Raw genomic sequence first — 144179 nt, forward strand, 5'->3', positions numbered from 1 at the left:
TAAGAGGTATGGGGCGCTGTATTACCCTGGATGTAAGAGGTATGTGCGCTGTATTACCCTGGATGTAAAAGGTATGTGTGCTGTATTACCCTGGATGTAAGAGGTATGGGGCGCTGTATTACCCTGGATGTAAGAGGTATGTGCGCTGTATTACCCTGGATGTAAGAGGTATGTGCGCTGTATCACCCTGGATGTAAGAGGTATGGGGCGCTGTATTACCCTGGATGTAAGAGGTATGAGGCGCTGTATTACCCTGGATGTAAGAGGTATGGGGCGCTGTATTACCCTGGATGTAAGAGGTATGGGGCGCTGTATTACCCTGGATGTAAGAAGTATGCGCCCTGTATTACCCTGGATGTAAGAGGTATGTGCGCTGTATTACCCTGGATGTAAGAGGTATGGGGCACTGTATTACCCTGGATGTAAGAGGTATGTGCACTGTATTACCCTGGATGTAAGAGGTATGGGGCGCTGTATTACCCTGGATGTAAGAAGTATGTGCCCTGTATTACCCTGGATGTAAGAGGTATGTGCACTGTATTACCCTGGATGTAAGAGGTATGGGGCGCTGTATTACCCTGGATGTAAGAGGTATGTGTGCTGTATTACCCTGGATGTAAGAGGTATGGGGAGTTGTATTACCCTGGACGTAAGAGGTGTGCGCACTGTATTACACTGGATGTAAGAGGTATGTGCGCTGTATTACCCTGGATGTAAGAGGTATGTGCACTGTATTACCCTGGATGTAAGAGGTATGTGCGCTGTATTACCCTGGATCTAAGAGGTATGTGCGCTGTATTACCCTGGATCTAAGAGGTATGTGCGATATAGTTCCGTGTAGTTCCGTGATCCGTGTCCGTTTTTTCTCCGTGGGTCTTCCTTGATTTTTGGAGGATTCACGGACATGAAAAGTGAAAAAAAATTCAAGTCAAGTCAAGTTAGCCTTTAAAATGATTGAAAAAAAACGGACACGGATCACGGACGCGGATGACAATCTTGTGTGCATCCGTGTTTTTTCACGGACCCATTGACTTGAATGGGTCCGCAAACCGTTGTCCGTGAAAAAAATAGGACAGGTCCTATTTTTTTCACGGACAGGAAACACGGATCACGGACGCGGATGAAAAACGGTGCATTTTCAGGTTTTTCCACGGACCCATTGAAAGTCAATGGGTCCGCAGAAAAACACGGAAAACGGAACACGGCCGCGGATGCACACAACGGTCGTGTGCATGAGGCCTTACCCTGTATTTCCAATTTTTTCCGAATACTTTGTTAAAAAAGTAAGGACTCTTTATTTTTTTTATATTAAAAGAATATTGAGTTTGGGTCACTTTGTTTCTTACATCGTTCACACAATTCTTATGTACAGGATTCGTCTGATTCGATATTCAAAAGATTCGAGAACCTTTTCGGATTCTGATTCTAAAAAAATTGGATTCGTCCCACCTCTAGTCAGTATATATTTTTATTAGGTTCACATGCTGTTTGAACACTTGTTTGTTATCAGTATATATTTTTATTACATTTACAGGCACTTTGGACTCTTGTACACTGTCGGCATATATTTTATTACATTCTCACGCTGTTTGGACACTTGTATAATGTCAGTCTATTTTTTATTACATTCTCACGCTGTTTGGACACTTGTATAATGTCAGTGTGTTTTATTACATTCTCACGCTGTTTGGACACTTGTATAATGTCAGTGTGTTTTATTACATTCTCACGCTGTTTGGACACTTGTATAATGTCAGTGTATGTTTTATTACATTCTCACGCTGTTTGGACACTTGTATAATGTCAGTGTATGTTTTATTACATTCTCACGCTGTTTGGACACTTGTATAATGTCAGTGAATGTTTTATTATATTCTCACGCTGTTTGGACACTTGTATAATGTCAGTGTATGTTTTATTACATTCTCATTCTGTTTGGACACTTGTATAATGTCAGTGTATGTTTTATTACATTCTCATGCACTTTGGACACTTGTATAATGTCAGTGTGTTTTATTACATTCTCACGCTGTTTGGACACTTGTATAATGTCAGTGTGTTTCATTACATTCCCACGCTGTTTGGACACTTGTATAATGTCAGTGTGTTTTATTACATTCTCACGCTGTTTGGACACTTGTATAATGTCAGTGTGTTTTATTACATTCTCACGCTGTTTGGACACTTGTATAATGTCAGTATGTTTTATTACATTCTCATTCTGTTTGGACACTTGTATAATGTCAGTGTGTTTTATTACATTCTCACGCTGTTTGGACACTTGTATAATGTCAGTGTATGTTTTATTACATTCTCATGCACTTTGGACACTTGTATAGTGTCAGTGTGTTTTATTACATTTTCACGCTGTTTGGACACTTGTATAATGTCAGTGTGTTTTATTACATTCTCACGCTGTTTGGACACTTGTATAATGTCAGTGTATGTTTTATTACATTCTCACGCTGTTTGGACACTTGTATAATGTCAGTGTATGTTTTTTTACATTCTCATGCACTTTGGACACTTGTATAATGTCAGTGTATATTTTATTACATTCTCATGCACTTTGGACACTTGTATAATGTCAGTGTATGTTTTATTACATTCTCATGCACTTTGGACACTTGTATAGTGTATTTGCATTCAGTGACATAAAGGACATTGATAACAGAAAGTTTGTCTCATACAGAACGGAGCTGCTTCATCTGTACAGGAATAGAACAGACCCAGCAGCTAACGATCCGCTGAGGGACGGGTAATTGATTCTATGATTTTCTATGATACGTATAACAAAGCCGCAGCGCCTTATTTCCCTTATGGGGAATGAAAAGTTACAGGTTAGAGAGAAATAACGAACGTGAGGCTGGAAAATTCTCAGAAGATTAATTACACGGCAGATAATGAAATAGATGGAGATAATGTCAGATACCATGTAATAGTGTAACTGAGGGACAGCGTTACATCATTACCAATGTAAAAATACAATTCCATCCGGACGTCTGAGGCTGAATTACCAGACACCTCTCGTCTGGAAGCTGCAGCTAAGCAACTGATGAAATCATCTCCTTATTAGAAGTTTGTAGTAAAACCACAGAGGATATTCATAGAAGTCAGAAACAGAGAAAGATTGTGATTAACCGTTCACTGACAGTTCAAAGGAAAATATAATATGAATAATATTATAAAAATAATATTAAAATATAATACATGTATGAAAATAATAATAAAATATAACAACAAATAATATATACTAGAAAAAATACATTTAACCTAATAATAATAATAATAATAATAATAATATATTAAGAGCATTAAAATATAATAATACTTCTACTACTACTACTACTAATAATAATAATAATAACAATATTAATAAAAAAATTAAATATAATAATTCTTATTATTATTAGTTTTCTTTTAGCTGTTTATTACTACTTTTGTTTTAATGTATCTTACATTGTATTGCAGTTTATATTTTAACCCCTTCAAGACATTTGAAGGCTTACAGTCTTAGAAGCATTTTTTGCACATATTCAAGAACATTTCCAAAGCTGGCTAGTTTCAGTTCTAAAGTGACTTTGAGGGGCACACAGATGTCATCCGTATTTCTTGCAGATCCGTTTTTTACGGACTGCAAAATACATACTGTCGTGTCACAGTGGCAGCAGTCTCAGCCACCAGTCAGTACCACCAGTCACAGTGCCAGCAGTCTCAGCCATCAGTCAGTGCCACCAGCCACAGCCACCAGCCACAGTGGCAGAAGTCTCAGCCACCAGTCAGTACCACCAGTCACAGTGCCAGCAGTCTCAGTCACCAGTCACAGTGCCAGCAGTCTCAGCCATCAGTCAGTGCCACTAATCACAGTTCTAGCAGTCTCAGCCACCAGTCAGTACCACTAATTACAGTGCCAGCAGTCTCAGCCACCAGTCAGTGCCAGCCGTCTCAGCCATCAGTCAGTGCCACCAGCCACAGCCACCAGTCACAGTGCCAGCAGTCTCAGCCATCAGTCAGTGCCACCAGCCACAGCCACCAGCCACAGTGGCAGAAGTCTCAGCCACCAGTCAGTACCACCAGTCACAGTGCCAGCAGTCTCAGTCACCAGTCACAGTGCCAGCAGTCTCAGCCATCAGTCAGTGCCACTAATCACAGTTCTAGCAGTCTCAGCCACCAGTCAGTACCACTAATTACAGTGCCAGCAGTCTCAGCCACCAGTCAGTGCCAGCCGTCTCAGCCATCAGTCAGTGCCACCAGCCACAGCCACCAGTCACAGTGCCAGCAGTCTCAGCCACCAGTCAGTACCACTAATCACAGTGCCAGCAGTCTCAGCCACCAGTCAGTGCCAGCTGTCTCAGCCATCAGTCAGTGCCAACCGTCTCAGCCACCAGTCACAGTGCCAGCCGTCTCAGCCACCAGTCACAATGCCAGCAGTCTCAGCCAACAGTCAGTGCCACCAGCCACAGCCACCAGTCACAGTGCCAGCAGTCTAAGCCACCAGCCACCAGTCACAGCCACCAGTCACAGTGGCAGCAGTCTCAGCCACCAGTCAGTACCACTAATCACAGTGCCAGCAGTCTCAGCCACCAGTCAGTGCCAGCTGTCTCAGCCATCAGTCAGTGCCAACCGTCTCAGCCACCAGTCACAGTGCCAGTCGTCTCAGCCACCAGTCACAATGCCAGCAGTCTCAGCCAACAGTCAGTGCCACCATCCACAGCCACCAGTCACAGTGCCAGCAGTCTCAGCCACCAGCCACCAGTCACAGCCACCAGTCACAGTGGCAGCAGTCTCAGCCACCAGTCAGTACCACCAGTCACAGTGCCAGCAGTCTCAGCCACCAGTCAGTGCCAGCCGTCTCAGCCATCAGTCAGTGCCAACCGTCTCAGCCACCAGTCACAGTGCCACCAGCCACAGCAACCAGTCACAGTGCCAGCCGTCTCAGCCACCAGTCGCTGCCAACAGACTCAGCACCACCAGTCAGTGCCAGCCGTCCACTTGCCATTTAATATAGACTGTTCCTACTAATGTGTTTGCACTACTGTTCTAGCGCCCGTTATTGTAACAGGCTTAATGTCTAGTAGTTAATAAGAGAGTATGTCTTGCAGAGAATCCATTACACAGCACAGTTGTCTTTGATACTTAGGCCGGCCGACTTCCCTTGGCACAGGTGTAGACCATTTACCAATTTGAATCCCACAGACAATTTCGGAGAATTTTAAGCATGGCAAACAATCTCACTTAAAAGGGTTTTTCCAGGATTATGGCCCCTTTAAACTATCCCCCAGAGCATGTGGTACCTAATAAAAAAAAATCATATTTACTCGTGCCCCTGCTCGCTGCTGCTAAGTTCTAGTGCCCTGACTGCATTCAGCAATCTTCTGACCCATGGCCTGTTTACTTCTGATGGCAATTGGGAACCCCAGCTGACTTGAGAGGCGCAAGAATTCCTAATTTGAATAGAGTGGTCAGCCCACTGCTCCATCCACTTTAATGAGGCTGTCAGAGTCTATGCCGAGACCTTAGAAATGAATGGACCTGTGGACCAAAATACACACTATCCATCCATTTAGAGAGGAGCCTACAGGAACCCCATTTTCAGGATCACTGGAGGTCCAATTGCTCCTACATTTATCACCTGTTCATAGGTGATAATGCTGTTTGTGGGATAACCCAATTAACACAAGTTAAGGTTCTTACAGTCTCTCTCCTAATCAGGATCTGCACTTGACCCATAAAGCCCTCTGCTGATGCAGCCTCCATGCGTGAGGGACTTCCGGCCAAGGCAGAAAATTGTGCAACTTTAAGTGTCAGCCATTCACAGAGATGCTCATAAGAAAGAGTCTCTATGTGATTAGATTACAAGTCTGTAGATTCTACAAGACTTTATGCAGGGCAGTGTCTTTAGGTAAAGCCACTGGTTATAGTGGCCCCTCTCCTTCCCCTGTGCCATGGCCTGTGTAGTTGATGGTGGTCAGTGTGGCCAGTGTATGCAGCTGCTGAACTGGCTCTACAAGTAGTAAGTCCAGAACTGTTTATTGCATAAGCTTTATCATGAATATTTAAAGTTTTCCGAGATGTTAATACTAGTGACCTATAGGAATGAGAGAACCTGAACTCTGCAGGTTCAGGTTCGTCCTTTAGGTTGTGTATTAAATCCGTTATGGATTCCGTTATAACCGAATACAACAGAGTTCGTAGACAGAATGCAAAATGGAAGCCTTCAGGAGGCATTCGGTTTTGATCCGTCATAATAGAAGTCTATAGCCAGATCCGTCTGGTTTCCATTTTGCAGGACTGAAAACAAAGTCCTGCATAACAGAAACCAGATGGATCAGGGGCGGACACAGACAGCAGAGGGCCCCTGTGCAAAGAATCTTACTGGGCCCCTCCACCCCCCATGCCAAATTCTCAACCTAACCTATTCCCTCCTAATATTACATACAACAATACAAAACATACAAGGTAAGGCGACTTTCACGCCCGCGGCACTACGATCCGTCCGGACACAAACCACAGCATGCAGCGGTTTATATCCCGCTGATTATCTGCATTTTAGCCAGATTGTGGCCGGATCTCTACCGTACCCCATTATAGTTAACGGGGACGGCGGCATTCCGTCTGCATCCAGCGGTGCTGGAACAGCCTGCCAGAATCACTGAAAGTAGCCTAATACAGCGCCACATACCTTGTACATCCAGTGACCTCTTATTAGATCCTCTGTTTCCTCATCTTCTCCTTTCAGACCAGACCACCATGATGATTCCTTTCAGCCGTCTCTTCTCTCTGCAGAGTTTGACAGACAAACATCTTAGTTTCCTACTTTTCCGACATCCTCCAACCTTCTGAACACCCCATCCTGTGCCTGTTGTGCTCCCCAATACTATAATGCAGAAACAGGTAAACCCCTTGAAAATACTAGTACCAGATAGTGCCCCTTCAATAATTATTGGCACAAAGTGCCCTAAAAAATAACTGCGCCCAGCAAATAGTGTCCCTGACACTAATAGACATAATGACCCCCAAAATTAATGATACAAAAAAATGCCCTGTTGTGTGGCAGTAAAAAAAAATACCTCTTCTTAGTGCCCCTAGTAGAACCAATGTTGCTATAGTGCCCTCATAATGTGTGCCAATACCCCATAGTGCCAATATAATGTGTGCCAGTAAAAAATGCTACTATGGTACTTATCCCCACCCCCATATTACACATATAGTTTGTGCCAGTATAAAATGCCCCTATATAATTCCCCCCAGCAGATGCCCCCGTAGTGCTCTCTCCCCCACTTCTCCATAGTGCCCCCATGTGTGACAGTATATAATGACAATATATAGGGCCCCCAGTAGATGCCCTCATGTGGCTCCCCCCCATAGTGCCAGTATAATTCTAATATATAGGGCTTCCAGTAGATGCTCTCATAGTGTTCCTCCTTTCCATGTGTGCCAGTAAATAATGCCCCCTACTAGATGCCTCCATAGTGCTACTCTCCCCCATGTGTGCCAGTATAAAGCCCCCTAGTAGATGTCCCCATAGTGCTTCTCTCCCCCCATGTGTGCTAGTATAAATCCCCCTAGTAGATGTCCCCATGGTGCTTCTCTCCCCCATGTGTGCCAGTATAATGCCCCCTAGTAGATGCCCCCATAGTGCTCCTCTCCCCCCTTCCCCATTCTGGACAACAGCATAGTGTTAAAAAAAAAAAACTCACATAAGTACCTTCATGACACTCTCAGTGAAGCGGTGAAGGCCTCTTCCGGCCTGTGTCCCGCGCTGTACGGCTCAGGCGGCGCAATGACATCATCGCGCCACCTGCACCGGCCTCTGATAGGCTGCAGGCACTAGGCCTGCAGCTTATCAGAGGAATGGGTAAGGGAAACGCCTCTCTTTTGCCCGCTGCAGCATCCATCTGTACCGCTGTCCTCTTAAAGGCTTCCATTTTGCATTCCGTCTACGAATTCCGTTATACCGGAATCCACAACTAATTTCCTACATCACCCGAATGCCGATTCACTCATCCCTAGTGACATGTCCTCTTTGAGGATATTCAGCAGCACCCACAAACATTCCATGATGTCTTCAGCATGTCCATCCAGACTCTTGCCTGTTGGAGGAGCTGTGCCTTGGCTTCCATTGCAGAACATCAACATAATAGGGTCTATTTCACTAGAGAAATGGCTCTTAGTCACCCTAAAGTAAGAAGAAATAATGGCAAGCACCACGCAATGTACACCTGGTACAGATGGTAATACCATTTACCATTGCTGCAGTGTCACCCAGACAGAGCTGCAGTGCTAAATAGAGATGGCCTTGCGGTTCGCCCGGCGGTCATTTCGCTGCAAACTTTGCTCATTCACTATTCGCCGAACAGGCGAACATACAGTGATATCCGTCAGCGCCATATTCATTGCACTGTGCAGAACTTTGACCCATGACACATCCATCAGGTAGGACAGGACAGCCAAATGAGAGGTTTCAGCACATAGACACAGCCCCTACCCTTAAATAAACCCGATTGGGCCGCCATTTTACATTCAGTTTTTTGCCAGTGTATGGAGAGGCTGCTGTGTGGAGCAGGGACAGGCTGTTAGAGACATCAAACGCTAGCTAATAGGGTAACAAAAGTCCTTTTAAGGACTGGTATAGGTGTGCTATCGATAGGTGTCATATACTGAGGGGTGTGATATACTTATAATATACTTTCTAACATAGAAAGTATATTATAGTGCATTTGTATTGTGCAGCAGTTGTGTGCGGTTCTGCTGCGATACTGCAGCTATACAGAGGGACAAACGCTATTGGAACAACTAATTGCAACTGGTGTGATATACCAGTTGCCCCTAAAAAAACTTAAGGGGTTCTATATACCTGCTTCCACAATTACTGCTCTTCTCTAGGGACTTTGGCACAGGGTCATTTTGAAAATGACAGGCAGAGGAGGAGACAGGTTGTTCCGCAGGGGTGTTAGGGGTCGGGCAGGTGCACCAGGCAGGAGCCTAAGGGGGAAGTTGGAGACTGTGTGTGCGCTAATGTCAAAGGACGCACCAGAGTTGGTTGTGTGGCTCACTCAGCCTTCCGCTTCTGCACCCTCCTCATCCTCTGTATCTGCACCCTCCTCACTCTCTGCTGTGTGCACCCCCAAAGACACCACCACCATCACCACCACCACCATAGCCCCTCCACTCGAGTCAGAGGAATTATTTTCCCATCTATTCTCAGACCTTACCGATGCGCAGCCATTCTTGACATCGGATCAGGAAGAGGAATTAGCAACGGCCGCCACACAGCAGTCTGACGACAGTACCCAGATCAGCCCAAGGAGGGAGGTCCCTGCTGTTGCTGCCTACTCCGAAATCTCTAATATCAGTGTTGGTGAAGGTGACGATGATGACGTGTCGATGGATGTCACGTGGGTGCCCACAAGAGAGGAAAAGGAGGGGAGTTCAGCAGGAGAGACGGCACAGCAGATAGGGAGGAGAAGAAGGGGAAGCAGGCAGAACTCACAGTGCACAGGCGGCAAAAAGTAGACTGCAAATGTATCTGGAGCGAGCCATCCACCATGCACGGTCATGTCTTGCGCTCCTGGGATGCCGGCACATGGCTCCGCAGTGTGGGCTTTTTTTTACGTGTCAGCTGCTGACAATAGTGTTGCCATCTGCAGCTTGTGCTGTCAACGCATAAGTCGCGGTAAGCCCAACACTCACCTAGGGACGACCGCCTTAAGAAGTCTCCTGGCCTCCCATCACCGAGCCCAGTGGGAGCAACGCTGTCAGAACCCACAAAGCCACACTCCCGGCGCTCCACGTCCTGCCTCTTCTCCTTCTCCTCTCTCCCCCCATTTGTCCTCCACTCCTACTTCCACCGTGCCGTCGTCGCGTTCATCTGGCACAAGGCAGACTTCCGTGGCCCAAATGTTCGAGCGTAAAATGTTGATGACGCCGGATAACCCTCTTGCCCAACGGCTGACTGCTGGCTTGTAGGAACTACTAGCCCGCCAACTACTGCCATATAATCTGGTGGACTCAGAGGCCATTGGAACACTGCAATGGAAGGTCCCAGGAAGAAAATATTTCTCCCAGACATCTGATTTGTGACTGCCCGCCAGGCTGGAACTCCACCTTGTATATGCTTGATAGGCTGCTCCAGCATAAACGTGCAGTTAATGACTACCTGTACAAACTCTGCAGCAGGACAGGTTCTGGGGATTATTATTTTTTTTTCAACGCGCCAGTGGCTGCTCATGCGTGACGTATGCAGACTTCTGATGCCATTTGATGAGATCATCAAACTGGTCAGTCACAGCCAGGGCGCCATCAGTGACATTGCACCTTATGCCTTCTTTCTGGAACATGCATTGCGTTGTGTCATTGATCAAGGCGTCGAGGTGCAGGACGATGAGGAAGTCGCAATGCTGGAGGAATTCCCAGGGTGGCTACTCCATCTGAGACAACTCAACATGAGTCTGAAGAGGAGTCAGAGGAGGATGGTGCCGGGGTGGAGGAGGAGGAGCAAGAAGAGCATGCTTTAAACTTTTCTTGGATCCCTGGTGTTGTCCGTGGCTGGGGGGAGGAGACCAAGGACGACATTATCCTGGACGATGAGCAGGAGCCAGGCCACTGGGGACCTTCATGCTCCAGTATTTGAAGAGGGACCCCCGTATAAAAAGCATAAAGGACAAGGACCAGTACTGGGTGCCAACGTACTTAGACCCCCGGTACAAAAACAAAATGGCGGACATGTTACCAGCATCACAGAGGGCTCTCAGAATGCAGAACTTCCAGGCCTTGCTACGAGAGATGCTGCATTCTGCTGTTTCGGGTATAGATGGCATTGCAGTTCACCCGGCGGTCGTTTTGTGGCAAACTTTGCTCGTTCGCGGTTCGCCAAACAGGCGAACATATGGCGATGTCTGCCGGCGCCATATTATTTTACATTGTGAAGAACTTTGACCCATGACACATGCATCAGGTGGTACAGAAAAGCAAATTGAGACGGTTCAGCACATGGACACACCCCCTACCTTATAAATAAATCTGATCCGGCCGCCATTTTTTATTCAGTCTTTTGCCAGTGTAGGGAGAGGTTGCTGTGTGGAGCAGGGACAGGCTGTTAGGGACACCAAACGCTAGCTAATAGGGCCACAAAAGTCCTTTAAGGACTGGTATAGGTGTGCTGTCAATAGGTGTGACATAATGAGTGGTGTAATATACGTATAATATACTTTCTAACATAGAAAGCATATTATAGTGGATTTGTATTGTGCAGCAGTTGTGTGCGGTTATAGTGCGATACTGCAGATATACAGCGGGACAAACACTATTGGAACAAATAATTTTTACTGGCGTGATATACCAGTTGCCCCCCAAAAAAACTCATTGAAGCAGGGGTGTTATATACCTATAATATACTTTTTATATAGTGCATTTGGGTACTGCAGCATTTATTTGTAGTTTAGCTGCCTTACCTCAGCTACAGATAGTGACACGATACAGGCGTACACCCCAGACTGCTACCACCTTCCAAATTCCCCCTTTGTACCTTGGGAGGGAGGGTGGGCGCTTTTTCATGATGAACAAAATGGTGACCAGACTTCCTGCTGCCCCCTCTATATAAAGAACACCGAAACCCACCCCCTTTTTTCACTCCTCTCCACCCCTTCCTGACCATTAAGCCTATACCTTCTGGGCCCTTGCACCATAATTTATCATGATGGCCTCCCCTTAGAGTAAACCTCTAGTACGGCCAATACTTGATTAAATTATTTGTGACCTCCTCGTGCCCCTTTTCACCTATTAGACCCCTGTCCCGTTCTTCGTCTCCTTTTACCCTTGTTTACCTCAATAATAAAGCACAGAGACTTGTTTTCGGATTTAATCGGCCACAGCAGCCGTTTTTTATTAACCAATACATATTTTTTTATTTTAACAATACTTTAACAATAATTTAACCCAGATAAGGGAGGGCCTCAATGGTGGGGCTGGACTCTCAGGATTGGGCACTTGGTTATTATTGAGGTAACCAAGGGTAAAAGGAGATGAAGAACGGGACAGGGGTCTTATAGGTGAAAAAGGGCACAAAGAGGTCACCAATAATTTATTCACGTGTGCGTTTCAAAAATGTATCTGTGACATACAATGTAATTTTTCCGTAGACGATGTCCGCCTCTGATATTGACCTTAATAGGGCCACCTCTGCAGTGTTTATCTGTGACATACAGTGTACTTTGTCAACTTAGAAAACATACTCCACCCGGAACCCAAAGACTTTGGTTTCCCAGAAGCAGCTCGGTGGGTCATGGGAATAACGCCGACGGATCGCCGGTCATCATAGTTTATGGTCGGAACTATGACGGTATCTGATCGTCTTCGAACCTCCGACTTTTGTTTTTGATTAATGAAAATATTCTTGGCAAATGCTTCGTTTTGGCTCGACTTGCGCTGGTCCAAGAATTTCACCTCTAGCGGCGCAATACGGATGCCCCCGGCCGGCCCTCTTAATCATGGCCCCAGTTCCAAAATCCAACTAAATAGAACCGGAGTCCTATTCCATTATTCCTAGCTGAAGTATTCAGGCAACCTGGCCTGCTTTAAACACTGTACATTTTTTCAATGGTCAGCTCAGCAGCAGGCACTCTCACATCATTTTATAAATGGTCAGCTCAGCAGCAGGCCCTCGCATATAATTTTTTAGAGGATCAGATCACCTGCAGGCCCTAACCTACAATCTTTTACAGGGTCAGCTCACCTGCAGGCCCTCACCTAATTATACCTTATAGGTAATTTGCGCGCATGCTGCCTTGCTTGGATGTGGTCGCCGTAGCCGTTTCTCAGGCTCCCTCTCCGGAATCAAACTCTGATTCCCCGTTACCCGTGGTCACCGTGGATGGTGCTGAAAATAACATCGAAAGTTGATAGGGCAGACATCTGAATGGATAGTCGCCGTCATGGGGACGTGCGATCAGCCCCAGGTTATCTAGGGTCACCCTCGCCCATAATGTTTTAGATGGTCAGATCAGCAGGCGCTTGCTCCAAATGTTTTTGAGGGTCACCAGCAGGCCATCAATCATAATTTTTCAAGGCTGTGTATGATGCCCTTCTTTATGTGTAACAAAAGGTGTATTGGAGTGCCGGTTACTTATAATTTTTGGCAGCCCTTTAACTTAGTGCATAGGCTTTATGAGTGTAGGAGTCCCATTACCTGAACACTTGTACCACAATGTGAATGAGGCCCTCCTTTATGTGATATACAGGTTGTATCGGAGCGCCTCTTCCTTGTAATTTTTGGCAGCACTTGCACTTTATATACAAGTAAATATACAGGAAAGAATGTTTCTTAATAATTTTTCCTCTAAAATAGATTTTTTTCCCCCGGTTTTCTGCATATTATTGTCAGTCTGTAAAAGTGGCGTACTACTTGAAACAACATGGTTCCCAGCAGCGACCTGGAAGTCCAAGATGCATCCAGACATCCTCCCTATGCTGTTCCCGAACAATTTCGGCGGTGTTTCCATCAATTTCTGACCTTTTCCTATGAATCAGGCACCCTCCCCTCTTCAGACCAGGGAGTGCCTGGTTTAATGCTCGGGTTCTCCCATTGACTTCCATTTTTCTCTGTAGAGCACCCGAGCATCTTGATGTGTTCGCCCCGAGCCCCCGACAAACCCGAGCACTATGGTGCTCGATCAACACTACATGGCAGCCATGGATATACCAGAGGCGCTTGTTAGCAATTTGGTCTGTAGCTACCTGTAAAAGCATACTGCAGTTATAGACTAACCTGGAACACCATCATAGGATCTCATCTCTACCTTTTCAGAATGGACTGGATTGAAACGTTACTCGACAAGAGAAACTGACTATGACGTTCTTTGGCATATGGTTCCAACTTTTTGGGACGTTACCGCTTTCCACTAGGAAGTCGTTTTTCAATTGCTTTCAATGCAGACTGGCACCTGAATAAACAGCTATCTGTCCGCACCCATAATAGGTAATTATATATATATAAAACCATCCATATTGCATTTAGAAATCAAATGTAACATAATTGCTAATCAAAGTGCATGTGATGCAACTGTGTGTTAATAAAGTGACGTGCAACAACTTACATACAATGAAATGATGTGTACAAATCATATGATGTATCTCAGAGTGGGAGGAGAGAGAGAGGGATGGGAAATAGCGAAGTCGACTGACCAGATGAATGGTGGCATCAGCCTGTCCAGCGCCTGCTTCAGCGTGTCAAAAAAAGAAAAAAAAAAGATAAATTCTCATTTTTTCAGATGGTGTACCGAAGAGGCAGGGGATGAGTTGGTGGGGACTGACTAGAAGTCTGGATGCTGCGGCTTGATACATTTTTTAATAAATGGATGCATCGTTCTTATGCCGGATGTTATCGATTACTGCATTGTTCATTTGTATTCTTCATTAATAGTTTTGGCCTTTTATATAGTGTCCTTTATGGAGGAGAACCCTCCTGGGTGGTAGTGGTTAATAGGATTTAGGGGCTGATCGGACATGGCCCCTCATTGACATGTGGGGTCCTGACTGATCTGCCCCTACTAGGGGGGGGGGTGCCGCATTCATTGTGGGATGTGATTCCCTCATTCGGGTGTCCGTGATGTCAGTTGCCCATAGGAAGATGGCAGGATGCTCTCTTTCAGGAGTTCTGCCCTTTGGACACATTTGTCAGATGCAATCCGTAAAGTATGAATTATGTGTACACATGCGCCAGGTGGATTGCGGTGTACTTCCTATATTTAATATGGCCGCGGCTAGGTTGGGACAGCTGGGCGCATGCCCGAAGTTCCGTCCCTACGTGATGAGATAACACCGGCTGGGAACGTCATTCAGGCATGCTCATTTATTTTGTTGACCCGCTGAAGCAGGCGCTGAACAGGCTGATGCCACCATTCATCTGGTCAGTGGACTCCGCTATTTCCCTATTAATATTATTATTTATTATTAAAGCACCATTCATTCCATAGCGCTGTACATATGATAAGCGGTGCACATACATAATACAGACAATTGCACTAATCATAAACAAGATGAGTTACAAGAGAGGGCCCTGCCCGTGAGGGCTTACAATCTACATGGTATAGGAGAAGGACAGAGTAGGTGCGGGTGAAGTTGGCCATGGCGGTATAGAGGGAGCAGGGTCACTGGTTGTAGGCTTGTCTGAAGAGCTGGGTTTTCAGGTTTCTTTTGAAGGATTCCACTGTAGGTGAGAGTCTGATATGTTGGGGTAGCGAGTTCCAGAGTATGGGGGATGCGCGGGAGAAATCCTGGAGGTGATTGTGGGAAGAGGTGATAAGAGGAAAGGAGAGAAGGAGGTCTTGTGAGGATCGGAGAGTACGTGTGGGGATGTATCTGGAAAGTACCTCAGAGATGTAGGGAGGGGACAGGTTATGTACGGCCTTGTATGTATTGGTTAGTACTTTGAAATGAATTCGCTGGGCAATGGGGAGCCAGTGAAGGGATTGGCAGAGGGGAGAGGCAGAGGAGTAACAGGGTGAGAGGTGGATTAGTCGGGCAGCAGAGTTGAGGATAGATTGGAGGGGTGTGAGAGTGCTATATGGGAGGCCACAGAGGAGAATGTTGCAGTAGTCCAGGTGGGAGATAATGAGGGCATGTACAAGCATTTTCGCAGATTCAAAGTTGAGGAAAGCGCAGATGCGGGAGATGTTTTTGAGTTTTAGGCGTCAGGTGGTGGAAAGGGCTTGGATGTGCGGTCGGAAGGAAAAGGCAGAATCCAAGGTCACTTCAAGGCAGCGGACTGGGTTAACCGGGGATAGTGTGCAACCATTGATCATGATAGATAGGTCTGTTGGGGGGGTTGAGCAAGATGGGGGAAAGATAATGAGTTCTGTCTTATCCATGTTAAGTTTTAGAAAGCGAGAGGCGAAGAAGGATGATATTGAAGATAGGCATTGTGGGATTCTGGATAGTAAGGTGGTGATGTCTGGACCAGAGCGGTAGATTTGTGTGCCGTCAGCATAAGAGTGATACTGAATGCCATGGGACTCTATGAGCTGTCCCAGGCCAAAAGTGTAGATAGAGAAGAGCAGGGGTCCTAGGACAGAGCCTTGCAGGACACCAACATAGAGGGAATGAGACGAGGAGGTGGTGCGGGAGTGGGAGACGCATGTCCGTTCTGTGAGGTATGATGTGATCCAGGAGAGGGCCAGGTCAGTGATGACAAGAGATGAGAGAGTTTGCAACAGAAGGGAGTGGTCAACAGTGTCAAAGGCAGAGGACAGGTCAAGGAGAAGGAGGACAGAGTATTGTTTCTTGGTTTTGGCTGTTAGTAAGTCATTGGTGACTTTGGTAAGGGTAGTCTCAGTCGAGTGGTGGGGTCGGAATTCAGATTGTAGGCGGTCAAAGAGGAAGCAGGAGGAGAGGTTAGAGGACAGTTCAGAATGGACATGTTGTTCAAGTAGCTTTGAGGCATACAAAAGAAGTGATATGGGGCGATAACTGGACAAAGAAGATGGGTCAAGTGAAGGCTTTTTGAGGATGGGTGTAATGGTAGCATGTTTAAAAGCAGAGGGGAAGACACCAGAGGTTAGTGATAGGTTGAAGAGATGAGTTAGGGCTGGGATAAACACTGTTGTGAGGTTAGGGATGAGGTGGGAAGGGATTGGGTCAAGTGCACAGGTGGTGAGATGTGATCTGGAGAGTAGAGTGGAGCGTTATTCTTTTGTAATGGTGAAGAAGCGGGTTTTGGGAGAAGAGGACCGAGCAGTTGTGTGGAGGGTCTGTGGGGACTGTGTACTGAAGCTTTCTCTGATGTTGACTATCATTTGTTTGAAGTATTTGGCAAAGTCCTCAGCTGAGAGGAGAGGGTGGGGGCGCTGGGGTACGTAGAAGGGATTTAAAAGTGTTAAAAAGTTGTTTAGGGCTGTGAACCAAGGAAGATATGAGAGATGAGAAGTAGGCCTGTTTTGCATCAGCGAGTGAGGATTTGAATGTGAGGAGGGATTGCTTGTATGCGGTGAAATTATCTTTAGAATGAGATTTCTTCCATCGCTGCTCAGCAGCCCTGGAAGCTTGTCTGAGTTTTTTGGTCAGGTTGGTGTGCCAGGGTTGTCTGTTAATTTTTCGGGTTTTGTTATGTGTGAGGGGGGGCAACAGTGTCCAGAGCTGTACTTATTGTGGTGTTATATAGGGTGGTGGCAGCATCTGGGTCTTGAAGGGAACAGATGGTAGATAATGGGAGAAGAGAGTCAGAAAGCAAGTGAAAGTCGAGATGTTTAAGGTTCCTGCGGGGGGTGCTAGTGTGTGGACTGGGGGAGCAGCAGAAGAGACCAATGAAGAGAAGGTGAGTAGGTTGTGGTTGAATAGGGGGAGAGGCAAATTAGAAAGGTTAGATAGGGAGCAGAGGTGGGTAAAGATAAGATCCAGAGTGTGATCATCTCTGTGGGTGGGAGCTGAAGACCACTGTGATAGGCCGAAGGAAGAAGAGAGTGACAGGAGTTTAGAGGAGGCCGAGTGGCAGGTGTCAATAGGGATGTTGAAGTCACCCATGATGATAGTGGTGATGTCAGCAGAAAGAAAGTGCAGTAGCCTGGTGTTGAAGTGGTCAAGAAAGATGGTGGCTGGGCCTGGGGGGCAGTAAATGACAGCTACTTGCAGGTTGGAGGGAGAGTAGATGCAAACAGAGTGTACTTCAAATGAGGTGAGCGTAATGGAGGGTGGCAGTGGCGTTGGGCTGTAGGAGCAGGTGTCTGATAGGAGAAGACCAAATCCTCCACCATGTTTGCAGTCGGAGGGGGGTGTGAGTGAATTGAAATCTACTATATGAGAGTGCAGTAGGGGAGGAGGTGTCAGAGGGTGGCAGCCATGTTTCTGTGAGACCCAGAAAGGATAGTTTATGAGAAATAAAAAGTTCATGAATGTAGGAAAGTTTGTTACAGACAGAGCGTGCATTCCATAATGCTCCTGCAAGAGGAACCAAAGGAGCAGGGGTCAGAGGAATGGTTATTAGGTTTAAGGGGTGGCAGAAATTTGTAGAAGGAGATTTGTACTGGGACATGGAGATGATAGTTGGGATTTGCTGAGGGGGTCGGGATTTGGAGAGATATCACCAGCAATATGGAGAAGCAGAGAAAGGGTTAATAGGTGAGAATAAGAGAGGGCAGGAGGTATATGTGTGTGTTTGGAAAGGAAGTGTTTTATGTTGCCAAACATGTTCCCTATGCCCCCTCTCTCTCTCTCCTCCCACTCTGAGATACATCATATGATTTGTACACGTCATTTCATTGTATGTAAGCTGTTGCACATGTCACTTTATTAACACACAGTTGCATCACATGCACTTTGATTCGCAATTATGTTACATTTGATTTATAAATGCAATATGGATGGTTTTTATATATGGAATTTTTTTCATTGGATTGTATATTGTATTAATCTTTGCATTTCTATTTTTATAACACTGCTTTACATCATTGTTTGTCACTTTGCACCATTAATTGGCTTTATTGATCATGGCCTTGTTGTAATTTTCACCTGATTGAGTATGCTATATGTACTGAGCACTTTGTCCTGATTATTTGCTTGAGAAAGGCTCTATTGTAGAGCCGAAACGTCGCTTGTTCCACATGGGTGAATAAAAGTTTTACTTACTTTTTACTTTTTTTGGAGTGCTGCCCCTTTTTCTGGACTGTGCATATTGGGGTCGTGCTTACCCCTATAGGGCTGTTGCACCCGAATATTTTTCCTTAGACGGTGCTGCCATTTCTCATATATATATATTTTTTTATTTTTTTTTTACATACACGGAGCCGTATGGGGCTCATTTTTTAGGAGAGAAGTGAAGAGACAAAAAATTATTCATCAGCCATTCTGATTCTTTAAACATTTTATTTTACCATGATAAATATGTTTATGTCATTTGAATTTTTTAATTTTATACTTTTATAATTTTATTTTATTTTTTACTTTTGTTTTAAGTTCCTGTAGGACTATAAATAAAAAAAACCATTAAGGAGCTCATCCTTAAAGGGGTTATCCCACTTCGCCTTTTCATAGTTACCTGCTAGAGTCCTGTTCACTTCGTGGATTCTGGCTGGGGGCGGGCTTCATCTTGATTGAAGTCTTCTCCCGCCCGGGCCACGCGCTGAACTGAACGCGCTTGCCGCCATGGTGACTTATTCCTGGCCAGTATAGTACAGAGCCAGTGTGCGCATTCGCGGCTCTGTACTATTCTGGCCAGGAATAAGTCACCATTGTGTTCAGGACAGCGAGCGGCCCGGCCGGTAGAAAAGAAGGAGTCTTCTGCGCAAGCACAGCCACCGGAGAAGAGCGGTGGCCGTAACCAGTGGAGACGGAATGACAACAATGAGGTAAGTGGGGATGAATTTTATCCTAAACGGTGGGAATTTGTTAATCAAATATATTTACAAAAATGATCACTGTCAAATCATTAACAGATTTAACAGTGATCATTATGATGGGATAACCCCTTTAAGGGGTTAACAAGTATCATAGAGTTACCTTGTCTTTCTATAGTAATTTTTGCGGCCCCGCTGCTTTCACTTTTCTTGTCTTAGAACTAAAATATGCTTCAGAAACACAAAACACAAATCCAGTGCACCCAGACTTCTTCACAATATCTAAACTCGGTAACACTTGAAATATCAAGTTTTCAAAACTGCAGCAAAACAAATTTAACACCAGAAAAAGTCCAATAAAATCCAGGGTTTATTTATGGAAAGGATATAAAAAGTCTATATACAGGAGCCCATTCCCTGGTCGACATGTTTTGGCGTAAAAGCCTTACTCATGGCCGGCTCACTTGTGAGTTCCCAGTAAAAAAAAAAAGCCACACGCATGGCCTTGATTCTGGAATAAAGCAATTATAGCAATAAAAAGGTTTCTGGACAGGTTTCATCGGTCAACGTCTTTCACTGATTTCTGTTAATATATAACTAAATGTATCACTATATTCTCATGAAGAATGGGCTGGCATGTAGAGCCTTCACTTCTGTTTCTAAGCTCAGAATCACTAAGGACATATAAAGGACAACATCAGGTCCACTTCGTTTTTGACAATGATCCCTCCAGGATGTAGATTCTCTGGTAATCTGTGGCAAGACGTCATTTGCCAAACATCCAATATGGTCACTGGTAACTTGGAAAACATAGCTCTCATCACTGTATCCAACTGATAGGACAACCAGTCATTGACCAACGCATAATTATATCCAGTATTGGCTGATTTAATAAGTATTTTTGTATCAGGGCTACGTTCCAATAGTTGAGTTATAGCTTCTCGAATGTGCTGCAGTCGTCGAATGTACAGTTCTATTGGATAGGTGACAAAATGTGCAGAGAAAGTCAAGACAATGACCATATCTTTCCGAGCCCCAAGTCCATCCAGCTCTGTAGCAATGTAGTGTAACTCTTTAACTCCTGTACGTTCCATACGCAGAGGCTTCTGATGAGCTCTGAAGTGCACTAGATAGTTATGTTCTCCATCTGTTGCTAGTAATGGACCTGGGTGGTGAGGCGCATGGAGGTCTATTTGCTTGAGAGCTGTAAATTTTTCAGAAAGAAAAGTGGTCGTTATGTTATAAAAGGTAAAATTAATAAAACAGAAAAGCAGATGAACTTCCAGGTTCCTGAACATAGTTGAAATTTTCACGTACTTTTTCCATTTTATAATAGATTTAGGGTGTCATTTATTAAGATCAGCATTTTAGACGCCAGTCTTAATAAGGCCCTGAACTGGTGGTGGATCCGGCGAAGTTATGTAGAGGTGCAACATAACTTCGGCGAATCCACCGCCGCTTCTAAATCTACACTAACTTCCTTGCTGTCTTACATTTAGACCGTTCTCTACACCGAAAAGAGGCGTACATCAACCCACTTCACGCCAACTACAAGCACACTTTTTTTTAGACCTGGCGTGAGCGGGGAGACCTTTAAGCCGCAGTGTGCACCAGAAATATGCCTAATATAGACATATTTAAGTAAATAACCCCAAAGTCCTAGTACTGTAGTACCCCAGACTGGCATTACCATTCCTACACCCTGTTACTGTCTCTAATGGGCTAACAATAATATCATCTGCGTATTTATTCCAGGTCCTCCTACACTGTGCATTCATAATGCTGCTATGAAACTATGTTCATGTAATATGCCTGGTTCGCAGACAGGTAGCAGCGGATATGGCAGAGAGGTCTTTAGATAGAATGGAACTTACCATTCCAGTCTCCCCCTTATGGGCAGAAGTGGGCTAATTCCGCTTGCTACCAAGGGGGTGGCTGCAGAAAGTGTTAGTGAGTTCATAGCCTAGTCTTGAGTTGAAAGGAGAGGAGATTAACAGGCAGATTATTGCGAGGGGGTCAACAGCAAAAGGCCCCCCACTCCCAGAACAGTCCTAAAGTCCAGCTAGCAGACTAAAGCTGAGTTTAGCAAAGCAGAGAAAGAAAGCAGAATATTCAAGTTTGCATGCCAGTTTATGCCAAAACCTGCTGGAGCCAAGAGAAAAAACCCTTCTTGATGCAAGTTGATTCAAGTAAAGCCTTTGACCTTTATAAAGTCTGGACTTTTCCACCTCCACCATTACTCTCCCCTTAATTGCTTCAGAGCCTAACCCCGGGGAGCGACGGTATCCAGTTAGGAGCACCGTGACACACACAGAGACTAATAAGGCCGCACCACACCACTCGGCATATAAACCTGGGACACGATCGGCCCTGGGGGTGACATATTGCAGTACCGAGGTTTCTACTGAAAATAACATCATGCAAGGTCTGACAACAATTGTGGCAAAACCCTTGATGTTAATGATCTGGAAATATGAAACTTTTAGTACTGTTTTCAAGTTGGCCCAACTTTTGCGTGAAGTCCTGGCCTCCTAGATCTCACCTTAAAGTTTCACTTGATTACTATCTTTTAAGATGTGCCATTCAGGCATGTCACGGAAGCAAGAGTTGAGGGATCTGACAGATGAGAATAACTATAATCTTGAAAAAGAGCAGCAATTTCCATTTCTCAGTCTTCAAGATTTTCCTCATCAGAGAAAACGACTTTCAACATGCAGCTGCCACAGAGATCAGCTGACCACCTCAAGTCCTGCTGCCGACACCCTCAGTAAACACTGGATTGAAGGGGAGACCATGGGAAGCCAGGAATTTCCTCTATGATTGCAACAATTCAGATGAATGGCTGTCTATTAGATACAAAAATGAGTCTACTGGATAGAAGCCACTTAGGTGGAGAGGTGTTTCATTTTTTCCCAATTGTTATATCCAATTCTTTGATGGCACCATTTAATATTGCATATGATGTAGTGGGAAGCTAGACATCTAGTCTATCCCTGTTTTCTCAAGGTATGAACATAATGGGAATGACCACGGCACTTGTTTTATAGTTGAATTAATAATGCTTCTTTATTACCCATCCAGGAAGTAATAATTAATACTGGCCAACGTTTCGTTCTTATCAGAAGACCTGGTTCACGGCCTGGGGCAAAATAAGAGATATGTTACATATGAGGATACATATATAGGAAAACAATATTCCTAGATATTAATAATTTATGTCAAGGTACATAGTACAATTCGGATATTAGATTTAGTACACAGAGTATAGAATATAATGGACAGAGGAGATCTGTCGGTATATCAAGAGTCTTAAAGAGATTAGTAACCAAAAGGGTAAGTATATATGTAAAATCATAGGTCTAGGTGAGGTCACAGTGTAACACAAGTTTCAGAAGATTCCTGCTACATATGGTCGGACCTATAGCGTATAAGAAGTATTAGTAAGTCTCTGGGTTGAATAGTAGAAAAATAGAAGTCCTGTTTTTGATAAATATATATATACACACATACATTGTAGGGATTTCCTCTGGTAGGCAGGGTAAGCGGACGCAATACAGAGGCAAAACCAAGGTTGAAAAGCAAAAGTCAGTGTTTATTCACACAAAAAGGCAGAAAAGAAACACAATACTTGGCAGGACCCTGGTGTTAATGCACACCGCAGGAATCCTCGTGTTAATTCACACAACAAAAGTCCACAGAACTCAAAAACACGTCACCTGGCAGCTCTCATGCAGCTCTCAGCCTTGCAGTATGGTAGAACTCCTCAGCACCCAAAACACAGAGCTCCACTATCATCTGGAGGTTCATTCCACACCCAGCTAAGCTGCTGGCTGGGCTGTTAAACCCCAGCCCAAAACCTGGCCTGGATGTGGGGAACAGCCACCCACCCTGCTCTTTGACTGCTCCCAATAAGAACCGGCCTGTATTGGCTTTACAGCCACACTAAGTAAAACAGTGTCAGCGAGCACTAGCTGCGGCTGACACACAAAATTACCGGTTCTTATCTCACCGAGGCCAGGAACCTTGGTGACCCGTACCTTCCGTCAATGACGGACCCCTGCGCCTTCCTACAACATATATATTCAATGCAGCACCAAAGAAATATAGAGACTGCCATAAAGAAAGAAATTTGCAGTAGGGAGGTTCCAATAGCATGGGAACCGCGTAATGAGACATACCTTAGTATTGGGAGCATCTTGTTTGCTGGATGGCTTAGGCCAAATGAGCAAGGCCGTGGTAATGCGGTTGCCGCCGTGCGTCTGACTTCAGCGCGCTACTGCGCGTGGCGTCACAAAACGTGTGACGTCATCGCGCACGCGCGGATGGCAGAAGAACGCTAGTAAGGACACTGGCAATGTACTTTGTTAGAAGTGCATAGGACAAATAGAAATGGTAGCATAACTGGGTCCAGAATTATCATATATTACTTGGTGATGCATAAATATGTAAAGCACAACAATATGGGGAAAAATTACATATAGCAGTTAGACATTAACCTAAAATCACTACATCCTGATGGGTTGTGCATAGATTATATAAAGTACGGCAATGTAAAGGATATGAGAGCATGGCTAGGCAACTGTGTATATATACATGAAAAAAGTTGGACTGCACTCCTGAATTGTAGTGAAAACAATAAAACTTTATTCACCCATATTGTGGCAAACTTGCGACATTTCGGCTCACATGAGCCTTTGAGGAAGGCTCATGTGAGCCGAAACGTCGCAAGTTTGCCACAATATGGGTGAATAAAGTTTTATTGTTTTCACTACAATTCAGGAGTGCAGTCCAACTTTTTTCTTTTTTATAATATTGGGTATTGCTGAAACCCATTGTTGGACATTGCACCCGCTCTCTGGATGGTGCTCCCGTTGGATTTTTCTTCAATATATATATATATATAGGGCTTGTTATATTATATGATATTAGATATCATTACATACAAATAGATCTTACTATACTATATGATATCACGTACTACCTGTCATGGTTGGACTTTAGGAGTCATTTTGTAGATAGGGAGTAGAAGGGGGAAAAGAAGTATCATTATTAGTGTTGAGCGAACCCAAACTGTAAAGTTCAGGTTCGTACCGAACTTTAGGATTTTTGGACCCCGGACGCGAACATTTCAGTAAAAGTTTGGGTTCGGTGTTCGGCGCTTTCTTGGCGCTTTTTGAAAGGCTGCAGAGCAGCCAATCAACAAGCGGTTAACTGTGTGACCTTAGAAGCCATTACAGACATGCCTACTATTGGCATGGCTGTGATTGGCCAGTGCAGCATGTGACCCAGCCTCTATATAAGCTTGGGTCACGTAGCGCTGCACGTCACTCTGCTGTTACCAGTGTAGGGAGAGGATGTGGCTGGTGATTTCAGGGAGAGAATAGGAGAGAATCTTTGCTCAAAACATGAATCTAACTCAGCGATCTACATACATTGTGTTGTGTGGGTGCAGGGCACAATTTTTTTTTCCTGCCCTGAGCCCAGTGACCGAAAAAAAAAAAACTTTTATAAGTCAGTTAGGTGGGTGGCGACGGCCATTTTATACAAGCTCAGTGCAAGTACCTTCCGTCAATGACGGACCCCTGCGCCTTCCTACAACACATATATTCAATGCAGCACCAAAGAAATATAGCCTGCAGGCTTAGTGCACCAGCACTGCATCTGAGCTTTTGGGACATTGAAATCCAAGCTTTAAAAACAGCACAAATAATCTGTTTGTAAAAAAAAAATCTAAATTTTTTGGGCAATTTACAACATCTGGTGCATTTGCAGGCTTAGTCAGTGTTCAATTTAAGCTAGAAGTACAGCCATAATTTTCTGGGTTTTTAAAAACACACTTTTTAGCCAAAAACCACTATTTTCCTGATCTGCGAGTGTTAAATTCAAGTTTAATATATACAGCTTTCATATTCTGTTACCAAAAAAACACTTTTTTGGCAATATACAACATCTGGATTAGTCAGTGTGCAATTTAAGGTAGAAATACACCCATCATTTTCTGGGGTTTTAAAAACACACTTTTTTTGCAAAAACAACTGTATTTTCCTGATCTGCAAGGGTTAAATTCAAGTTTAATATATACAGCTTTCATATTCTGTTACCAAAAAAAGACATTTTTGGCAATCTACAACATCTGGATTAGTCGGTGTGCAATTTAAGCTAGAAATGCAACCATCATTTTCTGGGGTTTGAAAAACACTATTTTCAGGCCTTGCAGCATCAGCACGTGTGAACTTACAGGCTTATATACTGCTGTCAAATTCAGTTATTAAACAAACACCCATTTGGGCAAAAAAAAAATTGTTGGCAGCCTTGGCTGCAGATGTCATTGTGAGATACCGCCTTTACATACGGTCTTTCTATTCAGTTATTTGAAATAAAGGCATTTTGGGCACAATTCTTTGATAGCGTCCTAGTGTGGATCAGGGCATGGGAGATACACCCTTTAAATAAAGGGGTTCTATTCAGGTATTTGAAATACAGCCATTTTGGGCAAACAAAATTAAAAGAAGGCCTAGTCTGGTTCAGGGCGTGTGAGATACACCCTTTAAATACAGGGGTTTGATTCAGGTATTTGAAATACAGCCATTTTGTGCACAAGTCTTTAATTGCGGCCTAGTTTGGTTCAGGGCGTGTGAGATACACCCTGTATATACAGGGCTTATATTCTTTTGTAATAAAACACCCTTTTTTGGGCAAAATACACCATTTTACAGCCCTTGCAGCTACTTGACATGTGAAATTCCAGGGTTATATACTGCTTCTCATATTCAGTTATTAAACAAACACCCAATTGGGGGAAAACAATTTAGTTGGCAGCCTTTGCTGCAGATGTCATTGTGAGATACCGCCTTTACATACTGTCTTTCTATTCAGTTTATTTGAAATAAAGCAATTTTTGGCACAATTCTTTGATAGTTTCCTAGTGTGGATCAGGCCGTGTGAGATACACCCTTTAAATACAGGGCTTCTATTCAGGTATTTGAAATACAGCCATTTTGGGCAAACATATTTAATTAAGGTCTAGTCCGGTTCAGGGCGTGTGAGATACACCTTTTACATACTGTCGTTCTATTCTACTATTAATTAAACACCAATTTAAGGCAAGATCCTAAATTCGAGAAATATGAAGAGAGCGTCAACTAAGGGACGTGGCCCAGATCGTGGTGCTGCTGGTGGAGCTCCTGTTGCAGGGAGAGGACGTGGTCGATCTGTGCCAGCTACACGCCAAGTGAAACCACTTCCTCAGGCGACAGAACCTGTAGCGGTATTTGGTCGGGCCTAATGCGGCTCTACGAATGGTTAGGCCTGAACAGGTACAGGCGATAGTAGATTGGGTTGCTGACAGTGGATCCAGTTCCTTCACATAATCTCCCACCCAGTCTCCTGCTGAAAGATCAGAGTTGGCACCTGCAGCCGATGTCCATCAGTCTTTCACCTCGCCCCCTTGCAAATCAGCCAAGCAGTCTGAACACCAAGTCATGCAGCAGTCTCTTCTGCTTTTTGATGACTCTGTTAGCACGGTTTCCCAGGGCCATCCACCTAGCCCTGCCCCAGAAGTGGAAGAGATTGAGTGCACCGATGCCCAACCACTTATCTTTCAAGATGAGTACATGGGAGGACCATCGGAGCACATCTCGGATGATGACGAAACACAGGTGCCAACTGCTGGGGCTTTCGAAAGTGTGCAGACCGACAAGGAGGGCGGGGGTGAAGACTGGGTGGAAGATGATGTGGAGGAAAATGAGGTATGGAATCAAGGTCATGTGAGTGACCGATGTAGTTCGGAGGAAGAGGCGGTGGTCGCACAGAGCCACCAGCACAGCAGAAGAGGTAGCAGGGTGCAAAAGCGGAGCGGCCGTGCTCTAGACAGTACGCCTGCTACTGCCCACCGCAGCAAGGGACCGAGCACACCAAATCCAGCTCCAAGGAGTTCCCTGGCATGGCAGTTCTTCAGACAATGTGCTGACAACAAGACACGAGTGGTTTGCACGCTGTGCAATCAGAGCCTGAAGCGAGGCATAAACGTTCTCAACCTGAGCACCACCTGCATGACCAGGCATTTAAGTGCAAAGCACGAGCTGTAGTAAAGTAGACACCTCAAAATACAAGAAAGGTCTCCTCCTGCTTCCTCTTCTGCTGCAGTCTCGGCATTTTCATCCACCTCTGGAGTGACAGTGCCCCCTGCCACCCCGCAAACAGAGGATCTGCCAGTAACACCAACACCTGGGTCACCAAGCATCTCCACAATGTCCCACGGAAGCGTTCAGCTCTCCATATCCCAAACGCTGGAGAGGAAGAGGAAGTACCCCCATAAACCACCCGCGATCCCTAGCCCTGAATGCCAGCATTTCTAAATTACTGGCCTTTGAAATGCTGTCATTCCGTCTGGTGGAGACGGATAGTTTTAAAGGCCTTATGGCGGTGGCTGTCCCACAGTACGTCGTGCCCAGCCGCCACTTCTTTTCCAGGCGTGCCATCCCTCCCTGCACAACCAAGTAGGGGACAAAATGAGGCGTGCACTGCACAACGCCATCTGTGGCAAGGTGCACCTCACTACGGATACGTGGACCAGTAAGCATGGTCAGGGCCATTATATCTCCATAACAGCACACTGGGTAAATGCAGTGGCGGCTGGGCCTGAGGCGGATAGCAGTTTGGCGCATGTCCTTCCACCACCGAGGATTGCAGGGCGCTTCAGTTTGCCTCCTGTTGCTTCCTCCTCCTACTCTGCTTCCTCATGCTCTACCGGCTCCTCATCCGGTCAGCGTAACACCACCACCAACTTCAGCACAGCCAGGGGTAAAGGACAGCAGGCAGTTTTAAAACTTATCTGTTTTGGGGGACGCACCCCACACCGCGCAGGAACTGTGGACGGGCCTTGAACAACAGACCGATAAGTGGTTTGTGCCAGTCAGCCTCAAGCCCCGGCCTGGTGGTGTGCGATAATGGGCAAAATCTCGTAGCAGCTCTGGGACTAGCCGGTTTGACGCACATCCCTTGCCTGGTGCTTGTGCTGAATTTGGTGGTGCAAAGATTCCTTAAAAATTTCCCCGATATGTCAGAGCTGCTGCATAAAGTGCGGGCCGTCTGAGCGTGCTTTCGGCGTTCTCACCCTGCTGCTACTGAGCTGTCAGCGCTGCAGCGTAACTTGGGCCTTCCCGCTCACAGCCTCATATGTGACGTGCCCACAAGGTGGAACTCCACCTTGGACATGCTAGCCAGACTTTGTGAGCAGCAGTACGCGATAGGTAGTTCTATTTTTTTACATCGAATGTCGGATTTATGTTTCGAGATACGGTCTCGTACATTCTGGATAGTCTCGCCCACATATGATAAGCCGCACGGGCATTTGATCAAGTACACCACAAAAGAAGAGTTGCATGTGTATAGGTCTCTGGAGTAGTACACTTTGTCTGAATGTGGATGTATGATTCTATTTCCTTTAATCACATTGGTGCATTGGGCACAATTAAGGCAAGGGTACGTGCCTGTTTTTTTGGGCACTAGGGTAGTTTGTGTAAGTCTAGGTTTAAGTAGACCTATATCAGCACACACTAATTTGTCTTTTAAGTTTGATGATCTTCTGTAGCACATGCGGACAGGGTATTGGAATTCTGTAACATTTGGGTAGGATTGTTGGAGAATGGACCAGTGTTTTTTAACTATAGATTGAATTTTAGGTGCAAAAGGATGGTAAGTAATTACCAAGGGAACACGTGGAGATATCGATTTTGATGTGGTAGATGGGGTAGATTGGACAAGAGATAGTTCCTTTTGGAGAAGTGTGGTAGGATAACCCCTCTCAATATTTTTGTGCCATTTCAGTCAGGCGCTGGTTCTTGAGGGCTGAATTTTCTACAATTCTAGCTGCTTGTTTGAATTAAGAACGGGGTAGGGAATGTTTGGTGTTTTTTGGATGGCAACTAGAGTAGTGAAGTAGTGTATTGCGGTCCGTAGGTTTTTGGTGTAGGTCCGTGGTAAGTGTGCCTGTTTGTGTTTTGATAACTACAGTGTCCAAAAAACTGATGGATTGTAAATCGACATGAGAAGTGAAAGTTAGGTCTGGGTATTGTCTGTTAATGTAATCAGTGAATTCAGAAAATGAATAGGAGTCCCGCTTCCAGATGCAGAAGACATCGTTTTCTGCACCAGGTTTTTGCGTATGTCTGAAAAAGAGGATGTGGGTAGAATAAATCTTCTTCAAATTTGGCCATAAATGTATTTGCATATGGCGGTGCTACATTCGCCCCCATAGCGGTACCCCATTTCTGGATGTAATAGTCATCTCCAAACATAAAATAATTGTTTTGTACTATATATCGTAACAATGCCACACAAAAGAATTGTGCGTTTGGTTAATAATATTCGGAGGTGGCCAGAAGTGATGAGACAGACTGGACACCGCTAACATGGGAGATTGAGGTATATAGGCTGTTAACATCAAGTGTTACCAGTAGGTATTCAGGGGCAATGTCATCCAGATTAATGATGATGGATAGGAAATGTGAGGTGTCCAACAGGAAAGAGCGTGTTTGTTTGACAAGTGGGGTTAGGACTTTTTCAAGAAAAATTGAGAGTGGAGAGAGTATGGAATCTGTTGAGGCCACAATGGGTCGACCTGGTGGATTGGTGAGGTTTTTATGTATTTTGGCAGTGTGTAAAAGACTGGAGTGACTGGGTTTTCGTTTATAAGAAAGGTGTATGTGGCCTTATCGATGGTACCTAAGAGCAAATGGTGATCAAGAAAAGAGCCTATTTCTCTTTTAATTCGAAAGACGGGATTGCATATTACTTTCTCGTATGTAGATGTATCTGCTAGTTGTCTGTTGATTTCGGCTATATAGGCCGGGGTGTCCGACAATTGCCCCGCCTTTGTCTGCCGGTTTTATAGTGATGGATTTGTCGTCTCGTAATATGTTAAGTGCAATGTGTTCTTAGCTCTTTAAATTCCGAGGGGTTTGATGTTTCTGTTAATTTCTTGTTGTACCAAATTGATAAAGGCTTCTACTGCATGATAATCTTTTGGGGGCATGAAATTGCTTTTGTTTGTTAAAATAAGTGTCTTAATAGCCAATTCTGTAGTAGTCGTAGGTGTGGAAGGCAGTGTAGCGTTGGTTTGTTGGGAAAAATGTGCTTTTAATCTAATAGATCTGTAGAACCTTTGTAGTTCTTGGTCCGGGGAGAAGTGACGAAGGGTGCCATATGGGCAAAGCGACAGGCCTTTAGAAAGTACATTAAGTTCTGCAGGTGATAGTGTACGTGAAGAGATGTTCACAATAGTATTCATACCTGCAAGCATGTCTGTATCCCCATCTGGTTTTGATCAGTGGCAGCCCCTTCCTTGACGTGTGCGGTGGGTCGTCTTCTCCCGGGTCGGTATTCTCGTCGTTGAAAAAAACATTGGTTTCGGTAGCTGGTAGATCTGTCGCTTCCTGTGTCACGAGGGTATCAAGAGCCACGTCTGACTCCGTTATACCCGGGGTCAGGAGGTCGCAGCGGGTGGCTGCGCGCTCTATATCTAAAGATCAAGTTGTTTCTTTGTGATTGTTTTCTGTGTTTGCCTTGCTATCCTTTTTGTCTCAATCAGGGATCCGTAGCTTCTCCTCCTCAGCTGTTTCTTGTCTGACCACTCCCAACCTCCTTATATTCTCCCCTCACTCTTCTCTAGTTGCCAGTTATAGAGCTTCCTGCCTGGACATCTATACTGACCTACTGGAGTTGTGAATCCTGGTTGTCGTTCCAGAGTGCTTCCCTCCGGATCCCTGTTGGGCTTCTTGTTGTCTCCCGTTGTCGCCCACCTGGGATTATATGTTGAGTTTGTATTGTCTGTCCTTCCCTTGGTGTTTTCCTTTAGAGCTAGTGGTGCGGACTAGTGTTCCCACCGCCCTGTTCACTATCTAGGGCTCAGCTCAGGGAAAGCCAGGGCTTTAGGCACGTGATCGGCGTACGGGTGAGGAACCCGTCTAGGGACGTCAGGGCAGCCAGGTGCCAGCCGCTAGGTGAGTCAGGGGTCACCATCTTCCCTCTCACTTGGGCAGGGCCTTCCTTGTTCCCTCCCTCTGTGTCACGTATGTGATAGTCACGCCGACCGTGATATTATAACTGGCCTTTACTTTTTGAGAAAAAAAAAATATATATATATTTTTCTTTTTATTGTTTTTTTTTCTCTACTTAGAATCCAATATGGATCCTATTGCTGCCTTGGCAAAACAGCTTCAAGGTCTGTCTTTGGAGGTGGCAGGATTGAAGGCGTCTGTCCTCCAACGACAGCAGCAAATACAGCAGACTGCACCCCCAGCGGTTGCTATGGGTAACCAGGTTGTTACAGAACCCAAGGTTGTTCTTCCTGACAGATTTTCTGGGGGAAGGGACAAATTTGCGACGTTCCGTGAGGCCTGCAAATTATACTTTAAGTTGCGCCCTTACTCCTCAGGTAATGAAGAACAGCGGGTTGGGGTTGTCATTTCCCTGCTTCAGGGGGACCCACAATCCTGGGTGTTCTCATTACCCCCTGGTTCCCAGGCTCTCCGGTCAGTGGAGGGATTTTTTGGGGCTTTGGGGCTCATATATGATGACCCTGACCGAGTCGCCCTGGCTGAGTCGAAGTTACGGAGACTCCTACAGGGAGATCGGTCAGCAGAGGAATATTGCTCAGAGTTCCGTAGGTGGGCTACGGATACTCAGTGGAACGACCCGGCTCTCAGGAGTCAGTTCTGCTCTGGGTTATCTGAAAGGGTTAAGGATGCACTGGCGCTGTATGAGACCCCCCTTTTCCTTGATGTTGTTATGTCCCTCTCTATCAGAATACATAGGCGTCTTAGGGAGAGATCGAAATTTCCTGAGCAATTGGTTACCTCTCCCAAGCAACAATTAGTCTGTACTGACTTAGATGAGCCTATGCAGCTAGGCCGGAACTTCTCGTCAGGTCCGTCCTCCTGAGGTTCGCCGTAGGGGGGGGGGCTTGTTTTTTCTGTGGGGGGAAGGGTCATTTCATTAATGTCTGTCCCTCCATTCTCAAAAACAAAAGACCGTCGGAAAACTACTAACCCCAGGCTGTGCGGAGGATGTCAGCCGGGGGGTATACGTTTCCTCCATACGAACATCTCAATTTGTGTTACCAGCGGTTATTGTTTTTGGTGTTAAGACGGAGTCTATTTCTTTTTTTCTAGACAGTGGAGCAGGGGTAAATTTGATAGATGCCCATTTTGCCCGCACTATGGGTTTGTCTCTCTGTACGCTGCAGAGACCTATTCCCGTATTCGCTATAGACTCGGCTCCTCTGTCTCAGAGAAACCTCACCCACATTGTTCATAATTTACACCTTCGGGTAGGGGACCACCATAATGAGTGTCTTTCATGTTACGTTCTGGAGGGCCTTCCCTCTCCTGTGGTATTGGGTCTTCCCTGGTTGGTAGCGCACAATCCAGTGGTGGATTGGCAGGCAGGGAGATATTGGAGTGGAGTGAGCATTGCAGAGAGAATTGCTTAAATAACAATTGCTTAATCGCCTCCATAGCTTCCCTACCTACATTTATTTCGGACTTTGAGGACGTTTTTTTCTGAAAAGGGTTGTCAGAAGCTACCACCTCATCGTCCATATGATTGCCCCGGTTAACCTGATTCCCGGTGCAAAATTACCCAAGTCCAGGTTGTATAATCTTTCGGGTCCCGAGAGACAAGCCATGAAAGATTATATCTCCGAGAGTCTGGCTAAGGGACACATCAGACCCTCTTCTTCACCCGTGGCTGCAGGGTTTTTCTTTGTTAAAAAGAAAGATGGGGGCCTGCGTCCTTGCCTAGATTTTCCGTGAGCTAAACCAGATAACCATCCGAGACCCATACCCTCTTCCTCTCATTCCTTACCTTTTTAATCAGATTGCGGGTGCTAGGTGGTTCTCCAAACTTGATCTTAGGGGGGCCTACAATCTGATTCGTATCAGGGAAGGGGATGAGTGGAAGACAGCTTTTAACACCCCTGAGGGGCATTATGAAAATCTAGTTATGCCTTTCGGTCTGACCAATGCCCCCGCTGTCTTCCAACATTTCGTTAATGATATTTTTAGTCATTTCATCGGCAGGTTTGTAGTCATATACCTAGATGATATCTTAATTTATTCGGCTGATCTGAAAACACATGAGGTGCATGTCAGGCAAGTACTGCAGGTTCTACGGACGAATAAATTATATGCGAAAATTGAAAAATGTGTCTTCGCCGTTCAGGAAATACAGTTCCTGGGATATCTATTATCTGCTTCAGGTTTCCGTATGGATCCTGGGAAGGTCCAGGCAATTTTAGATTGGGATCTTCCTGAGAACCTTAAAGCCCTACAACGGTTTTTTGGGTTTCGCAAATTTCTATAGAAAGTTCATTAAAAATTATTCAGTGATCGTTAAACCCCTTACCGACATGACTAGGAAGGGGACTGATTTTTCTAAATGGTCTGACGCCGCTAAAAATGCATTTTCCTCTCTAAAGGAGAGGTTTACCTCGGCACCTGTTCTAATTCAACCTGATGTCTCCCAGCCTTTTATTGTTGAGGTAGATGCGTCAGAGGTGGGAGTGGGGGCTGTATTATCTCAGGGTCCGTCTCCTGGCAAATGGCGCCCTTGCGCTTTCTTTTCCAAAAAATTATCTTCTGCAGAGAAGAACTATGATGTTGGAAATAGGGAACTGTTGGCGATTAAGCTGGCGCTTGAAGAGTGGCGTCACTTCTTAGAGGGAGCAATCCACCCTGTCACGGTGATTACGGATCACAAAAACCTTCTGTACCTAGAATCGGCTAAGCGTCTCACCCCTAGACAAGCTAGGTGGTCGCTATTCTTTACCAGATTTAACTTTGTAATCACCTATCGTCGTGGGGCAAAAAATACCAAGGCAGACGCGTTAGCTCGTAGTTTTCCTGGAGGGGGTAATGCTAGTGATCCGGTACCTATTTTACAAAGAGTTGTGGTCATCATATTTACCGTTAGCTGAGTTTGCCATAAATAATCATTATCAGGAGTCCACTGGCAAGTCACCATTCCTTGGTGCATACGGTTTTCACCCCCAATTTTGTACTTTCAAAGAGGGGGGGTCTTCTGGGGTTCCCGAAGAGGAAAGGTTTACTTCATCTCTTTCTTCAGTATGGCAGAAGGTGCAAGTTAACTTGAAAAAGATGAGTGGTAAATATAAATGCATGGCCGATAAGAAACGGTCGCCAGGTCTGGACCTAGGAGTGAATGACTATATGTGGTTGTCTACTAGGAATATTAAGTTGAAGGTTCCCTCTTGGAAACTGGGTCCTAGGTTCATTGGTCCTTATAAAATAGTAGCCGTCATTAACCCTGTGGCTTTTCGCCTGGAGCTACCTCAGACTTTTAAGATCCATAACGTCTTCCATAAATCGTTACTTAAGAAGTATGTTCCACCTCTAGAACCATCACCGCCGCCACCTCCTCCTGTTATTGTGGATGGTAATCTGGAGTTTCAGATAGCCAGAATTGTTGATTCTCGTCGGGTCCGCCGCTCTCTTCAGTATCTGGTGCATTGGAGGGGTTACGGTCCCGAGGAAAGAATGTGGGTTCCAGCGTCAGAGGTAAACGCCAACAAGTTAATTCAGGCTTTCCATGCCTCTCATCCGGAGAGACCCGGTCCTGAGTGTCCGGAGGCCCCTCGTGAAAGGGGGGGTACTGTCACGAGGGTATCAAGAGCCACGTCTGACTCCGTTATACCCGGGGTCAGGAGGTCGCAGCGGGTGGCTGCGCGCTCTATATCTAAAGATCACGTTGTTTCTTTGTGATTGTTTTCTGTGTTTGCCTTGCTATCCTTTTTGTCTCAATCAGGGATCCGTAGCTTCTCCTCCTCAGCTGTTTCTTGTCTGACCACTCCCAACCTCCTTATATTCTCCCCTCACTCTTCTCTAGTTGCCAGTTATAGAGCTTCCTGCCTGGACATCTATACTGACCTACTGGAGTTGTGAATCCTGGTTGTCGTTCCAGAGTGCTTCCCTCCGGATCCCTGTTGGGCTTCTTGTTGTCTCCCGTTGTCGCCCATCTGGGATTATATGTTGAGTTTGTATTGTCTGTCCTTCCCTTGGTGTTTTCCTTTAGAGCTAGTGGTGCGGACTAGTGTTCCCACCGCCCTGTTCACTATCTAGGGCTCAGCTTAGGGAAAGCCAGGGCTTTAGGCACGTGATCGGCGTACGGTTGAGGAACCCGTCTAGGGACGTCAGGGCAGCCAGGTGCCAGCCGCTAGGTGAGTCAGGGGTCACCATCTTCCCTCTCACTTGGGCAGGGCCTTCCTTGTTCCCTCCCTCTGTGTCACGTATGTGATAGTCACGCCGACCGTGATATCCTGAGGAGGAGGATGCGTAACCCATGAAGGAAGTGTAATCGGTGCCCTTTTAAGGTACTTTGCCATTGCCAACGATTTACTCTTGAGCTGATAATCCTCAGAGTCGCTAATTAATTTGTTTTGTTTAGTATTTTCCAAATATTTCTGGTGTTTGTCCGGGGTTTTTTCTGTCTTTGTTTTGAGTTCAGACCATTCTTCTAAAGGAATTCTGGATACCAGTTGTGTTGCTATTGCCGTCAACTTCTCCTTTGACTCATTGATGGATTTCTGGAGAAACTCAATACTCAGGACGATGATGTCAAGGGAACACTTATTAATGATGGATTTAAATTTGTTGCAGTAGTCGCTGCTGGAAGGGATGAGGGTTGGGCGAAGGTGGACCCGGAGACCTCTGGGAATCTTCTGAGGAGGAGGCAACCGGATTGCACGTCTTAAACAACGTGAATCCTTTTGGACCTTTGAACGTAATACTCTGTCACCATATGGCATGAACAGAGATTTTTGCATTGTATAAAACCTTACATATAATACTTCACTTTGCTACATATGGACTAATATTACACAACTGTGATCATTGTGGACTCAATTGTAATTATATCTACATATTTTGTACATTTGTTTGATGATAAAATGATTTACTGTATCTAGTAATAATGATACTTCTTTTCTCCCTTCTACTCCCTACAGACAAAATGATTCCTAAAGTCCAACCATGACAGGTAGTACGTGATATCATATAGTATAGTAAGATCTATTTGTATGTAATGATATCTAATATCATATAATATAACAAGCCCTATACATATATATATATATATATATATACAGTATATATACACAGTTACCTAGCCATGCTCTCATATCCTTTACATCGCCGTACTTTATATAATCTATGCACAACCCATCAGGATGTAGTGATTTTAGGTTAATGTCTAACTGCTATATTTAATTTTTCCCCATATTGTTGTGCTTTACATATTTATGCATTCTATCAAAGTGCATTGCCAGTGTCCTTACTAGCGTTCTTCTGCCGTCCGCGCATGCGCGATGACTTCACGCGTTTTGTGACGTCGCGCGCAGTGGCGCGCTGACGTCAGACGCACGGTGGCAACCGCATTACCACGGCCTTGCTCATTTGGCCTAAACTATCCAGCAAACAAGATGCTCCCAATACTAAGGTATGTCTCATTACGTGGTTCCCATGCTATTGGAACCTCCCTACGAAAAATGTATTTCTTTATGGCGGTCCCTATATTTCTTTGGTGCTGCATTGAATACATATGTATGAAGTATATATATATATATATATATACACACCAAAAACAGGACTTCTATTTTTCTACTATTCAACCCAGAGACTTACTAATACTTCTTATACGCTACAGGTCCGACCATATGTAGCAGGAATCTTATGAAACTTGTGTTACACTGACCTCACCTAGACCTATGATTTTACATATATACTTACCCTTTTGGTTACTAATCTCTTTAAGACTCTTGATATACCGACAGATCTCCTCTGTCCATTATATTCTATACTCTGTGTACTAAATCTAATATCCGAATTGTACCATGAACCTTGACATAAATTATTAGTATCTAGGAATATTGTTTTCCTATGTATGTACCATATCTCTTATTTTGCCCCAGGCCGTGAACAAGGTCTTCTGATAAGACCGAAACGTTGGCCAGTATTAATTATTCCGTTCCTGGATGGGTAATAAAGAAGCATTATTAATTCAACTACAAAACGAGTGCCGTGGTCATTCCCATTATATTATTACCGCAATTACCGCTGAGCACCGTAACACGAAATACACTGCGTGCAGAATTATTAGGCAAATGAGTATTTTGACCACATCATCCTCTTTATGCATGTTGTCTTACTCCAAGCTGTATAGGCTCGAAAGCCTACTACCAATTAAGCATATTAGGTGATGTGCATCTCTGTAATGAGAAGGGGTGTGGTCTAATGACATCAACACCCTATATCAGGTGTGCATAATTATTAGGCAACTTCCTTTCCTTTGGCAAAATGGGTCAAAAGAAGGACTTGACAGGCTCAGAAAAGTCAAAAATAGTGGAGATATCTTGCAGAGGGATGCAGCACTCTTAAAATTGCAAAGCTTCTGAAGCGTGATCATCGAACAATCAAGCGTTTCATTCAAAATAGTCAACAGGGTCGCAAGAAGGGTGTGGAAAAACCAAGGCGCAAAATAACTGCCCATGAACTGAGAAAAGTCAAGCGTGCAGCTGCCAAGATGCCACTTGCCACCAGTTTGGTCATATTTCAGAGCTGCAACATCACTGGAGTGCCCAAAAGCACAAGGTGTGCAATACTCAGAGACATGGCCAAGGTAAGAAAGGCTGAAAGACGACCACCACTGAACAAGACACACAAGCTGAAACGTCAAGACTGGGCCAAGAAATATCTCAAGATTGATTTTTCTAAGGTTTTATGGACTGATGAAATGAGAGTGAGTCTTGATGGGCCAGATGGATGGGCCCGTGGCTGGATTGGTAAAGGCAGAGAGCTCCAGTCCGACTCAGACGCCAGCAAGGTGGAGGTGGAGTACTGGTTTGGGCTGGTATCATCAAAGATGAGCTTGTGGGGCCTTTTCGGGTTGAGGATGGAGTCAAGCTCAACTCCCAGTCCTACTGCCAGTTTCTGGAAGACACCTTCTTCAAGCAGTGGTACAGGAAGAAGTCTGCATCCTTCAAGAAAAACATGATTTTCATGCAGGACAATGCTCCATCACACGCGTCCAAGTACTCCACAGCGTGGCTGGCAAGAAAGGGTATAAAAGAAGAAAATCTAATGACATGGCCTCCTTGTTCACCTGATCTGAACCCCATTGAGAACCTGTGGTCCATCATCAAATGTGAGATTTACAAGGAGGGAAAACAGTACACCGCTCTGAACAGTGTCTGGGAGGCTGTGGTTGCTGCTGCACGCAATGTTGATGGTGAACAGATCAAAACACTGACAGAATCCATGGATGGCAGGCTTTTGAGTGTCCTTGCAAAGAAAGGTGGCTATATTGGTCACTGATTTGTTTTTGTTTTGTTTTTGAATGTCAGAAATGTATATTTGTGAATGTTGAGATGTTATATTGGTTTCACTGGAAAAAATAAATAATTGAAATGGGTATATATTTGTTTTTTGTTAAGTTGCCTAATAATTATGCACAGTAATAGTCACCTGCACACACAGATATCCCCCTAAAATAGCTAAAACTAAAAACAAACTAAAAACTACTTCCAAAAATATTCAGCTTTGATATTAATGAGTTTTTTGGGTTCATTGAGAACATGGTTGTTGTTCAATAATAAAATTAATCCTCAAAAATACAACTTGCCTAATAATTCTGCACTCCCTGTAGAGGAGTGCCGTCCAAATATATATATTTTTATTTCTCAAGGTATGAACAGACTTGTGAAGCAGCAGCAGATCGATTGCGTGAGCACTGATAAAGTGAGCCAGGGCTCAGGCGTGAGAATATAGGGCTAGATGAGATGTATAGACCTGTCAGTCTAAAGGGACTGTAATAGAGGTGCACCAAGCATTCTGGCCATCCCCCTGGTGCTCTAAAGAGCTAATTTTCATGAATTAATAACAATTATTTTTCAGGAGAACGGCTACATACAAAGATAAGTAAAGGTCTTTTTCTTCATGGGATGATATTACAGCAGATTGCCCGAGGTCAGCACAATCTGCTGATCACTAGTGGAGGAGGCCAATGCATTTACATGCAGCAATCTGCTCCAGAGCATGGGGAGGAGTGATCACTGATGCCATCGCTCTTCCTCATAAGGACTCGTTGTTTGCCGGCAGGAGATCATGTTCATACAGCAGGATCTGCTGACGGTAAAAGTGCGCACAAATGATCAGATTACCTGAATAACTAACGTTTTGCTCGTTCACTGGGTTATCGGTGGTACATTTACACTACCCGATCATCACTAAGCAGCGTTACTTATCTAAACCTTGCCTTAAAGGGCTTCTATCACCCCACTAAAGTCATTTATTTATTTTTGGCTACTTAAATTCCTTATACTGCAATATATCAATCTATAGTGCTCTTACTGATTTTCGTCCTGTAGTTTCTTAAAAAAACCGGACTTTTATAATATGTAAATTACCTCTCTAGCAGCACGTAGGGCGGTTACTTGCAGGTAACAGCCGCATCCTCCTCTCATAATGACGGCCCCTCCTCATGTTGATTGACAGGGCCAGTGAACGCGCTCGTCCTCTGGCTGGCCCTGTCTGCGTTCAAAATTTTGCGCCTTCGCCGTACCGGTCTTCAGCCGGCGCAGGCGCACTGATAGGACGCTCACTCAGCCGCTCCATCCTCAGTGCGCCTGTGCCGAGTGTAGATGTGACGTCATCTGCGCATGCGCATTGAGGATGGAGCGGCCGAGCGAGCGTCCTCCTTTCAGTGCGCCTGCGCCGACTGAAGACCGGTACGGTGCAGGCGCGAAATTTTGAACGCAGACAGGGGCAGTCAGAGGACGAGCGCGTTCGCTGGCCCTGTCAATCAACATGAGGAGGGGGCGTCATTATGAAAGGAGGATGCGGCTGCTACCAGCAAGTAACCGCCCTACGTGCTGGTAGAGAGGTAATTTACATATTATAAAAGTCTGTTTTTTAAAGAAACTGCAGAACGAAAATCAGTAAGAGCATTATAGATTGATATATCGCAATATAAGGAATTTAAGTAGCCAAAAAAAAAAAAAAGACTTTAGTGGGGTGACAGAAGTCCTTTAACCACTTCAGCCCCCCTAGCTTAAACACCCTTAAAGAGGACCTTTCACTAGTTTAAAAACTAAAAACGAACTATATCAGTGGGCAGAGCGGCGCCCAGGGGTCCCCCTGCACTTACTAGTATGTCTGGGCGCCGCTCCGTTCGCCCGGTATAGGCTCCGGTGTCTGCAGCTCCCTCTGTAGTACTGGGCGGAGTTTTTGTATTAGGGTTGTCCCTTGCTGCAGCGCTGGCCAATCGTAGCTCATAGCCTGGGAGTCCCAAGCTATGAGCTGTGCGCTACGATTGGCCAGCGCTGCAGCAAGGGACAACCCTAATACAAAAACTCCGCCCAGTACAACAGAGGGAGCTGCAGACACCGGAGCCTATACCGGGCGAACGGAGCGGCACCCAGACATACTAGTAAGTGCAGGGGGACCCCTGGGCGCCGCTCTGCCCACTGACATAGTTCGTTTTTAGTTTTTAAACTATTGAAAGGTCCTCTTTAATGACCAGGCCACTTTTTACACTTCTGCACTACTCTACTTTCACAGTTTATTGCTCGGTCATGCAACTTACCACCCAAATAAATTTTACCTCCTTTTCTTCTCACTAATAGAGCTTTAATTTGGTGGTATTTCATTGCTGCTGACATTTTTACTTTTTTTGTTATTAATCGAAATTTAACGATTTTTTGGCAAAAAAAATACATTTTTCACTTTCAGTTGTAAAATTTTGCAAAAAAAACGACATCCATATATGAATTTTACTCTAAATTTATTGTTCTACATGTCTTTGATAAAAGAAAATATGTTTGGTTTAAAAAAAAAAATGGTTTGGGTAAAAGTTATAGCGTTTACAAACTATGGTACAAAAATGTGAATTTCCGCTTTTTGAATCAGCTCTGACTTTCTGAGCACCTGTCATGTTTCCTGAGGTTCTACAATGGCCAGACAGTACAAACACCCCACAAATGACCCCATTTCGGAAAGTAGACACCCTAAGGTATTCGCTGATGGGCATAGTGAGTTCATAGAACTTTTTATTTTTTGTCACAAGTTAGCGGAAAATGATGATTTTTTTTCTTACAAAGTCTCATATTCCACTAACTTGTGACAAAAAATAAAAACTTCCATGAACTCACTATGCCCATCTCGAAATACCTTGGGGTGTCTTCTTTCCAAAATGGGGTCACTTGTGGGGTAGTTATACTGCCCTGGCATTTTAGGGGCCCAAATGCGTGAGAAGTAGTTTGAAATCAAAATCTGTAAAAAATGGCCAGTGAAATCCGAAAGGTGCTTTTTGGAATGTGGGCCCCTTTGCCCACCTAGGCTGCAAAAAAGTGTCACACATGTGGTATTGCCGTACTCAGGAGAAGTTGGGCAATGTGTTTTGGGGTGTCATTTTACATATACCCATGCTGGGTGAGAGAAATATCTTGGCAAAAGACAACTTTTCCCATTTTTTTATACAAAGTTGGCATTTAACCAAGATATTTATCTCACCCAGCATGGGTATATGTAAAATGACACCCCAAAACACATTGCCCAACTTCTCCTGAGTACGGCGATACCAGATGTGTGACACTTTTTTTCAGCCTAGGTGGGCAAAGGGGCCCACATTCCAAAGAGCACCTTTAGGATTTCACAGGTCATTTTTTACACATTTTGATTTCAAACTACTTCCCACACATTAGGGCCCCTAAAATGCCAGGGCAGTATAACTACCCCACAAGTGACCCCATTTTGGAAAGAAGACACCCCAAGGTATTCCGTGAGGGGCATGGCGAGTTCCTAAATTTTATATTTTTTTGTCACAAGTTAGCGGAAAATGATGATTTTTTTTTTTTTCTTACAAAGTCTCATATTCCACTAACTTGTGACAAAAAATAAAAACTTCCATGAACTCACTATGCCCATCTCGAAATACCTTGGGGTGTCTTCTTTCCAAAATGGGGTCACTTGTGGGGTAGTTATACTGCCCTGGCATTTTAGGGGCCCAAATGCGTGAGAAGTAGTTTGAAATCAAAATCTGTAAAAAATGGCCAGTGAAATCCGAAAGGTGCTTTTTGGAATGTGGGCCCCTATGCCCACCTAGGCTGCAAAAAAGTGTCACACATCTGGTAATGCCGTACTCAGGAGAAGTTGGGCAATGTGTTTTGGGGTGTCATTTTACATATACCCATGCTGGGTGAGAGAAATATCTTGGCAAAAGACAACTTTTCCCATTTTTTTATACAAAGTTGGCATTTGAGCGAGATATTTCTCTCACCCAGCATGGGTATATGTAAAATGACACCCCAAAACACATTGCCCAATTTCTCCTGAGTACGGCGATACCAGATGTGTGACACTTTTTTGCAGCAAAGGGGCCCACATTCCTTTTAGGAGGGCATTTTTAGTCATTTGGATCCCAGACTTCTTCTCACGCTTTAGGGCCCCTAAAATGCCAGGGCAGTATAAATACCCAACATGTGACCCCATTTTGGAAAGAAGACACCCCAAAGGTATTCAATGAGGGGCATGGCGAGTTCATTGAAATTTTATTTTTTTGCCACAAGTTAGCGGAAATTGATTTTTTTTTTTGTTTTTTCTCACAAAGTCTCCCTTTCCGCTAACTTGGGACAATTTTTTTTATCTTTCATGGACTAAATATGCCCCTCAGCGAATACCTTGGGGTGTCTACTTTCCGAAATGGGGTCACATGTGGGGTATTTATACTGCCCTGGCATTTTAGGGGCCCTAAAGCGTGAGAAGAAGTCTGGAATATAAATGTCGAAACAATTTTACGCATTTGGATTCCGTGAGGGGTATGGTGAGTTCATGTGAGATTTTATTTTTTGAAGTTAGTGGAATATGAGACTTTGTAAGAAAAAATAAAAATAAAAAATTTCCGCTAACTTGGGCCAAAAAAATGTCTGAATGGAGCCTTACAGGGGGGTGATCAATGACAGGGGGGTGATCAGGGAGTGTATATGGGGTTATCACCCCCCTGTCATTGATCACCCCCCTGTAAGGCTTCATTCAGACGTCCGTATGTGTTTTGCGGATCCGATCCATGTATCCGTGGATCCGTAAAAAACATACGGACGTCTGAATGGAGCCTTACAGGCGGGTGATCAATGACAGGGGGGTGATCAATGACAGTGGGGTGATCAGGGAGTCTATATGGGGTGATCACCCCCCTGTATGGGTCCAGTCAGACGTTTGTATGTGTTTTGCGGATCCGATCCATGTATCCGTGGATCCGTAAAAAACATACGGACGTCTGAATGGAGCCTTACAGGGGGGTGATCAATGACAGGGGGGTGATCAATGACAGGGGGGTGATCAGGGAGTCTATATGGGGTGATCACCCCCGTCATTGATCACCCCCCTGTAAGGCTCCATTCAGACGTCCGTATGTGTTTTGCGGATCCGATCCATGTATCAGTGGATCCGTAAAAAACATACGGACGTCTGAATGGAGCCTTACAAGGGGGTTATCAATGACAGGGGGGTGATCAATGACAGGGGGGTGATCAGGGTGTCTGTTTGGGGTGATCAGGTGTGATCAGGGGTTATGTAACGGTCGCGTACACACTCACACAGGGGGAAGGGAAGTGACCACTGCGCTCCACCCTTACCCCTGGCCCTGCCTACTTGCCTCACGAGTCCTACTTAGGCCCCCATCTCACCAACTCCCCATTGGACCAATCTATAGTGGGGTTATGTAGTCGGAGCCAAGGCAACCCTAGTACCACCTCAGCCGGTAGCTTCTCCAGAACTAAAAGCGAACATCTCTCTGAGTAGCACACACCCACGGTTAGAGAAATCTCTGAGGTACATAAGCTCACCGTACCACCAATAAGAGGAGTAGCATCAATAGCCATGACATGGATAGGAGTTGGTAAGTCAAACATAGGAATACCCAATCTTACGGCATACTCAGAGTCAATAAAGCTAGCCGCTGAGCCAGAATCAATAAAGGCCTTACCCGGCCATTTATCTACTCCCAGAGAAATCGTAATGGGTACCGAAAGCTTACATTTAGAAAATTCAGGGTGTACCTGGTCTTTAGGTTGCCTTGCCTTAGGAGACTTGACAGAGAGGACCTTCTTAGGACACTGGTTGATCCAATGGTCAGGATCTCCACAGTAAAAGCATTCTCCACGTCTGCGGAAAAGATTCCCTCGGATCATGTCAACCTGCATGGGTTCCTCGGTGGAGACCTCAGCATTGTCTCTGGGATAGGCCTCTGACTGGACCACCATCTGGGAAGAGAACTTTTGTTCTTGTCGTCTCTCTCTAACCCGTCGGTCGAGTCGGACAACAAGGGTCATCATCTCCTCTAAGGTCTCTGGAAGTTGATAACTGACCAGAAGATCCTTTAATTTATCAGACAGACCTGACCTGAACTGACTCTTCAGGGCTGGTTCGTTCCATCCTGAGGGGACACACCACCTTCTAAATTGGGTGCAATAATCCTCCGCTGGTAGATTGCCCTGAACCAGTGCCTTTAGAGCCATCTCGGCTACTAGAGCCCTGTCTGGTTCATCATAGAGGGTACCCAGGGCCTGAAAGAACCCCTCCACAGAATATAAACAACTGGCGCCAGCAGGTAAAGAGAACGCCCAGTCCTGGGGATCACCCTGTAATCGGGAAATGATAATGCCCACGCGTTGGCTCTCGGGACCGGAGGACACGGGGCGCAAACGGAAGTAAAGTTTACAATTCTCCTTAAAAGAGAGAAACTTCTTCCGGTCTCCAGAAAAGGGTTCTGGGAGCTTAATCTGGGACTCAAAATGCGGACTGGAGGCCTGAGGAGTGGAAGAACCTTGCCCTAACTCAAAAGAACTGAGTTTTTTCCCTAACTCCTGCACCCTCTGCGTCAGATTAGAGACATGGTCAGTCAGGGTCACCAGAGGATTCATAATACAGTGGTTATTGGGCCTGTTAATCTGTAACGGTCGCGTACACACACACACAGGGGGAGGGAAGTGACCACTGCGCTCCACCCTCACCCCTGGCCCTGCCTACTTGCCTCGCGAGTCCTAATGACAGGGGACAACTGGACGGCAATCCCTAACTTGGAGTAAGTGCAGGGATGACAGACAGACAAACAACAGGACGTGAACGGACCGAGTCAATACCAGGAAAGCTACAAAGTACAAAGGGAGCAAGCAGAGAATTGTCAGGAGAAGCCAGGGTCATAAATACCAGGAGAGCAGCAAAGTACACAAGGAGCAGGCAGAGGATCGTCAGGAATTCAGCAGGAGGTAAGGACGCCAGGAAAGACCAAATCACAGGTGGAACCTAAATTAACAGGCAACCTGTGGCCAGCAGGCTGCCTGTATTTATAGTGGGGAGTGAGGGTCATGTGACGTGGCCAGCGTCACATGACCGACAGACTAACCAGTCGAGCACCGAGTGATCAGCTCGGCGCTCAAGGCAGACTAGGAGCAGGGAGCCACCCAGCTAGTAAAGCCGCCCTGGGAATGAGGTCAAACACAGATCCTCGCTCCCGAAGCTAAGCAGCAGGTCTGCGGCTAATGGGGGACCGAGCGCACCTTCGGAACCCCGTTACAGGTTAATAAGTGACAGGGGGGGTGTAGTGTAGTGTAGTGGTGCTTGGTGCTACTTTACTGAGCTGCCTGTGTCCTCTGGTGGTCGATCCAAACAAAGGGGACCACCAGAGGACCAGGTAGCAGGTATATTAGATGCTTTTACCAAAACAGCGTCTAATATACCTGTTAGGGGTTAAAAAAAATCGCATCTCCAGCCTGCCAGCGAACGATCGCCGCTGGCAGGCTGGAGATCCACTCGCTTACCTTCCGATCCTGTGAACACGCGCGCCTGTGTGCGCGTGTTCACAGGAAGTCTCGCGTCTTGCGAGAGGACGCTTATATGCGTCCACCCAGAATAGCAGGGCCGCCGCCAGGACGCAATCCTGCGTACGGTGGTCATGAGGCGGTTAAGGCAAAGTTTAGATAAGGAACGCAATTTGTCATGAAAGCAGTTCGGTAGAATCTCACGAGATTTTATCAGAATTCTGGAAAAGCTGTAATTCACATCATAAGTAGAGATGTCCCGAACTATTCCCCAGCGAACATAGCTTGTTCGCGTTCGCCGTGGCGGGCGAACATATGCGATGTTCGGTCCGCCCCCTATACATCATCATTGAGCACCTCACAGTCAGCAGACACATTCCAACCAATCATCAGCAGACCCTCCCACCTCCTTGACGGCATCCATCTTAGATTCATTCTGAAGCTGCAGTGTCACATATTTGACTAAGTTGTAATCGCAATGCGAATAATACAGGTTATATTAATCACATTGCGAATTCAACTTAGAGCTGGGTTCCTAATGGTTGTATTGCTAGAATATAACGAAGATTGAGAATATAGCGCTATATTCGTTATATTCGTCACTTCTAGCAATACAACCATTAGGAACTTAGCTCTAAGTTACTCCCCTTGAAACAACTTTTCCATCACTATTGTGGCCAGAAAGAGTCCCTGTGGGCTTTAAAATTCACCTGCCTATTGAAGTCTATGGCGGTTCGCCCGCTCGCGGATGTTCACGTTCGCCGTTCGCGAACGAAAATTTTTATGTTCGCAAAATCTCTAATCATAAGCACATTTAGCTCGGTAACTCCTCCGGCTGCATGTTTGTTGGGAAAACTGCACACCCCTGTCCCTGCACACCCCTGTCCCTGCACACCCCTGTCCCTGCACACCCCTGTCCCTGCACCCCCTGTCCCTGCACACCCCTGTCCCTGCACACCCCTGTCCCTGCACACCCCTGTCCCTGCAGACCCCTGTCCCTGCACACCCCTGTCCCTGCAGACCCCTGTCCCTGCACACCCCTGTCCCTGCACACCCCTGTCCCTGCACACCCCTGTCCCTGCACACCCCTGTCCCTGCACACCCCTGTCCCTGCACACCCCTGTCCCTGCACACCCCTGTCCCTGCACACCCCTGTCCCTGCACACCCCTGTCCCTGCACACCCCTGTCCCTGCACACCCCTGTCCCTGCAGACCCCTGTCCCTGCACACCCCTGTCCCTGCAGACCCCTGTCCCTGCACACCCCTGTCCCTGCACACCCCTGTCCCTGCAGACCCCTGTCCCTGCAGACCCCTGTCCCTGCACACCCCTGTCCCTGCAGACCCCTGTCCCTGCACACCCCTGTCCCTGCACACCCCTGTCCCTGCAGACCTCTGTCCCTGCACACCCCTGTCCCTGCAGACCTCTGTCCCTGCACACCCCTGTCCCTGCACACCCCTGTCCCTGCAGACCCCTGTCCCTGCACACCCCTGTCCCTGCACACCCCTGTCCCTGCAGACCCCTGTCCCTGCAGACCCCTGTCCCTGCAGACCCCTGTCCCTGCACACCCCTGTCCCTGCAGACCCCTGTCCCTGCACACCCCTGTCCCTGCACACCCCTGTCCCTGCACACTCCTGTCCCTGCACACCCCTGTCCCTGCACACCCCTGTCCCTGCACACCCCTGTCCCTGCAGACCCCTGTCCCTGCACACCCCTGTCCCTGCAGACCTCTGTCCCTGCACACCCCTGTCCCTGCAGACCCCTGTCCCTGCACACCCCTGTCCCTGCAGACCCCTGTCCCTGCACACCCCTGTCCCTGCACACCCCTGTCCCTGCACACCCCTGTCCCTGCACACTCCTGTCCCTGCACACCCCTGTCCCTGCACACCCCTGTCCCTGCACACCCCTGTCCCTGCAGACCCCTGTCCCTGCACACCCCTGTCCCTGCAGACCTCTGTCCCTGCACACCCCTGTCCCTGCAGACCTCTGTCCCTGCACACCCCTGTCCCTGCACACCCCTGTCCCTGTAGACCTCTGTCTGATAAAGACTGACTGTAATCCAGGAAAGAATTATCCACTGTAATCAGCCAGATAAGATTAGATACACAGCTGAGCAGACAGTATCACACAGGATAAGATTAGATACACAGCTGAGCAGACAGTATCACACAGGATAAGATTAGATACACAGCTGAGCAGAGAGTATCACACAGGATAGGATTAGATACACAGCTCAGCAGACAGTATCACACAGGATAGGATTAGATACACAGCTCAGCAGACAGTATCACACAGGATAGGATTAGATACACCGCTCAGCAGTAAGTATCACACAGGAGAGGATTAGATACACAGCTCAGCAGACAGTGTCACAAATGATAGGATTAGATACACAGCTCAGCAGACAGTATCACACAGGATAGGATTAGATACACAGCTCAGCAGACAGTATCACACAGGATAGGATTAGATACACAGCTCAGCAGTAAGTATCACACAGGAGAGGATTAGATACACAGCTCAGAAGACAGTATCACACAGGATAGGATTAGATACACAGCTCAGCAGACAGTATCACACAGGACAGGATTAGATACACAGCTCAGCAGACAGTATCACACAGGATAGGATTAGATACACAGCTCAGCAGACAGTATCACACAGGACAGGATTAGATACACAGCTCAGCAGACTGTATCACACAGGACAGGATTAGATACACAGCTCAGCAGACTATCACACAGGATAGGATTAGATACACAGCTCAGCAGACAGTATCACACAGGATAGGATTAGATACACAGCTCAGCAGACTGTATCACACAGGATAGGATTAGATACACAGCTCAGCAGACAGTATCACACAGGACAGGATTAGATACACAGCTCAGCAGACAGTATCAGACATGATAGGATTAGATACACAGCTCCGCAGACAGTATCACACAGGATAGGATTAGATACACCGCTCAGCAGACAGTATCACACAGGATAGGATTAGATACACAGCTCAGCAGACAGTGTCACAAATGATAGGATTAGATACACGGCTCAGCAGACAGTATCACACAGGATAGGATTAGATACACAGTTCAGCAGACAGTATCACACAGAATAGGATTAGATACACAGCTCAGCAGACTGTATCACACAGGATAGGATTAGATACACAGCTCAGCAGACAGTGTCACAAATGATAGGATTAGATACACAGCTCAGCAGACAGTATCACACAGGATAGGATTAGATACACAGCTCAGCAGACAGTATCACACATGATAGGATTAGATACACAGCTCAGCAGACAGTATCACACAGGGTAGGATTAGATACACAGCTCAGCAGACAGTGTCACAAATGATAGGATTAGATACACAGCTGAGCAGACAGTATCACACAGGATAGGATTAGATACACAGCTCAGCAGACAGTATCACACAGGATAGGATTAGATACACAGCTCAGCAGACTGTATCACACAGGATAGGATTAGATACACAGCTCAGCAGACTGTATCACACATGATAGGATTAGATACACAGCTCAGCAGACAATATCACACAGGAGAGGATTAGATACACAATGCAGCAGACAGTATCACACAGGACAGGATTAGATACACAGCTCAGCAGACAGTATCACACAGGATAGGATTAGATACACAGCTCAGCAGACTGTATCACACATGATAGGATTAGATACACAGCTCAGCAGACAGTATCACACAGGATAGGATTAGATACACAGCTCAGCAGACAATATCACACAGGAGAGGATTAGATACACAGCTCAGCAGACAGTATCACACAGGATAGGATTAGATACACAGCTCAGCAGACTGTATCACACAGGATAGGATTAGATACACAATGCAGCAGACAGTATCACACAGGATAGGATTAGATCCACAGCTCAGCAGACAGTATCACACAGGATAGGATTAGATCCACAGCTCAGCAGACTGTATTACACAGGATAGGATTAGATACACAGCTTAGCAGACTGTATTACACAGGATAGGATTAGATACACAGCTCAGCAGACAGTATCACACAGGATAGGATTAGATACACAGCTCAGCAGACAGTATCACACAGGATAGGATTAGATACACAGCTCAGCAGACAGTATCACACAGGATAGGATTAGATACACAGCTCAATAGACAATCAATAATCAGCATTATTTTATATGTAATGTGGTATATAGTGACAACAATGTGTCTGAATTGTAGTATGCACAATTGTAAGATGTAATGGCACAGCTTAAAGTATATAATAATATCTGCTCAATGTGGTTGGTGTTATATTGTCATGAATATAACATTAGAGATGCAGTGAGTACTGACACTAAGTGTCTCTAAAAAAAAGTATAGATAATATAGAATTGTAGTGCACAGTTGTCACAGATGAGAGTGGGGGGAACCCTCAACCGTGCGATGTTTAAGGATAATGGAAGCTGCTAGGCCAGGACCACAGGATCAGGGAGCAGGTCACCTCCGATTGCGTCCCTAATACTGACCCCGACTCCTATCCGTATGAGCCAACCCAGATGGTAGGAGGGCTCATACTCCGGAACCTAGGGTCCCTACTAGCCCTAAGGAAATCCCTGGACTTAGGAGCAGGGTAAGACGACCTGTTCCTCCTAGACACGGACGAACAAGTGTCTAACTGGCCAAGCTGCAAGGAAGGGAGTACATATACAGCCTATGGATATGGCAGGTGAGTGAAACCACTTCCACACCTACCTGCGACAGACACACTGACTGGAACCCGTGCTGATGTCCACACCAAACATAAAGAGGACACAGCAGACAGACATAAACACAATGAGCTGCAATGAGGATAGACACCACACAGACATAAACATAACATCACGACATGTCTTTTATGACCACAAGGGTGGCCCTCACTGGAAGATGGTATAAGGATACCAGGAGGATGACTCCGGCATAACATGAGTACCCCTCAGCTACAGGCTTCCAGCAGAGGCTAAATAGCCCGAGCAGCCACACAGACACTGGGAAGGGAGTAATCCCTTCCAACACCAGACTAGGTAAGGTAACCACTTAAAGGGGAAGTGAACATACAACTAAATCCCGTGCACACCAAACAAACAAAGTGCACACATAAAACTACACATTGCCAGAGGCAAGCACATGCATAGACAGCGAGCCGCCTAGCCACCAGCTCAGGCTGCTCCACTGCCAAGAACCTTATGTTGCCAGCGGCAACCACACGTGAGGCAACATACTAGCAACCCTCACCTGGTGGGGAACAATACCAGACCGCGGGCAACTGCATGCATCACAAGGCGTCACGACCATGACCATGGTCCTGACAACAGTAGAGCAGCTCTTGACCTTATGACCCAATGTTCAGGTATTAGTAGCACAATGCGCCACCTGCTGTCTGAACAGCTGTATTGTAGGTACCTTTGAAATTAGTGAGGCAGTGCATTCCCTACCATAGATATCTGGACATGTTGAGATAAGTGAGAAGGTAAGTGTGGACACCACCGTATGCTGACTGATTCTCTTTATAGGAACACTTGACTTGGTTCATAATGACTAGTGATGAGTAAAATTGAGAGGACACCTGGATGTTCGGGTTCGACGGGTTCGGCTTCACAAAAAAGTTTGAGTTCGGGACCCGAACATGACCCAGAACCCGAACCCCATTGAAGTCAAGGGGAAAACAAACTTTTGAGCACTAAAATTGCTCTAAAATTGTCATGGAAAGGGCTAGAGGGCTGCAAATGGCAGCAAAATGTGATTAAGAACATGGCAAGTGCTCTGCAAACAAATGTGGATAGGGAAATGACTTAAAATAACATAAAATATATAAAAATAAAAAATAATAATCTTGATCTAGGAGGAGGAGGTCCATATGGAGTAGGAGGTTGAGGAGGCGGTGGATGTGGCGGAGTAGGTGGAAGCGGAGGAGGAGGAGGAGGAGGTAGCCTATACTGGTTTTTGGTTTTGTTTTTTATTTTATTTTATTATTATTTTTTTGTTTAAATTTGGGTATTCCCCAAAACATTGGGAAATATAACCTGTGATAACCCCTTGCAGTCGTGCTAAACACACGTTCAGACAATACACTGTCTGCACGGCAGGCCAGCACCTCCAAGGGGTAAAGGGCAAGGTCAGGTCATGTGCCCAATTTGGAGACCCAGAAGTTGCAGGGGCTGACCCCTGTCAGTTATTTCGTGTAGGCGTGTGCATACATACTGCTTCACCATGTCGCACGTCCCCGTGATGTCCACGATCCAATTGAATCTTCTCTATCAACTTTCGATGTTCTTTTCTGCGCCTACCATGTTGATCACGGGTGGCGGGGAATCAGGGTTCCAGGCCGGAGAGGGAGCGTGAGAAAGGGAGACCACATCCAAGGGAGGTGAATGGATGAAATTAAATGTGATCGAGTGGAAATGTGGGACAAATTATTAAAGCAGAAGCTTCAAAGGAAAGGAGGGGGCGCGCGGCAATTACCCACTCCCGACTCGGGGAGGTAGTGACAATAAATAACAATACAGGACTCTTAAGATGCCCTGTTATTAGAATGATTAATAAAAAATGATAGGGAATGTCACTGGGGTATTTTGGATTTGTAAACGTTAGACAGGAGAGGCCCTGCTGCCGCTTTGTTGACTCTAGCTAACTTCTGCCTGATCGCACGTCCCCGTGACGTCCACCATCCAATTCGATATCTTCTCTATCAACTTTCGATGTTCTTTTCTGCGTGTTGATCACGGTTAGCGGTGAATCAGGGTTCCACGCCCGGAGAGGGAGTGTGATAAAAGGAAGACCTCATCCAAGGGCGGTCAAAGGCTGCAATGGGATGAAGCGGAAATGTGGGACAAGTTGTTAAAGCGGAAGGATCGAATGAAAGGAAGGGGTGCGCGTCAATTAAAGACGAATTTTAGAAATTTGAGTCCCTGTCACCTATGCAGAGTAGGGGTTTTTCATCGGCAAAAATGGGTTAACGTCACCCACCAATGAAACAGACGATTTTTAAAAATTTCGGTCCCTGTCATCTATGCAGAGCAGGGGTTTATTCACAGCAAAAATGGTAAAATGTCACCCAAGAATGTAACAGATGCTTTTGCACCCTGCTCCCTCTTCTGCTGTGCTGGTGGCTCTGTGCCACCACCGCCTCTTCCTCCAAACTACACAGGTCACTCGCATGACCTTGATTCCATGTGGGGTCGAGGACCTCATCGTCCTCCACATCATACTCCTCCCAGTCTTCACCCCTGCCCTCCTTGTCGGTTTGCACACTGCAGGAAGCCATCGTCATCATCCGAGACGTGCTGCGGTGGTCCTCCCATGTACTCATCCTGAAACATAAGTGGTTGGGCATCGGTGCACTCAATCTCTTCCACTTCTGGGGCAGGGCTATGTGGATGGCCCTCGGAAACCCTGCTAGCAGAGTCATCAAAAAGTAGAAGAGACTGCTGCATGACTTGGGGCTCAGATTTGCAAGGGGGTGAGGTGAAAGACTGATGGACATCGGCTGCAGGTGCCAACTCTGATCTATCAGCAGGAGACTGGGTGGGAGACACAATGTGAAGGAACTGGAGGCACTGTCAGCAACCCAATCTACTATCGCCTGTACTTGTTCTGGCCTCACCATTCATAGAGCCGCATTCGGACCTACCATATAATGCTGAGGGTGCTGTCGCCTACTCGCACCTGAGGAAGGGGTTGCACTTGTGCGTGTAGCTGGCACAGATCGACCACGTCCTCTCCCTGCAACAGGAGCTCCACCATTAGCACCACGACCGGGGCTACGTCCCTTATTTGACGATCTCCTCATTCTTTGCGTTCACCAACCAAACTAACAGATGGTTTATGTCAGGCGACAATGTAACCGCCAATAGTCAACAATTCAGTTCACTGACAGTAACGCAGTGGCGGTGTCATAAAGAAGAAACATTTTTGGAGATCACACAACAGTGTGCCAGGTGAATTTTATACAAATACTTCACAGTCCCAAAAATTTGTAATTTGTCAACCAACAATGTAACTGCAGTATTGACTGATTGTATTGGACTGTGACAAATGCAGCAAAGGCCGCAAATATATTATCTTATATTATCTTGTTTTTTTAATACCAGAATATAACAGCAGTATCTAACGATGATAAAAATTCCAGCACCTGCAATCTTTGAGTGATGTTTTTTTTATTTCCAGTAGTGGGTAATAAAACATCAATGGCATAAATCTTCACATATCCATTTACAGTCAACACGTTTGGAACTAATAAATGTTCTTACAGTGAGTACAGTGACCGCACCGCCCGCTGTATTTGCATGACACCGGCCCCTCCTCCCTCCCCCTTCAGCTGATACATCGCAATCTGCGATGTAAAATGGCAGCATTCGCCCCATAAGATGCAGGGGCATTTCCCCCCCACTTTTGGGGGGGGGGGGAGTGCGTCTTATGGGGCGAAAAATACGGTAGGTGAATATCTTGACAGGCACTGTGTCGACATATATTTATTCCCTGTATTCAGTGAAAAAACGCAGTGTCTGAACCCACATCTATTGCAAATCTCCCTCATGTATACATACGGTTAAAAACCAACATATATATACACTGCTCAAAAAAATAAAGGGAACACTTAAACAACACAATGTAACTCCAAGTCAATCACACTTCTGTGAAATCAAACTGTCCACTTAGGAAGCAACACTGAGTGACAATCAATTTCACATGCTGTTGTGCAAATGGGATAGACAACAGGTGGAAATTATAGGCAATTAGCAAGACACCCCCAATAAAGGAGTGGTTCTGCAGGTGGTGATCACAGACCACTTCTCAGTTCCTATACTTCCTGGCTGATGTTTTGGTCACTTTTGAATGCTGGCGGTGCTTTCACTCTAGTGGTAGCATGAGACGAAGTCTACAACCCACACAAGTGGCTCAGGTAGTGCAGCTTATCCAGGATGGCACATTAATGCGAGCTGTGGCAAGAAGGTTTGCTGTGTCTGTCAGCGTAGTGTCCAGAGCATGGAGGCGCTACCAGGAGACAGGCCAGTACATCAGGAGACGTGGAGGAGGCCGTAGGAGGGCAACAACCCAGCAGCAGGACCGCTACCTCCGCCTTTGTGCAAGGAGGAACAGGAGGAGCACTGCCAGAGCCCTGCAAAATGACCTCCAGCAGGCCACAAATGTGCATGTGTCTGCTCAAATGGTCAGAAACAGACTCCATGACGGTGATATGAGGGCCCGACGTCCACAGGTGGGGGTTGTGCTTACAGCCCAACACTGTGCAGGACGTTTGGCATTTGCCAGAGAACACCAATATTGGCAAATTCGCCACTGGCGCCCTGTGCTCTTCACAGATGAAAGCAGGTTCACACTGAGCACATGTGACAGACGTGACAGAGTCTGGAGACGCCGTGGAGAACGTTCTGCTGCCTGCAACATCCTCCAGCATGACCGGTTTGGCATTGGGTCAGTAATGGTGTGGGGTGGCATTTCTTTGGAGGGCCGCACAGCCCTCCATGTGCTCGCCAGAGGTAGCCTGACTGCCATTAGGTACCGAGATGAGATCCTCAGACCCCTTGTGAGACCATATGCTGGTGCGGTTGGCCCTGGGTTCCTCCTAATGCAAGACAATGCTAGACCTCATGTGGCTGGAGTGTGTCAGCAGTTCCTGCAAGACGAAGGCATTGATGCTATGGACTGGCCCTCCCGTTCCCCAGACCTGAATCCAATTGAGCACATCTGGGACATCATGTCTCGCTCTATCCACCAACGTCACGTTGCACCACAGACTGTCCAGGAGTTGGCAGATGCTTTAGTCCAGGTCTGGGAGGAGATCCCTCAGGAGACCGTCCGCCACCTCATCAGGAGCATGCACAGGCGTTGTAGGGAGGTCATACAGGCACGTGGAGGCCACACACACTAAGGAGCCTCATTTTGACTTGTTTTAAGGACATTACATCAAAGTTGGATCAGCCTGTAGTGTGTTTTTCCACTTTAATTTTGAGGGTGACTCCAAATCCAGACCTCCATGAGTTGAAAAATTTGATTTCCATTTTTTTATTTTTGTGTGATTTTGTTGTCAGCACATTCAACTATGTAAAGAACAAAGTATTTCAGAAGAATATTTAATTAACTCAGATCTAGGATGTGTTATTTTTGTGTTCCCTTTATTTTTTTGAGCAGTGTACATGGCTGCAGCTTATACAGGTCGGAGGAATACTTTATTCTCAGTAAATATACATTAGTTCTTTCCTTAAATTTAGACCTTGTAGGGTATCTTTGTGTGAGAAGCACACGTTCTATTGCATAAGCAGAAAAGGTCTGCAGGCTTCTATTGTGGGAAGTAATAAAATGTTTAGCAGCACTCAAAATATTCACATATGCGCTGTTTGTGATATAATTAAGATGTTCCAATCATTTCCGAGTTGTACAACCCACATATAGGAGTCTGCATTCCACACACTCGATCACATAAACCACTCCGGTGGAGTTGCAATTGATGTACGACTTGATGGGAAAACTATTATTGTCTGCAGGATCTCGGAAAGTCTTCCAGGGGACGACATAACCGCAGGCTCCGGGGTGACTGCCGCATCGTGTAAATCCAGTATATTTCAGCCAAGTCTGATTACATTTTGATTTGGGTGAGGAGGTGAAAAGAGAGGGAGACAGGGAAGTCGCAAGAGACGGAGGTTGCCTTGAGACCACCCTGTGTCCATCTCTCAACAATTGATCTAGTACTTGATCCTCAAACAACAAAGAAATGCACTTTGATATGGATTCTTGGATTTGAAGGAACTGATTACTATAAGTACCAGTTTTTGGATCTGTTGTTGGATGTATTATTTCAAAATAGCAAATCCCTAAGTACTTTTCTTTGCGCTATTCCCTGTGCCCGATGTATCATCCACATCGGTTAACACCTGGATAAAAGACGTGCAGTGATGACTTTGCCTTCATTTTGAAACAATATATCATCACTGCACTCACGCCTCGCACGAATGAATTCACCAACAGGTATGGCCTTGATCGTATGTATGGGGTGGTGGCTGTCTGCCCTAAGAATAGTATTACCCGTTGTTGGTTTAGGGTATGTTTTGGTTTGAACCACCTCACCTTTTATACCTGTCAAAGTTAGATCCAGGAAGTCCATAGTAACCGCACTGTGTGCACACACAAAGCGGACACCATAGGGGTTGTCATTGAGATAGACTTGAAATGAGGGTATGGCAGATACATCGCCAGCCCAGACCAAGAGCAGGTCGTCGATGTATCTGCCATACCACTGAATGTCTTCCAAAAATGCAAAAATGTATTGCAAAAATGAGTATTTTTTTAATACCAGAATATAACAGCAGTATCTAACGCTAGTATTTGACTGTGACAAATGCAGCAAAGGCCCCAGATGTAGCGTCTTGCAAAAAATTTGTGTTTTTTTTTAAACCAGAATATAACTGCAGTATCTAACGCTTGTATTGGGCTGTCACAAATGCAACAAAGGCCGCGAATGTAGTATCTTGCCCAAAATGGGTGTTTTTTTAATTCCAGAATATAACAGCAGTATCTAAGGCTTGTATTTGACTGTCACAAATTCAGCAAAGGACTCAAAATGTATTGTTATCTTTCAAAAAATGGGTCATATTTTCTTGCGTTGCGGACAGACCACGGTTGAATGGGTCCGGCCCGCTGCATGGATGTTGCCCGTGCATTGGGGACCGCAATTGCGGTCTCCAATGCACGGAATGGCCGCACAACGGTAGTGTGCATGAGGCTTTATTGCTGAGTGTTCGCACATGCTCAGTTCTATCCTTCAACTGCCACTACCCTATCATCTGTCATAAAACTGTGACAGCTGCAGGGAGAGAGCTGTAACAGAAAGGTCATTCCTCTGAGAAAGGTCACACCTCGGAAAAAAGACATACCCCCGTTCCGTACATTGGGGACCGCAATTTGTGTTCCCCAATGCACGGGCAACGTCCGGTCGGCGACTAGGACGGTTTGAGACCCATTCAACTTGAATGGGTCCTTGACCAGTCTGCACCACAAGCAAATAGAAAATGTTCTATTTTTTTTCGGTGCAGAGGCACGGACAGAAACACCACGGAATCACTCCGTAGTGCTTCCGTGGGAGTCCGTGCCTCCGTTCCGCACCGCAGCTCGGGATTGCGGACCCATTCAAGTGAATGGATCCACATTGGTGATGCGGGGAGCACACGGCCGGTGCCCACATATTGCGGGACGCAATAAGGCCACTCCCGGGCAACGGCCACATGCATGAGATGTCATGCCTTTAAGCAGATAATATAAGTTAATGGTTTTTCTACAAAAAGTTTAACCATCCTTTATTTCCATTACTTCATCCTTTTTATTAGTGACCAGTTAGGGCACTGATCCCTGTACAAGGATTAAGACGTATTCAAAGCGGAATTCTGCTCGAAGTTTAGGAAAACTGTGATTCGCAACAAAGCCAAAATTTCCTCATGGTAGAAAAATTTGTTTTTCTTAAAATAGCGGCTGCACATGATACAAAGTGAAAGTAAGAAGCCCGGGAATGCAACATCACCCATAATGCTGTGCAGCCAGCCAATCAGCAGATGTGATGTCACAGCCCTATAAAAAGCCTCATCTCGCACAGTCTCCACCATTGTCCTGTGAGCTGAGCATAGGGAGAGACGCGACAAGCGCTCATGCGCTAGGGACAGTGTTGCTTCAAAGGGAGAGTGCAGGGAAGGTGCAGGTGTAATGCTAATGTAATGATAAAGCCAAACTGAGGGCCAGCAAACGCGGTGTATCAGACACACTTTGCACAAGCTGTCACACTCTAAACACCCTTGAGGGCCGGGGTACTCTTCACCCGCCTCCAACAGGAAGGGGGACTTTGGCAGTAGCAGGGTGGCTGGTGGCTGGTGGCTGGGCACACCGGCCGCAGTTGGGCAAAACCCCAAAGTAAATACTGTGACACTATGCTATGGTCAATAGGGAAACACGAAAATGGTCAGAAAAATGTAAGACAGGGCACAAGAACCAGAATGCAACCAAAATCAAAGCCAGAGTTACTAACCAGAGAAACCACTCACCAGATAGCTTCAGATCCAGAACCAAGGAAGCAACTGAATAATCAGCAGTGAGTGAAGGAAAAGACCAGGCTTAAATATCCCTCCACAAATCACCTGACACTGCTAAGGTCACACCAAATAATCACCCTCAGACCAGGGATGCACAGGTGAGGGCTGAGAGTGTGCTGAGGAAGGAACCTCCCGACGCATATCCAAGTCCAGAGACATGACAACAGAGGTTCCCTGGCAACAGCTGATGCTAGGGGTTCCGGCGTCCTGGACCCCTGACCAGCGCCAGTGCTGGGAATGATGGTGTCCCATCTCCAAGCAGTACCAAGATCCGGAGTGGATCTCACAAAGTGACGCGTGCATGTAAAGCGCAAACCTTTACTAGCTCCACCCTCCGGGGTGACACTCCACCCCTTGTGGCCAGCGAGGGGTAAGGGATGTTTCACCGGAGGGCCGGAGACCACCTGGGAGAATGAGAGACACGTCTTCGCTTGGTGACAAGCTTCTGGTGAGACTGCGTCTGTCTCCCTGACAGTACCCCCCTCTTCAGGAGAGACCTCCGGGATTTCACCACACGGTTTGTCCAGGAACCTAGAATGGAACTCAGTAATCAACTTATCCGCATGGATAACCCTTTTAGGGACCCATGACCTCTCCTATGGTCCATACCCTTTCAAATGTATTAGATAATGTACAGGATTTTGGACCTTGCGGGAATCAATAACCTGTACAACCTCATACTCCTCCTGACTATTGACCAGAACAGGACCAGGAGGAGTGTGAGATATCAAAGGCTCCCTGGCTTTTTTAAGGAGGGATCTGTGAAACACATTAGGAATTTTTAAATTCTCAGGGAGTTTAATTCTAAAGGCAACCTGATTACCTCCGGAATAGGAAATGATCCGACAAACCTGGGGACGAGCTTAAAGCAGTGCACTTTGAGTTTTAGATTTTTAGTGGATACCCACACCAAGTCTCCAACTTGCAAATCCTCCCCCTGAAACCGGTATTTGTCGGCAGCAACCTTCTGCTTGAAAACTGCCTTTTGGAGTTGCCGACAAATCCTCTCCCACACCCCCTTCAGTCTATTAGTGGTCCCCCTGGGATATTTTCACAATCCTTAAGAAAAGCCGGGGACCTGGGATGAAACCCAAAATTACAGAAGAAGGGGGACGTACCCAGAGACTCATGATGCCTATTATTAAGAGCAAATGGCCAACGGTAGATACATCCCCCAGTCAAGTTGGTTGTCTGAACAGAAACACCTTAGATAAGTCTCCAACAACTGGTTGGTTCTTTCCGTGAGACCGTTCGACTGAGGATAATATGCAGATGAGAAAGATAACTCCGTCCCAATACACCCACAAAAGGCATTCCAAAACCTGGAAATGAACTGTGTGCCTCTGTCAGACACAGTGTTACAAGGGACCCCATGCAACCTGACAACATTATTGATAAACACATTGACCATATCCCGCGATGAAGGCAACCGAGGAAGAGGGATAAGGTGACACTGACGGCAGAACTGATCCACAATAACCCAGATAATAGTCATGCCTTCAGAGACAGAGAGATCAGTAATGAAATCTTTTGTAACCAGCGACGGTCAAGGATGGGCAAGGGAAGGAGTTTACCAGTCTGAGTGGACCGAGGTACCTAACTCCTGGTGCACACCTCACATGAAAGGACAAACTCTGCAACATTCTGCCCTAAGGAAGGCCACCAAAACCCCCACTTAACCAGATGTGTCGTCCCTTTTACCCCTGGATGACCACCCACCACTGAATCATGGCAACCCTGAATAATACGGAGTCTCAGATTAACTGGCACAAACAACTTATCCTGTGGGGTGTCTTAGGAGCCAGATGTTGCGACCTTATCACCTCCTATTCAACGTTGGTGGAGGTGACCACCATTCCCGGGGAAAGAATAGGGCGTGGACTAGCCTCATCTTGCTGAACAGGGCACAGACTCCTGGATAGAGATGTCCGGAACTATTCGCTGGCGAACAGTTCCCGGCGAACAACGCTTGTTCGCGTTCGCCGCGGCGGGCGAACATATGCGATGTTCGGTCCGCCCCCTATACGTTATCATTGAACAAACTTTGACCCTGTACCTCACAGTCAGCAGACACATTCCAGCCAATTAGCATACCCTCCCTCCCAGACCCTCCCACCTCCTAAAAAAAGCAAGGACAGCATCCATCTTAGAATCATTCTGAAGCTGCAGTGTTAGTGAGAGCAGGGAGAGTGCTGCTGCTGCTGCTGCTGAATTAATAGGGAAATTGTTAGCTAGGCCAGTGTTCTGTGTCCACTCCAGTCCTCAAAGACTCATGTGCTGTAAGGACAGCGTCCTGACAGCACCCCAAAAAGCCCTTTTAGGGCTGGTACATCAGTCTGCTTATTTTTTTCTATATATATATTGCAGATGCCTGCCAGTGTGTGAGAGGCCACAGGCCCACAGACTGTACTGTGCCCACTGCCCACCACTCATATCGGGTGGCACAGCACCTTGCAGATAAAAAAGTCATTAATTTTTTCCTCTGTAATATAATTGCAGTTGCCTGCCAGTGTGTGTCAGGCCCACAGACTGTACTGTGCCCACTGCCCACCACTCATATCGGGTGGCACAGCACCTTGCAGATAAAAAAGTCATTAATTTTTTCCTCTGTAATATAATTGCAGTTGCCTGCCAGTGAGTGTCAGGCCCACAGACTGTACTGTGCCCACTGCCCACCACTCATATCTGGTGTCACAGTACCTTGCACGCATAGTACCACTAATCTAAAAAAAAAATGACAGGCAGAGGCAGGCCACCCCGCAGGGGCCATCATGGTCGTGGTGCTGTGATTTCCTTTGGCACTAGAATAATGCCCAGTGTTCAGAGGCCACGTACCCTGACCTCGAAAAATTCAGAGGACATAGTTGACTGGCTAACACAGGACACCCAATCTTCTACAGCTTCCGCTCGGAACCTTGACGCACCATCCTCCTCCAGCTCAGCTTCGGGCACCTCTCAAGTTACCACTCGCCCGCCTGCCGCCACCACCAACACTAGCACCACAGCCGCTTCACCTGATCTGTCAGAGGAGTAATTTACACATCAGTTGGAAGAAATGAGTGATGCGCAACCATTATTGCCAGAGGATGTAGATAACAGGGATATGTCTCAGTCAAGCAGCATTACACACATGGACTTACGGTGTGATGATGATGATGTTGTACCCGCTGCTGCTTCCTTTGCTGAGTTGTCAGATACAATTGAAGCAGTTGATGATGACGATGTGTTCGTGGATGTCACGTGGGTGCCCGCTCGAAGAGAAGAAGAACAGGGGGAAAGTTCAGATGGGGAGACAGAGAGGAGGAGGAAACGAGTTGGAAGCAGGGGGGGGTCATCGCAAGGAGCTAGTGGCACAGTCAGACAGCATGTATCGGCACCTGGGGTCAGCCAGACAGCACGCCAATCAACACATGCTGTTGCCACCACCAGAATGCCGTCATTGCAAAGCTCAGCAGTGTGGCATTTTTTTTGTGTGTCTGCCTCTGATAACAGCGATGTCATTTGCAACCTGTGCCAAAAGAAACTGAGTCGTGGTAAGCCCAACACCCACCTAGGTACAACTGCTTTGCAAAGGCACATGATCTCACATCACAAACGCCTATGGGATCAACACATGATGAGTACAAGCAGCACACAAACTCAAAGCCACCATCCTCCTCCTGGTCCAGCATCTTCAGCCACGTCAACCACTGCTGTCCTCCTTGCCCCCTCTCAACCACCCGCCACTCCGCCTCTCACCTTCAGCAGTTCCTGCTCATCTGCCGACAGTCAGGTGTCTGTCAAGGAAATGTTTGAGCGTAAGAAGCCAATGTCACAGAGTCACCCCCTTGCCCGGCGTCTGACAGCTGGTTTGTCTGAACTCTTAGCCCGCCAGCTTTTACCATACAAGCTTGTGGAGTCTGAGGCCTTCAAAAAATTTGTAGCTACTGGGACACCGCAGTGGAAGGTACCCGGACGAAATTTTTTTTCACAAAAGGCAATCCCCAACCTGTACTCTATTGTGGAAAAGGAAGTCATGGCATGTCTGGCACAGAGTGTTGGGACAAGGGTCCATCTGACCACTTATACCTGGTCTTCAAAGCACGGTCAGGGCAGGTATATCACGTACACTGCGCATTGGGTAAACCTGCTGGCGGCTGCCAAGCATGGAATGTGTGGCTCTGCAGAGGAGTTGGTGACACCGCCACAACTTGCAGGCAGGCCTGCTGCCACCTCCTCTACTCCTCCTACTCCATCCTCTTCGCTAACCTCCTCGGCTAAGTCCTCTTCTGCTGCTGCGTCTTGCTCCACATCAACTGCACCCCCCCAGCTTCCCAGGGGCTATTCCACATCCCGGATACGACAGTGTCACGCCGTCTTTTGGTTGACTTGCCTGAAAGCAGAGAGTCACACCGGACCAGCACTCCTGTCCGCCCTGAACGCACAGGTGGATCAGTGGCTGACCCCGCACCAACTGGAGATCGGCAAAGTGGTGTGTGACAACGGAAGCAATTTGTTGGCGGCATTGAATTTGTGCAAGTTGACACATGTGCCGTGCATGGCACATGTGTTGAATCTGATCGTACAACGCATTGTGCATAAGTACCCAGTCTTACAGGACGTCCTCAAGCAGGCCAGGAAGGTGTGTGGCCATTTCAGGCGTTCCTACACGGCCATGGCGCACTTCTCTGATATTCAGCGGCGAAACAACATGCCAGTGAGACGCTTGATTTGCGACAGCCCGACACGTTGGAATTCAACACTCTTAATGTTCGACCGCCTGCTCCAACAAGAAAAAGCTGTCAACGAGTATATGTATGACCAGGGTGCCAGGACAGCCTCTGCGGAGCTGGGTATTTTTTTGCCACGTTACTGGACGCTCATGCGCAATGCCTGTAGGCTCATATGTCCTTTTGAGGAGGTGACAAACCTAGTCAGTCGCACCGAAGGCACCATCAGCGACATCATCCCATTTGTTTTCTTCCTGGAGCGTGCCCTGCGAAGAGTGCTGGATCAGGCCGTAGCTGAGCTTGAAGAGGAAGAGGAAGAGTTGTGGTTACTATCACCACCAGAAACAGCCTTATCATCATCGCTTGCTGGACCTGCGGCAACCCTGGAAGAGGAGTGTGAGGAAGAGGAGTCAGAGGAGGAATGTGGCTTTGAGGAGGAGGAAGACCAACCACAGCAGGCATCCCAGGCTGCTCGTTGTCACCTATCTGGTACCCGTGGTGTTGTACGTGGCTGGGGGGAAGAACAGACCTTCAATGAGATCAGTGTGAACGAGGAACGGGACATGAGTAGCTCGGCATCCAACCTTGTGCAAATGGGGTCTTTCATGCTGTCATGCCTGTTGAGGGTCCCTCGTATAAAAAGGCTGAAGGAGAACGACCTGTACTGGGTGGCCACGCTACTAGACCCCGGTATATGCAGAAAGTGGCTGAAATGTTACCGAATTACCGGAAGTCGGAAAGGATGCAGCAGTTCCAAAACAAGTTAAAAAGTATGCTTTACACAGCTTATAAGGGTGATGTCACAGCACAACGGGAATCTAACAGGGGAAGAGGTGAAAGTAATCCTTCTCCTACCACGACCACGCCGGCAAGGACAGGACGCTTTACAGACGTGTTGTTGATGGAGCACATGCGGAGCTTTTTAAGTCCTACGCATCGCCACAGCCCTTTGGGGTCCACCCTCAGAGAACGACTCGACCGACAGGTAGCAGACTACCTCGCCTTAACTGCAGATATCGACACTCTGAAGAGCGATGAAGCCCTTGACTACTGGGTGTGCAGGCTTGACCTGTGGCCTGAGCTATCCTAATTTGCGGTAGAACTTCTGGTCTTGTCAGAAAGGACCTTCAGCGCAGCAGGAGGTATTGTCAATGAGAAGAGAAGTCGCCCAGGTCAAAAAAGTCTAGATTACCTCACCTTTATTAAGATGAATGAGGCATGGATCCCGAAGGGACTGACAGTGGGGAATGCATTTGACTAAAAAAGGCCTGATGAGATGCCTTGGGCTATAAAATGGTCCACACGCTGCTGTATTTAATCTCTGCATGCCGGATAACTTGCGTGACTTCTCCACCACCAACTAGGGTTCAAGCCGCAATGTTTTAGTGCACTTTCTGCCTGGGAAACATCAATTTTTCTGGCGGCTGCAACAATAACATTATTTTTCAGACATGTGTACATGCCTAATTTTTCTGGTCTCTGGTTCTGCACTGTGGCTGCAAAAACAAAACAAAAAAAAAGGCACATACATGTGTCAATTCCCCTTCATGATCGTTACCTTGTTGTGGTGAAGTGGCTTGCGTATCACAATGAAGCGATCACCTCTATGAGTGTGTTGGCAATGTTGGCACACCCCATATGATAAGGTCATTGCTTCATTGTCAACAGACCAAAAGCGATCGCCTGGATAAATTTTCATCGAAAAAACATTAATTTTCTTTGTGATCATCTAAGGCAGTGATGGTGAACCTTTTAGAGACCGAGTGCCAATCTTCAACCAAAAACCCACTTATTTATTGCAAAGTGTCAACACAGCAATTTACCCTGAATACTACAGTCCAATATAGTACATCTTCTATGTACTTTATCATTTGGCTATAATAACCTGCCTACATTTAGTGCGCTGCTTGTGCTGTACATAGTGCGCCCTGCGCTGATGAATGGCGGGTAAAGTCTAAGGCATATTGGTATGCCTTAGACTTTTTCCAGGGTGCGGGTGCTCACAGACAGGTGCACTTGTAAAAGAAACCGCAGCACTCTCTAGTCTTGATTCTTTCAAAGGTTTATTCACCAACACTGTGTTGGTGAATAAACCTTTGAAAGAATCAAGACTGGAGAGTGCTGCGGTTTCTTTTACAAGTGCATCTGAAGTTGGGGAAGTCTGAGACTGACTTCTGACACGGCGGGCACCATCACAATAAGGAACGGTATTTACCCCTATTTTTTGTTGTGCTGCTACAATTTTTCTTTTTTCTGCTCACAGACAGGGCTCTGAGTGCCGCCTCTGGCACCAGTGCCATAGGTTCGCCACCACTGATCTAAGGTGATCATTAAAGCCTACTAGGCCAACAATGGGCCCACACTGCAGAATCATTGTTTTCTGGGTCACTTAACTGTCACTGAACTACCTCAGCACGACCATAGGCTTTGAAAAACCGCCATCGTCTGCAATCTCCCGAAGGTGTGCACGAGCACAGTCATCTCTACACCAAGATTGACGCATAGAGGTATAAAATTTATGTCATGAGTGTGTCAACTATTGACGACAACTCTTTGCGGTTGTTTGCGGTGCGTTAAATGCGTTAAACAGGGAGTTTGGTCTGTCAGAGTTTGGTCTGTCACTGTGAAGCGGGCGTAACCCTTACACTACCTGATCGATACAACATCATACCTGATCGTATACACACACTGGATGTTTTAAAGCACGTTATTCCAAACAATTTAGGAATGTTAGGTGATTTATGCCCTTTATGGATTAAAACCCGACTCTGTATCAACTACGTAATTTTCCATTGGAGTTTTGCCATGGATCCCCCTCTGGCATGCCACAGTCCAGGTGTTAGTCCCCTTGAAACAACTTTTCCATCACTATTGTGGCCAGAAAGAGTCCCTGTGGGTTCTAAAATTCGCCTGCCTATTGAAGTCTATGGTGGTTTGCCGGGTTCGCCCGTTCGTGAACATTTGGGTAAATTTGCGTTCGCCGATTGGCGAACTGAAAATTTTATGTTCGCGACATCTCTTCTCCTGGATAGAGCATCTGATTGAATGTTTTTAGACCCAGGAATAAATTAAATAGAAAATTAAAATTCTGAGAAAAACAAGGCCCACCTAGCCTGCCTAGGGTTAAGCCTTTTAGCAATTTCTAGGTAAATTAAGTTCTTATGGTCATTAAGTACCAAAAATGGATGTCTAGCCCCCTCCAGGAAGTGTCTCCATTCCTCAAGGGCCTATTTAATGGCTAATAACTCCCTGTTACCAATATTGTAGTTTAATTCTGTGGTTGAGAACTTTATAGAAAAGAAAGCACACGGTAAGAGGTGCGTGAGGGAAGGGGACCCCTGGGACAACACCGACCCCACCCCAACCTCCGAAGCATCCACATACTACAAATGGCCTGTCTAGGTCGGGTTGGACCAGGACAGAGGCAGATGCAAAAGCCTCCATGAGGCTGGAAAATGCCGAAACAGTATCGGCCCTCCACCTAGACACATCTGCCCCTTTGCAAATAAGGTCAGTAAGGGGCTTCACGAATTTTGTGAAACCCCTAATAAACTTCCTATAAAAATTGGGAAAACCCAAAAACCTTTGAAGGGCCTTCAGGTTCCTGGGCTAGACCCCATCCCGTATTGCCTACATAAAATCACCCCAAGGAACCTGATCTCCTTTAGAACACTTGGGTAAAGTTATCCCTGAGCCTTTTGGGAACCGTACGCACATGGTTCCTGTGGAACTGAACATATTTAGAAAATATCAAAATCTCATCAATGTACACAATCACGAATAATCCCATAATATCCCTAAAGATGTCATTAACTAAAGCTTGAAAGATGGCTGGGGCATTGCAAAGTCCAAAAGGCATCACAAAGTACTCAAAATGCCCTTCGGGTGTATTAAAGGCCGTCTTCCATTCATCACCTGACTTGATACGAACAAGGTAGTAGGCCCCCTTAAGAACTAATTTAGTAAAGATCTTGGCCCTGATAAGCTGGTTGTACAAGTCAGGAATGAAAGGAAGAGGATACTGATTCCTAATAGTGATCTTATTTAGTTCAGGATAGTAAATACATGGCCTTAATCACTCATCTTTTTTAGACACAAAAAAGAAACTGGCTCCTACAAGAGACATGACATCAGAGGTTCCCTGACAACAGCTGATGCTAGGGGTTCCGACATCCCAGGGCCCCTGACTAGCGCCAGCGCTGGGAATGACGTTGTCCCGTCTCCCAGCAGTACCAAGATCTGGAGTGACGCAAGCGCATAAAGCGTGAACCTTTACTAGCTCCATCCTCCAGGGGTGACACCCCGCCCCTTGTGGCAGTGAGGGGTGAGGGATGTCCCACCGGAGGGCCGGAGACCTCCAGGGAGAATGAGAGACACGTCTTTGCGTGGTGACATGCTTCCGGTGAGACTGCGTCTGTCTATCTGGGTGCCTGACGGCAGGGGGACTGCAGGGAGAGTGTATCGTCGTGTGAATCACTGTGCAGTGCACCTACATTCAGGGTTAATCTGTTATTTTAGAGATATAGTTAGTGTGCCCCAGTTTTAAAGGCAGGTGTCATATATCGTCATGTGCATCACTGTGCACTGCACCGACATTCATAGCTAATCTGTTCTGTTAGCTGTAGTGTTACATTGCGTCTGTATTAAGGGCAGATGTAATTCATCGTCCTGTATATAAGTATGCAGTGGAGTGAAATTTATTATAGCTAATCCCTCCTGTTAGCTGTAGCTTTATGTTGTGTCCACATTACGGGCAGGTGTAATTTATTGTCCCATACATAAGTGTGCAGTGGAGAGAAATGTATAATAGCTAATCCCTTCTGTTATTTATAGTGTTAAATTGCATCTGTAATACGGGCAGGTGTAATATATCGCCCTGTACATAAATGTGCATTGGAGAGAAATTTATTATAGATAATCCGTTCTGTTAGCGATACTGTTGCTGTACACTATGTCTAAAAGACAGTTGCCCGGGCCCTCTGTGCACTCATCCAACAGCGCAGAAGCTGAACGTGCACCTGGCCAAGTTGCAGGTACTACAGTCCTTCCCTTTCCATGTACACGCACATTGAGCAGTTGGTAAGCCAGTCCTTGAACCTCTTGCTGTCTGGTACATGTCACAACAGCGCTGACGTATGGAGTTGTAACTGTGGTGAAGGACAATAAATGTAATTCGCAGTCCATAGGGTAAATGTGGTTCCAGACCAGGCACACCAGCAACTTGGCCAGGTGATGGCAATACCGCATCAGCTTTGTAATGCTGGGATTTGTGCGCTAATGTCCTCCTGTACCTCCTCATCCTCCACCTTGTCCTCACCCTGCCCTCTAGGCACAATTTACTGTCAGCCATGTCCTCACACCCCCATTTGCTGACAGATAGCGGAGGTAGTGAACTCCACAGGAGGGCACTTCTTCAAAGCCCCAGCCCTGATTGTCATTTGATTCACCTCTTGGCATGTTCAGTGTACATGCAAAATAAGTTTCCACCCCTCCCAGCCATCTGAATGTCAGTTGGCAAGGAAGAAATCCCCAGGGGGTCCAGGCTTCAAGGAGGCCCCAGGTGGAGAAGGTCACACCTCAGTCCACCAGTTTGGAGCAAAGCTAAATCCTGCAGGAAAACCCCCAGCATGGGGTATCCGCCCTTGCCCAGGATCAATGAGACCTCCCAGAAATGTTGGCACCTACCTTTCATAAGGAATTATGAATTGCCTGGCCATCGCAGGCGCAAACCAGATACATATTTGTGTCCCGGTGGCCACAATGTACGTGCCCATGGTCTTTGTTTAATGGGACGAGGTCAAGGGAGTGAGATATCCATATCTCCCCATAGAAACCACATAACGGTACCAGGTTTGGACTCTACTTGTAGCCGGAACCCAGGTAGGTCCATTGGTCCCAGAACCATCCCCCTGTGACCCTCTGGTATGAAGCTATGAACCCTAAAGGTTTTTGTGGGTCATTTGCTGCCAGCCCAGAAGAGGGGACTGGACCCCTCCCTAAGGCCGGGAGAAGAGGGCCGGCTACAGGTTAAAAGTCTGGTGCCAGCAAGCAGGCATGTCTTTCTCTGAAGAAGGGTCACATCTTACAAATGTGTTTAGAGGGACCCAGGAACTCGCTGAGATCACGGCCCTTCATGTGGACTCCAGCAAAGAACATCTCCCAACCAAAAGGAACTTTCATCTTACCCGGTAACTGATTTTTACACTGCTTAACCCTGTTGTAACCATATAACCTGTACTCTGTAACCTCAGACCACTGTATATATTCTCTGTGAATATTGTGTTAAATCTAGTGTGCCCTTACGGCGATTAAATCTATAATTTAATCTTGTGCTATCTTGTATCTCGATCACGAATCCCCACGTCCGTGTTTTGGCCAAGTTATAAGCTACCGCAAGTTGGTGTCTCACCCTATATAATCCCCTTAACGGACCGGGCTTATATCAAACGAGAGCTGGTGGCAGATTTCCCATGCTGAGACAGCGCTGTTTTCACTGCGGCAGTGGAAAGGCTCTCTCAGCTTATTGCCTCTCTGTGCCAGCGTGGACAGGAGGTGTGTGTGTAAACTGTACCAACTTGACCTTACGTGCTCCTCTGGAGGGCGTAACTTCACGTTTGTGGTAAACCCGCGACCATAACGCTTCTCGTGAGCTCGACGTAGTTGATGTCAAGCAGGGACGAGGTGTGGTATTCGTCACACACAGTTCATAGTGGTCTGTGCAAAGCTAGGTCTTGTCACAAGGTTCTGCACTTGGTCAGCCTTGGTGAACAGAGGCACACAGGGAAGAACTGCTTGGCATCAATAAAGAAAGCCAACACTGGCTATCTCCTCACCAACGTGAGATAGGAACCATGGTTACTGATTAGTGATGCATAGTATTGCATAGGCAATATTCGTTTTTGTGAACTTTTTCCATAATATTCGCAATAAATTCTAGAATTCTAGAATTCGTGATCTCCAGTCATTATTTTCATGATTGCACAAATCGGCACTAATGATGCACACTTTTCTATTAGTTGCTAGGGATGTTGCTAAGCTTTGACAAAGATATTGCAGCCTTCTCATTGGCCCACAAGCAAGAAGGGAGGTTACTGATAAAAACAAATCTAGAATATTTGCGATTACGAATATATAGCACTATATTCTACATCTTCGCAAATTCTCGAAGTGCCGATATTCACAATAAAAATTTGCGATTAGAATATTTGCGATCAACACTATTACTGATTACAGAAAGAATGTTTTGTCTGCGCTGCGTCAGGGTTGGCTGACCCATGCACCCTGCATGGTGCACATCTTCAGTGTCATTGGTGCCGGGTTCCTCAAGTCTCCCACTGAACTGCAAGAGCTATTAGAAATGTCCAGGAAACTGTGCATGCACTTCAGCCACATGCCCTCCTTGAGCTGCAAAGGCAAAATGCTCTTCCTTAACATTGCCTGATATGAGACGTTTTCACCCATTGAATATCCACGCTCCATATGTTAGACCACTTGTACAGGGCAGAGGACGGCAGTCAACGATTACTTAATGCTGCAGACGGACAGGTCTACTCTCCGGTGTAACTTAAACATTAGCCAGTGACAGCTCATGAATGACACATGCTATTTGCTCAGGCCCTTTGAGGAGGGCACTTTAGTTGTCAGTCAGCAGAACTACGGGATGAATGATGCCATTCCACTCCTTCACATCCTGTATGGGATGCTAAAAAATCTGATTGGCGAGGGGACAGAAGATGTGGTGCCTATATCTCACAGCCACCTGAGCCCTAAAGAGGATGAACTGGCAGAGGAGAAGGACATAAACGTCCAGGAATTTTATACACAACTAGGTGGCTTATCTGCCCAAGCGGCAGGATAGGAGCAAGAGGAGCATGAGGAGCTAGAGGGTGACAACAAAAACAACGCAGATGACCCCGACAGACTGTGGCTGTATGCAGTAGAGATGGAGGCAAGGAGGCCCTCCAAGTCCTTGGTGCAAATGGTCAGATGCTTGCTTTCTTTTTTTGTGTAGTGACAGCCGCACTGCCAGGATTCGGCAGAAGGATGACTACTGGCTATCCACATTGTTAGACCCTCGCTACCAGTCAAAAATGGGGGCATCTTTTAGACCTTGTGAGTGGGATGCAAAAATGGAATACTATTGAGACAGGCTGTGTAGTCAATTGGTCGCTACGTATGAGCACCATCCCCTGTCCTCCCCAAGGTCTGACCGGGGGGACACTCTGCACTCATGCTCCACTGCCATGACTGGTGGGGGGTGGTTCAGGAGCAGCACCAGCTCATTAAGCAGCAACTTAAGTCTGGAGCCTCTGATGACAAGTTTCCGTTAGTCGCCTTCTGAACAAACCAAGCAGCAGCAGCATGACAACCAGCAAAACCTTAACCAGCAAGTGGTGGCATACATACTTGAACTACACCCTGTCACCCCAGATCCAAGATCCGCTGGACTACTGGGCATGCAAACTTAAAGTGTGGCCAAAACTGGCCGAGTTTGCCATGGGCATGCTTTCCTGCCCGGCTAGTAGTGTGGCATCAGAGTGGGTGTTGAGTGTGGCGGGGGCATAGATATTCCTAAGATAACTTGCATTTCCAGGATTTCCAGACCCATGTGCCTGATGCATCAGAATAGATCATTCTGCCACTAATGATCATACTGTAGAGTGCTGGCACACTGAAATATTTTGCAAAATGGGCTGTTACTTCTAGTCACATGCTGCTGCCACCATTCTAATGATGCCATCCGCCTGATGCCACCCACCTGCTGCCTTTACTGCCATTCATACAATGCTGGAGGCTTGCCCCCAAAAAAAACAAATGGGGGGAAGGGGGCCCAGGTGGTATTGGGGAGGGTGGGCAGTAGCACAGGGGCACCAAGGTGAAGGAAAACGGATAGGGGCAGTGTAGTAGATCTACGGAAGGTTACTACTGTGCTAGTTGGATTGATAGTTCTACTTCACAGTATCGATATATTGCAAAGGCATATATCACTGTATCTATATAGTTATGGTTGATGGTTCTATTTAACAGTATCAATATATGGCGACGCATGTAGGGTAGTTAAAAATAATAAAAAATAATAAGTGATGTTAAAAGAATTGTATGAGAAAAAAGGCTTAATCGAGGATTCACTCAGAAAAATAGAAAAAGAAAATCAAGCCGACTGTCTGGTACCAACGGATAAACAATCTAAAAGTAAAAACTTGTCTATAACACCACAAACAGATGATGAGAATAAATATAAATATAACTTCATAACTCGCTACAACTCAGCACATCACAAAATCAGGGAAATACTAAACCGTCACTGGTTCATCCTACAGAGGGACCCCATCTTGGGTAGAGGAGTGGCCAGCCAACCAAACCTAACCTTTCGTAGAGCGAGGTCACTAAAAGAGATGGTGGCTCCATCATGTCCCAAACTTAGTGCATCCACCGATACTATCCCCATTACAACTACCAATAGTAGGGGCTCCTTTAAATGAGGGCATAAACGGTGCAAATGTTGTTCAATAATTAGTGACGGGCTACAGGAAGTTGAGATCACTGCCGCAAAGGAAAAAAAAAATCACACTTCGGAGCTAGATGGACTGCGGCACATCCAATGTAGTATATATGCTCTAGTGCCCCTGCGGACTTCAGAATGTGGGACGGACAACCCAGAACTTGAGGGACCGGATAATCTCCCACCGCTCCAACATTACCAAGAAATACACAAAACATAGTGTATCCAGACACTTTGCAGAAATCCACTCCGGCGATGCATCCCTTCTGAAGTTGACTCCTATCGAATGGGTCCCCAACTCCTTTTCACTACTGTGCCGCAAAGAAATGTATTGGATTTTCCGTTTTAATTCTCTTACTCCCCTCGGCCTTAATGAATGTCTAGAACATAACGATTATTTATGATTCTTAAATTTCATTTTTTTTGCCCCATTTATCATAAGTTTCCTGCCTTTATTTTATTCTACCATATCACCCTATATATTCATTATCTATATTCATTATCTAATAAAATAAAAAATTAAAATTATTTTATTTTAATTATTTATTATTATTTTCTATACTTTCATTTATCTTCATTCTTATCTTCATGATACCGCGCTCAGTGTCACCTGTAAAATTTGGTTGCCCATTAATTTTATCTTTTTAACCAGTGCTACTGTGCCTATTGTATTTATATAATTGTCATTGTTATTTATTGCATTGTATTTATATTCATATAATCACCACCCACGATTTAATCCCCCAGGAATATTCCACATGTGAATACTTCACACTTTTTATTATATTTCTTTATTTTATTTTATCTAATTTATTTTTACTGCTTTATAATATTCTATAATATTCTTTTATATAGTGCCCATGTCATTTGTCCTTATATACAGTACAATCGTGGCCAAAAGTTTTGAGAATGACAAAAATATTGGAAATTGGAAAAGTTGCTGCTTAAGTTTTTATAATAGCAATTTGCATCTACTCCAGAATGTTATGAAGAGTGATCAGATGAATTGCATAGTCCTTCTTTGCCATGAAAATTAACTTAATCCCAAAATTCCACTGCATTTCATTGCTCTCATTAAAGGACCTGCTGAGATAATTTCAGTAATCGTTTTGTTAACTCAGGTGAGGATGTGGACGAGCACAAGGCTGGAGATCTTTATGTCAGGCTGATTGGGTTAAAATGGCAGACTTGACATGTTAAAAGGAGGGTGATGCTTGAAATCATTGTTCTTCCATTTTTAACCATGGTGACCTGCAAAGAAACGCGTGCAGCCATCATTGCGTTGCAGAAAATGGCTTCACAGGCAAGGATATTGTGGCTACTAAGATTGCACCTCAATCAACAATTTATAGGATCATCAAGAACTTCAAGGAAAGAGGTTCAATTCTTGTTAAGAAGGCTTCAGGGCGTCCAAGAAAGTCCAGCAAGCGCCAGGATCGTCTCCTAAAGAGGATTCAGCTGCGGGATCGGAGTGCCACCAGTGCAGAGCTTGCTCAGGAAAGGCAGCAGGCAGGTGTGAGCACATCTGCCCGCACAGTGAGGCGAAGACTTTTGGAAGATGGCTTGGTGTCAAGAAGGGCAGCAAAGAAGCCACTTCTCTCCAAAAAAAACCATCAGGGACAGATTGATCTTCTGCAGAAAGTTTGGTGAATGGACTGCTGAGGACTGGGGCAAAGTCATATTCTCCGATGAAGCCTCTTTCCGATTGTTTGGGGCATCTGGAAAAAGGCTTGTTCGGAGAAGAAAATGTGAGCGCTACCATCAGTCCTGTGTCATGCCAACAGTAAAGCATCCTGAGACCATTCATGTGTGGGGTTGCTTCTCATCCAAGGGAGTGGGCTCACTCACAATTCTGCCCAAAAACACAGCCATGAATAAAGAATGGTACCAAAACACCCTCCAACAGCAATTTCTTCCAACAATCCAACAACAGTTTGGTGAAGAACAATGCATTTTCCAACACGATGGAGCACCGTGCCATAAGGCAAAAGTGATAACTACAGTAAGTGGCTCGGGGACCAAAACGTTGACATTTTGGGTCCATGGCCTGGAAACTCCTCAGATCTTAATCCCATTGAGAACTTGTGGTCAATCCTCAAGAGGCGGGTGGACAAACAAAAACCCACTAATTCTGACAAACTCCAAGAAGTGATTATGAAAGAATGGGCTGCTATCAGCCAGGAATTGGCCCAGAAGGTGATTGAGAGCATGCCCAGTCGGATTGCAGAGGTCCTGAAAAAGAAGGGCCAACACTGCAAATACTGACTCTTTGCATAAATGTCATGTAATTGTCGATAAAAGCCTTTAAAACGTATGAAGTGCGTGTAATTATATTTCACTACATCACAGAAACAACTGAAAGAAAGATCTAAAAGCAGTTTAGCAGCAAACTTTGTGAAAACTAATATTTTTGTCATTCTCAAAACTTTTGGCCACGACTGTATATCTGGACTTTCATTCAACAAAAGGATTCCATGTGAACTTATTCCTAATGCCTATAGTTCACGTGGATTCTCCATCCTCAGGCCACCCCTTTAGCATTTATTTGATGTCTCTGCGTTCCAGTCTGAAACGCACAGAAGTCTGCTCCTCCCTGCCCTGCCGAGCGTCCCGCCCCATGGTGCGCCCCACATAGCATTTCTAAACGGCCCTGCCTTTGGCCGTCATCTTCTCTTTAGCTCCTCCTGCACATGCGTTCCACTGGTGGAACGCATGGTGCATTTCCGCCCAAGACTCCACTCCCTAACCGGGTGCATGCGTTCCACTGTGGAACGCATCGGGAGCGATCTAAGTCTGACAGAGCGATTCAGGCTAAAGAACCCAGACTGGCGCCCTACATCAAAGCACTATATATAATTGGACTACATATTCTGGATGACTAGAGGAGCTGGGGGGACCGGAAGTGACACTCCGCCCACTTCCGGTCCCCGCCAGAACTTTTGGTAAATTGATTCCTGATTGTTTAATTAGGACACCTATATTTACTTGGCACTATGCACTTTATGTTATGTGTTTTAACTGCTCTTGAGAAAGGGGAAGATACCCCAAAACGCGTTGAGCTTTTATTCATTTATGCAATAAAGAACTCTCCATTTGGAACCCTGACTACCATCATTTGGGACGTGGTGGAAAGTTTATACTACCTGACGAGCAATCTCGGCGGGGGAGGAGCAGGTATAGGTGTATTATGCTTATCCTATATCTCCCTCCCTGGTGAAGTAAGTCGCCTTCCGTTTTTCTCATACAATTCTTTTAACATCACTTATTATTTTTAATTAATTTTAACTACCCTCACAGTGATACATGCGTCGCCATATATCAATACTGTGAAATAGAAGCAATATAACAAGATTAAACTTAGACACAGTGATATATGTCACACCTTATATTGAGACTGTGAAATAGAACCATCAACCATAACTATATAGATACAGTGATATATGCCTTTGCAATATATCGATACTGTGAAGTAGAAGTACCAATCCAACTAGCACAGTAGTAACCTTCCATAGACCTACTACACTGCCCCTATCCGTTTTCCTTCACCTTGGCGCCCCTGTGCTACTGCCCACCCTCCCCAATACCACCTGGGCCCCCTTCCTCACTTTTTTTTTGGGGGGGCAAGCCTCCAGCACTATCTTTTTCTTTATTTTATCTCCATAATTACCTTGCAGTGCACTGACGTACACTGCTTTAGGGTGCAGCCTCGGTGAACACCCACCAAATCACTACCCATCTCATCCCAAACACTCCGTCACTTATAAATAGTCCTCCTGGCGCTCCAGAGAAAATTTTTCCTTTTCCCTTTATACTGCCCTTAATCCCTTTTTTTTCTTTTTCTTCTTTAATATTCATAGAATGCGGCTTCTTTAGCTACTGATATGTACGCCTTACATTTGTAAAAGATGATATACATGCAACTGGGCCTTCCTATCAAAATGCTGTTGTTGGGTCCTGCTACTACTGTTATCTGCCACCATCTTATGCTATATGCCACTGCTGCTGCCCCCCTCTCCACTCTCATGGGGCCACTATTTTCACTGTTACTGCCTATGTTGCCACACTCCCTATTCTGCCATAGGGCCACTATTGCTACTGTTACTGCCACTACTGCTGCCACCATCCCCACTCTGTTATGGGGCCACTACTGTCACTGCTGCTGCTGTCACCCTCCCCACCCTGTCATGGGGCCACTATTTGAATATTCATGCACCGCACAGTTATGTACACAGCGCTAAATTGTAGCAGAGTCTGTTGTTCAGCACTCCTACGGTCTCCCTACACTTTAATCTTCAAGCCTTCGCCCTGAGATTGGGCCACCAAGTGGGAAGCATATGATTAGGCATATTGACCTGGGTATACCAGTTCTTTCGCAATTCATGACAAATGAATTCGGAAAGAATCAAATTTCTTGTTGAACTTCAGTGAAGCTGGCAAATTGAATTTTTCAGAACTTCGTTCATCTCAAATTCTGGCCGTTCGCATTCATGCTATGGAATTCCGTTATAGGCTCCGTTATGACAGAGATATAACGGAATATAGCAGAATTATAGGATGGAATGAGAAAAAGGAAGCCTTTAAGAGGCATTCCGTTTTGATCCGTCCTAATATATGCCTATGGGGACAAACTGTTTGTTTCCGTTATACATTACGGAAAAAATAGTCCTGTTGCCAATTTGCTGCTGCTGACAATTTACCAAAGTATATCTACCCCACATGGCATGAAATATTTATTCATCGTTAGTCATTTTCTATAGTAACCATAATGTCGATTGTACTTAGGAGGAAAAATAAATACATCTTTTTTTATTATTTCTTTTGACAATATAATATTTCCGAGTTTAGCTACTTACTTGGAACATGCCTCACTAGATATCCAAACCAGGCTCGGAGTGTGGAGTCTCCGAACATGTAGACCGTTTTTCCAGATAGACATTTGGCCACATCTTTAGAATCACTAAAATGTTGATTGGAACAGACGAGAGAATTCCAGACATCTTGGTAATAAAAGCCTGATGGGTTTGGATTCTTGAGTCTTGCTGTACAAGGTCTTGTAACTGAAAGTATAGAAACACTTTATTTCTTTGAATTTTTTTTCTTGGAAACACCAGTAATGAACATTGACACAATTCAGAACTTTGCTTTCCGGCAGCTACTTGGCCCATAGGAACCTGTAGTCTATGACATCACCTATTGGGAATATTTTATTTTGTGGTTTTGATGATGTTTCTTCTTAAGGCTCTCATACACATTAGACAACTGTTGACCAAACCAGGGAGCGGAAGACAATCTAATGTGTATGGGGAGCATCTGACTCTCCACCAGTAATGTTTGGCAGTGAGAAGAATCTAGTGTTGACTTTGATACGAATTTCAGGAAAAATTTGATTCACTGCGAAACCGAATTTCCTCGAGCTTCATGGTAACAAATCAATTTTTCCCTGAAATGGTGCTAAAATAAAATCTAAAAAAAAAACATACTCACCTCACCCATTTGCGCATGGAGATGCAGTCACGGCCATCATGATTGAAGATACTGTGCGAAATCTCAGGCAGAATGCCCTCCCAGCGTCATGACGTCATCACATCACCACAAAATCTTCAATCAAGGTGGCAGCGATGGCCTCTGCGTGAGCAAATGGATAAGGTATTTATTTTAGATTTTTACCCTGATTAACCTCTGAAAGGTCTAAATGGTAGCCTTAGATGCGGCAATCAACAATGAATGCGGCATCTGAAGAGTTCAATGTGGGGGGGGGGGCGTGATCGCAGTTACCTGTCATTACGCCGACTATATACAGAGAAGTACGCTTCATGACAAAGTAATTCATCATGAATCAAATTTCTGTGTGAAAATCGGAGAAGCCAAACCAAATTTTTCATAACTTAGCACATTTCTAGAAGAATGAAGTTCATTAACCCCTTGATGACCAATGTTGTTCATGTACGGCAGAAGATGTCACTTTATAAATGGCGCAGACTCACAAGTGTAATAGGTGTCATATCTGCTATGTTTTTGCTGTTTCAAACAGCAAAGGCCTGGTTCTAATCTCTGCGATCGACTATAAGGTGAAGGTTAAATGTTACCATAGCATTTGAGTGGTGAAAAGGCTGAAACCACGATCTCCTGCTCTGGTAACAGCCTCCCGCATCTGAGATTGGGGAAGCTGTTACATTGCGGGGATAGGCCAGAGTCTGCTTGAGGCTCCGATGCCTATCCCTGATATATACCAAATCAGGCCTGCAGGTGGCAGCACTGCATTGGAATATACTGAATGCTCTATTCTATAATGATTAAGTATCAATTACAGAATTCAAGTTGCAAACGATTGCTTGTGATAGTCACCTGGTTGACTTAGGCTAGGTCTACACGATGACCTGTGTCGTGCGACACATAGGGCACAACTTCACTGCAACATTTGTCGCACCAATGTCGCGCGACAATTTTTGCAATGCTAGTCTATGGTGTCGCACTGCGACATGCAACATGTTGCGTCGCTGAAAAATCAATTTCGAATGTCGTCATGTAGACCTAGCCTTAAAGTAAGGAAAAAAAGTTTAAAGTATAAAAATAATGTCAAAGTTAAAATCACTCCGGGGGCGGAGCCAGCACCGGTCTGAGATGGCCGCTTCTATCTGAGCTCCGTGAGAAAGCCTGATCTCAGCACTAGCATTCAGAAGCTACAGACCCCAAAATGGTTAAAATCGGTAACCCTAAAGCTGGGGAACACTTGAACACCACCAAGAACCTTGTTCCGGGAGGAGAAATGGACAAGTTTATTAGAAAAGCTGCCTCCTCGTTCGCTGCACGCGACTCCAAGATGGCGCCGGCACCTCCACATTAAGCCGCCCCGCAAGACAAATCGGAGGACGATAGCGATGCAGAAGAGACCCAAGGTAGGGGATCGCTACCGATCACCAGGAACTACCTGAAGAACACTTTAAGCAAAGCCCTAGAACCCCTACTAAGTGAGTTCGCTGCCCTGCGACAAGACATGAGGCAGGTGGGCGATCGTGTAGAGGCCCTTGAGACCTATCAAACACAGATATTAGACCACCAGAGGGCCGTTTCATCCTCATTTCAAAAGTGCAGCTCCTACCTGAATGATCTTCATATGGCCTTTGAAGATCAGGAGAACAGGGGACGTCTGAACAATCTGCGCCTCAGAGGGATACCAGAGACTGTCTCACCAGGTGACATTCTAACTGCAGTTATCTCCCTCTGCTCCTCGTTGTTAGGCCCTGAGTTCCCTCTGGAAATCACTATTGAAAGAGCTCATAGAGCCCTGCGACCAAAGCCCAAGCCAGAGGATCCCCCCAGGGATATAATCTGCAAATTTTTGAATTTTCAAGTTAAGTCAGCCGTCCAAGAAGCCGCAAGGAACAGATCTGACATCATTTTTGAAGGGGCCCAAGTGACTGTCTATCAGGACCTAGCCCCCTCCACCTTAAGGAAGCGCAAATCACTCAAGCCTCTAACGGAGTGGCTAAGGTCCAACAGGATCCTATATAAGTGGAACTTTCCCTTTGGCCTCTCGTTCTCTCAAGGAGGTCGCCGCTTCAACATTACCTCGCATGCGGATTTAGAAGCTGTATATGACCACCTGCAAATCCCTCCCATGCAGATCGACAATTGGGACTTATTCCAGAACCTCTCCTCTCTACCAGAAGTCCCTACCGTTGCTGCCTTCACCATGCAGCACACCCCCAAGGCTCATAAAGTGGGCAAGAGGATCAGACACCTGACACCCAAGAGACTTTCTCAAGAATGAAAACCTTACCCCTCAGGGTCAGGACTCTCTTGCGTTTGCCTATCATCCGGGATTACAGACTGTCTTACAGAATCTTCCTGTCTCCCTCATCTGTACTAAGTGACATAGTTTTTCTGGAGATAAGTGCTGAAGTCTAGGAATAACCCCTCTTCTTGCTCATCCTAAACTATTTCTAACCTCCTTTTTCCCTCTGTTCCTCATCTCTACCTCATCCACTGCCTTCCAGTCCTTGACATTATTTTCACCACGTGTTCCCTTTTATCCCTCTGCTTCCCCCTCTCAGGTCTCACATGTTTTTCCCTCTATTCTGTTTTTTCTGGTTCTCAATTTAGGATGCATAAATCCTTCAAACTGTTTCAATATATAGGTCTATCTGATATGTTCTAACTAGCCCCCACGGGTTAATACATACAGTGCTGTATGGCTCATTCTCTGGTCCATTGACCAAATTTCCCCCCATGTCTCACAGTATTGTGTCAACCTCCTCACAATGCTATTCTTTGGTTATATGTTTTTCTCCCAGTTTTTTCCCTTCCCCTTTGTTTTTGTTCAGGTACCAGACACGACCGCCTTCAACCTTTGACACAGGTTTGCAGGACCTTGGGACCTCTGCTCTCCCCCCAGACGAGACCAACTCATCTAAAGCCGTAAGTGTTCTCCCTCGGAGGACCAGCACATCTCACCCATCTGCTCATTTTAACCCTTGGCCATGGCTGATATTAATGTAGCGTCTTATAACGTAAAGGGCTTCAACTCACCCTCCAAAAGAAGTCAAATATTCACTATATTACGCAAAGGGGGTTCTGACGTGCTGCTCCTCCAGGAGACACATTTTAGGTTTAACCATTATCCTAACTTAGAATTTTCTCACTACCCCCTCTGGTTTCATTGTGGTGGTAATTCTGCTTTGTCTGGGGGGGGGTGAGTATCGGTTTTAAAAGAAGGGTTCCCTTCAAATATATCACGCACCTACAAGACTTAGATGGTAGATATATTATGGTTAAGGGACATATTGGTCCTCAAATTTACACCATCATAAATCTCTACGCGCCTAATACTAAACAGGTTCAATGGCTCTCGTCCACTGCTCAGATAATTTCTTCCTTTAAGGAGGGCATAGTCATTATGGGAGGGGACCTCAATATAGCCTTGAATCCTCAAATTGACTCATCCTCACATAAAACTACCCACTCCAACCGTTCCCTAAAGCATGCCAAAAACATTCTTTGGGATTTGCATTTGGTGGATGTTTGGCGAACACTTTACCTCAGACTACACCTTTTACTCCCATGTCCGCAATACGTACCATCGCATAGACTACCTTTTCGTGTCTAAAGAACATCTTCAGTTATGCACCGAAGCAATAATGGGGTCCATTCATGTTTCAGATCATGCCCCAATCTACCTTAAGGTATCCTCCCCTACACAGAAACCCAAATGCTTTAATTGGAGGTTAAACGAATCTATCCTAGGTAACACGGAATCCATAAAGAAAATAGCTCTATCTCTAGATGAATACTTTAAAATGAATGCACTCCCGGATCTTTCGCCTCAAATCATATGGGACGCTCACAAACCCTTTATAAGGGGTGAATTCATAAGTATTGGTTCGCACCTAAAAAAAACTCCTACTAAAGATAAATAAATTAGAGTCAAGCCACAAACGCTCCCTATCTGAACCCAAACTACAAGACCTATCCAATACTAGAGCTGAATTAAAAGCTCTATTGCAATTATTGCAAGCCAAATCAGCTAAATATTAAATTAATTCACAATTTAAATATTATGCTCATGGTGATAAGGCCACAAAATTCATCACGAATAGAATTAGAAATAGAAGAGCGGACAACTACATACATCAACTTTCCTCCCCTAAAGGAGACCCGGTCTATGCGTCGTGCAAAATTGCTAAGCAATTTAGAGACTTCTATGAAAATCTATATAATCTCCCTTCCCCCCTTACACCAGCTGCGCATTCCCCCTTGATATCGGCGTTTCTAGACTCTGCTTCATGCCCGTCACTGTCGCTGGAACAGAAACAATCAGTTGAGACCCCATTCACCATGGACGAACTCTCTCTAGCCCTTTCCTAAATGCCCTTAGGGAAGAGCCCAGGCCCAGATGGGCTTCCCGCATCCTATTATAAAACTTTTAGAGAACAATTGCTCCCACGTCTTCTTTCTGTCTGTAACCAAACTCTTCTAGGCTCCCCTCTATCCAGGGATATGACGATTGCCCATATAGCAGTGATTCCCAAGGAGGGGAAGGATTCAAAACTTTGCGTAAACTACAGGCCCATATCCCTCCTTAATATAGATCTCAAACTTTTGGCTAAACTGCTGGCAAATCGCTTAGCAAATCTCCTCCCTTTATTGGTTCATACGGATCAGGTAGGCTTCGTCCGCAATAGAGAGGGTAGAGATAATACAACAAGGGTAATAGACGCTCTCTGTTACGCCAGACACACCTCTTCCCCACTACTACTTCTAAGCACCGACACTAAAAAAGCGTTTGATCGCATAGACTGGAACTACTTAAGCCATGTTTTAGAGGCCTTCGGCCTACCTGATCCATATATCAGGGCAGTATTTGCTATGTATAAACAGGCCACAGCTCGAGTCATGGTGAATGGGGATCTGTCCTCTCCTTTTCAAATCCACAATGGAACTCGTCAGGGCTGCCCCCTCTCCCCCCTATTATTTATATTAGCTTTGGAACCCCTATTATCTATAATACGTGCAGACGCTGGGATCAAAGGGCTAGATCTTGGGGGTCACACCCACAAAATTGCGGCATTCGCCGACGATGTCATGATAATGACAACTAACCCTAAAACTTCCCTCCCTAAAATCCAGGAACACTTGAAGACATATAGTGCCCTCTCCAATTTTAAGATTAATGAGAATAAATCCATCATACTATGCACAGGTATCTCTTCCCAACTCAAACTCTCTCTAAAAGTGAACTCTCCATTTAATTGGTCGTCCCCTACTATAACTTATCTTGGAGTAAAACTTAGCCCTAATATCTCAGATCTCTTTACATTAAACTATATCCCCTTAAGAGCTTCAATGTTCAACGCTATAGATAAAATCACCAAAGCTGTTCCAACTCTTTCATGGTTCGGTAGGAAAAATCTCCTCACATCTCTTATCATCCCCCGTCTTACATACCTCCAGCAGGTTCTCCCCATCCCAATAGCCAAATCTTACTACGATTCCCTTAAACAAAAATTCAGAGCTTTCCTATGGAATGGGGAAAAAAGCCAGAATCTCTTACTCCTTCCTGTCCAAATCCCGCTCTGTAGGTGGTATAGGTCTTCCGGACCCAGAACTATATGGAAGATCCATTTTGCTTTCTAGAATCACCGACTGGCTCAGGAACTCAAGAAGCAAATCATGGGTTGCGCTAGAACAATGCATTCTAGGTATGCCAGCTCGAGCCCTATGCCTGGGTTACAGTACCCCGCCTCATATCAACTTACAGTCTTTCCCAGTAATAAAAGCTACTTTAGAAGCCTGGAAATGGCTGAACCAGTCCCACTCCTCAATCCCTTTTCCCTCTCCCATTGTCATGATAAGTGACTTACTGGGCCCAACCTCCACTGGACTACGCCACTGTACCTCTAATCAAACTAGATTATCCACACTACAAATCTCCAATCTCCTCGAATCTCAAGGTATGCTACCTTCGACGGAAGCCCTAAAAACCCTATTAAGCCCACAACCATGTGACTTCACTTTTATACCACTTATAAAAACTTTTATTCAAAAAAACAACACAAAGGGTGAACTATTACGCTCTTTAACATGGTTCGAGGCCTTAATTTCTAACCCTAAATCCCCCAGAAAGCTCATCTCATATCTTTCTTAAACTTACCTGCACTTTTGGAGACGCCCCATAAATCCTCTAGATGCACCCGAATCCAGGAGAATGGGTACAAAATACTTTCTCAATGGTACATCACCCCGATCAAATCCTCACGCTTCTCCAAATCCTCCTCTAATAAGTGTTGGAGGTGCCAAGAGGAGGAAGGCTCGTTCCTTCACATTTGGTGGCTATGTCCCCCAATTAAAAAATGGTGGTCCGATATCTTTCAGATATGTAATCATATCTGCGCTACAGCGGTAAGTGCATCTCCTTATGGAGCTTTATTATCATATTTTAACGTGAACACCACTCCCTCCCCTCCACCTCTTTTTAAACAACTCCTAATAGCGGCCCGCCTTTTGATTCCTAAATACTGGCTACAATCTAGTGTACCTACGGTGGAACAGTGGAAGCTAAAACTGGACCAAATTTACCGCCTCAAAGAACTTGCCTCTTGGGAAGCTCGCAACCACCCGATTTTTATTAAAAGATGGGCCCCCTGGTCAAAGTATAGGTTTCTCAAGACCTAATTACCCTTTAGGCCCAATTGGTATGATTCTCTTTTTATCTATCTCTCTCTGTGACTTCAATACCACACTGTATCGAACCCCACAGGTGCGACCTTAGAGATAGAGGGGTAAAAACATGGTAATTTCATAACTCTATACTCCGATACGTATAGTGGGGAATATATCCTAGGAAACTCCTACGCTTTGATCCCCCTCCTAACTGATACATGACCCCTATTCCAGATTGCGTGACTATCACCCTACTTGGGAAACCCCTAGTTTAACAAATGCTGTTGGTCTTGCTGTGTCATACTATTAATATTATACCATCCTGTATTCATGTACTAGTAACCAAAAAGCTATCAATATATTTCCTCATTAACAATGCCATTTCTAGAGGCCTTTAAGTCTGATACCGAATGTTACACCCTTGTTGATGTAATTCTTACTTATACACCAATGTTAGTGTATTGCCTATATATACAAACTAAGAAGACAGGTTGGCATTCGCAGGAGGTGCTCAAACCCACATGCAGTTGTGCATATATATAGGGGAGCAAATCCTGCACTTGTGGCCCGTTGCTAATGGCAATCCCCAGCAATATGCATACAATGGAGGATGCCCGCGGCGAACCACAAGTACCACAATAGACATCCTACACAAGGTAACAAGTGCGGATGTAATAATTAATATAACAATATAACAAAACAATAACAAACACAGGTGCACTCTGTAGTCTCACTAAATCCTCAAACTGGTTTTAAAATTGAGAGATTAGTCAACATGTCCTACGGTGTAGAACATGTCTAAGCCCGGACACCACGACAAGGTTTCTCAAGTAGCCCGGGACCCTACACTCTCCTACCTGAGCCGTATGGGCGATACCAGGAGCCAGTGGGCATATTGCTGGGGATTGCCATTAGCAACGGGCCACAAGTGCAGGATTTGCTCCCCTATATATATGCACAACTGCATGTGGGTTTGAGCACCTCCTGCTAATGCCAACCTGTCTTCTTAGTTTGTATATATAGATTCCTGGAGGTGTATAAACTCCTATTTAAATGTGCCTGTTTTCCATCTACAGGTCACATTTAGGTGCACCTGTGAAGCCTGGGCTATATCAGCCAGTCTTGAGTGGGACTCACAGACTCCTCCCTCCTCCCATTGCAAGCATGGCCACATGCTGGAGGTAACTGGTGAGATGTTTGTGAGTCGGCCTTATGCTCCTGTAATTTGCCCACTGGCTCCTGGTATCGCCCATACGGCTCAGGTAGGAGAGTGTAGGGTCCCGGGCTACTTGAGAAACCTTGTCGTGGTGTCCGGGCTTAGACATGTTCTACACCGTAGGACATGTTGACTAATCTCTCAATTTTAAAACCAGTTTGAGGATTTAGTGAGACTACAGAGTGCACCTGTGTTTGTTATTGTTTTGTTATAGTGTATTGCCTACACTGTATATTTTCTGAATTTGAAAATAAAATTTTAAAAAATTTAAAAAAAATTATTTAAAAAATCACTCCCCCCTTTCCCCAAAATTAAAATTAACAGTAAAAAAAAATAATAACAGTCACTGCTGTGGCCCAAAAGGTCTGAACTATTAAAATATAATAATATTTGTTCCATACGGTGAAGGGCGTATCATAAAACGAAATTCATATTTATTCAATTTGCCATTTTTTGTCACTTCACCGCCACAAAAAAATTAATAAAAAGTCATCAAAATGAAACCCCCCCCTAAAAAAATAGTATTTTTGAGTAAGCACAGAATGCCCAGCAAAAAATGAGCCCTCACACTGCTCCTTAGATGTAAACATAAAAAACCCTTGGGGGTCATACATGAACAACATTGGTCATCAAGGGGTTAATACACAACCTTATTGGTGGAGAGTCAGACTTTTTTTTTACCAAGAACTATACAAATGTGGAATCGCTGTAATCGGACTGACCTGGAGAATGAAGGGAATTTTACCACATAGGAAACAAAACCCCAAAAACAAAACCCATAAAACTGTGGCGAATTAGCTTTTTTTTCCCCAATTCCACCCCATTTGAAATGTTTTTCCAGCTTCCTTCTACACTGCATGCAATATTAAATGGTGCCTTTAGAAAGTACAACGTGTCCTGCAAAAAACAAGCCCTCATACAGCTATGTGAATGCAAAAATAAAAAAAAATGTGGCTCCTGGAAGGCAGGTTGAAAAAAATGAAAATGCAAAAATGAAATCTGTCCACTCCTGTAAAGGTTAAATTTCAGCCTCTTAGCCTTTTGTTTTCCTGGGAGATAAGCTGCCCTTAAAAAGGTGAGACCTTCACTTTTACTACTCTTATTCCACCCAACCTCCTGCTGTTTTTATTGAAATATGTAAAGTTCCCTAGAAAGTCAGTTTATGAGAGTTTATGATACTAATATGATTTGGTAATTTGGCATATCTCACATATGTACTGATTATGTAATATTTGCCTTGAAAAGAAATATGATAAAAAGACCACACAACAGAAGTTACCCGGCTGTAAAATAATCCTGTTATCTCTGCTTCCAAGAAAGGACATCCCTGAACACATCACCCAGAGCATCAACATAGAGCTGGCAGCTAAAACCAGAGCCATGCCAGACATAACGCCCCTCCATAAACCAGCACCACCCAGGGGCATAACTACCATAGCGGCAGACCATGCGACTGCCATGGGGCTCAGGGCAAGAGGGGAAATTATCTTAGTTGGAATTACCTCCTCTTCTACTGGAGGTGAAAACTTGGTCAGGACTCTGCCCTCTAAAGAAACAACTTTTTGCAAATGAGGCAGAGGAAAAATGTTGCAAAGGTCATTGAAAAGTTTTTAGGCAGAAACCTTTCTGTCCTGTGTGGGGGTCCTGGTTTGATCCTTGCTATGAGGCCCTTACTTCTGTATGTATGTCACTGGCACCACTTATGTGACAAACACCTCAATAACCATGGAGTCAGCCTTCTAGCCTAGGAACTCAAAGACATAGTGCTCAACAAAGAGTCCTAACCCAGACCCCATACAAGACAAAAACTTATGGAAAAATCACCAACAACAAATAGACCTCAAACCTCATACCTTCCTCATCAAACTGGAAATGGTGACCTTTACCCAAAATATGGCCATTGGAGGCAGAAACCATGACGGAATCCACCTGCCTCACATAGAGTAATGCAGAGCAGAGAAATGGAGGAGATAAAGACCCTGCTCAGTACTCTGCTACAACATGGCCATCAGTCAAAAATCCAGCTTGTCCTACACAGGGCAGCTCATTACAAGGTACACGGACACGCAATGACATCTCTTATTATCAGCAGCTGGAACATTCAGGGCCTGAACGCTTCAGCCTTCGGATGTAAAACGCATGATCCAGACTTTACCCAAAGACTGAAAAACATTGACATATAGATCCTCCTAGAAACATGGACTAAGGCAGAGAATAAATCCTTTGTGCCCATCGGATACAACGAGATCTCTGCCCCTGCCCTAAAAAAACAAAAGCCTCATGCAGTGACAGAGCTTAGAAGGAATATTAGTCTGGTATAAAGAGGAGCTCCATGAGCAGATCAGACCAGTGAACAGAGAAGACAGCCAAATCTGAGTAAGAATAGACCGCTCCATCCTCACCTCTCAGGCTGACGTCTACCTCTGTGCAGCATACATAGAGTCTCCATACTTCAATCCTGACAGCTTTGATATCCTACAGAGAGAAGTTGCCTATTTCCAGGCCCTGGGCAATGTTCTCATCTATGCACACCGAGAGGAACAGCTATGATGGCACAGTCAATAAAATTGGCAGAAAATTGCTGAACTTATGTCGAAGCCTCAGACTTTGTACTCTCAATGGCTGCACCAAGGGAGACTCTTGGTAGACATACCCTGAACTCCCATGCAGTGTGGTAGAATATGCTATCACAGAAATGGACCCCCCAAATGTTGGCAGCTTAATAGTTACCCCACAGACAGACCTGTCAGACCACAAACAACTGCTCCTATACATTACATTAATTCCACAAGCAAACCACCTTCACAAACACCACAGCAGACCAGCCTAATTAGCCTACCTCCATCTTTTAAATGGTTCAAGATCTCAGCCCCAAAATATATACAGACCATAAAAAGAGCAGAGATCTAGAAGATGCTTTATAACTTTCATAATAAAGTGTAAGTGTATAAGCTAAACCCAGAAGGATCAAATTTCATAGTAAAGGACTCTAATAATTTATTTTACACCATGACAGAAATGTCCAACCTCAAAAGATGCAGCAACAAGAGGCCAAGAAAGCAACAACCCAACAGTTGGTTTGACCAGGAGTGTAAAGATATAAAGGGCCTCAAATAGGAAACACCAAGACCCAAACAACCCTAGTCTGAGGGAAGTTTACACCAGGGTAATGCAAAACAATCCTCAGAAAGAAAACGCAAGGCAACATCTCAACCAAGCTCCTCCAACTCCAAGACGCTCTCCAGGACAACTGCTTCTTAGAACTATGGAAGCACATTGACAAAAACAGTAACAGCATTAACCTTCACATCCAAAACGTCAACTTCTGGCTCCAGTACTTCAAGGATATTTACAAAGACATCCTCAAGGAGGACCAAAGCCCATAACAAAAAAGAGATCACAAAAAAGTTGAAGGATATGGAGGGAAAAAAAACCTGAATATTTCCAAAACCCTTTGGACACACTGATCACACTGCAGGAGAGGATTTCAGTGATAAAAAGTAAAAAAGTCAGTGCGCCAGATGGGACCCTCCCAGCAATTATTCAATATAGCCTGCCAGGTATCCAGGTCACAATAGTAAAGCTCTTCAATGTAGTGCTGGCTATTTCCCCCACAGTTGGAACCAGGGCATCATCAACCCCATACTCAAGACCGGAGACAGGTACAACCTGGCCAACTATCGAGGGATATATTTCAGCAGCAACTGGACAACTCTTCAGCAGTATACTGAATAAGAGGATCCTTAGCTTCCTCACCCAGCACAACAACCTCAGCAGAAGCCAAGCAGGCTTCATGCCAAGCACCACAGACCACATTTACACCCTGCAGAGCCATATCAAGAGCTATGTCTACAACACAAACATGGAAAGATCTATTCCTGCTTTGTGAACTTTAAGAAGGACTTTGACTCAGTGTGGTACCTGGGCCGGTATTTCTGTAGCTTCTCAAAAACAGAATAGGAGGAAAAACATATGATCATCAGAAGTTCCTACACTGAGAACAGATGCAGCGTAAAGGTGAATGGGAGGATAACAACTTATTTCCAGCAGAGCCAAGGAGTCAGACAGGGCTGCAGCAGCCTCAGTCCAACCCTCTTCAACATCTACTGTCAGCAGCTCCCGGTCTCACCATCCATGACACCCAGATTAAATTTCGACATTATGCATATGACCCCCTGCTACTGTACTCACTGAGAGAGGTCTCCAAGATAACCTGAAAATTCAGGAAAATTCAGCACCTAGTGGGCATTGCCCTTCAATCCAAAGAAAACCAACATCACAGTATTCCAGAAAAGAAACCAGAAAGCAGCTGGGTGTCCTCTCACCTTGCTAAACAATTGTCCACTTTCAGAAACCGACAGCTACACCTACCTGCGCACAGAAATCAGCCAATCATGGAATTTTTCAAATGCCATAGCAGCACAATATATTACTGCCTGCCATGGACTGAGAGGAGCCTGATATGTCACAAACTCTTATACCCCCACCCTGGATGTGTCCCCACCCCCCACCCCTAAACTATATCTCTACCCTGCTTTGGCAATGATAAAATGTATTTAGTCCTGCCAATAATGAAATACGTGATAGATTACCTTTCATGACATCTTTTTGAGGAAGGACATTAATAGACGTAATGTTTGTTGAAAGTTCTTGATCAATAAGAGCCCTTAAAGAAAATGACAAGAAATAAACTGCATGAATGTAATAATGTGAATAGTCTTAGAAGCTTGGTCATTTATCACAATAGTTTTATAATCTGGGTCATTTATCAAACTGGTGTAAAGTAGAACTGGCTTAGTTGCCCATAGCAACCAATCAGATTCCACCTTTCACTTTTCCAAGAAGCTGTCCAAAATGAAAACTGGAATCTGATTGGTTGCAATGAGTAACTAAGCCCGTTCGACTTTACACCAGTTTGATAAATGACCCCAATCTTCTCATATACCGGTGCTCGCTGAAACCTGTCTGTCTATCTAATAATCTACAGCAGAGATGTTCAGTAGCTGTAGGGAGTGCAGGAGTGCAGGAGTGCAGACATAGCGCTGCCTTAGGCTATGCTACCTGAGGGCCCCTGTTACCGATTTCTCATTCGGACTTAGGAGCGCCAAGTTTGGCCTCTGTGTGGGACAGTACTGTAAGATTATGAGATATCCTAATGGACTCCTGGGACCTAGGGTTTTAAGGGGTGCAGTGGTAGAACTGGTGAGTGAGAACTACAGAGTAAGGCCTCATGCATACGACTGTTCCATTTTTTGCGGTCCGCAAACCGCGGATCCACAAAAAACTGAAGCCGCCTGTGTGCCTTCAGCAATTTGCGGAACGGAACGGGCGGTTCATTGTAGACATGCCTATTCTTGTCCGCAAAAACGCCAAGAATAGGACATGCTATATTTTTTTAGCGGGGGCTCGGAACGGAAGAAAATACGCCTTCTGGAGTGGTTCAGTCAGAGTCCTGACCTCAACCCAATTGAGATGCTGTGGCATGACCTCAAGAAAGCCATTCACACCAGACATCCCAAGAATATTGCTGAACTGAAACAGTTCTGTAAAGAGGAATGGTCAAGAATTACTCCTGACCGTTGTGCACATCTGATCTGCAACTACAGGAATTGTTTGGTTGAAGTTATTGCTGCCAAAGGAGGTTCAACTAGTTATTAAATCCAAGGGTTCACATACAGTCAGGTCCATAAATATTGGGACATCGACATGATTGTATCAATTTTAGCTCTATACACCACCACAATGGATTTGAAATGAAACGAACAAGATGTGCTTTACCTGCATACTGCCAGTTTTAATCTGAGGGTATTTACATCCAAATCAGGTGAACGGTGTAGGAATTACAACAGTTTGCATATGTGCCTCCCACTTGTTAAGGGACCAAAAGTAATGGAACAATTGGCTTCTCAGCTGTTCCATAGCCAGGTGTGTGTTATTCCCTCATTATCCCAATTACAATGAGCAGATAAAAGGTCCATAGTTCATTTCAAGTGTGCTATTTGCATTTGGAATCTGTTGCTGTCAAGTCTCAAGATGAGATCCAAAGAGCTGTCACTATCAGTAAAGCAAGCCATCATTAGGCTGAGAAAACAAAACAAACCCATAAGAGAGATAGCAAAAACATTAGGTGTGGCCAAAACAACTGTTTGGAACATTCTTAAAAAGAAGGAACGCTCCGGTGAGCTCAGCAACACCAAAAGACCCGGAAGACCACGGAAAACAACTGTGGTGGATGACCGAAGAATTCTTTCCCTGGTGAAGAAAACACCCTTCACAACAGTTGGCCAGATAAAGAACACTCTCCAGGAGTCAACAATCAAAAGAAGATTTCACCAGAGTGAATACAGAGAGTTCACCACAAGACATAAACCATTGGTGAGCCTCAAAAACAGGAAGGCCAGATTAGAGTTTGCCAAACGACATCTAAAAAAGCCTTCACAGTTCTGGAACAACATCCTATGGACAGATGAGACCAAGATCAACTTGTACCAGAGTGATGGGAAGAGAAGAGTATGGAGAAGGAAAGAAACTGCTCATGATTCTAAGCATACCACCTCATCAGTGAAGCATGGTGGTGGTAGTGTCATGGCGTGGGCATGTATGGCTGCCAATGGAACTGGTTCTCTTGTATTTATTGATGATGTGACTGCTGACAAAAGCAGCAGGACGAATTCTGAAGTGTTTCGGGCAATATTATCTGCTCATATTCAGCCAAATGCTTCAGAACTCATTGGACGGCGCTTCACAGTGCAGATAGACAATGACCCAAAGCATACTGCAAAAGCAACCAAAGAGTTTTTTAAGGGAAAGAAGTGGAATGTTATGCAATGGCCAAGTCAATCACCTGACCTGAATCCGATTGAGCATGCATTTCACTTGCTGAAGACAAAACTGAAGGGAAAATGCCCCAAGAACAAGCAGGAACTGAAGACAGTTGCAGTAGAGGCTGGCAGAGCATCACCAGGGATGAAACCCAGCGTCTGGTGTTGTCTATGCGTTCCAGACTTCATGCTGTAATCGACTGCAAAGGATTTGCAACCAAGTATTAAAAAGTGAAAGTTTGATTTGATTATTATTCTGTCCCATTATTTTTGGTTCTTTAACAATTGGGAGGCACATATGCAAACTGTTGTAATTCCTACAAATTCCTTGTGGTGGTGTATAGAGCCAAAAATCTTAGAATTGTGTCATTGTCCCAATATTTATGGACCTGACTGTATATACAAAAAGTATTATTAGGTTATTAGAGACATTCTAACAAAAATTTTTATCAAACGTTTAGTAAATCTTTAAGAAAACAGTCCATTTAGCATAAAAGCCACTACTAATCCTGCCCTTAAAGGGGTTCTGTCAATATATTAACTTATCCCCTATCTATGGGGTTCACCACTCCTATCACTTTAATGGGTCTGATGGAGTACTGTCTAAGTCAGCCCCATAGAAGTGAATGGGGTGATGGACTGACACACGCACTACCGCTCCATTCAGAGAGGGAACACATGGATCCCTCATTCTTTCATGAAACTCAACCCTCCATGATACAATATTTAGTGGCTAGGAGATTAATTATTTTTGTTTGATAACCCCTTTAAAGCATACCTCAGTTTTCAAATAAGTTTGCATAATGGCTGTGCTTTTTTGTACAATCATACCATATTATTCCCTGTTTTAGCTGCACAGCTAGATGAATTTCACTCAGAAGCAAGGGTGTATCCTTTCTGTGAAATCTGCTATATATTCTATGCACTGTAATTCTATGACATAATTTCCATTATAACTGTTTTGAGCTCTGCAGCTCACAGAACAGATAAGGAATGAGAAACAAGACTTACTAACACACAGGAGGCTCCTGTGATATTTAGAAGTTGTGTAGAAACAGTCCTTTAATCAGGCTCAGGATCTCAGCTAGCTCTGACATGCCCCCTATTTCCTGTGAGCCGTCTTCTGTGTCTCAGTTATCAGGGATAGATCATGCCTGACAACAGGCAGTGGACTGCAAATTAGGTGGCGGTCAGACCCCTAGTGGCCATGACTTTGTGGCCAGCTTTTTTCAGGTGAATGCAGGCATAATTTTTAAATGAAGTCCTTTAGAATTGTGCTAGTTACACCATTCTCTATTAAATGAAATTGTATGAGAGCACAGTGACTCTTTAAAACTTGTAGAATATTCTTAGGACCAGGGGCCCTATAAATATTCTACAGTATTCTTTAAAACAGAATCTTTCATGTCCCACAACAATGGTGGTTGCTATATCCTGGCTGTAGCTGCTGCTCCACAGACTCTTTTTGTAGGACCCACCTGATATCGAGCAGTTGGTGCTGTTCGTTTTGGCTCCTGATATGCTACTGAGACCATGGACTGTCAATATGGATTGATTTTCAACCAGTGGTCTGGACCACTTCTTTGAAGACTTCATAAGCATATTGGGAGCCAAAACTACTACTACTACTACTACTACAAAAGTCTAATTGCTCAGGTACGAAGTGGAGCTAGAAAATCTGTGGTGAAGTGGCAGCTAGAGCCATATCATAAAGTCTTGTAGAAAATACAATACCATTAATATTATGGTGAAATACTGTAGACAAGCAAAGGGTGAAATGCTAGATGAGGAAGGTGATGGGAGCCAGTCTGACGTTAGATGAGAAATGATGTAATTACCTTGAGAATAATTTTTCCTCTTGGTTACTGAACACATTCCGGGTTCCCCCTGATGAATGGTCCCGATAAGCATCACACGGAAGTGTTTTTGGTCGCTGACACACCCATTTCTCTTCATTCAGCCTATCGTAATATTCACAAACGTCTTGCCCAGGAAGCTCAACATTACACTCCACCACTTCTTCAGTTCCATTTTTCACAAAATAGCCGTTAAAGAAAACCTGTACAGGGGGAGTCATAGAACATGACAAGTAGATTTTACTTTACCATCTATGTGAAATTCCATATTTAAATGAAAACAATAATAGGGTTAGCCCTCAGTAGACTAGATACAAGATAGTGAGAGGCTACTCTACAGATCAGATCTCTCCTTCCATAGTGTCACGGCGGACAGGATATCATATACACAGATAACAAAACAAACAAGTTTCTAGGCGAGAAGCTGGGGATAAGGTCACCTCCTAGCAAATCCCTACAGCTCTCCCTATTCTGCTAAGCCCACATTTAGACCCTGAAGGTGGGAATAATGTGTCCTCGTGCCTGGGCTGAGAATACCCTAGAATCCCTGAGATGGTGAAAGGGGAAAAGGGGCAGCCTGCTCCCTCAGCACCAGGAGGGAACAGACGACACTCAAACAGCCTAGGCAGCAAACCAAAGAAATCAGAAACCAACTTATCTTATCAGAGCAGGAAAAGCCAATCCTTCACTCCTTGCTTCCACAGCCTGACAGAAGCTATAACCCGCACGGAACCCTGGGAGAAGGAGTAATTTAAACCAACGACCCCACCCAGTGCACCTGAAGGGAGGCGGATCTATCACAACTCCAAAACAAAACACAAGACTAGACGCGTGCTGCTAATCTGGCAGACCTCCGCACATAGTCTGAGCAGGGCATGACACATAGATTGTGTCCAAGACTTAAAAAGGATGTTCGGTCCCAAAATAAAAAAAAATTCTGTGCTCCTAACACCCCTCACCATGCATACATACACTCCTGATACCTGTTTTTCATGTCTGAGCTTTCTTCTGCCTGTCTGGGCATCAGAATATCCTGGCAGATCTGTTTACTTTCTCCCCTACTTGCTTTGTTGAATACATAACTTTATGTATACACAAGCCTGGCTGCACTGCACAATAATGATTCACAGGCTGGCCGCACCTACCACACTGCTCTGTCTGCAGAAGCTCCGCCCACTACAACTTTTGTGTCTATCTTTCTACACTCAGACATAAAGCAACTGTCCCGGATCCGGCAGGACAGTCCTGGATTTCAGTGGCTGTCCAGCGGTCCCGATACAGGGGAGGTATGTCCCACTTTCAGGCAGCTGTCCCTGCTTCAGAAGAGACAGTTGCCTGTAATGATAAAGTAGAGAGCCATCCGCTCCATGCTCCATCATTCCTCCCCCCTGCCAGCGCTCCACACTGCTAGTCTGTGCAGGGGGAGGGGCCAGCCCACAGTCAGCCTCTGCTCCTCCTCCTACACAGACCAGAGCAGCCGATGTATTCTGCTACTGCTAAGGCTACTTTCACACTAGCGTTCGGGGCTCCGCTTGTGAGCTCCATTTGAAGGCTCTCACAAGCGGCCGCGAACGCATCCGTCCAGCCCTAATGCATTCTGAGTGGAGGCGGATCCGCTCAGAATGCATCAGTCTGGCGGCGTTCAGCCTCCGCTCCGCTCAGCAAGCGGACACCTGAATGCTGCTTGCAGCCTGGCCGTGCGGAGGCAAGCGGATCCGTCCAGACTTACAATGTAAGTCAATGGGGACGGATCCGTTTGAAGATGACACTATATGGCTCAATCTTCAAACGGATCCGCCCACCATTGACTTTCAATGTAAAGTCTGGACGGATCACACTTAGAATTTTTCTAAGTTATAATGAAGATGGATCCGTTCTGAACGGATACAAACATCTGCATTATAGGAGCGGATCCGTCTGATGAAACATCAGACGGATCCGCTCTGAACGCTAGTGTGAAAGTAGCCTAAAGGAGGTGAGTGAGGGAGCACAGCAGGGCATATTTCTGTGAGAAAGCACAGCAGGGCATATTTATGATGGGCACAGATGGGCATATTTCTGAGGGGGCACAGCTGGGCATATTTCTGAGGGGGCACAGCTGGGCATATTTCTGAGGGGGCACAGCTGGGCATATTTCTGAGGGGCACAGCTGGGCATATTTCTGAGGGGGCACAGCTGGGCATATTTCTGAGGGGGAACAACTGGGCATATTTCTGTGAGGGGGCACAGCTGGGCATATTTTTGAGGGGGAACAGATGGGCATATTTATGTGAGGGGAACAGCTGGGCATATTTATGTGAGGGGGCACAATCCTGTACATATTACTGTGAGGGGGCACAATCCTGGGCATATTACTGTGAGGGGGCACAATCCTGGGCATATTACTGTGAGAGGGTACAACTGGGCATATTACTTTGAGGTGGCACAATCCTGGGCATATTACTGTGAGGGGGCACAATCCTGGGCATATTACTGTGAGGGGGCACATATCTGGGCATCGCTACTTTGAGGGGGGATATATCTGGGCATACTCTTTGAAGGGGGCACAATGCTCACATAAATGCTGTGTGGTGGCATAGCATAAAGGGGGAACAATTACCATGTGGGGGAATTTAGGGGACTGGTTGGGAATAGGTGTTTAGTTATGGTTCGGCCAGAGTTAGAGGCGTCCACAGGCTCTTCCCGCACCAGCTCCAGAGTGTAATAAACAGCTGGAATCAGCAAGCCTATCCAATCCCAGTGTATCTAGTCCTGTCTTGTATGATCCTGCCTGCTGAGCTGTGTATCTAAACCCTTAGGCAAATGACCGTATCAATTTTGCGATCCACATTTTTTGCAGCCCTATTGAGTTCTACGGATTCGAGGAACTCATTTTAAGGACCACAATGACTTCTGGAACTGACATACGGATATAGAAAGTACTGTTTACGTCCATGTGCTTTCCATATCTGTATGTCAGTTCTGCGATAGATAGAACATATCCTATTCTGGTCCTCAAAATTCAGATCTAAAACCCATAGAACTCAATGGGACTGCAAAAAATATGGGAATCACACACGGAAAGTATCCTTATTTAGTGGCCCACAGCACCCCCATAACAGTGACATCCACAGTACTCCCGTAACAGTAAAATCCACAGTGCACTCATAAAAGTGACTTCCACAGTGCCCCCATAACAGTGACATCCACAGTGCTGCCGTAACAGTGACCTCCACAGTGCACCCATAACAATGACCTCCACAGGGCCATCCATTGCCCCCTTGTGACATCCAGTTCCATCAAAAGTGCCCCTTTGCCATCCACAGTGCCCGTTGTGTTCCATCCAGTGCCCCCTTTGCCATTCACAGTGCTCCTTGGGTGCCATTAAGTGCCCCCATTGCCATACAGTGCCCCTCATGTGCCATCCAGGTCCCCCTTTGCCATCCACAGGGCCCATTAGATGCCATCAAGTGCCCCATTGCCATCCAGTGCCCCTAATGTGCCATTCTGTGCCCCCTTTGCCATTCACAGGGCCCCTTATGTACCATCCACTGCCCCCTTTGCCATCCACATTGCCCCTTGTGTGCCATCCAGTGCCCCCTTTTCCATCCACATTGCCCCTTGTGTGCCATCCAGTGCCCCCTTTTCCATCCACAGTGCCCCTTGTGTGCTATCTAATGCCCCCATTGCCATCCAGTGCCCCCTTTGCCATCCACAATGCCCCTTGTATGCCACTCAGTGCCCCCTATGCCATCCACAGTGCCACTAATGTGTTCCCATTGCCATCCCCAGTGACATGCACAGCATAGCAATCAGCCCCAGTGCTGTGTTCTCGTAGAAGCCTGTACAATCAAAAGATGACCGGCTCCAGGCGCATGCGCAGTAGTGTGCATGAGTCGGGACCTGGGAAGGTTGGCAGGAGGCGGAGACATCAGCAATGATGCACCATCTCCTGCCTCAAGAAGAAGACAGACCAGAAGACCCAAAAATGCTACAGGAGTGGTCACATGTCCGTGAAAAAGATCCTGGGAACCACTGTGCTGCGGTGGGTAAGTATGCCTGTAATATTCTTCCCTCCAGAGGTAATTATAGTGGTCTAAATTTAAAGAAGGGGCCGGACAACCCCTTTAAATGGGTTTTCCCATCTCAGACAATGGAGTAATATCACTAGGTGGGACCCTTACCTACACCGAGAACAGAGCCCGAAAAATGTGGAGTGCGCACTGCACATCGGCCGCATAGAAATGAATGGGAGTGGTGGCCACGCAAGCGTGATTAACTCCCATTCACTACTATGGGGACAGTGCTTGATGGTGGCCGAACCTGGGGAAACCCGGGATCCTCTTGCCACCACCTTCCCTGCTCCATTCTCTGTGTAGGTGTGGGTCCCAGAGGTGGCACCCGCACCTAGCAGACAATATGCCCCCATTGTTTCAGATGGGAATAGCCCCATAAATATCACATGACGCAGTGGCTGAAAGCATACAGTAAGTCTTCATTGCTGAGGAACATGAAGCAAACCTCCAATGTTCCGTACTGAACACATGATAAAATATTCTTCAAAGTTGCATCCTTTATCCCTCCCTTCTCTGTCACCATTTCTTTCCCTTCCCTTGCCATTCCTTTACTTCCCTTTCCTTACCTGCCTCCATTTCATTCCCTTCCCTTGCCATTTCTTTGCTTCCCCTCCCTTCCCTGTCTCCATTTCTTTCCCTTCCCTTGCCATATATTTGCTTCCCCTTCCTTCCCTGTCTCCATTTCTTTCCCTTCCGTTGCCATTCTTTTGCTTCCTCTTCCTTCCCTGTCCTTTCCTACATACTGCTTTTTTATAATTCCTTCCCCTCCTTGCATCCTTTTTTTTTTCTTTCCATCAGATTCCAAATATTCTGCTAAAGTGACCTAATACGTGGCTATAATACAGTGAAAGAGAACAGTCTTTTTGTAAATTTAATACAGGGATATGCCATCCTTTATGAACTGTAGTGTCTGTTATCTGCAAACTCCACCGATCCTGAAAATGAAGGGCATGCTGTGTTCTTTCAGAACTTTGGTCCCTTCACTATTTTCCTCTGCACAGCAGCAATCCTGTTCATACAACTGTGCATTGAATAGCAGCAGGTTCAATTCACAAAAAAACTTGAAGAGACAGCAGTGTTAATTTAGTGCTGTGGTCTCTTCATCCTCAGGATCGGTGAGGGTACCATAGGTCCATCCCCAACTGATCAAAAAATGATGGCACATAATCACAAATTGTACTTGTTAGGTGCAAAATTAAGTAGAGTTGCATGAATTGAATGTTTATGGATTTTCAGCGAGAGACTGCAAGCCTTGGAGAAGACAGAAGTGTTTTATTAGCATTTGGATTTTCTCAGCTGAAACCATGTGCAGTGTCCTTGTGGATGCTCCGATGCTTTGGGAATAGGTGCATGCATAGTACAGCCCCGATGCTTGCCAGGGCAGAAGTCATCTTAATGTCACGGCTGAGGATGGGGGAAACCCTCAGCCGTGCGATGCCAGAAGATGGATGGTTGATGCAAGTCCAGGACAGGAATCAGGGAGCAGGTCACCTCCTATCAATCCCTAATTCTGACCCTGTCTCCTAGCCGTATGAGCCGACCCTGATGGTGGGAGGGCTCATACTCCGGAACCTTGAAGTCTCTTCTAGCCCTCAGGGTGGCCCTGGACTAGGAGCAGGGTAAGACGACCTGTTCCTCCTAGATACGGAGGAACAGGAGTCTCACTGGTCAAGCTACAAAGAAAGGGGAACATGAACAGCTTATGGCAATGGCAGGTAAATGCAACAACACAACACCTACCTGCCACAGACACAGAGCCTGGAACCTATGTGTAAGTGCTGCTGTCCACAAGAACTCAAACGGACACAGCACACACCACACCTCACACAGGAACTCAGGACCATAAGCTGCAATAACAAGGAGACCAAACACACACCTTCATAACACCATGTAACATAACTTTGTGCACAACAAACAGACAAAGTGCATACACAAAACTACACGTTGCCAAAGACAACCGCATGCATGGACAGCGAGCCGCCCTGCAACCAGCTCAGGCTGCTCCACTGCCCAACAACCACAAGTTGCCAGCGGCAACCACACGTGAGGCAAGATACTATCCCTCACCTGTGGTTGACAACAATACCAGACCGCGGGCAAATGCATGCGGCTCCCAAGGAGTCACGACCATGACCATGGTCATGACACTTAATCATGCAGCTCTGGCAAGCAGCTGGGCTGTACCACACATGTGCTGATTCCCGAAGTGCATGTAGGAGAAGACAAGGCCAGGCAAGATTACACAAAATTATCGATTTCTCAGCAGTGAGGCACAGATCGAGATTAGGAAAACAACAATTGAATCAGGAGCCCTGGGCACATCTGCCACTGCTACACTGGATTACAATTAGAAGAGCAGATATGGTCATCTGCTGCTGAGACCATGAATACTTGAAACAGCGAGCCTTCTTCTTGGACAGATTGCTTGTTGGGGCTGTGGAAGACCCTGCCTTCATGGTACACATGGCACCAATGACAAAGTCAGTGGTATATGCAAGGACTAGGGATGAGTGAATCGACTTCGGATGAAACATGGTGGATGCATTTCTAGCAAACTTGCACCAGTGATCTGCTAACTTTTTCTCCTAGCAGCCAAGTCCATCCTGTCTTGCCTAAGGGTAGCCTTAGCTTTCTACCAACAAGACTGGACTTGCCAGACCCTTGCCACGGATAGGGCGGGTGCAGCTCCTGCACCCGAACGATTAGCGCGCTGTACAGCGCTGTTAAGAAATAATAAGAATATCTAAAAACTCTAAATCCTAGGATACATCATGCAACAATTTTCAGGCTATGTAAAGCATATTTGATTTGTGTAGAATCAATTTGGCATAAATCAAATCTGTTGAGCAATTTGAATAATGTTACACAAAACTCATTTCAATAAGTTCAGGCATCTTTGCTATTTTTGACAATAGCAAATCTCTGTAATAGACCATTTACTGCCATCAAATGACTTACCTTATCTGGCCGTGTGGCCCTTTTCTCATGCAAAATTGCAACAGCCTCACTGGAATACATGAGCTTTATGGAGACCATGGTCTCACCTGGCCACTGAAGAATGAAGGAAGCTGTGTAGGTACCATTGTAGTTGTCTGTAACAGATCCACTCACACCAGCTTTCAGGCTTGGGGAATGAAGCTTAGCATGGAAATAATCTCCACCGTATCTCTTGGTTTGACCTTTATGGTTTTTAGAGATTATGAGAACCTCCAAATTCTCTCCCACAACATAGGTAGAGCGGGGATGGACCAAAAAAAATATTGAAGCTTTTGGGCGGGTGGAAAACTCCAAACTTGTGTTGGCTGGGGGCAGTGGCCATTCAGTCAACTTCAAAAGAGTATGAAGCTCTTCATCCAGGTGTGTCGTCTTTCTTAATGTTTTTGTAGATGTTGAGCTCACAGGGTGAATGTCATCTGCTGGTGACAACTGTTTCCATATTAATCTGTAGATAAACTTGGAATAGATAATAATGGGACACATCAATAGTGATGTCATTATCCATCATTCACAACATTTGAACAGTAATAACCACATCTAGTAGCCAGATAGCTCCTGAAGTGTGAGCTGGAGATAAACTGTTTTGATAACTGCAGTGGTTTTAGGGCTTTCTTCAATCCTAGCTATTCTAGAAGGGATGGATTTGTGTTTTATGGCCATCCTCCTGCCGGTGTTCGGCAATAACCTTGACATGATAGTACCACAAGGTTTCAAAACTACCTAAGACCCTTGACACATTATTACATCAAAGTGCATGGCCGCTCCCATTCAAGTCTATGGGACTGCCAACAATAACCCAAGTATAGGGTTTGGCTATATTTCAAAATCACATGGAGAAGGAATGAAGTGGCAGAGCACAAGTATGATCATCATTCAAAGAGAGGACACAGGACACCAACTCTTGCAATTAGAGATGAGCAAAGTCTTGGTCATGTTTGATATAATACAACCAGACAGTTTTATTATCATAACGGAAGCATTTTTGCTGATCCCTGCCAGATCCAACAAAAACGCAGATGTGAAAGTAGCCTAAGTCAGCTACCACAATCCTGCAGTGTCCACCCTGCTATACCTGTAATCTGCAGTAATTTCCATCAGTTATTGTGAGCCAAAACCAGTAGTGAAGCCGTCTCAGAGATCAGGTGTAATGATAGGCTTTGCACCAGTTCTGTGTTTTTGACCCGCACCAGGTTTTGGCTCACACTTAGGCCTCTTTCACACTAACGTATGGCTATTTCAGTGTTTTGCGGTCTGTTTTTCACGGATCCGTTGTTCCATTTTTTGTTTCCGTTGTGTTTCCGTTTCTGTTCCGTTTTTCCATATGCCATGTACAGTATACAGTAATTACATAGATAATATTCGGCTGGGCATAACATTTTCAATAGATGGTTCCGCAAAAACGGAACGGATACGGAAGACATACGGATGCATTTCCGTATGTTTTTCGTCTTTTTTGCGGACCCATTGACTTGAATGGACTCACGGAACGTGATTTGCGAGCAATAATAGGACATGTTCTATCTTTCAACGGAACGGAAAAACTGAAATACGGAAATGGAATGCATACGGAGTACATTCCGTTTTTTTTTTGCGGACCCATTGAAATGAATGGTTCCGTATGCGGACCGTATACGGAATGCAAAAAAACGGCCCGCAAAATGGAGAAAAAAAACCGTAGTGTGAAAGAGGCCTTTCTGATCAAAATAACTGAGCAAATAACTGAAGTTTGAACTTAGCCTTTATACACAATCATTTGTAAACTACATAGACTATTGGACTTCAGATGTATAGATATTGCCTGCACTGATACATAGTAGCAAACAATCAGTGCTGATAGAGATTAGTGTTCCACACACTTGTATGAAGACTGCGTGCAGTTGTTTTTTCCTCTCATCTATCAACAGGACTGGGTCATGTTGGGTTTTCAGCCTCTGGACATGAACAAGAATGCTCCCATCCACTGACAACAAGCATTGACAATCCTGAAGATGGTGAACATTGTTTGTAAGGGCTCTTTCACACTTGCGTTGTCCGGATCCGGCGTGTACTCCATTTGCCGGAAGTGTCCGCCGGATCCGGAAAAACGCAAGTGAACTGAAAGCATTTGAAGACTGATCCGTCTTCAAAATGCGTTCAGTGTTACTATGGCAGCCAGGACGCTATTAAAGTCCTGGTTGCCATAGTAGTAGTGGGGAGCGGGGGAGAAGTATACTTACCGTCCATGCGGCTCCCAGGGCGCTTCAGAGTGACGTCAGAGCGCCCCATGCGCATGGATGAAGTGTCCATGTGATCACGTCATCCATGCGCCTGGGGCGCCCTGACGTCACTCTGAAGCGCCCGGGGAGCCGCACGGACGGTAAGTATACTTCTCCCCCGCTCCCCGCTACACTTTACCATGGCAAACAGGACTTTAGCGTCCCGGCAGCCATGGTAACCATTCAGAAAAAGTTAAACGTCGGATACGGTAATGCGCCGAAACGACGTTTAGCTTAAGGCTAAACTTAAATGGGCATTAATTCCGGATCCGGCCTTGCGGCAAGTGTTCAAGATTTTTGGCCGGAGCAAAAAGCGCAGCATGCTGCAGTATTTTCTCCGGCCAAAAAACGTTCCGGTCCGGAACTGAAGACATCCTGATGCATCCTGAACGGATTTCTCTCCATTCAGAATGCATTAGGATAAAACTGATCAGGATTCTTCCGGCATAGAGCCCCGACGACGGAACTCTATGCCGGAACAGAACAACGCAAGTGTGAAAGAGCCCTAAGGCTGGATGTGTATGGGATCAGCCTGCGAGCAGAGGACGGTGAAAACTCCCATGAGGTGGTCACAAACTGCTAGAGTTCTTTTTAAAATAATGATCTATCCTCTGGACCCCCGCCGATCCGCTGTTTGAGAAGGCAGGAGCGCAGCGGCCTTCTCGCTGTTTACCGCAGGCCCAGTGACGTCACAACAATCATCACTGGCCTGGGCGCAGCTAAGCTCCAATCAAGTGAACAGAGCTTAGCCCCACCCAGGCCAGTGATACTAGTCGTGACGTCACTGTGCCTGAGGGAAACCGAGAAAGGGCCGCGGCGCTCCTGGAGGTGTCATACCCCTGCCGATCAGATGCTGATGATCTATCCAGAGGAAAGGTCATCAGTTTAAAAGAACTGCAGAACCCCTTTAAAGGAGAAAGAAATCCTTCCCGACTCCAATCAGGCATCAGAATAACTCCCTGGATCAACGACCCCTCTCTAGTAGCTATAGCCTGTGTTGGAACCGATAAAATTGACATCCATGATACAGCTTTGATGCAAAGATGTTCCTTGATATCTTGAACTGAATAGGCCCGGGTCTGCTTGATATGCAAATGAGGACCATCAAAGGGTTCTTGGGGCAGGACACTGATGAAAGGAAGATCTGACAGGACTGTCACATCCTGGGGAAAGCCCGACCCCCTGCTGGTATTTACTGCCCACACCTGTGTCAGCAAGGACATACATGCTGGGATGGGGGCAGGGGTATATGATATAACTTTCTTCCTGTGTAATTATCTCCATTAACCTAGCTCACAAGTAGGAGCAATGGTGACCTCGGTGACCTCCGGGACAAGACAAGTCTTTCTGGACTCTACAATCAAGAATGTGCTTCGCTGAGACCTGCTGGAGAGGAGTGTTCTGAGTACAGAGTAAAACTCATGGCATATGTGACTGAGAGAGAGAATGGTGAAGCTAGCTCAAGGATCCTGACCCCCTCCAATCCCCTCTCCCATTCCCTTAATTGTATTTAGAATGTAGGTATATCCCTATTACACTCCAGAAATACATCCAGGCCCCTCTTGGACTCTTTTAGTGAACTCACTATCGCCACCTCCTCAGGCAGAGAGCTCCATAGTCTCACTTCTCTTACAGTAAAGAGTCCCCTTCTACGTTGATGTAGAAACCTTCTGTAAGAATGATATTTTCTCTTACTGTGGTGGCAGAGATTGTGCACAGAGCGACGAGAACGAGCTGCAACTTCTTCATCATCCCCGATGTCTATGTCGAGCCTCGCGTGGGGAACTAGAAACACACGAGCAATAAACAGGTCAGAGAGCAAATAATAAAGGTGTCACATCTAAGGTTGTAAAAGGGTGGATACACAGAAACAGAGTTCATCTCCAGAAATGCTACCTTCCTCATGAGGCACCTGTCTATACATGTCCTCAGCTCAGGGGGCAGGCAGTACTAACTGGACATGGGGCTTCACTCCTATCAAATCCATTCTTCTCAGAACCCTGGTCTGTACTGATGATGGCAAAAAAACACAAAACAGGACAATCTCTAGTTTGGTTGGCACCTTTAGTAATATGTTCTACAATGGGATATGCACTTGTTCCCTGCAAAATGGCTGCTCACCTTAGAATGAAGAAATATGTGCATGTAACCAACACAAGGGATAAAGGATGAAGTGACTGCAAGCCTGGTGCCCCGGACCAGCCATTCCTGGATTGGAAGACTCGTAGAGTCAGCATAAACAGAATCACAAAAGGAATGACATCTTGCACAGCGCTGTCAGCTTCTGAGTAGACCAACATTGATATGGTAGGAATATGCCATAGTCCTTTATTTACAATCTCATATAGACAACACACTTTGGGATATAATCCTCTCTATCAAGTCGGAGTTCTACACACCGTTTCCCTTTGGCCCAATCCCTTTTTAAAAGGAAGATGGACATTGATCCAGGAATTTGTAAAGTGGAGCAATATAACAGGATAACTGGTTGGACTTGATGGACTTTTGGCTTTTTCCAACCTAAATAACTACGTAACTATGGTATGAGTTAACTCTTTCTATCTCTGAGGTGTTGTTTTTTCCGTAATTTCCTTTTGCGCTCCCTGCCTTTCCAGAGCCATAACTTTTTTATTTGTCTGTTCACATAGCCGTATGAGGGCTTGTTTGTTGCAGAACAAGTTGTATTTTCTAGCACCACCATTTAATATTGCATATGATGTAGTGGAGAGCAGAAAAAAAAAATCCAAATGGGGTGGAATTGGAAAAAATGCAGTTCATCCACAGTTTTACAGGATTTTTTATTTACGATTTTCTATGTGCAATAAAACTGACCAGTTACGTTCATTCTACATTTCAGTATAAATCCGGTGATACCTATAGTTTTTCTTGTTTTTTGATACTGGAAAAAAAAATAAAAAATCTGTTTTATTCTTTTCGTCGCTATATTCTGACCCCTATACCTTTTTTGTAGTTATGTGTAGCTGTGTGGGCATTCATTTTTTGCAGGGTGATCTGTACTTTTCATTGATAATATTCTGGGTGTGTATCATTTTTAAGATCACTTTTTATTACATTTTTGTGGCAAATGAAGCGACCAAAAACAATTTTGCAGTTTTTTTTCCATTTCACCGTTTGCCGTATGGGAAAAATATTTTTATAGTATGGGCGAGGACATGAGCCATCTTTAAAGACCCGGCCAGAGCTGTACTAGTACAACACTGGACGTTATTTAGGGGATTTTTGAATTGGGGACCTGTCCTCTGGATAGATCATCAGTGTCTGATCGGTGGTGGTCCGTAAAGCAGGACCCCTGCCGTTCAGCTATTTGAGAAGACACTAGCGGTCACATGGCCTAGACAAAGTTGTACGAAGTCTGAGGAACTGCTGCTAGTGCCGGTGTCTTCAGAAACAGCTGATCGTCAGACCCCCATTGATCAGATACTGATGACCTATGCAGAGGATCAGGGGCGGACTGACAACTCATGGGGCCCCCGGGCAATAGGAGATTATGGGGCCCCTGTGTCCCTGCCCACCCTCAAGCCACACCCACACACAGCCCCACCCACATATCGCGCTGCCCACATCACCTACACTTGGTACAGAATTTCTCTTCACTATGTTCAAAATAAAAGTTAATTATAGTTAATGGGGCCGGCGGGCATTCTGTCTGCATCCAGCAGTGCCAGATGCAGTAAATTCCAGCAGGCTGTTCTCAGTAGTGATGAGCGGCAGGGGCAATATTCGAATTCGAGATATTTTGCATAAAAATTCACATGAACTGGTATTTTTTAAAAAAATATGAATATTCGCGATTACGAATATATTTTGGAATATTCTAAATATTCGCGAATTCTCAAAGTGCCGATATTTGCAATTAAAATTCGCAATTCGAATATTCGCTATCTCTCATCTCTGCAGAGTTTGACAGACAAACATCTTAGTTTCCTACTTTTCCTCCCACCTTCTCAACATCCCATCATGCACCCCTAATACTGAGATGCTGTGCTTCCCAAAACTATACTGTAGAAACAGATAACCCCCCTGAAAATACTAGGTACACACAGATAGTGCCCCCTTCAATAATTATTTGAACAAAATGCTCTAAAAAATAACTGAACCCAGCAAATAGTGCCCCTGACACTAATAGAGTAACTATAATGTTCCCCCAAAATAACTGTGCTAAGCTGATACTGTGCCAGGGCGCCTCCACATTAATAGTGCTCCCCAAAATCCCATCAATAGTAATAATTCTGTGCCAGAGTGCACTCAGTAGTAATAGTGCTCCTACGGTGCCCCCAACAGTAATTGTGTCCCAGAAGTATTAATGCTCCCATCGATGGGAAGACGTGATGATGTGAACATCGCGCCACGCCCCTCCTCCTCCTGACCTGAGTGCCTCTGTATCTCCCTGTAGCGATTCTGCTGCGAGCCGCTCTGTATTAGTGCTACCAGTGATGTAAGGTCATCCGGTTGGACTTACCTGCCTTCTCTGCCTCTGTGGATGCTGCTGTGATCCCCACTTCCTGCCTCCTGCCCTGGGTATTGAGGTTGGAGCTCCTGGAGGGTGAGCTGGTGAGCCGCCTGCTGGAATTGTATTTGGCTCTCTTGGATCTTTGTGTGTCAGCTCGATGTTTGCTTCTGCTGTGTCTGGTCTGTTCCCTCTGTGTGGCTTGTTTGTTCTCATCCTCTTCTGCTCTGATTACCATCTGCAGCAATTAACTTTGTTTATCTGCTGGAAGAACTTGTTTAACTGTGCTCAGACAGTGTTTTGCTTCCCCCTCCTTCTGTGATTTCAAGCTTCTCTGCCTCCCTTAGTGTGTGACTCGTCCTGTTGCTTCTGTCCTGATGCTGTTTCTTGCTGTTTGGGTGCTCGGCTTTCCCTGGTGGGACCTCCATGTCTAGCTGGCTGTGAAATCCTTGGATGGCGGCAGTTGATCTCTCTTCGTGGAGGGGGACCTAGGAGACGTCTGGAGTTATCTCTAAAACGATTAAAGGGATCCTTCTCAGTGAGATCTACACACTAGGACTTTATTTAAAATGGCACCTAAGCAAGTTCGGAGATCAACGGACTCCTTGTCCTTAAAGATGAGGCAGAAATCCAGTGACTCTGGGAAAATAGAGCAGTTTCTGAAATCATCAAATATAAATATGAGATCAGGGGTAAAGGGGCAAGCGGATGTTAATTACAAAAACAATGCTGCAGACTCTAAAATGGAGGAGATGGCGGATGGAGGGGTTATTGAGAGTATGGAGGAGTTACCAAACACTAAAACTGAAACCTCCCCAATGGAAGAAATATTGACTGCGGTAAAAAAAAAAAAGGAAAAATAATACAAGAAATCGCAATACAGCTTGGTTCTGTTCAGACAGATGTATCCCTAATTAGGGATGATTTCAAAAAGATACGAGAAAGAGTGACTTATATGGAAAAATCGGTTGGTTCGCTGGAGACTGAAGTAAAAGAGTTAAAAACTCAAATTCCCACCTTGAATACTCATCAAAATATGCTACAAAAGAAGATGGTGGATCTGGAAGATAGATCCAGGAGATGTAACGTGAAAATATTGGGGCTACCCGAGGGGGCGGTGAAAAATAATGCAGCGAACAATGTTCAGATGCTAATTCTTAATAATTTTTGGAGGAGAAAATGTTTCCCCAATGTTTATGATAGAGAGGGTCCATCGAGTTCCAGAAGGTCAACCAAGGCCTGAAAGATCACCTAGGATCCTTCTGGCAAAAGTTCTTGTTTCAAGAGACAGAGATATGATCCTGAGAAGGGCTAAGAAATCCCCCCCCCCCCCCCCTATTGTATATGATGGAAATAAATTGTCCTTTTTTCCAGATTTCTCCAGGGAAATTCAAGAAAAGAGGCGTAACTTTGTAGTGGTCAAGAAATGTCTACAGCAAAAAGACATTAAGTATTTAGTTCTGTATTCGGCCAAACTCCGAATAGTTTTCAATGACATATTACACTTTTTTGAGACTCCAGAGCTTGCTACGGAATGGCTGGATTGTAATAATATTTAACAATTGTGGAGGTGAAGGGTTGGAGGGGGAGGGGTCTAAGTAAAGAGGGCTGTTGTTTAATAGCTGCTGATCATCTGGGATGGGGATGGGGGGGAGGAATTGGGGGGTGGGTTGCGATGTGTCTCTGGGCTAACTTGAGGGGCGGGAATGGGGAAAAAGGAATTCTTTTGTAATTAATAATTCTTGTGACTTCATGTATGTCGATCAGAGTATTAACCTGGAACGTACAGGGACTGGGAGACAAACTTAAAAGACAAGCTGTATTTGATCTGATTCAACAAAAAATTTAGACTAGAAACTTCAGAAATCATGCATATCCATGAAGCAAACATGATTATAAAAAAGAAAAGAGTACTTATGTTGCTGGTTCCTACACTGCCATGAATATTGTAGGCTTAGGTAAGTCCAAAGAGAGGCAGTATACCAGTGTTAGGGACCCATCTGCGGAAGCCACCTTGACGCCTGGTAGATAAGCCCAACACACGTTTGATCAAATATGTGCGCTAAGAGCTTCCAATGACTCATTTATAGTAGGTATTATACCTCTTTTATTTAGATGATCCCCATTTCTTAGCTCTATTGTTTGTATGTATAATGGTGTGCAGCCATTTTCTTTTTTATAATCATGTTGGCTTCATGGATATGCACCTCTCATTTCTGAAGGTTCTAGTCTAAATTTTTTGTAGAATAATTGAGGGTAGCGCCTCTTTTAGACTGAACACGCCCATCTAGCTGGGGCTTCTGAGCAGAGTACTTATGTAGCTGGTTCCTACACTGCCCTGAATATTGTAGGCATAGGTAAGTCCAAAGAGAGGCACTATACTAGTGTTAGGGACCCATCTGCGGAAGCCACCTTGACGCCTGGTAGATGGGCCCGACACATGTTTGATCAAATATGTGCGCTAAGAGCTTCCATTGGCTCTCTTATAGTCGGTATTGTACCACTTTTATTTAGAATGACCCCCATTTTCTTAGTTCTATTGTTTGTATGTATAATGGTGTGCAGCCATTTTCTTTTTTATAATTTTCAATCTGATTCAGAGACACCTACCAGCAGTGGTTTGCCTGTTGGAGACCCATTTGACTGAGGCGGTGTCCCGACGGATGGGTAGGGGTGGATCTCACAGTCATTTTACTCTATATTTAATATCTATTCCAAAGGAGTGTCAGTTCTTTTTCATAGAGGGGTTGAATTTGTCTGCGAGGCGTCCTCTATCAATAGTCAGGGGAGATATGTCTTCCTCTATGGGAAACTGCATAAGTATGTCCAGGATTGTTTTAGCCCTAATAAATAGAAAATATGGAGGTTTTGTGAAACAAATTAGATATGAAGCAAGGGCACTTTCAGGATCATATGCCCTTATCCCTAGAGATATCTATAAAGCCTGAAAAAGATACAATAAGACTAGAGTTGAGCGGACACCTAGATGTTCGGGTACGATGGATTCGGCAGAACTTTACAAAAAAGTTCGAGTTCGGGACCCGACCTTGACCCCAACCCCGAACCCGAACCCAATTGAAGTCAATGGGGACCCAAACTTTTGATCACTAAAATGGCTGTAAAAATGTCATGGAAAGGACTAGATGGCTGCAAATGTCAGCAAAATGTGGTTAAGAGCAGGGCAAGTGCTCTGCAAACAAATGTGGATAGGGAAATGACTTAAAATAACATAAAATACGTAAAAATAAAAAATAATAATCTTGATCTTGGAGGACGAGGTCCATATGGAGTAGGAGGTTGAGGAGGCAGTGGACATGGCGGTGTAGGTTGAAGCGGCGGTGGAGGATGAGGAGGTAGCCAACACTGGTTTTATTTTTTTATTTTTTATGGTTTAAATTAGGGTACACCCTAAACATTGGGAAATATAACCTGTGATAACCCACTGCAGTTGTGCTAAACAAACGTTCAGACAATACACTGGCTGCAGGGCAGGCCAGCATCTCCAAGGTGTAAAGGGCAAGCTCAGGCCATGTGCCCAGTTTGGAGACCCAGAAGTTGAAGGGGGCAGACCCATCAGTTAGTACGTGTAGGCGTGTGCACACAAATTGCTCCACCATGTCGCACGTCCCCGTGATGTCCACGATCCAATTGGATATCTGCTCTATCAACTTTGGATGTTCTTTTCTGCGCTTACCATGTTGTCACAGTTAGCGGCGAATCAGGGTTCCACGCCGGAGAGAGAGCGTGAGAAAGGGAGACCACATCCAAGGGAGGTCAATGGCTGCAATGTGATCAAGCTGAAATGTGGGACAAGTTATTAAAGCAGAAGAATCAAATGAAATGGCCAATTAAAGACGAATTCTAGAAATTTAAGTCCCTGTCACCTATGCAGAGTAGGGGTTTTTCATCGCAAGAAATGAGTTAATGTCACCCACCAATGGAACAGATGATTTTTAAAAATTTTGGTCCCTGTCACCTATGCAGAGCAGGGGTTTATTCACGGCAAAAATGGTAAAATGTCACCCAATAATGTAACAGAAAAATTTGTGAAATCTATTAACCTGTCTACTAGGTAGAGTAGGGGTCTATCACAGCCAAAAATTGTTGAATGTAACCCGACAATGTAAAAGAAAAATTTGTGAAATTTATTAACCTGTATACTAGGTAGAGCAGGGGTATATCACAGCCAAAAATTGTTCAATGTCACCCGACAATGTAAAAGAAGAATTTGTGATATTTATTAACCTGTCAAAAACAGAATTTTTTTTAAAATTTATTAACCTGTCAACTAGGTAGAGCAGGGGTATATCACAGCCAAAAATTGGTGCATCTCCCCCGAAAATGTAACAGACAAATTAGTGAAATTTGTTTACCTGTCTACTAGGTAGAGCAGGGGTATAACACAGCCAAAAAGTGGTAAATGTCACCTGAAAATGTAACAGACAAATTAGTGAAATTATATAAAATAAAATAAAATACGTACAAATTACAAAAAATAATCTTGATGTATGAGGTGGAGGTCCATATGGAGTAGGAGGTTTAGGAGACGGTGGACGTACCAGTGTTGGTGGAGGAGGACGAGGTAGCCAACACTGGTTTTTGGTTTTAATGTATTTATTTATTTATTTTTTAAATTAGCGTACACCCTAAGTGAGTGGGAAATATAAAAAATACAACAATGAGCAATTGCGCTGCAGTATAACAATGGCTGGTGTGAGACAGTGACAGGTCTCACGCAGGTTGGAGGCAAGGAAGGGGTGGATAGTGCGGTCCACACCCCTGTTCAACCACAGGTGAGACAAGATGGATGTAATCAGCCTGGCATAAAGCACCTCCCAGGGTGTCAGAAAGGGGGGAAGTGTGTTACCTGTAGACAGAGGCCTGGAGGCTCTGTCTGTGTGGTCTCAGCTGGGCAAGGCTGAGGGACCACAAGGCTGGGAGATAGCCTGGAGTTGGGGGACGCAGCGACGCCTGGGAGGGTCGCAGGGCCATAGCCTGGCAGACTACTGAGCCCCAATCCCCCTCAAGAAACAGTGAACTAGAGACAGTGGGCATACTGTGCTCTGTACAGCCAGGAGGCTGTGGGACATTAGCTGACAAAGCCGCACGAGTTGACAGGGTGTGAACTGTAACTTAGGTGAGTCAGGAAACTCTGTTAGTTAGAGCCTAGCCGGGCAAGTGTTTATTATTTTGTCATTTTGTTGTTGCTGGTGTTGCACAATAAATGCACTGTTTGGACATTATATCCGTGTCTGGTGAAGTAACCTGTGAGAATGACCCCCGGAGAAGAGCTAACCCCCCACACTGGGTAAGGCTGGTATACATGTCTATTCTGCACAAGGTACAGACAAGTCCTGTGGGATCCATGCCTGGTTCATTTTAATGAACGTGAGCTTGTCCACATTGGCTGTGGACAGGCGGCTGCGCTTGTCTGTGATAACGCCCCCTGCCGTGCTAAACACACGTTCAGATAACACACCTTCTGCAGGGCAGGCCAGCACCTCCAAGGCGTAAAGGGCAAGCTCAGGCAATGTGCCCAATTTGGAGACCCAGAAGTTGAAGGGGGCAGACCCATCAGTCAGTATGTGTAGGCGTGTGCACACATACTGCTCCACCATGTTTCTGAAATGCTGCTTCCTGCTAAGATGTTCCATATCAGCTGGTGGTGCTGGTTGTTGTGGCGTGCTGATAAAGTTTTTCCACATTTCGGCCATGCTAACCATGCCTTCTGAGGTGCTTGTGGTGACCCAGCTGCATTGGCGACCTCTTCCTCCTGGTCTGCCAAGTGGTGGCGCTGCTGGCAGATCCTCTGTTTGCGGGGTGGCATGTGCCACTGTCACTCCAGAGGGGGATGAAAAGGCTGAGACTGCAGCAGAAGAGGAAGCAGGAGGAGCCAGAGACCTTTCTTGGATTTTGAGGTGTCTACTCCACTGCAGCTCATGCTTTGCACTAGATGCCTGGTCATGCAAGTTGTGCTCAGTTTTAGAACGTTTATGCCTTCAGGCTCTGATTGCACAGCGTGCAAACTACTCGTGTCTTGTCGTCAGCACATTGTCTGTAGAACTGCAACGCCAGGAAACTCCTTGGAGCTGGCTTTGGTGTGCTTGGTCCCTTGGTGCGGTGGGCAGTAGCAAGCATACTGTCTAGGGGATGGCTACTCTGCTTTTGCACCCTGATTCCTCTTCTTCTGTGGTGGTGGCTCTGTGCGACCATCGCCTCTTCCTCCAAACTACACAGGTCACTCGCATGACCTTGATTCCATGTGGGGTTGAGGACCTCATTGTCCTCCACATCATCTTCCACCCAGTCATCACCCCTGCCTTCTTTGTCGGTCTGCACACTTTTGAAAGCCACAGCAGTTGGCACCTGTGTTTCATCATCATCCGAGACGTGATGCGGTGGTCCTCCCATGTACTCATCCTGAAACATAAGTGGTTGGGCATCGGTGAACACAATCTCTTCCACTTCTGGCGCAGGTCTATGTGGATGGCCGTGGGAAACCCTGCTAGCAGAGTAATCAAAAAGCAGAAGAGACTGCTCCATGACTTGGGGCTCAGATTGTTTGTCTGATTTACAAGGGGGTGAGGTGAAAGACTGATGGCCATGGGCTGCAGGTGCCAACTCTGATCTTTCAGCAGGAGACTGGGTGGGAGACAATGCGAAGGAACTGGAGGCACTGTGGGCCACCCAATCTACTATCGCCTGTACTTGTTCTGGCCTCACCATTTGTAGAGCCGCATTCAGCCCTACCAAATAACGCTAAAGGTTCTGTCGCCTACTCGCACCTGAGGAAGGTGTTGCACTTGTGTGTGTAGCTGGTAGTGATGAGCGGCAGGGGTCATATTCGAATTTGCGATATTTCGCAAATATTTTGTAGAATATTCTTCGAAAATTCGCAAATTCGAAAATTCACGATTTTTTTTTTACTCAAAAAATCGGAAAGGTAATGATTGTGTAATATGCGAATTTTCGGAATTCGAACTTTCGGATTCGAATTTTTTATTGCGAATTTTTCAACTTACAACTATTAGACAAAGAAGAATATATCACTATATTAGCTAAATTGCTCTATATTCAATTTTTTTCGAATATTCTCTATATTGCTATAACTTTGTTTTTTCGAATATTCGCAATATTCTAAAACAAGAATATATAGCAATATAGCGAATATTCAAAAAAAACAAATATAGAGCAAAATTCGCAAACACTACTACTCCTAAAGTCAAGTATATTGCAGCCTTCTTATTGGCCCACAAGCTAGAAGCAGTGAGGGATCATGTGTACTGATAAAAATAAATTAAAAAAAATCGGAAAAAAAAAAACAGAAAAAATTCGAATATTCAAAATTTCGAATATATATAACTATATTCGAAATATTTGTGATCAACACTAGTAGCTGGCACAGATCGACCACGTCCTCTCCTTGCAACAGGAGCTCCACCAGCAGCACCACGACCGGGGCTACGTCCCTTATTTGACGCTCTCCTCACTCTTTGAGTTCACCAACCAAACTAACAGATGGTTTATGTCAGGCGACAATGTAACTGCCAATAGTCAACAGTTAAGTTCACTGAGAGTAAGGCAGTGCCGGTGTCATAAAGAGGAAAAATGTATTGAGGTCACACAATTACTTTACGGTCACAATTTTTTTAAATTTGTCAACCAACAATGTAACTGCAGTATTGACTGGTTGTATTTGACTGTGACAAATGCAGCAAAGGCCCCAAATGTAGTGTCTTGCGCAAAATGGGTGTTTTTTTAATAGCAGAATATAACAGCAGTATCTATCGTTTGTATTGGACTGTCATAAATGCAGCATAGGCCGCAAATGTATTATCTTGCCCAAAATGGGTGTTTTTTTAAACCAAAATTAAAACAGCAGTATCTAAGGCTTGTATTTGACTGTGACAAATGCAGCAAAGGCCCCAGATGTAGCGTCTTGCACAAAATGGGTGTTTCTTTAAACCCAGAATATAACTGCAGTATTTAAAGTTTGTATTTGACGGTCACAAATGCAACAAAGGCCGCAAATGTATTATCTTGCCCAAAATGGGTGTTTTTTTATAGCAGAATATAACAGCAGTATCTAACGCTTGTATTTGACTGTCACAAATTCAGCAAAGGACCCAAAATGTATTATTTTGCAAAAAAATTGTGTTTTTTTTTTAACTCTGAATATAACTGCAGTATTTAAAGTTTGTATTTGACTGTGACAAATGCAGCAAAGGCCCCAAATGTAGGGTCTTTCAAAAAATGGGTGTTTTTTCAAACCATAATATAACTGCGGTATTTCCAGCTTGTATTTGACTATCACAAATTCAGCAATGGACCCAAAATGTATTATCTTGCAAAAAATTTGTGTTTTTTTTCAACTCTGAATATAACTACAGTATTTAAAGCTTGTGTTTGACTGTCACAAATGCGCATATGCTCTGCAGGTGCACTGAACTTGCACAAAATGGCTGCCGACGCCCACCAAACTAATAGACGGATAAAAGTTCTTTTTCTGTGTCACTGGGCTCAGGGCAGGGTAAAAACACTGCACCCACAAAACAAAATCGCTGTAGATCGCAGAGTTAACAAGCACTTCTGATAACAGATTCTTTCCTATTCTCTCCTTCACAGCAGCAGCATCCTCTCCCTACAATAATCAGAGCAGAGTGACGTGCAGCGCTACGTGACTCCAGCTTATATAAAGACTGGGTCACATGCTGCACTTGTCAATCACAGTCATGCCATTAGTAGACATGGCTGTGATGGCTTCTAAGGGCACACGAGTTAAACGCTTGTTGATTGGCTGCTCTGCTGCATTTCAAAAAGTGCTATTTACTCGCAGAACACCGAACTCGAACCCAAACTTTTACTGAAAAGTTCGGGTTCGAGTCCGGGGTCCAAAAATCCTAAAGTTTGTTACGAACCCGAACTTTACAGATCGGGTTCGCTCAACCCTAATCATGACTTTAGATGAAAAAAAAAGACGAATATTCCAAAAAACAAATATATAGCACTATATTCAATATAGTGGAGAAAAAAAATAACGAATATTCGAATAACAAATATATAGCACTATATTAGAAATATTTGAGAATTTTAGAAGTTGCGATATTCCAGATAAAAATTAGCTTTTTGAATATTCGCGCTAAACACTAGTTCAATGTGGATAAAAGTAAAGTTATGCATCTTGGTAGTAATAATATCTGTGCTTCATATGTCCTAGGGGATATTTCACTGGGAGAGTCACTTATAGAGAAGGATTTGGGTGTCCTTGTAGATGGTAGATTAAATAACAGCATACAATGTCAATCAGCTGCTTCTAAGGTCACCAGGATATTGTCAAGCATTAAACGAGGCATGGACTCGCGGGGCAGGGATGTAATATAACCACTTTACAAGCGGCCTCATCTGGAATTTGCAGTTCAGTTCTGGGCACCAGTCCATAGAAAGGATGCCCTTGAGTTGGAAAAAATACAGAGGAGAGTGACTAAACTGATAAGGGATTAAATCCACAGGATTTACTTTATGCTGTTGGAAAAAAAACAGGGCGCGCTATAGGGTAATACCGTTTGTAGACAGGTAAAATAAATGGTTGCAGTGCAAGGCTCACCTTTGATGGTTGTGCTACCTGTAGGCACAACTCTAGTGAAAACTTGTCAAGACGTGTACTGGAGTCACGATTCGATGGTGGATCTGCAGCCATGATGGGATTAATTCTTGTCGGAGATACCTGAGGTCTCCAAGAAGTGGTAGGATACAGAAGTAAGTAGATAAGATATCACAGGGGGCAAGAATCCAGTCCAGGTGGTGATAGTGAGAATATACTTTTATTGCAGAACTACAACGCGTTTCGGGGAATAGTTCACCTTCATCAGGTACATAACACTCCATTGCGCATTTTGGGGAATAGTTCCCCTTCATCAGGTACATATTACTGCAGTGTTATGTACCTGATGAAGGGGAACTATTCCCCGAAACGCATCGTACTTCAGCAATAAAAGTATCTTCTCACTATCACCATCTGGACTGTATTCTTGCGCCCTGGGATATCTTATCTACTTACTTCTGTAAACTGATAAGGGGCATGGAGGGCCTTAGTTATTGTGATGTCAACGGCCGGGTCCAGCGCCTGGGGGATCCCTTGCCCCTTGGAAGGTTTCTACGAAATATGTCCCTCTTATAGAGCAAGTAAACATGACGCCAGTTGCAATTTAGCAACAGGGACATGAAGTCCCCTTTGTAGATGGTAGTGTGGGTACCCAGTGTAGGAAGGCCAGAGTGGTGTTAAATCGGCCACAAAATCCCTGGAGATGTTGTGTAGCACTTTAGTCAACGTTGAACAGTTGCTTTTACTTAGCATAAACGATAATCCATACAGTTTTCAGACTTTATCTTGGTTTCCAATAGGTTTCAGCAGGACAAATGGCAGCCTAATACTTCTGCAAACAAACTCCTCTGTGCTGTATCCTTAGTGTAGCTCTCTCAGCTCTGCTATGTTAGCAGTAATAGTAGTCTGTCTCTTACTATAGGAAATCCTAGGAACTTTTTGTCCTGTTATTTAGTACCTCAAGCTTCGGCTCAGCTTGGGTAAAGGCAATGCAAGCCCAGGAGGGGACATGCAACCATATAGCACCTTATGCAGGCAGTGCCTGCAGGCCCAGCAGAGCAGACAGTGCTCTGCTGGCCAGCACAACCTCTTTCTTAGGAGGATAGACTATAACTGACTCACTAACAGTGATGAGCGGTAGGGGCAATATTCAAATTTGCGATATTTCACAAATATTTGGGCGCATATTCGTCATATATTCGCAAATTCGAGAATTCTTGATCTCTAGTCATTATTTTCTTGATTGTGAAAATCGGCAATAGAAAAATTTGTGATAAAAATTTGCGAGACAAAAATTTGCGCTCAACACTACTCCTAAAGTCAAAGATATTGCAGCCTTCTCATTGGCCCACAAGCAAGATGGAGTGAGGGATCAAGGGTACTGATGAAAACAAATCTAGAATATTCGTAATTAAGAAGATATAGCACTATATTCTAGATATATAGCACTATATTCTAGATACTCGAGTATTCTCGAAGTGCCAATATTCACGATAAAAACTCACGATTAGAATATTCGCGATCAACACTACTCACTAACACTAAACTCCTCCTCTCCTTCGAGAGAGAATGGACAATCCAGTCCATTCCCTGCAACTAGCACTGCCAAGTGTTGCTGCCACCTTGTGGTAACCAGGCACATTACATATAACACAACAGTTACATGGAATAAATATGCACATTATTCTCAGATGACATAAAATACATTGGATGACAGGAATTAGCACATAGTAAATGGTAGCAAGGTGTTAAAGGGAGTGGTAATGGCACTATGGGTCATTACATTATGAAGACATTTTTAAATAATTAAATTTATTTAGTCTTGAGAAAAAATGTCCAAGGGGAGACATGATTAACCTATACAAATTTATAAATGGGCCATACAAAAAATACGGTGAAAAACTATTTGTCAAATGACCTCAAAAGACAAGGGGGCACTGCCTCCGACTGGAGAAGAAAAAGTTCAGCCTCCAGAAGCGTCAAAGCTTCTTTACTGTAAGAACTGTGAATTTGTGGAATAGACTTGCTCAGGACGTGGTCACAGCAGGAACAGTGGAGAGTTTTAAAAAGGGTTTAGATGAATTCTTGAAAGTAAATTACTTTAATGCTTATGAAAATGTTTAGAAATCTGAGACTCACTTCCTTCAGGGATTCACGTCCCCACCTATCCCTTGGTTGAACTTGATGGACTTATGTCTTTTTTCAACCATATTAACTATGTAACTATGTAAATGCCATTAATTTGTGATTTTGTTATTATGGTAAATCGCGGTCCGATACTATTGATTTTGGAAGGTTCACATTCTTTTCTACATAGGTAAATCAATTAATCCTTGTCTAATTTGGGTGAAATTGCGGCCTAATACTACTGCTCTTTTACCCTTGTAGTTTCTTTTCATTTACAGTATGTCGTGCAGACAGATGACAGGCCCCTCTAAGGGAACAGGCAGTGGCCAAAATGTTTCTGGAACTGACAGAAGTACAATAGCAGTAGGAGAAGGGAGGGTGGTATTAGCAGACACAGCGACAGGCCAGAGCTGACAGTGTCATCCAGCGGTCGTGTTTTGACCAGCAATCCAGCTGTCCTTGAATGGTTGACATGGTCTTCTACTTCGTCACAAGTGACATCAGACACCCTCAGCAAGGAGTCGGCGGATTTCTCTGACACCGCGCTTAGTTTGCACGGCCTGAGAACAATCTCTGTGCCCCCACCTGTCCTGAGCATGCTTCTTTCATTTTCTGTTCCTTCTGCTGGAGAAGTATTATATGATGTCAGCTCGGCTCCACTTTTCAGAGAGGACAAACTTCTAGAGGACAGTCAGCAGCTACAGCCCAGCCAAGATCAGTATGAGAGATCTGCTATAACCTCTGGTACGCGGGCAAGTAGGGATAATGAGAGTTGTGTGGGAGCTGGTGTTGCGAGCGGTCAGGCACGTGGCCCTGAGACTGGTGAGGGTGATATCAGTGATGTGAAGATAGTAGCGGATGATGACATAGCTGATCGCACGTGGATGCTGGGTGAAGAGGGAGCTTCATCATCATAAGTAGAAGAGAGTGTCAGCTTGCGCGTGAGGCAGAGGCTAATCCAGCAGGGTGGTAGCGTTGCTGTGAGTCATCAGGGTGCAGCAGTGTGAGGTCTGGAGCCAAACGTGCCCGGGGTGGACTGTCTACTACGAAGGAGCATACCTTTCCGGAACGAACTAGCGGAGCATGGATACGTGGAGGCAGCGGCAGCAGGCAGTCAGCATGGCGTGGTGATGCCAAACTTTCTGGAGTAAGAATTTTTCAGCAAGCCACCAGTGGATGTCAGCATGGCCATTTCTAGAATCTAAATTTGTACAAAGTGGCCTGGGAAAAGTGTGGTACTGATGTGGTTGCACAGCCTGATGCAGAAACCACTGCTTCTCCAAGTGGCGTGCAACCCTTCTCCAGCAGTCAAGGCTCCACATCTCAGGAGAAGGGAGCTGTGATTTCTTCCTATCCTCTACTGGTCTTGATGCTCCTCCTCCTCCTCCTCATCACTCATTTCACCAGCAATCGATCACAGAGGTCAATATAAAAAGACAACAGTATGTGTGCACAAATCCAACTTCGCAGAAGCTGAACGTGCTCCTGACCAAGTTGCTGGAACTACTGTCCCTCCCTTTCAATGTGGTGGAGTTTCAGAGAACTAATGGTTTCACGATAGGTAGGTAAGCAGGGAAATAACCAAACACAGGAAAACAAACAGAACAAACGACTAGACCCAAAAGCTAGGGAGAAAAGGGTCACCTCCTAGCGATCCCTAAAAGCTTTCCCTAGACTGCTGTGCCCATGTGCATACCCTTATGGTAGATATGCACATGCCCTCGTGCCTAAACCTAAACACCCTGGGCAAACCCTAAGCAGTAGGGAAAAGGAAAGAGGGAACCTGCTTCTTCAAACCAGGAGGAAGCAAGTGTCTCCCTAGAGGCCTAGATAAAACACACAAATAGAAATAACGGAGAAGACTTATCTTGAGCAGAGCTGGAGCAGACAATCCACCACACATCAAGAGCTCCCAGGAAAGAACTATAAATCACACAGGCCACTGGGGGAAGGAGGGATGAATAGCCTCACTAACATTGAAACCCAGTACACCTGAGGGAAGGTGGATCCAGCTCAAACTCAAATCAAAACAAACAGCGAAGTCAGACATGTGCAGCCAGTCTGTCAGACCTCCGCACATTCACAGGGCAAGGCATGACAGTACCCCCTTCTACGGGTGACCTTCGGACCAACTTTATCCGGGTGTACCCAATGAATGGCCCTCACCAGGCGGCTAGCACTGACATCAGTAGCCGGAACCCACATTCATTCCTTGGGACCGTATCCCTTCCAGTGCACCAGGTACTGGAGGGGACCCCGAAAAACACGAGAATCTTAGAGATCTTGAACTCCAAATTGCCATCCTCCAGGACAGGGGGAGGTGGCAATGGAGATGGTTCCACAAGTTCCACATATTTCTTTAATAAAGACCTGTGAAACACATTATGGATCTTCCAATTTCCAAGATGGTACCTTCAGCTTAATGTTTTTAGTGGACAACCACACCGAATGACCCACTCACAGGTCCGGACCAGTCATACGTCTCCTGTCAGCTTCCGTTTATATCTTTCACCCATCTTTTCCGCCAGATAGATGACAAGGCGGAAGAGAATCTCTCCTCTTCTGGCATCCTAGAAGATCCAGTCCCAGAAAAAGTACCAAACTGTGGGTGAAAACCATATGCACCAAAAAATGGCGACTTATCAGTGGACTCCTGTATACGGTTATTCAAGGCAAATTCGGCTAGAGACAAGAATGAGGACCAGTCATCTTGGTTCTCGGCAACAAAACACCTCAAATAGGTCTCCAGGTTTTGGTTAGAGCGCTCTGTCTGACCATTCGACTGGGGATGAAAAGCCGAAGAAAAAGACAGTTGAATTCCTAGACGAGAGCAGAACGCCCTCCAAAACCTGGAAACAAATTGCGTCCCCCTATCAGACACCACATCAGAGGGAATGCCATGTAGTTTCACAATGTTATCGATAAAAACCTGAGCGAGAGTTTTGGCATTGGGCAAGCTAGGTAACGGTACAAAGTGGGCCAACTTACTGAAGCGGTCCACTACCACCAAAATCACAGTTTTCCCAGAGGAACTCTGTAAATCGGTAATAAAGTGCATGGACAAATGGGCCAAGGACGAGAGGGGATGGATAAAGGAAGAAAGGATCCCGAAGGCCGAGTGTGAGCCACTTTTGCTCATGCACAGGTCTCACAAGCTATCACATAGTAATCCACACTCTTGCGCAACCCTGGCCACCAGAATCTCCAGGAAATAAGATCTATGGTGGATTTGCTTCCAGGATGTCCCGCAAGGACCGTATCATGATGTTCCTTGAACACCTTGTATCGCAGTTCAGCAGGAACAAACAACTTGTCTGGAGGACAAGAATCAGGAGCCTCCTCCTGGGCCCCCAACACCTCCATCTCCAACTCGGGGTACAGAGCGGAAACCACCACCCCATCAGCCAAAATTTGAGCGGGATCCTCCAAATCACTCCCCCCAGGAATACTACGTGACAACGCATCTGCCTTGACATTTTAAACCCCAGAGCGAAAGGTGACCACAAAATTGAACCTAGTAAAAAACAGTGACCACCTAGCCTGTCTAGGATTCAGGCGCTTAGCAGACTGCAGGTAAGCCAAATTCTTGTGGTCAGTATATACCGTAATAGGATGAGTAGCCCCCTCCAACCAATGACGCCATTCCTCAAAGGCCAAATTAATGGCCAGCAACTCTCTATCTCCTACATCATAATTTATTTCAGCGGCTGAGAGTTTTTTGGAGAAAAAAGCACATGGACGCCATTTGCTAGGGGATGGACCCTGCGACAGAACTGCTCCGAACCCAACTTCTGATGCATCAATCTCCACGATGAACGGTTGAGACACATCAGGTTGCAGAATGGGAGCAGACGCAAAACATTTCTTAATAGCAGAAAAGGCCTGTAATGCCTCATCCGACCAGACAAAAAAGTCGGCGCCATTTTTAGTCATATCTGTCAAAGGTTTTACAATGGTGGAATAATTCAAGATGAATTTTCTGTAGTAATTGGTAAAACCCAAAAACCGCATCAGAGCTTTCTGATTCTCAGGCCGGTCCCATTCCAGAACCACCTGGACATTTTCGGGGTCCATACGAAAACCAGAGTCAGAAAGCAGGTATCCTAAAAATGGTAGCTCCTGGACAGTAAATACATATTTTTCCAATTTTGCATACAATTTATTACATAGAAACATAAACATAAAATGTGTCGGCAGATAAGAACCATTTGGCCCATCTAGTCTGCCCAATATACAGGGAGTGCAGAATTATTAGGCAAGTTGTATTTTTGAGGATTAATTTTATTATTGAACAACAACCATGTTCTCAATGAACCCAAAAAACTCATTAATATCAAAGCTGAATATTTTTGGAAGTAGTTTTTAGTTTGTTTTTAGTTTTAGCTATTTTAGGGGGATATCTGTGTGTGCAGGTGACTATTACTGTGCATAATTATTAGGCAACTTAACAAAAAACAAATATATACCCATTTCAATTATTTATTTTTACCAGTGAAACCAATATAACATCTCAACATTCACAAATATACATTTCTGACATTCAAAAACAAAACAAAAACAAATCAGTGACCAATATAGCCACCTTTCTTTGCAAGGACACTCAAAAGCCTGCCATTCATGGATTCTGTCAGTGTTTTGATCTGTTCACCATCAACATTGCGTGCAGCAGCAACCACAGCCTCCCAGACACTGTTCAGAGAGGTGTACTGTTTTCCCTCCTTGTAAATCTCACATTTGATGATGGACCACAGGTTCTCAATGGGGTTCAGATCAGGTGAACAAGGAGGCCATGTCATTAGATTTTCTTCTTTTATACCCTTTCTTGCCAGCCACGCTGTGGAGTACTTGGACGCGTGTGATGGAGCATTGTCCTGCATGAAAATCATGTTTTTCTTGAAGGATGCAGACTTCTTCCTGTACCACTGCTTGAAGAAGGTATCTTCCAGAAACTGGCAGTAGGACTGGGAGTTGAGCTTGACTCCATCCTCAACCCGAAAAGGCCCCACAAGCTCATCTTTGATGATACCAGCCCAAACCAGTACTCCACCTCCACCTTGCTGGCGTCTGAGTCGGACTGGAGCTCTCTGCCCTTTACCAATCCAGCCACGGGCCCATCCATCTGGCCCATCAAGACTCACTCTCATTTCATCAGTCCATAAAACCTTAGAAAAATCAGTCTTGAGATATTTCTTGGCCCAGTCTTGACGTTTCAGCTTGTGTGTCTTGTTCAGTGGTGGTCGTCTTTCAGCCTTTCTTACCTTGGCCATGTCTCTGAGTATTGCACACCTTGTGCTTTTGGGCACTCCAGTGATGTTGCAGCTCTGAAATATGGCCAAACTGGTGGCAAGTGGCATCTTGGCAGCTGCACGCTTGACTTTTCTCAGTTCATGGGCAGTTATTTTGTGCCTTGGTTTTTCCACACGCTTCTTGCGACCCTGTTGACTATTTTGAATGAAACGCTTGATTGTTCGATGATCACGCTTCAGAAGCTTTGCAATTTTAAGAGTGCTGCATCCCTCTGCAAGATATCTCACTATTTTTGACTTTTCTGAGCCTGTCAAGTCCTTCTTTTGACCCATTTTGCCAAAGGAAAGGAAGTTGCCTAATAATTATGTACACCTGATATAGGGTGTTGATGTCATTAGACCACACCCCTTCTCATTACAGAGATGCACATCACCTAATATGCTTAATTGGTAGTAGGCTTTCGAGCCTATACAGCTTGGAGTAAGACAACATGCATAAAGAGGATGATGTGGTCAAAATACTCATTTGCCTAATAATTCTGCACGCAGTGTACTGAATACTATGAATAGCCCTTGGCCCTATCTTATATGAAGGATGGCCTTATGCCTATCCCATGCATGCTTAAACTCCTTCACTGTATTTGCAGCTACCACTTCTTCAGGAAGGCTATTCCATGCATCCACTACTCTTTCAGGAAAGTAATGCTTCCTGATATTATTTTTAAACCTTTGCCCCTCTAATTTTAAACTATGTCCTCTTGTAGCAGTTTTTCTTCTTTTAAATATTCTCTCCTCTTTTACCTTGTTGATTCCCATTATGTATTTAAAAGTTTCTATCATATCCCCTCTGTCTCGTCTTTCTTCCAAGATATTTTCCAAAAGGATCGACAACACCTGTCTCACGTGATCCTGATGGGTCTCCAAATCGGGTGAGTAAATTAGTATATCATCAAGGAAAATTACAATGAACCTTCCCACTAAATGATGGAAAATATCTTTGACAAATCGCTGAAAGACAGCTGGCACATTAGTTAAACCAAATACAACCTGCAGGACTCCCTGAACCGAATAAAGTCATCACCACCCCCTGAGAACCTGCCAGGGAAAGCGACTTTAGGCTCTAAGCAGACCTGATTTCCTCCAACGGCACCAGACGCCAGAGCATTCTGACACCGTGCAACAGAACTGCCGAGGTCAGCAACCTCCAAACCTCCAGCGATAATTACTGCATGCGATCAACCAAGGCATCCATAGCCTCCATTTCGCAAACAGCAGGGATATGACATTTTTTGGGCAGGTTATAATGTCACGATAGGTAGGTAAGCAGGGAAATAACCAAACACAGGAAAACAAGCAATCCCTAAAAATTTTTGCTAGACTGCTGTGCCCATGTGCATACCCTTATGGTGGATATGCACATGCCCTCTTGCCTAAACCTAAACACCCTGGGCAAACCCTAAGCAGCAGGGAAAATGGAAGAGGCAACCTGGTTCTTCAAACCAGGAGGAAGCAAGCGTCTCCCTAGAGGCCTAGATAAAACATACAAAGAGAAATAACGGAGGGGACATATCTTGAGCACAGCTGGAGCAGACAATCTACCACACATCTAGAGCATCCAGGAAAGAACTATACCCCGCACAGGCCACTGGGGGAAGTAGGGATAAATAGCCTCACTAACAATGAAACCCAGTACACCTGAGGGAAGGTGGATCCAGCTCAAACCCAAATCAAAACAAACAGCGAAGTCAGACATGTGCAGCCAGTCTGTCAGACCTCCGCACATTCACTGGGCAAGTCGTGACAGATGGCTTGTGCTGAGCCAAGATGGAGAGTCTTAAGCTATCATAACTTCTCCAAAAAGGTTATAACAACCCTGCACGTGTATAATGAGCAGCAGGTGGGCTAGTCCATGATCCTGTTGGTGTCTGTTTAAGATCACAGCAGCGCCGACGTCTAGAGCTATAACTATGGTAAAGGACAATATATGTAACTAGATAAATGTGGTTTCTGCCCAGCCACACCAGCAACTTGTCCAGGTTACGGTACTGCCGCCTCCGCGTTCTCAAGCTGTGAGTCCTGCGCCAATGTCCTCCTCAGTCTCCTCATCTTCAACCTTGTCCTCAGCCTGCACTGGAGGCTTAATTCAGAGTGCTCCACAAGCATACCACCTATGCAGAGCACAGCGATGTCACACTGTTCTGCACCTTGTATGCCTGGGCCAAACGAGTCACACCGGGGAGGAACTGCTCTGCGTCTTTCAAGAGGAAATCAAACCCTGGCTGTCTCCTTGCCAACTGAAGATCGGAAACATTGTCACCGATAACGGGAAGAAAATTGTATAGGGTCTGCATCAAGTAGGGCTGATCCATGCGCCCTGCATGGCACACGTCTTTAATCTGGATGTAAAGTGATTCCTGAAGTCTTCCACCCAACTGCAAGACATCCTGAAAATGGCCAGGAAACTGTGCATGCAATTCACCCACTCTTACACTGTAAAACATGCCCTCCTTGATCTTCAAAGGCAGAATAGTGTTTCCCAACATCACCTGATATGCAACATTCCACCTGTTGGCTCTTTACGCTCCATGTGTTGGACAAACTATATGAGCAGAGGAAGGCCGTGAATGATTTCTTGATGATGCAGGCAGACAGGAGCACTTCCCTTTGTAACTTTAATATTAGCCAGGGGCATCTCATGTGTGACATCTGCTGTTTGTACAGTGTCTTTGAGGAGGCCACTTTATTTGTCAGTCACCAGGACTACAGAATGAACAAAGTCATTCCACTCCTTCATGTCTTGGAGCAGGTGCTGATAAATCAGGGGACAGGAGACGTGGCGCCCATATCGCAAGCTCACCTGAGCCCTGTGGGGGCTGAACTGACTGAGGAAGAGAAGGAAGAGGAGGTGGAGGACATTCACGCACAAGCAATTTATACAGAAATGGGTGGTTTTTCTTCATAGGTGACAGGAGAGGAGCAGGAGGAGCTAAATGGCGATGAGGCCAGGCAGATGACCCTGACACAACGTGTCAGTATGCAGTGGAGATAGAAGCAGGAAGTCCCTCCGAGTCCCTTGCTCAATACCCAGATGCATGCCGAGTTGCTTGCGTAGCAACCAGCCTTATTATCACCATTCAGCAGAGGGATGACTACTTGCTCTCTACCGCGCAAGAGTGGTGGGGCCCTCTGTGCTCACGCTTCACTGCATGACTGGAGTAGCACCAGCTCCATCAGCAGCAACTTAATTCGGGAGGCTCTAATGAGCACTTTTCTTCAGCCGCCTACTGAAGAAACCACTTAGCAACAGTAGCAGCATGATGTGAAGAAGATCTTGAACCAGCAGCACCCTTCCATCCCAGATCCAAAATCCTATGCACTACTGGGCAGCCCAAACTTGAGTTGTGTCCGTAACTGGATGAGTTTGCCCTGGACAAGCTTTACTGCCCCGCCAGTAGTGTGACATAAGAGTGGGTGTTTAGTGCAGAGGGGGCATAGTTACCCCAAAGAGAACTTGACTTTTCACAAAAAATGTTGAGAGACTGACCTTTGTAAAGATAAATCAGGCATGGATCAGACAGGATTGCCACATGCCAGTGCCTGATTCATCAAAACATTGTGAAAAAAGAACCTTTTCTTCTGTCCAGCTGCTTCTGCCACTATTCTGATGCTGCCATCCTCCTGATGTTACACACTCAATGCCTCTGCTGACATCTTATCCTATTGCCACCCACCATCTTGTGTTGTTACTGCCACTGCTTTTGCCCCCCACCTCCTCACTCTGTTATTTGGCCAATATGTTGACTCCCCATGCAGTTGCCACCCTCCAAAACTCTGTGACTGGGCCACTAAGTTGACTTCTCATGTGGTTGCCACCCTCCCCACTCTGTGATGGGGCCACTATAATGACTACTCATGCAGTTACCAACCTCCCCACTCTGTTATGGGACCACTAGAGTCCCCGTTTGGTCTTGTTGACATCACTATTTATTTTATTCTACTTCTGACCTGTCAGAGAAACCGAAAAATGAAAAACACATCAGATCCTGTATTTGAAGCATCCATAAGATCTGTATTACAAGGTCAGTATTTTGCATCAGGATTTGATCATGATTTGGAAGCCAAAAGCAGGAGTTGGTCCAAAACACAGAAGACTTGCAAATATTTCCATCACATGTTATCTGTGTTTTGGACACACTCCTGTTTTTACCTTTACCAGTACTGATCAAATACTGATTAAAAAAACTGAACAAATACTGACCCTTTCATAGAGGCCATTAAAGTCCTACATGCTTTTCCATCTGAATAAGACCAATTTCAGGCCAAAATGTATGCAAATTGAGCATGAGGCCTCTATCACATGGTGCCTATTTTGCATAATTTGATCATGATTTGGAAGCCAGCAGCAGGAGGGGGTACAAAACACAGAAGACAAATTTTCCAATCATGTGTCATTTCTGTTTTGGACCCACTCCTGTTTTTTTTGGCCTTACCAACACTGATCAATTACTGACTAAATACTGACCATTAGTGATGGACGAACATCTGCCGGGACGGTTCGCGAACGCGATCGCGCGAACACGATCAAATGTTCGCGAACCGCAAGTTCGCGGTGGGTCCCATTCATTTTAATGGCAGGCGAACCTGAAAAACCTTCAGCTCATATTTGCAGCCAAGAAATAATTACTAGAAGTGCACAAATAGTCCCACAACATGGACAGTGACATACCAGATGGATTATTCGAATTTGCATTTTTTTTTTCAACGCGAAATATCGGCAATTCAATTTTCGCGTACGCGCATGTGCAAATGCACTATACAGTACCGAAATGCACTATAAAGAAAGTATATTGGTATATAACACCCCGCTTCAATCTGTTTTGGGGGATGACTGGTATATCACACCAGTAGAAATGATTTGTTCCAATAACGCTTGTCCCTCTATATAGCTGCAGTATCGCAGCAGAACCGCACACAACTGCCGCACAATACAAATGCACTATAATATACTGTCTAACATAGAAAGTATATTATAACATTGTACAAGGAAGGCAATCCATTAGAATATACATAAAGATAAAACGTAACCTTTAATAATGTTACTATGAGGGTCCATTCACATGTCCGTAAGTGTTTTGTGGATCCGCAAAACACGGAAACCGGCAGTGTGCATTCCGCAATTTGTGGACCGCACATCGCCGGCACTATAATAGAAAATGCCTAATCTTATCTGCAATTGCGGACAAGAATAGGACATGTTCTATTTTTTTGCGGAAACGGAAGCACAGATGCGGAAGTGCGGTTCCGCAAATGCGGATGTGGATCCGCAAATGCAGATGTGGATCCGAAAATGCGGACAGCACATTCCGGCCCCATTGAAAATGAATGGGTCTGCACCCGTTCCGCAAAATTGTGGAACGGATGCAGACCCATTTTGCGGACGTGTGAATGGAAAATATAGGAAATTATTAAAGTTAACCAAAAAGCATAGATGTGGTCGGCAATAACAAGTGCTCGGCGGCACTAAATTAGAAACCATATGTCCTACCGCAATCCGGGGGGTTCCAGTGCACATCGATGAATCCCGGAGGGAAAGCAAAAAAACATCCATCCCTGAGCTAGATGATGAGGTGGTATTGAAGGACAGGGTGGGCAAAGAACTGTCCCTGATATTTCCCTACAGGGGGTTGTTATTCTGGCCCTGATAGCCTAACCACAGACCACCCGCCCTGATAAGAGCGACCCCGTCCGGAACCTTACCCTATATAAAAATGGCCCTAGTAAGCCCCAAGCCCCTAGGCCCCTGACTTCCAGGTGATCACTATATAGATCTATGTGTTTTTGACTCATTATAAAAGTATATTATAAGTATATCGCACCCCTCTGTATATCATACCTATCGATAGCACACATATACTAGTCCTTAAAATGACTTTTATGGCCCTATTAGCCAGCGTTTGGTGTCCTATACAGCCTGTCCCTGCTCCCCACAGCAACCTCTCCCTACACTGGCAAAACACTGAATGTAAAATGACGGCCAGATCGGGTCTATTTATAAGGTAGGGAGTATGTCCATGTGCTGAAACGTCTCAATTGGCTGTCCTGTATAACCTGATGGATGTGTCATGGGTCAAATTTCTTCACAATGTAAAAGAATATGGCGGGCGCGAATTTCTCCATATGTTTGCATGTTCGGCGAATCGCGAACACGCAAAGTTCTCCGCGAAATGACCGCCGGGCGAACCGCAAGGCCATCTCTATTGACCATGTGAAGGTGGATGCTAAAACACAGGTTTCGTTATTGGGGTTGTTTTTCTGACAGTTTAGAAGAAGCAAAAAATGAACAGCAATGTCAACACAAACTTACTGCTGACACTCTCTCCACTCTGTCATGGAGCCACTAATTGTCTCAGCGTGTAACAGAACAGGTTCTCTAGTAATCTATGTGGAATCAGCTGACGTGTAAAACAGGGGTACACAAGCTTTTCTGGTTGGGGGCCACATTGTCAGCCTGGAACAATTCCAAGGGCCGAAAATAAAACTTAAATCGGTATTGCCGACTGAACTACTATATCTATGCATTGAACATACAGTATATATCATTTATGTCTATTAACACTTCTAGTACTCCCATCTAATGGGAGAATACATGCAAGATACATGTGAGCAGCCACAAGACACAGACATACATGTATGTTACCAGATGGTTGGGGGCCAAACAGAATGGTATCAAGGGCTGCATGTGGCCCCTGGCCGCAGATCACTCTTTCACTCTATAGTAGAATCTTGGGGCACTGCACGGTTAAGTACATTATACCTGATGCTAACATTGACCTGTAAGGCTGAGATCACACTTCAGTTTTTCAGTCAGTTTATTTATTATGCTCATAACTATGTTACGGCGTATGAAGGTGCGATTGGGCATCTGAATAGATTGTGTTTAGAGTTGAGCGGACACCTGCATGTTCGGGTTCGACGGGTTCGGCCGAACTTCACAAAAAAGTTCAAGTTGGGCACCCGAACTTGACCCCGAACCCGAACCCAATTGAAGTCAATGGGGACCAGAGCTTTGGAGCACTAAAATGGCTCTAAAAAAGTCATAAAAAAGGGCTAGAGGGCTGCAAAAGGCAGCAAAATGTGGTTAAGAGCAGGGCAAGTGCTCTGCAAACAAATGTGGATAGGAAAATGACTTCAAAAAACATAAAAAATTAATAAAATAATCTTGATCTACGAGGAGAAAGTCCATATGGAGTAGGAGGTTGAGAAGGGGGTTGGATGAGGTAGCCTACACTGGTTTTTGTTTTAGTTTTTTAATTTTATTATTTCATATTTTTTTGTTCAAATTTGGGTAGACCCCAAAACAAACAAAGAGAAAGTGCGCTGGAGTACAACAATGGCTGGGTGAGGTCGGTATACATGTCTATTCTGCACGAGGTATGGACACATCCTGAGGGATCCATGCCTGGTTCATTTTAATGAATGTGAGCTTGTCTACATTGGCTGTGGACAGGCGGCTGCGCTTGTCTGTGATGACGCCCCCTGCCGTGCTAAACACACGTCCAGATAACACACTGGCTGCAGGGCAGGCAATCACCTCCAAGGCATAAAGGGCAAGCTCAGGCCATGTGCCCAATTTGAAGACCCAGAAGTTGAAGGGGGCAGACCCGTCATTCAGTACGTGTAGGCGTGTGCACACATACTGCTCCACCATGTTGGTGAAATGCTGCCTCCTGCTAAGATGTTCCATATCAGCTGGTGGTGCTGGTTGTTGTGGCGTGCTGACAAAGCTTTTCCACATTTTGGCCATGCTAACCCTGCCTTCTGAGGTGCTGTTGGTGCCCCAGCTGCGTTGGCGACGTCTTCTTCCTCCTCTGCCTTTGCCTTGTGCTTCCACTGTGCCCCCGCTGTCAGGTGGGAATGCCACCAGCAGCGCGTCTACCAGCGTGCACTTGTACTTGCGCATCTTCCAATCACGCTCCAGTGACGGAATTAAGGACGGTATGTTGTCTTTGTAACGGGGATCCAGCAGCGTGGCCACTCAGTAATCAGCACGTTAGAATGTGGCCAACTTGGCAGTCGTTGAGGAGACACGGCAGCATATAATCGCTCATGTGTGCCGGGCTGCCCAGAGGAAACGACAAGCTGTCCTCTGTGGGAGGTGTATCGTCTGTGTCCTCTGTATTCCCCCAGCCACGCACCAATGAGGGCCATGAGCTGGTTTTGGTGCCACCCTGCTGTGAAAATGGCTCCACCTCCTCAATCTCCTCCTCCTCATCCTCTACCTCGTCATCCTCGAGAACTGTGCCTTGGCTAGACAATTGTGTACCTGGCGTATGTTGGTGCAGGAACCCAACCTCGGAGCCACTTGTGAATGACTGGCTTGAAAACCCTTGTAAATGATCCCTCTTACTCCTCCTCCTGTGCCACATCCTCTTCCATCATCGCCCGAAGTGTTTTTTCAAGGAGGCATAGAGGTGGGATAGTAACGCTGAGAACTGCGTCATCGGCCCTGGCCAAGTTGGTGGAGTACTCGAAACAGAGTAACAAGGCACACAGGTCTCGCATGGAGGCCCAGTCATTGGTGGTGAAGTGGTGCTGTTCCGCAGAATGACTCACCCGTGTGTGCTGCAGCTGAAACTCCACTATCGCCTGCTGCTGCTCGCACAGTCTGGCCAGCATGTGCAAGGTGGAGTTCCACCTTGTGAGCATGTCGCATATGAGGCCAAAGTTAAACTGCAGCGCTAACAGGCGAGCAGCAGCAGGGTGAGAACGCCGAAAGTGTGCACAGACGGTTCACACTTTCTGCAGCAGCTCTGACATAATAGGGTAATTTTTCAGGAATTTCTACACCACCAAATTCAGCACATGCGCCAGGCAAGGCCCAGAGCTTCTACGAGATTTCGCCCATTATCGCACACCACCAGGCCGGGCTTGATGCTCCCTGGCACCTACAACTCATCACTCTGTTGTTCCATGCCCGTCCACAGCTCCTGCACGGTGTTGGTTTTTCCCCCCAAACAGGTAAGTTTTAAAACTGCCTGCTGTCATTTACCCCTGGCTGTGCTGAAGTTGGCGGTGAAGGTGTTAAGCTGACCGGATGAGGAGGTGGTAGAGGATGAGGAAGCGGAGTAGAAGGAGGAAGCAACAGGAGGCAAAGAGAAACACCCTGCAATCCTCGGTGGTCAAAGGACATGCGCCAAACTGCTATCCTCCTCGGGCCCAGCCGCCACTGCATTTACCCAGTGTGCTGTTAGGGAGATATAACGTCCCTGACCGTGCTTACTGGTCCACGTATTCGTAGTTAGGACCTTGCCACAGATAGCATTGCGCAGTGCACACCTGATTTTGTCCCCCACTTGGTTGTGCAGGGAAGGGATGGCTCTCCTGGAAAAGTAGTGGTGGCTGGGCACAACGTACTATGGGACAGCCTCCGCCATAAGGCTTTTAAAACTTTCTGTCTCCACCAGAAGGAATGACAGCATTTCAAAGGCCAGGAATTTTGAAATGCTGGCATTCAGGGCCAGGTGGGTAGAGCGGTACTTCCTCTTTCGCTCCAGTGTTTGGGGGATAGACCGCTGAACGCTTCCATGGGACATTGTGGAGATGCTTGGTGACCCAGGTGGTGGCTTTGCTGGGAGATCCTCTGTTTGCAGGGTGGCAGGTGCTACTGTCACTCCAGAGGGGGATGAAGAGGCCAAGAAGAGGAAGCAGGAGGAGCCAGAGACCTTTCTTTGTTTTTGAGGTGTCTACTCGACTTCAGCTCGTGCTTTGCACTTATATGCCTAGTCATGCAGGTAGTGCTCAGATTGAGAACGTTTATGACTAGCTTCAGGCTCTGATTGCACAGCATGCAAACCACTCATGTCTTGTCGTCAGCACATTGTCTGAAGAACTGCCACGTCAGGTAACTCCTTGGAGCTGGCTTTGGTGTGCTCGGTCCCTTGGTGCGGTGGGCAGTAGCAGGTGGACTGTCTAGGAGACGGTCACTCTGATTTTGCACCCTGCTCTATCTTTTGCTGTGCTGGTGTCTCTGTGCGATAACCGCCTCTTCCTCCGGACTACACAGGTCACTTGCATGACCTCATCGTCCTCCACATCATCTTCTACCCAGTCTTCATCCCTGCCCTCCTTGTCGGTCTGCACACTGCAGAAAGCCACAGCAGTTGGCACCTGTGTTTTGTCATCATCATATACGTGCTGCGGTGGTCCTCCCATGTACTCATCCTGAAACATAAGTGGTTGGGCATCGGTGCACTCAATCTCTTCCACTTCTGGGGCAGGGCTAGGTGGATGGCCCTGGGAAACCCTGCTAGCAGAGTCATTAAAAAGCATAAGGGATATCACGACCGGCGTGCCGATCACATATGTGAGGCAAAGGGAGGGAAAAAAGGGAAGGCCCTGTCCAAGGGAGATGGAAAGATGGTGACCCCTAACTCACCTTGAGCCTGGCACCTAACTGCCCTGACGTCCCTGGACAGGTTTTTCACCCGTACGCCGATCATGTGCCTAAACCCTGGCTTTCCTTAAGATGAGCCCTAAGTAGTGAATAGGGTGGTGGGAACACTAGTCTGCACCACTAACACTAAAGGAAAACACCAGGTAGAGGACAGACAATACTGACGAAACATATAATCCCAGGTGGGTGACAACAGCGGACAACAAAAGACCAACAGGGATCCGGAGGGTAATGCTCTGGTACAACAACCAGGAATAACAGCTACACAGCTCCAGTGGGTCAGTATAGAAGTCCAGACAGGAAGCTCTATATCTGGCAAACAGAGAAGTGGGAGAGGGGAATATAAAGAGGTTGGGAGTGCCGGAGAAGAAACAGCTGAGGAGAAGAAGCTACGGATCCCTGAGTGAGACAAAAAGGATTGCAATGCAAACACAGAAAGCTACCATTAAGTAACAGCGTGATCTTTAGACATTGAGCGTGCAGCCACCCGCTGCGACTTCCTGACCCCGGGTATAACGGAGTCAGACGTGGCTCTTGACACCCTCGTGACACTACCCCCCTTTCCACGAGATGCTTCCGGACACTCAGGACCAGGTCTCTCAGGATGAGAGGCATGAAAAGCCTGAACTAACCTGTTGGCGTTTACCTCTGATGCTGGAACACACAATCTTTCCTCTGAACCGTAACCCCTCCAATGCACCAGATATTGAAGAGAGCGGCGGACCCGACAAGATTCAACAATTTTGGATATTTTAAACTCTGGATTACCATTAACAATAACAGGAGGGGGTGGCAGCGGTGACGGTTCTAGAGGTGGAACATACTTTTTGAGTAACGACTTATGGAAGACGTTATGGATTTTAAGAGTTTGAGGTAGCTCCAGGCGAAAAGCCACGGGGTTAATGATGGCTACTATTTTGTAAGGACCAATGAACCTATGACCCAGTTTCCAAGAGGGAACCTTTAACTTAATATTCCTAGTAGATAACCACACATAGTCATTCACTCCTAGGTCCGGACCTGGCGACCGTTTCTCATCAGCCATGCATTTATATTTACCTCCCATATTTTTCAAGTTAGCTTGCACTTTCTGCCATACAGATGAAAGAGATGATGAAAACCGTTCCTCTTCGGGAACCCCAGAAGACCCCCCCCTTTGAAAGTACAGAATTGGGGATGAAAACCATATGCACCAAGAAATAGTGACTTGCCAGTGGATTCCTGACAGCGATTATTTATAGCAAACTCAGCTAACGGTAAATATGATGACCACACCTCTTGGTTTTCAGACACAAAACACCTTAGGTATGTCTCAAGGTTTTGGTTGGTACGCTCAGTCTGTCCATTTGACTGAGGATGGAAAACTGAGGAAAAGGACAAGTGTACCCCCAAACGGGAACAAAAAGCTTTACAAAACTTAGAAATAAACTGGGTACCCCGATCCCAAACAACATCGGAAGGGACCCTGCGAAGCTTCACGATTTCACTGAGCAAGAGTCTTAGCATTAGGTAGTGCGGGTTACGCAATAAAGTGTACCATTTTGCTAAACCTGTCCACTACTACCAAGATAAAAGTTTTACCCTCAGACAAAAGTAAGTCAGTGATGAAATCCATTGACAGATGTGTCCATGGCCTATTGGGAATGACAAGTGGCAATAAAGACCCTGCAGGACATGTCTGAGAGACTTTAGCGCATGCACAAGTAGAACAAGTAGACACAAAATCCATTACATCCTGACGCAACCTTGGCCACCAAAAACGACGAGACAATAGCTCCAAGGTTGCTTTACTACCCGGGTGCCCAGCAAGTGCTGAATTATGATGTTCCTTTAATAATTTGAGACGCAGGTTTAACGGTACAAACAATTTCTCTGAGGGACAAGAGACCGGGGCGTCCCCCTGGGCCTCTAACACCTTCCCCTCCAGAACAGAGTGTACAGCAGAGACAACCACTTCTCTTTGTAAAATGGGTACCGGATCACCCACATTACCCCCTCCAGGGAAACTACGAGATAATGCATCTGCCTTGGTATTTTTTGCCCCAGGACGATAGGCTATGAAAAAGTTAAACCTGGTAAAAAATATAGACCACCTAGCTTGTCTAGGGGTGAGACGCTTAGCTGATTCGAGGTACAGAAGGTTTTTGTGGTCCATAATCACAGTGACGGGGTGGATTGCCCCCTCTAAAAAGTGACGCCATTCTTCAAACGCTAGTTTAAAAGCTAATAGTTCCCTATTGCCAATATCATAGTTCTTCTCTTCTGCAGATAGTTTTTTAGAAAAGAAAGCACAAGGACGCCATTTGCCAGGAGATGGACCCTGAGACAGTACAGCCCCCACTCACACCTCTGACGCATCGACTTCAACAATAAAAGGCTGGGAGACATCAGGTTGGATTAGTACAGGTGCCGAGGTAAACCTCTCTTTTAGAAAGGAAAATGCCATTTTGGTGGCGTCAGACCTTATAGAAAAATCAGTCCCCTTCCTAGTCATGTCAGTAAGGGGTTTGACAATCACAGAATCGTTTTTAATGAATTACCTAAATTTGCGAAGCCCAAGAACCGTTGCAGTGCTTTAAGGTTCTCAGGAAGATCCCAATCTAAAATTGCCTGGACTTTCCTAGGATCTATACGGAAACCTGAAGCAGATAATAGATATCCCAGGAAATGTATTTCCTGAATGGCGAAAACACACTTATAATTTATTCGTCTGTAGGACCTGTAGAACCTGTCTGACATGTCCCTTGTGTGTCTTCAGATCAGACGAGTAAATTAAAATATCATCTAGCTATATCACCACAAACCTGCCGATAAGATGACTAAAAATATCATTAACAAAATGTTGGAAGACAGCAGGAGCATTGGTCAGACCGAAAGGCATGACTAGATTTTCATAATGCCCCTCAGGGGTGTTAAAGGCTGTCTTCCACTCATCTCCTTCCTTGATACGAATCAGATTGTAGGCCCCCCTAAGATCAAGTTTGGAGAACCACCTAGCACCCGCAAACTGATTAAACAGGTCAGGAATGAGAGGAAGAGGGTATGGGTCTCGGATGGTTATCCGGTTTAGTTTGCGGTAATCTAGGCAAGGACGCAGGCCTTTATCTTTCTTTTTAACAAAGAAAAGCCCTGCAGCCAAGGGTGATGAAGAGGGCCTGATGTGTCCCTTAGCCAAGCTCTCAGAGATATAATCTTTTATGGCTTGTCTCTCGGGACCCGAAAGATTATATAACCTGGTCTTGGGTAATTTTGCACCGGGAATCAGGTTAACAGGGCAATCAGAGAAAACGTCCTCAAAGTCTAAAACAAATGTAAGTAGAGTAGCTATGGAGGCGACTAAGCAATTGCTATTTAAGCAATTTTCTCTGCAATGCTCACTCCACTCCAATATGAAGTCCGGCGTACCGATCACATACGTGGCGCAAAGGGAGGGAAAAAGGGAAGGCCCTGTCGAAGGGAGAGAAAAAGATGGTGACCCCTAACTCACCTTGAGGCTGTCACCCGTAGGCCGATCACTTGCCTAAACCCTGGCTTTCCTTTATATGAGCCCTAAGTAGTGAATAGGGCAGTTGGAACACTAGTCCGCACCACTAACACTAAAGGAAAACACAAGGGAGACGACAGACAATACTGACGAAACATATAATCCCAGGTAGGCAACAACAGCGGACAACAAAAGACCAACAGGGATCCGGAGGGTAACGCTCTGGTACGACAACCAGGAATAACAGCTACACTGCTCCATTGGGTCAGTATAGAAGTCCAGGCAGGAAGCACTCTATATCTGGCAACCAGAGAAGTAGGAGAGGGGAATATAAGGAGATTGGGAGTGCCAGACAAGAAACAGCTGAGGAGAAGAAGCTACGGATCCCTGAGTGAGACAAAAAGGATTGCAAGGCAAACACAGAAAGCTACCATTAAGTAACAGCGCGATCTTTAGACATTGAGCGTGCAGCCACCCGCTGCGACTTCCTGACCCCGGGAATAACGGAGTCAGACATGGCTCTTGACACCCTCTTGACAAGGGACTGCTGCATGACCTGGGGCTCAGACTGCTTGGCTGATTTGCAAGGGGGTGAGGTGAAAGACTGATGGACATGGGCTGCAGGTGCCAACTCTGATCTTTTAGCAGGAAACTGGGTGGGAAACAATGTGAAGGAACTGCATCCACTGTCAGCAACCCAATCTACTATCGCCTGTACTTGTTCTGGCTTTACCATTCGTAGAGACGCATTCGGCCCGACCAAATACCGCTGCAGGTTCTGTCGCCTACTCGCACCTGAGGAATGGGCTGCACTTGTGCGTGTAGCTGGCACAGATCGACCACGTCGTCTCCCTGCAACAGGAGCTCCACCAGCAGCACCACGACCGGGGCTACGTCCCTTGTTTGACGCTCTCCTCATTCTTTGCGTTCACCAACCAAACTAACAGATGGTTTATGTCAGGCGACAATGTAACCGCCAATAGTCAACAATTAAGTTCACTGACAGTAAGGCAGTGCCGGTGTCATAAAGAGAAAAAATTTCTTCAGGTCACAAAACAGTTTTTATACAATTACTTCACGGTCACAAAAAATGTGAATTTGTCAACCAACAATGTAACAGCAGTATTGACTGGTTGTATTGGACTGTCACAAATGCAGCAACGGCCGCAAATGAAGTATTTAGCACAAAATGTGTGTTTTTTTAAAACCAGAATATAACAGCAGTATTTAACGCTTGTATTGGACTGTCAGAAATGCAGCAAAGGTACTTTGTTAAACAGATGTATTTACTGATTTTATTTCACTATCAGATTTGCAGTGCAGGCCAAAAAAGGTATTTTATGGCCAAAAAAAAGTGTGTTTTTTTTTACCCACAATGTCCCAGTTGTATTCACTGACTCTATTTCACTATCAGATTTGCAGTGCAGCCCGCAAAGGTACTTTATGGGGAAAAAAAATATGATTTTTTTCACCCAAAATTAAACAGATGGATTTAACAGATTTTTTTTCGCTATCATTTGGCTGGATTTAGGTCAAAAGCTTAGGGCAAGGACCTCAAAGGTAGGATGTCAGTCCAGGGACGGCACTGCCGCAGCCGGACACTTCCTCTGCCAGTCAGGGGAATGTCAGGTCCAGTAAGCAGGGGACCAGGAGAGAAGGGCAGGCCAGACAGGTGCTGGTAGTGGGAGACTCCATTATTAGGGGAACAGATAGGGAAATCTGTCACAAAGACCGTGATCGCCGAACAGTGTGCTGTCTTCCTGGCGCTAGAGTTCGACACATCGCGGATCGGGTTGACAGATTACTGGGAGGGGCTGGAGAAGATCCAGCGGTCATGGTCCATATCAGAACCAATGACAAAGTTAGAGGTAGGTGGAGAGTCCTTAAAAATTATTTCAGGGATTTAGGTCAAAAGCTTAGGGCAAGGACCTCAAAGGTAGTATTTTCTGAAATACTGCCTGCACCACGGGCCACACAAGAAAGGCAGCGGGAGATTAGGGAAATTAACAAGTGGCTCAAGAACTGGTGTAGGAAGGAGGGGTTTGGGTTCCTGGAGAACTGGGCCGACTTCTCTATCGGCTACAGGCTCTATTGTAGGGACGGGCTGCACCTCAATGGGGAAGGGGCAGCTGTGTTGGGGAAGAAGATGGCAAGAAGGTTGGAGGAGTGTTTAAACTAGGGACTGGGGGGGAGGGAAATTACACTATAGAAGGGGAACATAGTGCAGATAGGGACCAGGGGCAAGGTAGTGGGACTGGGGGAGGAATGGAAGGAGGGACTAGAACAGTTCAGAAGGAAAGGTGTAGGGTAAAAAATATACATAAACCTCTCAAATGTATGTATACTAATGCCAGAAGCCTGACTAATAAAACTGGTGAACTGGAATTGGTGATGTGTGAGGAGGACTATGACATAGTGGGAATAACTGAGACATGGCTGGATGATAGCTATGACTGGGCGGTTAATGTACAAGGTTACAGTCTGTTTAGAAAGGATCGTCAAAACCGGAGAGGGGGAGGGGTCTGCCTTTATGTAATGTCCTGTCTAATGCCCACACTCCGTGAAGATATAAGTTAGGAACATGAACATGTGGAGTCACTGTGGGTAGAGATACATGTAGCTAAAAACAACAATAAATTACTAATAGGAGTTTACTATAAACCGCCTAATATACCAGAGTCCACAGAAAATCTACTACTAAACGAGATAGACGAGGCGGCAAATCATAATGAGGTGGTTATTATGGGGGACTTCAACTACCCAGATATAGACTGGGAAACTGAAACTTGTATATCTCATAAAGGAAACAGATTCTTGGCAATAACCAAAGACAATTACCTCTCCCAACTGGTTCAGGACCCGACTAGAGGGACGGCCATACTGGACTTAATATTAACCAATAGACCTGACAGAACAACAGATGTGCAGGTTGGGGGACACCTGGGAAATAGTGACCATAAAGTAATAACCTTCCAATTATCATTCAAAAGAGCGTTTCTACAGGGAGGAACAAAAATACCAAACTTCAAAAAAGCTAAATTTAGCCAATTAAGAGAGGCCATAGGCCTAACTAAATGGGATAAAGTCCTCACAAATAAAAATACAGCCACAAAATGGGATATCTTTAAAAGCATCCTAAAAGCTCATTGTGAGAGGTACATACTGTATGGGAATAAAAGGTTAAGGAACAAAAAGAAACCAATGTGGATAAACAGAACTGTAAAGAAAGCAATAAATGACAAAAAGAAAGCATATAAATCACTAAAACAGGAGGGTGGCACGGAAGCACTGAAAAACTATAAGGAAAAAAATAGAACATGTAAAAAACGAATAAAAGCGGCCAAACTAGAGACCGAGAGATTAATTGCCAAAGAGAGTAAAACTAACCCTAAAATGTTCTTCAATTATATAAATGTTAAAAAGTATAAATCTGAAGGTGTCGGCCCTTTAAAGAGTAATGAGAGTAACGAGGAGAAAGCAAAGCTGTTAAATATTTTTTTCTCCAATGAATTCACTGAGGAAATGCTGAATGATTAAATAAATTCCTCATTAAAAGTGTCCTGTCTGACCCAGGAAGAAGTACAACAGCAACTTAAAAAGATCAAAATAGACAAATCGCCAGGACCGGATGGCATACACCCCGTATCCTAAGGAAATTAAGTAATGTCATAGCCAGACCCTTATTTCTGATATTTGCGGACTCTATACTGACAGGGAATGTCCCACAGGATTGGCGCATGGCAAATGTGGTGCCAATATTCAAAAAGGGTCCAAAAACAGAGCCTGGAAACTATAGGCCGGTAAGTTTAACATCTGTTGTGGGTAAACTGTTTGCAGGTTTTCTGAGAGATGCTATCTTAGAGCATCTTAACGGAAATAAGCAAATAACGCCATATCAGCA

The 144179-nt window shown here is 45.3% G+C and overlaps 1 protein-coding gene across 1 annotated transcript; it reads right to left on the reverse strand.

Moving 5' to 3' along the window:
* Window positions 1–19818: 19818 nt before the first annotated feature.
* Window positions 19819–107257, reverse strand: LOC120986643 (NXPE family member 3-like). The gene is made up of 7 exons (XM_040415306.1): window positions 107021–107257; window positions 106595–106684; window positions 102606–103100; window positions 95575–95795; window positions 91508–91581; window positions 78394–78597; window positions 19819–20526 (listed from the first exon to the last, which is right to left on the reverse strand). Exons 2-7 carry the CDS (start codon window positions 106649–106651, stop codon window positions 19997–19999), a joined length of 1581 nt encoding a protein of 526 aa, XP_040271240.1. The 5' UTR covers window positions 106652–106684; window positions 107021–107257; the 3' UTR covers window positions 19819–19996.
* Window positions 107258–144179: the final 36922 nt, after the last annotated feature.

This window comes from Bufo bufo, chromosome 1, assembly GCF_905171765.1.
Source record: "Bufo bufo chromosome 1, aBufBuf1.1, whole genome shotgun sequence".
Lineage (NCBI taxonomy): Eukaryota > Metazoa > Chordata > Amphibia > Anura > Bufonidae > Bufo > Bufo bufo.

What these genes read in the sequence shown, in the direction of transcription:
- LOC120986643 (XM_040415306.1), bottom strand. Translation starts at nt 106,651, where the DNA reads ATGATGAAGAAGTTGCAGCTCGTTCTCGTCGCTCTGTGCACAATCTCT. An exon ending in GGGCCACACGGCCAGATAAG is followed by an intron (nt 95,796 to 102,605) that starts GTAAGTCATTTG and finishes CCCCCTGTACAG; the next exon opens with GTTTTCTTTAACGGCTATTT. An exon ending in GAGGAAAAATTATTCTCAAG is followed by an intron (nt 91,582 to 95,574) that starts GTAATTACATCA and finishes ATTTTCTTTAAG; the next exon opens with GGCTCTTATTGATCAAGAAC.